Source organism: Oncorhynchus gorbuscha, linkage group LG14, assembly GCF_021184085.1.
Source record: "Oncorhynchus gorbuscha isolate QuinsamMale2020 ecotype Even-year linkage group LG14, OgorEven_v1.0, whole genome shotgun sequence".
Lineage (NCBI taxonomy): Eukaryota > Metazoa > Chordata > Actinopteri > Salmoniformes > Salmonidae > Oncorhynchus > Oncorhynchus gorbuscha.
This window is the reverse complement of record NC_060186.1, coordinates 34,936,618-35,080,796: the sequence shown is the minus strand read 5'-3', so window position 1 is coordinate 35,080,796 and position 144,179 is coordinate 34,936,618. Positions and strand designations below refer to the sequence as shown.

At 43.0% G+C, this 144,179-nt stretch overlaps 2 protein-coding genes and 1 long non-coding RNA gene across 12 annotated transcripts; 2 read left to right on the top strand and 1 right to left on the bottom strand.

The window, feature by feature from the left end:
- Positions 1-71,672: 71,672 nt before the first annotated feature.
- LOC123994846 lies at positions 71,673-78,180 on the top strand. Its single transcript, XR_006831740.1, has 3 exons — positions 71,673-74,059; positions 74,284-74,352; positions 77,222-78,180. It is a non-coding gene; the product is annotated as an uncharacterized LOC123994846 (long non-coding RNA).
- A 1,651-nt stretch (positions 78,181-79,831) lies between these two features.
- LOC123994844 (tau-tubulin kinase 2-like) lies at positions 79,832-104,362 on the bottom strand. 7 transcript variants are annotated; one of them, XM_046297894.1, is made up of 16 exons: positions 104,206-104,361; positions 103,573-103,850; positions 102,464-102,601; positions 101,940-102,087; positions 101,628-101,701; positions 101,353-101,493; positions 100,754-100,858; positions 100,373-100,438; positions 100,199-100,291; positions 100,000-100,125; positions 92,993-93,150; positions 88,603-88,819; positions 85,333-85,532; positions 84,312-84,732; positions 83,035-83,744; positions 79,832-82,654 (listed from the first exon to the last, which is right to left on the bottom strand). In XM_046297894.1, exons 3-16 carry the CDS (start codon positions 102,533-102,535, stop codon positions 82,288-82,290), a joined length of 2,898 nt encoding a protein of 965 aa, XP_046153850.1. In that variant the 5' UTR covers positions 102,536-102,601; positions 103,573-103,850; positions 104,206-104,361; the 3' UTR covers positions 79,832-82,287. The 7 variants fall into 7 exon arrangements, 3 of the variants coding, with proteins under 3 accessions (XP_046153850.1, XP_046153851.1, XP_046153849.1); XR_006831738.1 differs by adding an exon at positions 82,823-82,919 and having other exon boundaries at positions 82,512-82,654; positions 103,573-104,361; XR_006831739.1 differs by adding an exon at positions 82,823-82,919 and having other exon boundaries at positions 82,536-82,651; positions 103,573-104,361.
- On the top strand, positions 104,266-128,073 carry LOC123994843 (mitotic deacetylase-associated SANT domain protein-like). Of its 4 annotated transcripts, none has more exons than XM_046297890.1 (13): positions 104,266-104,866; positions 105,570-107,358; positions 116,056-116,277; positions 116,589-116,937; positions 117,945-118,014; positions 118,497-118,642; positions 121,350-121,453; positions 121,688-121,763; positions 122,061-122,149; positions 122,383-122,526; positions 122,641-122,733; positions 122,942-123,120; positions 125,828-128,073. In XM_046297890.1, exons 2-13 carry the CDS (start codon positions 105,853-105,855, stop codon positions 126,087-126,089), a joined length of 3,240 nt encoding a protein of 1,079 aa, XP_046153846.1. In that variant the 5' UTR covers positions 104,266-104,866; positions 105,570-105,852; the 3' UTR covers positions 126,090-128,073. The 4 variants fall into 4 exon arrangements, with proteins under 4 accessions (XP_046153846.1, XP_046153847.1, XP_046153848.1 ...); XM_046297891.1 differs by having other exon boundaries at positions 104,270-104,866; positions 105,874-107,358; positions 116,053-116,277; XM_046297892.1 differs by having other exon boundaries at positions 104,270-104,866; positions 105,871-107,358; positions 116,053-116,277.
- The last annotated feature ends 16,106 nt before the right edge of the window (positions 128,074-144,179 follow it).

Genomic DNA, 144,179 nt, shown 5'->3' with positions numbered 1-144,179 from the left:
GATTTTACAACCGTCGCTAATTAATGAATTTCCTCTACAGTCTCATTCCGAATGTCACATAATTCGGGAATCTGCACAAACCCGAGTCCCACCAATGAGTTCGTACCGCACCAATTTTAGTTGATTATTTATTTACTAGAAATGTAAAATGATAATAAAAGATACACATACACAAAAACACAGTCTAGGCTATTGATTAGAACTTAGTATAACTGGCCAACACACTATGACACGTGTTACCCAAAATGGGGATTTAAAAGCGAGAGAAAAAGAGAAAGTACACAAGAGAAATATACATTTGGGTGCATTTATCAGCTATGCTTATTTTAACCCTAGCCCTGCCGCGAACTGCCGCTCTGATGGGTCAGAATATAATTATGTAATTACGTGTTGAATGTATCCGCTGTGGGTCTCTGCATGGTCTTCTCGGATGGGGCACTTCTCTGGTGCAACTCTCTGGTTGTCCTCACAATGTCCATGTCCTTTTCGCTTAATAGTCTGATTCCTCACTCTCGTTCTGAAAGGGGTCTTCTGAGGACAGCCAGCATAGGGATGAAACAGGGTAGATACGATTCGATGGGGAGCGGAGGCCGGGTGTCCCGGCTTGAATTCACCCGCTTAGACGCAGCTACTCCTCCGTAGCATGAATAGAATCAGGTTCCTTTGTCTTCAACCTTGTGTTGTGTCTTGGGTTCGTTGACTACTCAGACCTTTGCTGCAGCTCGGGTCACTTAGTCTGATATGTTAATTCTTAACTCACATGTCTTATACCCTCGGGTCAGAAGTGGGCGTGACCGCCTTTAGGGCGATTCTCTGGGTGTACCAAGTTAAGAAGCAAGGTCTAGATTTTACTCAAATCCAATTTTAGACAACTAATTTCATCTTTACCAAAACATTTTCTTTGATTTGGACATTTTCCACACAACTTAGAATGTATAAACATCAAGCATATACTAGGAAAACTCTAAAAGTTACAATGTTTTCATAATAAAGTCGTCCTTTAACTTTTAATAACAAAACAAAAATTACATACATTTTCATATTCCATCTATCATCATTACCACCATTGTGGTTGACGAAAACCATTGTTCCAAAGTCCATTTATTGCATGTTTAATGTTCTGAGGCCGGTTCTCCATAGTGAGAGGACAAAGGAATTTTGTCTAAGATTTACAATGGGTGTGAAGGGTTATAAAACCCTCACATCTTCATACCCCTAGATCTCTCCTCTGTTGGGGGTGAGAGATAATCTGTAGGGTTGTGGTCTCCTGACCTGATCAGGACAGTCATGACACCAACTTCTGCCCCCAGCTGTGCCCTGGACACCATATGTGAATTTATTGCCCCCCATTTATCGTCAGAGCTCGTACTGTTAGTGACCTAAACTGGGACATGCTTAACACTCCGGCCATCCTACAATCTAAGCTAGATGCCCTCAATATCACACAAATGAACCTATCAGGTGCAACCCCAAATCATCCTAACAAACCCCTCCTACTACACCTCTGCTGTCTTCAACCAGGATCTCATCGATCACTGCCTCATTGCCTGCGTCCGTAATGTGTCTTCGGTCAAACGACCACCTCTCATCACTGTCAAACGTTCCCTAAAACACTTCAGCAAGCAGGCCTTTCTAATCTACCTGGCCCGCGTATCCTGGAAGGATATAATAATAATAATAATAATAATATTGACCTCATTCTGTCAGTAGAGGATGCCTGGTTATTCTTTAAAAGTGCTTTCCTCACCATCTTAAATAAGCATGTCCCATTCAAAAAAAATAGAACCAGGAACCGATATAGCCCTTGGTTCACTCCAGACCTGACTGCCCTTGACCAGCACAAAAACATCCTGTGGCGTACTGCATTAGCATTGAATAGCGCCCGCTATATAAGACTTTTCAGGAAAGTTAGGATCCAATATACACAGGCAGTTAGGAAAGCAAAGGCTAGCTTTTTCAAATAAAAATGTGCATCCTGTGGCACAAACTCCCAAAAGCTCTGGGACACTGTAAAGTCCATGGAGAATAAGATTACCCACTCCCAGTTTCCCACTGCACTGAGGCTAGGAAACACTGTCACCACCGATAAATCCACGATAATTGAGAATTTCAACAAGCATTTTTCTACGGCTGGCCATGCTTTCCACCTGGCTACTCCTACCCCGGTCAACCGCCCTGCAACCCCCACAGCAACTTGCCCAAGCCTCCCCATTTCTCCTTCACCCAAATCCAGAAAGCAGATGTTCTGAAACAGCTGCAAAATCTGGACCCATACAAATCAGCCGGGCTAGACAATCTGGACCCTCTCTTTCTAAAATTATCCACTACGATTGTTGCAACCCCTATTACTAGCCTGTTCAACCTCTCTTTCGTATCGTCTGAGATCCCCAAAGATGGGAAAGCTGCCGCGGTCATCCCCATATTCTAAGGGGAAGACACCCTAGAACCAAACTGTTACAGATCTATATCTATTCTACCCTGCCTTTCTAAGCTCCTCGAAAGCCAATTTAACAAACAGATCACCGAGCATTTCGAATCCCACTGTACCTTCTCCGCTATGCAATCTGGTTTTCGAGCTGGTCATGGGTGCACTTCAGCCATGCTCAAGGTCCTAAATGATATCATAAACGCCATCGATAAGAGACAATACTGTGCAACTGTATTCATCCACCTGCCCAAGGCTTTCGACTCTGTCAATCACCACATTCTTATTGGCGGACTTAACAACCTTGCATTCTCAAATGACTGCCTCGCCTGGTTCACCAACTACTTCTCAGACAGAGTTCAGTGTGTCAGATCGGAGGGCCTGTTGTCCGGACCTCTGGCAGTCTATGTGGGTGCCCCGGGGTTCAATTCTCGGGCTGACTCTCTTCTCTGTATACATCAATTATGTCTCTCTTGCTACTGGTGAATCTCTGATCAACCTCTACACAGACGACACCATGCTGTATACATCTGGCCCTTCTTTGGACACTGTGTTAACTAACCTCCAGACGAGCTTCAATGCTATACAACTCTCATTCCGTGGCCTCCAACTGCTCTTAAATGCAAGTAAAAATAAATGCATGCTCTTCAACCAATCGCTGCCCACCTGTCCAGCATCACTACTCTGGACGGTTCTGACTTAGAATATGTCGACAACTACAAATACCTAGGTGTCTGGTTAGATTGTAAACTGTCCTTCCAGACTCATATTAAGCATCTCCAATCCAAAATTAAATCTAGATTTGGCTTCCTATTTCGCAACAAAGCATCCTTCACTCATGCTGCCAAACATACCCTCGTAAAACTGACTATCCTACCAATCCTTGACTTCGGCGATGTCATTTTCAAAATAGCCTCCAACATTCTACTCAACAAAGCAGTCTATCACAGTGCCATCCGTTTTGTCCCCAAAGCCCCATATACTACCCACCACTGCGACCTGTATGCTCTCGTTCGCTGGCCCTTTCAAGCATGGTAGTGGCTGCATCATGGTATGGGTATGCTTGACATCGGCAAAGTTTTTCAGGATAAAAAGAAACGGGATGGAGTTAAGCACAAGCAAAATCCTAGAGGAAAACCTTCTTCAGTCTGCTTTACACCAGACATTGGGAGAGTAATTCACCTTTCAGCAGGACTGTAACTTAAAACACAAGGCCAAAATCTGCACTGGAGTTGCTTACTGTCACATCCTGATCTGTTTCACTGGTCTTGTGTTGTCTCCACCTCCCTCCAGGTGTCTTCCATTTTCCCCCATTATCCCCTGTGTATTTATACCTGTGTTTTCTGTTTGTCTGTTGCCAGTTCGTCTTGTGTTGTCAGGTCTTACCAGCATGTTTCTCCTGTTCTCAAGTTTTTGTTTTCTAGTCTTCCGGGTTCTGACATTTCTGCCTGTCCTGACCCTCAGCCTGCCTTCCGTCCTGTACCTGCCTGACTCTGACCTGGTTTACAAACTTCTGCCTGCCCTTGACCTGCCTTTTGCCTGCCCCTTTGTTATTTTAAATATTCTGAGAATCTAACTATCCGCCTCCTGTGTCTGCATCTGGGTCATATCCTGAGTCATAATACTTACTAAGAAGACAGTGAGTGTTCCTAAGTGACCAAGTCACAGTTTTCACTTAAATCAAGATTTGACCATTTCTGTCTAGCCATGATCCCCAACACCGTGACAGAGCTTGAAGAATTTTGACAAGAATAATGGGCAAATATTGCACAATCCAGGTGTGCAAAGCACTAAGAGACTTATATTTTTTTAATCAAGGTATATTCATGTTTACTTTTCATTAAAAATATATATATATTTAAAAATGCTCAAATCTTTCTTCCAATTTGGTAATAGTGTTATCTTGTGTAGATCATTAAGAAAAACAAACAATTTAATTCCACTATGTAACACAATAAAATGTGAAGAAATCCATGGGGGCTGACAATTCCCTCTGTACTGTATGTCTAGTCATTGTATTTATCATTCAAGAGGCCTTTATTTTTGGTTAGACTTCATCAGAGCCTCTGTCTCAGAGCAGGAAACAAATTGTTGATAAGCACAACAACCTAAGGAGAGGAGTCCAACCAACAGCCAGCAACATGCTGAAAATGGTACAGTAGGCTTAAAGTGGCAATCAGCTGTAGCAACAATAACAAAGCAGCCTCCTCAACCCCTGGTTCAGTAGAAATCTGAGGAATGGGTCTGGAGAAATTAAATCACTCTCAAATTCATAGACAGAGTTATGGATGCAATGATTGACCATCCATGATATGAAAATTATAGTTTTAACCATGTTTTGAGTGTCACGCCCTGACCTTAGAGAGCTGTTTTATTTCTCTATTTGGTGAGGTCAGGGTGTGATGCGGGGTGGGCATTCTATGTTTTGTATGTCTTTGGTTTTGGCAGAGTGTAGTTCCCAATCAGAGGCAGCTGTCTATCGTTGTCTCTAATTGGGAATCATACTTAGGTAGCCTGTTTTCCCACCTATGTTGTGGGATCTTGTTTTTTTTGTTAGCTCTGTGAAGCCGGCAGAACGTGACATTCGTTTTTCCTTTTGTTGTTTTTGTTTGGTGTTCTGAGTATTAAAGATCATGAACCCTTACCACACTGCACCTTGGTCTACTTCTTCAGACGATCGTCACATTGAGGCTATATGACAAGATGGTGCCAAAGAACATGATTGACGATTTACCTTTATGTAGCTTATTTTTTTACTTATTGTATACATAATGTGTCATGCTGGTGAATGAGGACCCAAAAGCGACTTGGCGAAAACAGAGTCTTTAATCCAGAAAAGTAATTCTACAAACATAAGACATAATTCCACTCGTAATGACGAGAACAGACTGGAGACTCGATCAAGAACTGCAGGTTGCCTCGGGAAGGCACTTGAACCTAGCAGACTCAGACACCTGCTCTCCACGCAGCATCTGAGGGAAACACGACACGACAGGGCGATACACAGACACAGCACGGTGAACAATAGACAAGGATCCGACAGGACAGGAACGGAAAACAAGGGAAGAAATAGGGACTCTAATCAGGGGAAAAGATAAGGAACAGGTGTGGGAAGACTAAATGATAGATTAGGGGAATAGGAACAGCTGGGAGCAGGAACGGAACGATAGAGAGAAGAGAGAGAGGAAGGGAGAGAGAAAAAGGGGAACGAACCTAAAAAGACCAGCAGGGGGAAAATTAACAGAGGAAAAGCAAAATGACAAGACAATCTAAGACAAAACATGACATAATGTTGCTGCTACCGTCTCTTATGACCAAAAATAACTTATGTTATTGGGGTGGAGGTGTGTGTCTATTTGTCAATAACAGCTGGTGCGCGATGTCTAATATTAAAAAAGTCTCGAGGTATTGCTCGCCTGAGGTAGAGTACCTTATGATAAGCTGTAGATCACACAATCTACCAAGAGAGTTCTCATCTATTATTCGTAGCCGTCTATTTACCACCACAGAACAAAGCTGGCACTATGACCACTCTCAACCATGCGGCAGAAGTCTGTGTTGTGATTCTGGATGGCCAGATAGCTAGCAACAATGTCATGAAGATGCCATGAGGGGAATCGTAGGTGGCTCATTTCAGCTCGTTTTATCTGATTCTTCATACCATGTCTTGTTTTGACTGATGTTAAAAAAAGCTAGCTAGCTAACCAACAAGTGTAATTATATAGTTGAGAGACAAGTGCTCATTGTGAAAATGTATTTATGTATTTAGCCTTCTCACAGTGCATCATTAACATACTAAAGACACCTGTATTTAGATGTATTTACTTTTAAGTAAAGTATCCTACGCATGTGAATGAACCTGTGTGTAGTTTCTGAGCTCAGGTTGTGTGGTACAGGTCCAACCAGATCAGCTGTGCCGTTGCACACTGCCTTAACTCCAACTACAAGTACTTCTACGTCTGGCACAACTGTTCTCCTTAAGTCCTTCTCTCCAGGATCATACAGAATAAGACGTTAATGATCCACCGAATCACATGTCAAGTCTTCCTCAGTCTCTAGTTACCTATCCCTATGCTGTGGAATGTTATGGCTCAGATAATGTGTTAACTGTTTAATGTATTATGCTCTGACCTATTACAGTGGAAACTAAAGCTACACCTATGCAACTATGCAATGAAGAAATGGAATGAAACGTATGTGCTTTAAGGGACAATACTCACTCTCTCCCTTTCAGGCCTTTGGCTGCTTCCCCTCCCAGTCTTTTCCAAACTGTTTTCAGGTCAGGTAGGGTAAAGAGCCCATAGTAAATTCCCCTCTGGCACGCAATTATCTTGGCAGAACAGTACCCAAAGGGACAACATGTACCTGATGACTACATCTGAGGTGTTAGATCAGGGGGAGGGAGGAACCAACTGATATATGTCTGGTTTTGGCAGGGTCCAAGATGGAAAAGTAAGCATCTGCAGACAATGGACACCCCCCCCCCGCCAAACCTGGGCCAATTGGCAGGACCGAGCAACATCCGGTGGTCACTGCCAGGAAGGTCCACATCTGTCCCTTGGAGTGGAGGACAACCTCCCCTGGCACTGCAACACAACCTTATCTCAGAAATTATGATCGCTCACCATCCACACCCTTTGGCGCATCTCATCAGTCGGTGCTCAACACAGCATGATTGGAAGCAGCTGCTTGGCTTGGGGACTTTGCATTCACTAAATAAAACAAATAAGTCTGTGCTGCGCTCAGCAGGACACGATGTTGTGGATCATTCAGATATAAATATATTATGTAGAACAAACATGTACTGTATATCTGCTACACACAATAATTGCCTACTGAACTTGGCCCTGGCTCAGAGTCAGATGAGATCTAACAAAGTGTTTGTTTTTTATTTATTTTTATTTAACCTTTAACTAGGCAAATCAGTTAAAGAACAAATTCTTATTTACAATGACGGCCTACATCACCCAAATTCGGACGACGCTGGGCCAATTGTGTTCCGCCTTATGGGACTCCCAATCACAGCCAGTTGTGATAGAGTCTGGATTCGAACCAGGTTGTCTGTAGTGACGCCTCTAGCACTGAGATGCAGTGTCTTAGATCACTGTTAACTTTTCTGCAAAGTAGGCATAAATGTGTCACTGGCACTTTTAATCGTCAATATTATCAGGTTTTGAATGTTTACTTTTTACACGCCTTTTTAAACTTCAACACCTTCTTAGTGAAAACAAGGCCAAGCATACTAAGTGACAGTAACTGAGAGAGAAGTGCCTCAGTAACAAAGGAAGCTGGGGAGAGGACGTCCTGTCCGCTGGCATTTAGCGTGATCAATATTAGCATTCCGCTATGTGTATTTCTTACTTTTGTTTTTCTTTTGAGTGGCAGCCCACGGGTACAACATGATATATACTGAATGTACAAAACATTAGGAACAGTTGCTCTTTCCATGACATACAGTAGACTTATCAGGTGAATCCAGGTGAAAGCTATAATCCCTTATTGAGGACACTTGTTAATTCTACTTCAATCAGTGTAAATGAGGGATTGGAGTTGGTTAAAGAAATATTTTCAAGCCTTTATACAATTGAGACATGTGAGAAGTGAGCCATTCAGAGAGTGAACAGGACAAGACAAAATATTTAAGAAAAACAACTTTAGATTTTTGGGTGAATGGACACGTCAAGAGATTTAAGTGCCTTTGAACGGGGTATGTTAGTAGATGAGTGTGTCAAGAACTGCAACGCTGCTGTTATTTTTTTACTCTCAATAGTTTCCTGTCTGTATCAAGAATGGTCCACCACACAAAGGACACCCAGCAAGCTTGACACAACTGTGGGAAGCATTTGAGTCAACATGGGCCAGTATGCCTGTGGAACTCCTTCGACACCTTGTAGTCTATGCCCTGATGAATTGAGGCTGTTCTAAGGGCCAAAGGGGGGCTTGCAACAAAATTAGGATGGTGTTCGATACGTTTTGTACACTCAGTGTCCGTATATTCACCTACTCAAAAAGAGCCAAAGGTTAGTTGAATTTTCAATGTGTTATCATTATGCTTTCAACCATCTAAAAGTACAACCAAACAACCAAGATTTTTGGTTTAGTTGTCACCCAAATGTCTATCACTGCGCTTTCAACCGTTTAAGCACAGCTAAGTTAATTTATACAACAGATTAATGTGTTATCACTGTGCTTCAACTAATAGCAGAATCAAATTACCTGGATTGGAGTTGAGATTACATTAAAAGTACATGGTGCAAGTGATCAATGCCGTTCGAGATTCTTCACAGATTTTAACAGCAATTGTGAAGATCTCCACAGACCTGCAACGACCTATGCATGCTATCTTTATATGATTACATGAGAAGACATTCATAGTTACAGAAACCGCAAAATGTGGCCATGGATGTGTTACTCATTTTAAGGTTAAATTAGTTTGAAAGATAGCCTTAACTTTAGGCTATTTACTACTGTATTACAAAATTAATATTGAATTGTGTTTGGTTGACAATGAAACCAAATATCAACATTTAAAGGAGATGTGTCTACTGCTTGGATAGTTCCATCCGAGTCACTGGCTTAAATTGAGATTTTGGGTTGAGTTGGGGAGGTGAAACCAACAAATAATTTAATTTGTTGACAAGTTAATAGGCAATTTATTGTATTTATCTTCTGCTTCCATCTGTGCCACTGACTTACACGCTGTCTCGCTCTGGGCACGCGCATGTTGATTTTGTCCATCCACACCAGATGCGATCAGGACACGCAATTTTGAAGTATCAAAACAAACTCCAAACCAACTATATTAATTTGGGGACAGGTCGAAACATCCATGAACATTCAGCTTGCTAGCTTTCTGTTGCTAGCTAATTAGTCCTGGTTGTTATTTTACCTGAAATGCACAAGGTCCTTTTTTTCTGGATCTTTGTAATATTTTGACACATTTTTGAGTCACACAAAATTGTGTGTTCTCTCCTCCAACAATTGATCAACAGATAAAATGGGAAACCTAGTTAATTTCTAATCTCTCCTCCTTTAGTCTTCTACTGTGGACTTTATATGGCGTTTGACAACCAACTTTACCTGGAATGTGAACCTCAGTTCATCTTTCAATCACTCCCATGGGTATATGCTCCTAAAAACCAATGAGGAGATGGGAGAGGTGGTGCTTGCAGTACGTCAAGCATCAAAAATAGAACCAAGTGCTATTTAAGCACCTGGCTACGCAGATGCTCGTTGACACGTGCGTATGTATACATTTATTTTGCAGTGCTCACACACGCAACTCGGGCGGTGTGGTCAGCATGTTAGTCTGACTTTAATTCCACTTTGTTTACAAATGTAAGTAAATAAATTATTGATAAGTTGGATTCACATCTCTATCTCATCCAGAAATCTAAATGAAAGATTAGACAAAATCAAATCCAACTTTAAATGCACTTTAAATAAAGTTTGATTTTGATTTAGTCCTATTCTTTGACTTGCTGTACATTTTTGGTTGAGATGGAGATGTGAATCCAACATATCAATTATTAAGACAGTGGCGCAGATGGAACTATCCAAGCAGAAGATACATCTCCTTCAAATGTTGATATTTGGTTGAATTGACAACAAAACCCAATTACATTTTTAAAATCAACCAGAGCTTGAAACCAGAGGCTAATTGTATTGTCTATTTTTAGTTGATTTCTGGATTGAATTGAAACAAGCTGATGACTTTGTAAATGCTATATAGTCCTCAATGGCATTGATGACATAAGTGATAAAGTATGGTCACATTTCCTTTTCTCTGTTAAACCTACCCCATGGAATGACTTCGATAGCAACAGTGAATCTATTTCGTTTTTAAGTGAGATCTCAATCACTCTCATGAAAGCACATTTGTAAGTCAGAGACAAATATCATAGCTAAGAAGAACTAGGCTTGATGAAAACCCTGTATGGGAGACCAAAGGGTAGCTTTAGAGAGAAATTATCCAGTAGGAAGTGCTGCCCAGCCTGTAGTTTTTTTTCCTGATAGTAGATATAAAGTTGAAGATCTGAAATTGTTTTAAAAGGTACAAATTCAACATATATTACCCAAGGTCTGCTTGTTGACAATCTTGTGGTTGAAATTTAACGCTCAAAACAAATTTACATTGATTACATTTTAGAAATCTAATGTATTTTCTACATAGATTCCACATTAAAATACATTGACAAATTACATTGAAACAATGTTGATTTAATCAGTTTGTGCCCAGTGGGTAGTGTCCAGGTTCAAATCAGGCTTTGTTTGAGTAAGGCCCATTTAAAACCATGTTAGAAAGATACAGCTGGCTCTATGGTTTTGCTTGATTTGTGTTTGTCTAGTCTGGATCTGTTTTTATTAATGTTTTCTTTTACAGAGCTCAATAGCATTCTGTCTGCACCCTCTTAGAAGTGTTTTCATTAAGTTCCATACTTCATTTGCCCAGCTGTCATACTAATTCAAGTGGGAATGGACCTGAAGTAAGCTATCTGGCTCCTCTGTCATTATCTTCATCATTTATACATGGTGTGCATGTGTCAAAAGCAGAAATCCAACAGCAAACAACCACAGAGGCAGGCCAAAGTACAATCAAAGGTTCTTTATGATAAATTCAGTTTTGACAATACACACGATCACTACGGCCCTATTGGAAAAATAAAAGGGCTAGGATTTAGGCTAAAGGCGAACTATGAGCACCAGGGCAAACTAACACAGCAGTTGATTCACTCATGGAGGTCAATGTTTGATTTTTCGTTCGGCTCTTTCCGAGCAGTGTTCATTCTTTTGGCTCTACCCAAGCAGGGTTCAGCTGTGATGTCTGCTTGCTGGGCTGTCTCTCGCGCTATGCTGGGCCTGCTGGGTTGTAGCATTGGGTGTAGCATCATGCAGGTGCGTTGGGCGTGTCCCCCGTGTCTGTAGACGCGGTGATCACAAAGTCATACTCACACACTGGAAATAAGCAATTACCTTTAGTAATTCTGTTGATAGTGTTGTGATTTGTGTCCTTTTCCCACAGTAGTTGAACAGCGGAGAGGAGCAGCAGAAACAAGGTGGATGTCCTTTGGTCGAGAGGTCCCCTGTCCGAAGGCCGTGCTAAGGACAACTTCCAATTCCTTCTAACTCTAGTTCTGGGGCGAGTTTAGCAATTCATTTGGGGAGGGAAGAGGTCATAGGGAATTGGCAACAGCTGTTTCAATGTCACTTTAGTCCATGCAAATCTGTGAGGGAAAAGCACATCATACGGGCAAGCAAAATGGTCCTTGCGATTCAATTCGATTTCACGCGTGAGAATGTAAGGAACTAAGTGAAAAGCAATCGTTGTAAACAATACACAGCACACATGATTAAATAATAAGACATGCTGATGTGTAATATAAAGAAATTTGGCTGACTATGCTGACTAAAACTAATCATAAATAAACTCAAGTGCTGTTGGAGACCAAAAAGTATGACCAAAATCAGCTGAATTTTCAAAACAAATGTTAATACATTAACAAACTGAAACTTTTTGGGACTCTCTCAATCAAATTGTTTCCCAGAACACCTGAGATGGGCCAGACAGTGTTTTCAGAACCCTTTTCCCATGAAGTAAAATAAGGAGAGAAATGGAGCCCATCTGAATCTTCTGAGCAGGGGAGCTACAGAGAGGGCAATAGTCAAGTGTTATTTCTTCAGCTGGGGGAAGATAAGGGGGATGAGTCTTTCCTGTGCCAGTGGGCCCAGCGATAGGAGAAGGGGAACCGGGCTTGGCCACACATGATAAGCCCAGCCATGCCATTCTGTGGGCCTTATCATGCATACCAGCATGCCTCGATAGTTAGTCCTATGCCAAAGGAGTTTTTTTATATGACATCAGTGTCAGCATGTCTGCCTGCATTTAAACTGTGTTGGTGTGTGTCAATTATGGGGGATATGTATTTAAAACATTCTATTAATTTGCTTGATGTCCAGAAGACCCCTTAATGTCAACTAAACCTAATTGATTTGAGGTAATAATTTGAACACCATTTGGTCATGTGTTCTGAGAGGTAAGTGTGGCTGCAATAGTATAGGAACAGCCACATAGTGTGCATTGAACTCACGTGGGCTTCCCTGGCACTGACATGGAATCTGGGATGAGGAAAGTGGAAAACCTGATGGGATCTGCTTTCCTAGTTTCTAGGCGTTTATCTTAAGATTCTCGGCAAGCGGGAAGAGTGGGCAAGATGAGGATATGTAGAGATGATGCCTCTCCCTTGAGCTTGCTTGTTAGACATTTTTAGAAGAGAGAGAGAGAGAGAGAGAGAGAGAGAGAGAGAGAGAGAGAGAGAGAGAGAGAGAGAGAGAGAGAGAGAGAGAGAGAGAGAGAGAGAGAGAGAAAGGAGGGGCATGTGATGTGTGTGAGATATACAGTTGAAGTCGGAAGATTACATACACTTAGTCATTAAAACTAATTTTTCAAAAACTCCACAAATTTCTTGTTAACAAACTATAGTTTTGGCAAGTCGGTTAGGACATCTACTTTGCATAACACAAGTCATTTTTCCAACAAATGTTTACAGACATATTGTTTCATTTATAATTCAGTGTATCACAATTCCAGTGGGTCAGAAGTTTACATACATTAAGTTGACTGTGCCTTTAAAACCTTGTCATGGCTTTAGAAGCTTCTGATATGCTAATTGACATCATTTGAGTCAATTGGAGGTGTACCTGTGGATGTATTTCAAGGCCTACCTTCAAACTCAGTGCCTCTTTGCATGACATCATGGGAAAATCAAAAGAAATCAGCCAAGACCTCAGAAAAATAATTGTAGACCTCTACAAGTCTGGTTCATCCTCAGGAGCAATTTTCAAATGCCTGAAGGTACCACGTTCATCTGTACAAACAATAGTACGCAAGTATAAACACCATGGGACCACGCAGCCATCGTACTGCTCAGGAAGGAGACGCGTTCTGTCTCCTAGAGATACACGTACTTTGGGGCGAAAAATGCTAATCAATTCCAGAACAACAGCAAAGGTCCTTGTGAGGATGCTGGAAGCATGTACAAAACTATCTATATCCACAGTAAAACAGGTCCTATATTGACATAACCTGAAAGGCCGCTCAGCAAGGAAGAAGCCACTGCTCCAAAACCGCCATAAAAAAGCCAGACTACGTTTGGCAACTGCACATGGGGACAAAGATCGTACTTTTTGGAGAAATGTCCTCTGGTCTGATGAAACAAAAATAGAACTGTTTGGCCATAATGACCACCGTTATGTTTGGAGGAAAAAGGGGGAGGCTTGCAAGAATGTATGCACACATGACTGTAAGTCGCTTTGGATAAAAGCGTCTGCTAAATGGCATATATTATTATTATTATATTATCCCAAACGTGAAGCACGGGGCTAGCAGCATCATGTTGCGCGGGTGCTTTGCTGCAGGAGGGACAGGTGCATTTCAGAAAATAGATGGCATCATGAGGAAAGTATGTGGATATATTGAATCAACATATCAAGACATCATTCAGGAAGTTAAAGCTTGGTTGCAAATGGGTCTTCCAAATGGACAATGACCCCAAGCATACTTCCAAAGTTGTGGCAAAATGGCTTAAGGACAACAAAGTCAAGGTAATGGAGTGTCCATCACAAAGCCCTGACCTGAATCCTATAGGGATTTGTGGGCAGAACTGAAAAAGCTTGTGTGAGCAAGGAGGCCTACAAACCTGACTCAGTTACACCAGCTCTGTCAGGAAGAATGGGCCAAAATTCACCCAACTTATTGTGGGAAGGTTGTGGAAGGCTACCCGAAACGTTTGACCGAAATTAAACAATTGAAAGGCAATGCTTCCAAATACTAATTGAGTGTATGTAAACTTCTGACCCATTGGGAATGTGATGAAAGAAGTAAAAGCTGAAATAAATCATTCGCTCTACTATTATTCTGTCATTTCACATTCTTAAAATAAAGTGGTGATCCTAACTGACCTAAAAACAGGGACTTTTTACTCGGATTAAATGTCAGGAATTGTGAAAAACTGAGTTTAAAAGTGTTTGGCTAAGGTGTATGTAAACTTAAAACTTCAACTGTAGATACATCTTAGACAGTGGTGGGAAATATCTGACTATCTGTCTGACCAGACTGTGGACAGGCCTTTCATTTAGTCTACGTTGTTATCACAACACATCATAGTCTTACTACGACAGCGAGACAGGAAGCTAAACTAAACACAGGAGCTTGTAGGGGGGAAAAGACTGTCGGCATAATCTGTTTGAAACTGTATTTCGTGTATTTTTGTGTGAAAAGTGGACTAATCCGCTGGCACTAAAGTTTGAAATGTGTCACAAATCATTAAAATGTTCTCAGTAAGATTGATCAGGTTGCTCAGATTTGCTCAGGTCATTCAGGTTCATGTCACATCTGACTCATTAGTGGTGGTCACATAACAGGAAGATCCTAGAAAACAGTTAGCATGCAATTGATCGGGCCTAACTTCAAATAAAGTGCAAAAATAAAGTTATAATTCGGTAGTTGTTTAATCTTGCACATGATCCAAATCACAATCAGAGTAGATCCCTTTCCAAACACTCATTCCATAGGTTTTCATTCCATAATGGAGCCCCAGTCAGTTTGCAACGGAAGCCAGTGCCTCTTGCTTCCTTTCATTCATTGGTCTGAGATAGCATAACAAAAACTGCTAACAGATACCCTTTCTGGGCTCACAAGCTCTCATCGCACGTCGAGGTATCCATTAGGCCTCATGCAAACTAGGCCCCTCAAATAACAGTCACTTGCCAATGTCCTACACCTTATGTCAGGGAGTGGTATATCACTCTGAACGATAGAGGAAGGAGAGGTGGAAACACGGGGAGCACTTTCTCCAATCTGGAGGGGTGGGGGGTCACAGACAGTGGTGTCCTATGTCACCACTACGTTTCCCTACAGTGTCATGTCTGGGGTACCTCAAACCCTTTGGCCTGTACAGTATATCTGGGCCCCCTGTTTCATTGTCTTTGACCTGCGCTTCCCAAGAGTGGAAGTGGGAGCCATTCTTTGGCCATTGTTCTCTGAGAGAGATTGATGGATATGAGCTCAACCTTCAGCCCCAAGATGGAAGAAATAGGAGGAGGAGGAATGTTGAGGAACGCGAGTTCTGGATTTCACCTACGATTTCAGTTAATATTGATGTTAAGGTTCTAAAAGTCACCAGGGGCTCACGTAAAAACAATGTTTCCATTTCCCTACGAGAGAGACCCTTTAAAAAGACTGCCCATGCCCAATCATGCCCCTTGACAATGTGCACATTAGACAAACACACATTTAGATAGTGTTCCAAATCCAACAACAGAGGAAATTGTATGAGAGGGAGTGAATCTAAACACAATGCTTTGCCAGGCGTTCCCCCTATCCCTGAGTGTAATCAAGTGAAGCAACAATTAGCATCTCTCGCAGAGTGAACAATCTTGGCTTCACCAGAATTTCAAGAATGCATTGGCAGTGTTGGGATGAGACAACCTGTTTAAAATGTTAACTGGTATGTATGTATGTCACTCTGATGAACAAGTCACGTGTCAACACATTGTCAAGTTCTTTATCTTTATGATCAGAATCATTTCATTGGCTTCATTACTCAAGCATACATTAAAAGCCTAGACCTTCAAGTGTTGTTGTCGGAGACCTGTTTCTCTACTTACATGTGAGGAATAGGCCTATTGATGGCTCAAGTGTAAAGGCACATTTCTCGACAACATTAGTTTCTCATGCAAACACAACATTCAGATTCTGCGAGTGAGTGCAAATTGTTATGTCCAAATGGAAAGTGCACGAAGGGGTAAATTCGCAAACATGTCAGGCCCGATATGTGGACACATGAGAGATGCCTAATGTCATTCCAGATATCGCATGAGAGCATGTAATTGTCTCTCGCTGCAGCGCTATGACCCGCCCCCCTCCCCCTGCAAAAATGAATAAGCCCCACTGAGTCTTTACATCGTCTTATCTGAGGCTCTTTGGGTAATCTGACACAGTCACTCACCAGGCCTGACAGTCATATTGAAAAAATTAGGGGGGGGGTGGGACAGCATTCCTTTTTTCATACCTATAAATCTGTTTGCCATTACACTGTTTCTTTCTGGTCCAGGAACTAAATCCATACACTTCACTCAGGAATGGCTTGGTCAAGCACAGGTCAATCACTCATGCTGTCGTATCTCGGTGGCATGGCAAGCACTGCATTCTGGGAACCGTGGTCTTTGATGTGGGAGAGCGTATGCAGGGTGGGCCCCATACGATCAGCTCAAGTATTATCACGCTCTGGACATTAGAGCAGAAATTGATAGCATGGTCCCAGATATGGTTGTGCTGTCTTGCCAACTCCTGACAATGACCATTGGAGTTGGCCGGACAACACAGACAGATCTCTATAAATTGATTCACACTGTGGTAGACAATAAACATGTATTTAAACGTTTACTCTATCATTTCCAGAATAGATTTGAAACTACATAACACTTTGAGTTTTGCATCGAGGGAAAATGATTCCACTCCTCCCTGCATCATAGTCTACTGAACTTTGTAAACATGTTTTTTTTGGGGGGGGGGTAACATTACATTGTCATAATTGATGGTTCTGTCACCAGATATACATTATGGTATGTAGAAGGTCTTCCCATTGTTTTTCACTAAAGCTACCTGACATTTTTTCATAGCAAACCTAGGCTAACTGCCATTTAATTTTCATAGCAACCTTCGCATGCAGTAAGAATAACCACTTAATTTACTGAAATATTTTGTCTGAATTTGAGGTTTGTATTGAATGGCAACAGTAATGTATTACCCCTGGCTCCTCCTTGTCCTCCAGACAGTTTTTAACAAATCCTATTCAACTGCTGATGAAAACCAATACAATGCATACAAAATACAATATTCATATCATTTCTACTGTAATTACGTTTCATTAGATGAGGGTATGTGTGTTGGTATAATAATGAGACAACAACACTTCCCAACTTTCTCTTGACTGTGAGTTGGAAATTTCCATTCATTTCCATTGTTCAGACTGATGCAAAGGTTTTCTCAGCAGCTTAGTATGCAAGGCTAGAGCCATTTTGACAGTCGTGAGATTTCGGTGAGAAGATTTGAAGCAAAGCAGAGAGCATTATTGGCCTCCATCCTTATCCAGGAGATCACAGAGGGCCCATATGTATACTGTACATCCGAGTGCTGCCTCATTTAGCAATTAGCATACCGCCTAATCACTTACATCTGGAAAAACATTTAAACAAATGATTTATGTCTGAAAATCTATAAAAAAATTGCATGTTTTCCACAATTTCTGCATTCAGCAGGGAATTAACCTACTTTATTCACAGGCCAACCCAAACTCCAAAGTGTAAGACAACATTGTTGTACTGTACATACTTTCGTTGGAGGTTTAACACGGCCCATTAATTATGACATTGACACAAACATTTTCTCCCTTAAATATGGTGATTACCATACTGCTCCACTACCGACATGCTACTCTAACAAATCTCGCTACATCCTGTGCATTAAAAGCCCACTCCCCATGTCGTTCAAGTCAGGATGTTTTTTTCCCTTGTTGTTTTTTTCTCTCCCTGGCTTTCCGATTTCTATGGGAATTCCTGGGTTGCGGCCCAATCGTTTATAGTTTTTATTAAGATGTGCCGATAAGGCAGCAAGGCCGCAGATTGATTGCTGCATGGAGCCGCATGAGGAAAGGGTGGAGTGAAGAACCCTCAATTAGGCCTCATTTAAAGAAGCCTGCATTAGTTAAAGCAAATAGAACATCGCTGCAGGGAGGCTTCTGTTTAAGAGGCGTCTCGGCATCAGGATCCACAACAGAGGAAGCTGTTGTGAAAGCCACTATGGTCTTTGATCCAAGAATAATTTCCCACTGGGAACAGAAGTTAATTCAAAGTCTATTCCACATTGGTTCAACGTCATTTCAACAACCTTTATTCAACCAGTGTGTGCCCAGTGGGATTCAATTTGTTTCTGTTTGATGGAGTGAATGTTGTATCTCACAGTCAAATATTAGAATAAAGAGCAAGCAACGTTTAATGAGGTGGATGTATAAGAGATAATTCTTAGCTGAAATAAAAAGTGATAAAGCAAGGATGAACTCAAAAACACACACTACCCACTGGCCACAAATCGACATGGTTTCCAAGTCATTTCAACCAAGTAAAGTATATGTGATGACATTAAATCAAGGTGGAAAACTGATTTGGATTGCTAAAAGTCATCAACATAGGGGAATTTAGTATTTTTTTCTCCACCCAACTTTTAACCTAAATCCAATGACATGGTAACATGAACCTGGTCATCTTGGATTTCAAATTGGATTTACGTTAGTTGACACCTCAGCCAAATTTAAATCAAAGCTATACGTTAAACTGACGTCTGTGCCGAGTAGGTAGTCTTAGAATGTGCTACGCAAAGAGCTGAAAACAAACTGTAGTTTACTACTGTTCAAGTGCACACTTCAAAGTAACAAGAAGAATGGGAGCCTATCGCTCACATGTAATTTCCTCAACAGACTAAGATTTAGATTGTGCTTTTGTTATCTTTGTAATTGAGGAAACTAGAAAGTAAGGCAAAAGATGCTTTAATTTCACGGTGTAGGAAAATAAAAGAGATCCTTCAACGCTACATAGTATATCTGAACTAAATCCCCTCCTCCACCTCAGGGAGAGAGACTGGCATCCATTGCTAGTGTACCCATGAGTTTAACAGTCAAATTGCAAGAGTAAAGAGGCTGCAAAACTCTTCTATCGATCATATGTCTATAGCCACATCGCAACAAGCTGTAGCCTATATTTGACACGCATGCTCCCCAAACAACAGCCTTCTCAACTGTAGGCAGACTGGTAACTACCAAAATAAAGGAAACACTTGAGTTAACATGGGATACAAATAGTATTATGGTGTGGGGTGCATTTTCCTACCATGATTTAGGTCCACTTATAGAATCTATGCCAGGCCAACTGTAATGTATGGTGGAGGGAGCATCATGGTTTGGGGTTGCTTTCTTGCCTCAGGGCCTTGACAGATTGTTATCATCGCTCGAAAATGATTTCCCAAGTTTATGAAGACATTTTGCAGGAGAATGTAAGGCCAGCTGTCCGCTAATTGAAGCTCAATAGAAGTTAGGTGATGCAAAAGGACAGCAACCCAAAAGACAGAAGTAAATCAACAACAGAATGGCTTGAACAGAAGAAAATACACCTTCTGGAGTGGCCCAGTCAGTCCTGACCTCATCCCGGTTTGAGATGATGTGGCATGACTTCAAGAGAGCGATTCACACCAGACAACCCAAGAATATTGCTTAACTGAAACAGTTGTTTAAGAGGAATGGTTCAAAATTCCTCCTGACCGTTGTGCAGGTCTGATCCGCAACTACGGAAAACATTTGTTTGAGGTTATTGCTGCCAATGGAGGGTCATCCTGTTATTAAATCCATACTTTTTCCAGCCTGCACTTTGAATGTTTACACAGTGTGTTGAATAAAGGCATGAAAAATGATAATTGTTTGTGTGTTATTAATTTAAGCAGACTGTGTTTGTCTATAGTTGTTATCAAGATAAAGATCAGATAAAATGTTATGACCAATTTATGCAGAACTCCAGGTAATTCTAAAGGGTTCACACACTATTTCTTCCCACTGTGTATATATAGATATAGACTACATGTATAATATATACAGTATATATTTCCTTAATAATTTTATTTGTATTTTTTACTGCCTCTTGGTCCCACCATGTGCCTGGGCCCAAGGGGCTTCAGTTCTGGTAAACCCCTGCATTCATCTGGCCCTGGATATACTGGTACTGTATTACCATGTAAGAACTGCCATTGCTGGAATATTGTCTTGGGATAATGGTTTAATATTGTACGTGACTTGGTTCAGATGTGCTCGAATTCCCTCCAGCTGCCTGGGGTATTCTTGCCGACGAAGTGCTGTGGAGTCACATTCTATTGTGCACTATAGGATGTTATATAGTAGCAAATTGCATGTATACCTCACTTAAATAGCGTGTATGTCCCCTGCTATATAAACAAGATGCTGGCTTTTGATTGTTCTTGATTACCAACATCAAACATGTTGATTGCCCCTTCTGCATAGGCCTTCCTCCTAGACCCTTATCAGGTTCTCTACTGCTCTGCTCCAGCCTGGGCCACAGGAAACAAGGGCTGGGGTCACCTTTAACGGGGGTGGGGTCTTGTGTGTGCGTGGACAGTGAGTGGACGGCAGGGGGAATCTTTACGCTCCGAGGCACGCCAGTATGTCCTCCGCATCACTCCCGCAATACACGCCACTCTCTTGTTCCATCACAGGCATTCTGAGGAAAGCGTGCTGGGCCTGGGCTATTACAATCCTCCACAGGTTATGCGGGACTCCTTGTAGTCTCTAGGAAAAAACATAGCCCCTCAAACAATGCAAGGGATTTTCTGGGGTTTAGGTGTTCACTGAAGAGACAAGATGATCATGTTCAAATGATTTAACCTATTTTCCCCTCAAAATACCACACATTTATACCTGTATGCTTTACAATCACTCTTTTGAACAAAATGTACGTACCCCTGCGTCTGGAGTACAGCCTTCACCACTATCAAACTATGGACAGCATCCCAAAATCATACATTATACAGCACGTCATTGCAAAGTGGCCTAATTTCTACAGAAGGAAACCAAGTGAAACAGAAAGGCATCGACATACCTTCAAGCCCACATATAAGCCTACCATACGCGTTCGTTTTCGGGCGTAGTCATATAGTTGTAGTCCTTGGTCATATCTCAGCTGAAAGGGTTTAGCACTGGGCCTGTTGATGGTAAGGTAACTCTGTGAAGCATCAGCATGCTGAACGTGCAAGAGAAGGCCTGGTTTGTGATGGATATACTTGGGGTTGCTCTCAGGGACTAGGTCGAAGCCCTTATAGACCTGCTTCAACTACAGTGCAGAGCAGAGCTCAAAGTTATATATATATATATATATATATATATATATATATATATATATATATATATATATATATATATATATATATATATATATATGCCATTTATATTTGTCATATGCCTATGGCCTCTCAATAGACTCACACTGCATAAATGGCCATAAGAGACATTGCAAGAGGTAACTAGTTGTTAGCAAAATAATCTTGAACCTACATGTCTCTCTCCCTCCGTCTCTAATAGGTACAAAGGGATAAGGGTGAAAAATTAACCCAGGTCATTGTAAATGTTAACTTAACATGGTTAAGTATATCGTTGATAATGTGGAACGTCAAGCATATATTCTGTTTTAAATTTCCATCCTCTGAAGTTTCTAAATCATAAAACCCTTTCTGTCCATTGTCTTCTCAGCCCTATGGCAGCAGCAATATGGGCCATCTTCATGACATGCTCCTTCTTTCACACTTCTTTCACACTGGTAGCCCCAGCCACTAGGCCTTAACTCCAACATGAAGCTACATAAGACTATTATTTAAAAATGTGCAGTGTGCTTGTTAAGGGGGCTGCACAGTTCTCCACTCCACTCTTCAGTCAAATGCTAATAACAGTTATATCCACAGTATGGTACATGTATATAGTGGTAATAGTATTGGGAGTAATTCTAAGAGTCTTTTGGTCATGTAGTAATTCTATGGCGGTAGAATCAACAATTATATGAGAAGCAGCAGAAGTAGTAGACGTTCTTAATTCAACGACAATATAAAAGTAGCACCAGTAGTCGTAATATTTTTCTGATGCACAACATAGACCCCTGCAGCTCCACTCCAATGCTCATCTAGATTAGCCTTTTTTGCAATTTCTCTACAGGACTCCAGACTAAACTTTTCCCCTGGTGGCATGGTGCCACAAACTTTTTGGTGGTACCATTTGATGGTACCAGTTGGTGGTACCAGCCCATGTTTTGGTGGCACCCAAAAATGTTATATGTGTAGCACCACACAATATAATACATTTGAGTCATCATCTTATAAAGACATTATAAAGTAATTCACAATGCTTTCTTATGAAGTGTATTATAATACTGAGGTGGTATTCAATGCATACGTTGTTACAGCTAACATGTCTAAGCAGGAATGCATGATTCAACATATTTTTATATGCAAGCTAATCCAGTGATGATTTTGGGATGACAATGTCAAAATAGGGCTCCAGATGTGTTTTTTTATACACATTAATTTGCTTTCATCTTTAATTGCAGTAATATTATATACAGTGTACAGTGCCTTGCGAAAGTATTCATCCCCCTTGGCGTTTTTCCTATTTTGTTGCATTACAACCTGTAATTTAAATAGATTTTTATTTGGACATACACAAAATAGTCCAAATTGGTGAAGTGAAATGAAAAAACAATTCGAAAAAATACAAAACGGAAAAGTGGTGCGTGCATATGTATTCACCCCCTTTGCTATGAAGCCCCTAAATAAGATCGGGTGCAACTAATTACCCTCAGAAGTCACATAATTAGTTAAATAAAGTCCACCAGTGAGCAATCTAAGTTTCACATGATCTGTTACATGATCTCAGTATATATACACCTGTTCTGAAAGGCCCCAGAGTCTGCAACAGCACTAAGCAAGCGGCACCACCAAGCAAGCGGCACCATGAAGACCAAGGAGCTCTCCAAACAGGTCAGCTACAAAGTTGTAGAGAAGTAAAGATCAGGATTGTGTTCTAAAAAAATATCCGAAACTTTCAACATCCCACGGAGCATCATGAAATCCATTATTCAAAAATGGAAATAATATGGCTCCACAACAAACCTGCCAAGAGAGGGTCGCCCACCAAAATTCACCGACCAGGCAAGGAGGGTATTAATCAGAGAGGCAACAAAGAGGCCAAAGATAACCCTGAAGGAGCTGCAAAGCTCCACAGCGGAGATTGGAGTACCTGTCCATAGGACCACTTTAAGTCGTTCACTCCACAGAGCTGGCATTTACGGAGTGGCCAGAAAAAAAGCCATTGCTTAAATAAAAAAATAAGCAAACAAGTTTGATTTTCGCCAATAGGCATGTGGGAGACTCCTTAAACATATGGAAGAAGGTACTCTGGTCAGATGAGCCTAAAATTGAGCATTTTGGCCATCAAGGAAAACGCTATGTCTGGCGCAAACCCAACACCTCTCATCACCCCGAGAACACCAACCCCACAATGAAGCATGGTAGTGGCAGCATAATGCTGTAGGGATGTTTTTCACCAACAGGGACTGGGAAACAGGTCAGAATTGAAGGAATGATGGATGGTGCTAAATACATGGAAATTCTTGAGGGAAACCTGTTTCCCTCTTCCAGAGATTTTAGACTGGGACCGAGGTTCACCTTCCAGCAGGACAATGACCCTACGCATACGGCTAAAGCAACACTCGAGTGGTTTCAGGGGAAACATTTAAATGTCTTGGAATGGCCTAGTCAAAGCCCAGACCTCAATCCAATTGAGAATCTGTAGTATGACTTAAAGATTGCTGTACACCAGCGGAACCCATCCAACTTGAAGGAGCTGGAGCAGTTTTGCTAGACGAGCCAAGCATATAGAGACATACCCCAAGAGACTTGCAGCTATAATTGTTGCAAAAAGGTGGCTCTACAAAGTATTGACTTTGCGGGGGTGAATAGTTATGCACGCTCAAGTTTTCCGTTTTTTGTCTTATTTCTTTGTTTTGTTTCACAATAAATATTTTGCATCTTTAAAGTGGTAGGCATGTTGTGTAAATCAAATGATACAACCCCCCCAAAATCTATTTTAATTCCAGGTTGTAAGGCAACTGTCACGAATATTACCGAAGGTGACTCCCCTTCTTGTTCGGGTGGCGCTCGGCGGTCGTCGTCGCCGGTCTACTAGCTATCGCCGATCCGTTGTTCTGTGTTCGTTTAGTTTTGTCTAATTGGTAGCACCTGTTTCTAGTTTGGTTGTTAGGATATGGTATATATAGTCTGTTTAGCCCGCTTCTGTTTCGTGCGGGCTTGTTCGTCTGTTTTGTTGGTTGAGTGTATTTTGTTGTATTTTGGGTTACACGCTGTCCGGTTATATTTCTGTTCATTTGTGTTTTCACTTTGTACATGTTGTGTTTCGGGACATTAAAGTGTGTTGTTTTTCCCACATCTTTGCTCTCTGCGCCTGACTCCACACCTCTTCACTCATAATTGTGACAGAAGCCCGCACCACGATATGGAGTCAGCAGGAGCAGCGACCACTCCTCTTCCCACTATGGAGGAGAGAGTCCAACATCACACATCCATCCTCCATCGCCTAGGATCAGCGATGGAACGGATGATGGAGAGGATGGATCGTTGGGAGAGGAATGGTTTCCCTACTACTCCACCGACCCTCCCACCAGCAACTCTACCATCTGCCCCATCTGGATCCGGTTCCAGCGCTCTGCTCATGACGCCTCCGAGGAAATACGATAGAACAGCGACAGGGTGCCAGGGATTCCTGCTGCAATTAGACCTCTACCTGTCCACCGTTCGACTGGCCCCCTCAGAGGAGGAGAGAGTAGGGGTCCTCATCACCTGCCTGTCTGGTAGAGCCCTGGAGTGGGCTAATGAGGTCTGGAACGGGCCCGACTCGGCAAGAGACAACTACTCAGAGTTCATCCGCCGTTTCAGGGCCGTGTTCGATCACCCTCCAGAGGGTCGTGCGGCAGGTGAGAGATTGTTCCATCTGAGACAGGGGAAGAGGAGCGCGCAGGACTTCGCACTGGAGTTCCGGACCTTGGCTGCGGGAGCAGGGTGGAACGACAGGGCCCTGATAGACCATTACAGGTGTAGCCTGAGAGAGGACGTCCGTAGGGAGCTGGCCTGTCGGGATACTACACTTGGCCTGGATGGACTGATAGACCTGTCGATCCGGTTGGACCATCTGCTAGCTGCTCGTGGACGTTCTGAAAGGGTCTTGTCAGTTCTACCTCCTGATCCTCCTGCCCCTATTCCGATGGAGTTAGGAGGTACCGCATCAAGGGAGATCGGAGGAGGAAGCTCCTCCTGTACCAGTTGTGGCCGGAGAGGGCACACGTCTGGTCGGTGCTGGAGGAATTCATCTGGGAATCATGAACGCAGGCAGAATACTCATCGGTCACCCCAGGTGAGTAAGCACCACACTCTCCCAGAGTTTCCTGTTGGTCACATGTTCCTATTAATTTGTTTCCTTAATTATTCTCCTTCTCTCCAGCATAAGGCACTGGTAGATTCAGGCGCAGCTGGAAACTTTATAGATCGCGGACTCGCTCAGAGGTTGAGGATTCCGTTAGTTAAAGTAAACCCCCCTTTCCCCGTGCACTCTTTAGATAGTCGACCATTAGGGTCAGGGCTGGTGAAGAAAGCCACAATTTCATTGGAGATGATTACGCAGGGGAATCACAAGGAGCGAATTAGTTTGTTCCTTATCGATTCACCTGCGTTTCCAGTTGTTCTGGGGATTCCCTGGTTGGCTATTCATAATCCTACGATTTCGTGGAAACAGGGAACTCACAGGGGTGGTCTGATGAGTGTTCAGGCAGGTGTGTAGGGGTTTCCATCGGTGCTACAACGGTGGAGAGTCCAGACCAGGTTTCCACCGTGCGCATTCCAGCTGAGTATGATGATTTGGCTATCGTTTTCAGTAAAAAGAAAGCGACCCAATTACCACCCCATAGGCAGGGGGATTGCGTGATAAATCTCCAGGTTAACGCTGCACTTCCCAGGAGTCATGTGTATCCTTTGTCTCAGAAGGAGAAGGTGGCTATGGAAAATTATATCACCGAGGCTCTGGGACAGGGGTACATTCGGCCCTCCATGTCACCTGTCTCTTCGAGTTTCTTTTTTGTGAAGAAAAAAGATGGTGGTTTGCCTCCGTGTATTGATTATAGAGGTCTAAATTCCATCACAGTGGGTTTTAGTTACCCACTACCTCTCATTGCTACGGTAGTGGAATCATTTCACGGAGCGCAGTTCTTCACTAAACTGGATCTCAGGAGTGCTTATAATTTGGTGCGTATTCGGAAGGGAGATGAGTGGAAAACTGCATTTAGCACTACGTCGGGCCATTATGAGTATCGCGTCATGCCATACGGTTTAAAGAATGCTCCAGCTATATTTCAATCCTTCGTGGATGAAATACTCAGAGACCTGCACGGACAGGGTGTAGTGGTTTATATTGACGATATTTTGATCTACTCCGCTACACGCACTGCGCATGTATCTCTTGTGCGTAAAGTTCTTAGACGACTGCTGGAGCATGACCTGTATGTGAAGGCGGAGAAATGTGAGTTTTTCAAACAATCAGTTTCCTTCCTGGGTTATCGTATTTCCAGCTCTGGTTTGGTAATGGAGGGTGATCATGTTAAGGCCGTGCGTAATTGGCCGACTCCGACCACGGTAAAGGAGGTGCAGCGGTTCTTGGGATTTGCCAATTACTACCGGAGGTTTATCCGGGGGTTTTGGTCAGATAGCTGCCCCTATTACCTCACTGCTGAAGGGGGGACCGGTGCGTTTACAGTGGTCAGCAGAGGCGAACGGAGCTTTTCTTAAGTTGAAGGCGATGTTTACTAAGGCGCCGGTGTTGGCACATCCGGACCCTTCTTTGGCGTTTATAGTAGAGGTGGACGCATCCGAGGCTGGGGTTGGAGCTGTGCTCTCACAGCGTTCGGGTGTGCCACCGAAGCTCCGCCCCTGTGCCTTTTTTTCTAAGAAACTCGGGCCATCGGAGCGGAATTATGATGTGGGGGATAGGGAGTTGTTGGCTATGGTTAAGGCCCTGAAGGTGTGGAGACACTGGCTTGAGGGGGCTAAGCACCCTTTCCTTATCTGGACTGACCATCGTAACCTGGAGTATATCCGATCAGCTAGGAGAATGAATCCTCGTCAGGCAAGGTGGCCCATGTTTTTCACCAGATTTCATTTCACTGTCTCATATAGACCAGGTTCCCTCAACACTAAGGCTGACGCGCTGTCAAGACTCTATGACACTGAGGACAGGTCCATAGATCCTACTCCCATCATTCCGGCAGCTAAGCTGGTGGCACCGGTAGTATGGGATGTCGTAGGTACGTGCCGCTGGCTGTTCGTGATCAATTGATTCGATGGGCTCATTGTCTACCCTCGTCGGGTCACCCAGGTGTTTATAGGACTGTGAGAGGTCTTGAGAGGAAGTACTGGTGGCCCACTTTGAGGAGGGATGTGCGATTCTATGTTTCCTCCTGTTCGGTGTGCGCCCAGAGTAAGGCTCCTAGACACCTGCCAAGAGGTAAATTACAACCTCTTCCCGTTCCACAACGGCCGTGGACCCATCTTTCGGTGGATTTTCTTACTGACCTTCCCCCCTCTCAGGGTAACACTACTATCCTGGTCGTTGTGGATCGGTTCTCTAAGTCCTGCCGTCTTATCCCATTGCCCGGTCTCCCTACGGCTCTACAGACTGCGGAAGCTCTTTTCACCCATGTCTTCCGGCACTACGGGGTGCCCGAGGATATAGTTTCTGATCGAGGCCCCCAATTTATCTCCCGTGTTTGGAGAGCATTTATGGAACGTCTGGGGGTCTCGGTCAGCCTTATCTCAGGGTATCACCCGGAGAGTAATGGTCAGGTGGAGAGAGTTAACCAGGAGGTGGGTAGGTTTCTGCGGTCGTATTGCCAGGACCGGCCAGGCGAGTGGGCGAGATATATTCCCTGGGCAGAAATAGCCCAGAATTCACTAAGCCACTCTTCTACCAACATGTCACCATTTGAGTGCGTGTTGGGGTACCAGCCGGTCTTGGCACCGTGGCATCAGAGCCAGACTGAGGCTCCTGCGGTGGAGGAGTGGGTACAGCGCTCTAAGGAGACCTGGAGGGCAGTCCAGAAGTCATTACGCCAAGCTAGTATAAGGCAGAAGAAGAGCGCTGACCGTCACCGCAGTGAGGCCCCCGTGTTTGCACCTGGGGACAGGGTCTGGCTCTCGACCCGTAACCTGCCTCTCCACTTGCCCTGCCGGAAGCTGGGTCCGCAGTGTATAGGGCCATTTAAAGTCCTGAGGAGAATAAATGAGGTTTGTTATCGATTATCACTTCCTTCGTATTATCGTATTAACCCCTCATTTCATGTGTCTCTTCTCAGGCCGGTGGTAGCTGGTCCCATGCAGGAGAATGAGGTACCGGAGGTTCCTCCACCCCCTCTGGACATCGAGGGGTCCCCGGCGTACAAGATACGAGCTATTCTGGACTCGAGACGCCGGGTGAGAGGCTTGCAGTACCTCGTCGACTGGGAGGGGTACGGTCCGGAGGAGAGGTGCTGGGTTCCGGCGAGGGATATTCTAGACCCATCCATGTTGAGTGAATTTCATCGCCTCCGCCCGGATCGCCCAGCGCCTCGGCCTCCGGGTCGTCCCCGAGGCCGACGTCGGCGCGCTGCGGGAGCTGCGCGTCAGGAGGGGGGTACTGTCACGAATATTACCGAAGGTGACTCCCCTTCTTGTTCGGGTGGCGCTCAGCGGTCGTCGTCGCCGGTCTACTAGCTATCGCCGATCCGTTGTTCTGTGTTCGTTTAGTTTTGTCTAATTGGTAGCACCTGTTTCTAGTTTGGTTGTTAGGATAGGGTATATATAGTCTGTTTAGCCCGCTTCTTGTTCGTCTGTTTTGTTGGTTGAGTGTATTTTGTTGTATTTTGGGTTACACGCTGTCCGGTTATATTTCTGTTCATTTGTGTTTTCACTTTGTACATGTTGTGTTTCGGGACATTAAAGCGTGTTGTTTTTCCCACATCTTTGCTCTCTGCGCCTGACTCCACACCTCTTCACTCATAATTGTGACAGCAACAAAATAGGAAAAATGCCAAGGGGGTGAATACTTTCACAAGCCACTGTATGCCTAGTTCAATTGGTGCTAATTCATCACCTGAGGAAGTGGAAACTCAAAACACATTAGCTAGATTGCTTACTCTAAATATAACACTTACTGCTAGTAGCCATGTATTAATCTAACGGCAAATGTAATGTCCTAAAAAAAACGTTGGTCCCGCCCTGTACACGTCCCTCGCCAATGCTTGACAGGGTGAAAAGAAGGAAGCCTGTACAGAATAAAATGGTCAATAACATAAAACACTAAAGTAAAACTGCTAAAAAATACAGCCAAGAAATGTACCTTATGTTCTGAATAAAAAGCCTTATGGAGCAATTCCAACACATCACTATGTACCACTCTTCATATTTTTAAGCATTGTGGTGGCTGCATCATGTTATGGGTATGCTTGTCATTGGAAAGGACTAGGGATTTAAACGGAATAAAGCTACGCACCGGTAACGTACTAGAGGAAAACCTGGTTCAGTCTGATTTCCAACAGACACTGGGAGACGAATTCACCTTTCAGCAGGACAATTACCGAAAACACATGGCCAAACATACATTGGAGTTGCTTCCAGTTAATGTACCTTACTGGCCTAGTTCTCTTAAATCAGTATGAAAATCTATGGCAAGACTTAAATGGCTGTCTAGCAATGATTAACAACCAACTTGACAGAGTTTGAAGAATTTGTGCAAATATTGTAAAATCCAGGTGTGCGAAACCGTTAGACTTACCCAGAAAGACTCACAGCTGTAATCGCTGCCAAAGGTTAGTCTAACATGTTGACTCAGGGGTGTGAATACTTATGTAAATTAGATATTTCAGGATGTTTTCCATGCATTTGCAAAAATGTCTAAAAATATGTTTTCACTCTGTCCTTATGCGGTATTGTGTGTAGATGGGTGAGAAAATAAATACATTTAATCAATTCTTGAATTCAGGCTGTAACGCAACAAAATATGGAATAAGTCAAGGGGTATAAATACTTTCTGAAGGCACTGTAGGTAAGTTGGTAGTAAATAGTTGGTAGTAAACAAACACATTGGAATCTGTAGATTTCTGTTTAAAGACATAGATTTTGGAACTGTAAAACTTACAAAGATCCCAGGTTAACCTCTTTCACTGAAAGCCCATCACAGCTGTAAAGGTATGTCTGTCATGATCCTGAAGAGGATAGTCCATTAGGCTAATCCTCCACCATCCTCCCTCATTTCTTTGATCAATTCGCCCAATCATCTCCCCTCAAACCACCTCACATTTTCACTTTCACTCTCCTAGGCCAAGCTATCTCTCCTAGAGAGAGATACCGTACTGAGTAAACTAGGTATATCAACTAAACGTCAGGCTTCAATGTGAAAATCGTCTGTGCATTGTAACTTGCGTAATGTCACGGCATGTGGGGCTCTAATGAAGCGCCTTTCGGGCTAATGGCTTGTTTATTTTCCACATCTGTGTTTTTACGGTGGCTTGTCAGTGAAGACATAAATGACTTAATGGCTTTCCTGGAATGTGTTCATAGAGTTCACAGAGAGGCTAGATTCAGATAAAAATGTTTGCTTGTTTTTTGTGGCCTTTTTCTCCCAAACCAAAGCAATAGACATCGGCTAAGCTATTTCCATAATAGATAGTACATACTACAGAGGTTTTTAAAAACTACCCTTATAGTGTGTACTACTATTTAGTGGAGTCAGTGTTCATGGCAATACAATACACTTAGCAGGGTTGGGTAATAGTGGATTACATGTAACAGGGAGCACGTAACCAGAAAATAAGTATTTCGTATTTTATTAGGATCCCCATTAGCTCCAAACAGAAATTAAATATGGCATCATACAAAAACATACACATTTACATTGATACATTATTACATTAGATGTTTACAATACTACATTAGATTCTAAGAATAATGAGTGTGTGGTTTTACTGTCCTTCTGGGATCCTCACAAGGATAGTAAAACAAGGAATAGTTGAACAAGTGGGGACATTTCACCAGTCCCCACAAGGAAAAAGCCTATTTTAGGCTTAGGGGTTAAGTTTAGGGTTATGTTTAGAATAAGGGTTAGGGGTTAGGTTTAGGGAAAATAGGATTTTTAATGGGAATCAATTGTTTGGTCGCCACAAGGATAGTAGAACATGCGTGTGTGTTTTTGTGCTCGTCTCTTCACAGTCCGCGTTGTGCCGTGAGGGGTTGTTTCAATCAGATTTTATTGCTAGCTTGATTGTTATCTGAGGTGGGAGAGAGTTTCATGTAGTCATGGCTCTATACATTACTGTTAGTTTCTTAGCCTCTGATCTGGACTTGGGGACTGTGAAGAGACCCCATGTCTTGTGGGGTATGGGGCGGCAGGGTAGCCTAGTGGTTAGAGTGTTGGACTAGTAACCGAAAGGTTGCAAGTTCGAATCCCCGAGCTGACAAGGTACAAATCTGTCGTTCTGCCCCTGAACAGGCAGTTAACCCACTGTTCCTAGGCCGTCATTGAAAATAAGAATTTGTTCTTAACTGACTTGCCTAGTAAAATAAAGGTAAAATAAAAAAATTAAAATGTGTAACACCTGATGACTAGGGTTACCTAAAATTGCTCAACTACGCCAGTTCCTGTTACATGAGGGGGGGATCTCTCAACCAGTACATAAGACACACAGGTTTGTGACAGGCCACCTTTGAGTTGGGTCATGAGCAATACAAATGGACCAGACAACACTTTATCAAAAAAAAAAAAAAAGATTACAAAGATATTTTCCAGTTAGAGGTTAAAACCAACTGGCAATCTTCTTTCTTCACGCTACTCAGAAAAATAAATATCTAGGACAGTGATGGGCAACTCCAGACTCCGGGGACCTGATTGGTAACACACTTTTCCCCTGGCCGCAGCTAACACAGGGCGAACTATGTCAAGGACAGATGCCACTACGAGCCAGCTCCAACCAGAGCTCCACAGCTCAGACCTTTGTAGTTTGGACCGACAACTTGCATCTTGTACACCAGCGCCAAGGACGTGCTCCTGCTCCTCGCATTGCCCTAACAGAGGTGCTCGATCCTGAACACAGGTGCACCACAGGTTATAAGGTAGGCAAGAGGGCACAAACTGCAATGAAAGAGACAGTAGTTTAGGGGATGCTCCAATACCAGAGTAGGGTGGTTAAAAAGTTCAGACAATTAAGAATGATGGAGGCCACTGTGTTCTTTGGGACCTTCAATGCTGCAGAGATGTTTTGGTACCATTTCCCAGATTTGTGCCTCGACACAATCCTGTCTAAGATCTATGGACAATTTCCTTCGACCTCATGGCTTGGTTTTTGCTCTGACATGCACTGTCAACTGTGGGACCTCATATATAGACCGGTGTGTTCGCCTTTCCAAATCATGTCAAATCAATTGAATTTACAACAGGTAGACTCCAATCAATTTGTAGAAGCATCAAGGATAATCAATGGAAACCGGATGCACCTGAGCACAATTTCAAGTGTCATAGCAAAGGGTCTGAATACTAAGTATCTAAAAACCTGTTTCGCTTCGTCATTATGGGTTATTGTGTGTAGATTGATAATTTTTAAATGTTTTTAAAATACATTTTAAAATAAGGCTGTAACGTAACAAAATCTGTAAAAAGGGAAGGGCTCAGAATACTTTCCCGAATGCACTGTAATACAATGTCTGATTTGTTATTGTTACCCATCTACCAATCACTGGTCTTCTTTATTAGGCTTTTGGAATTCTCCCATGTCTTTGTGGTTGAATCTGTGCTTGAAATCTAACATTAGACTGAGGGACCACACTGTACAGATGAGGATGGGGTATTATTTAAGCCAAATTGACTGAGTATTTTGTGTATATCAATGACAAAAAACACTATTCAATCTATTTCACTCTCACTTTGTAACGCAACAAAATGTGGGGGGGGGAATAAATAAAAAAAATCAAAGGGGGGGTGAACACATGATAACTGTAGACCTACACTCACTATCTGTCAGGCACAGCGTATGGTCAGAAAGAAGGAACAAAATTATTTAGGCTATAATTTAAAATATTTCAAGGCTATACCCTACAAAGAAATACATTGTGTGAGCCCAACACACTATCAATCAAATGTATTTATAAAGCCCTTCTTACATCAGCTGACGTCACAAAGTGCTGTACAGAAACCCAGCCTAAAACCCGAAACCGCAAGCAATGCAGGTGTAGAAGCACGGTGGCTAGGAAAAACTCCCTAGAAAGGCCAGAACTTAGGAAGAAACCTAGAGAGGAACCAGGCTATGAGTGGTGGCCAGTCCTCTTCTGGCTGTGCCAGGTGGAGATTATAACAGAATATGGCCAAGATGTTCAAATATTCATAGATGACCAGCAGGGTCAAATAATAATAATCACGGTGGTTGTCGAGGGTGCAACAGGTCAGCACCTCAGGAGTAAATGTCAGTTGGCTTCAGAGTATCTCTTCCGCTCCTGCTGTCTCTAGAGGGTTGAGAACAGCAAGTCTGGGACAGGTAACACGTCTAGTGAACAGGTCAAGGTTCCATAGCCGCAGCAGAACAGTTGAAACTGGAGCAGCAGCACGGCCAGGTGGACTGGGAACAGCAAGGAGTCATCTGGCCAGGTAGTCCAAGAGCAATGAATTTAACTTTTAAGAGAACAGATTTTTGTTTATAAATACTTTGATACAATGACACACTTACTGTAGCTAGCTACCCACCTCCTTCCTTTCTGTTAGCATGTGCACATAGTACACGTCATGCTTTCAGGATACATGTCTTTTCAGATTCCACAATGATTATTTGTGGACACTACATCACCGCACTCCCTCTCTTGCTCTAGGTCCACCTCATCTTTGTAAGGTGCCTTGATTTTTCACCTGAGTGTTTTATCAGTTTCTTTATGAAAATATTTAGCGAACTCCATGACAGTAGATACAACAAGGGGCTATAGCAGCACACAAGTAGCCTTCAAATGAATGCTGGGCCGGGCATGCCCTGAGCTTCTGAAGTGAAGTGAGGCTACTGGAACAAAGTTGAAGCAGGCGAGAAGGCCTATGCTCCAGCCTTTGAGAAACTCGCTCCATACTCCAGTCAAATTGGGCACGCTCCGCTCCTCACTCCACTCCAGCTCTGCTCACATACTCTGGTCAAGAGAGACAAGAGAGAATGTCAATACATTTCAATCAAAAATCTGTAATAGACCTGGGTGTACAAAACATTAGGAAGACCTTCCTAATATTGAGCTGCATCCCCTTATAACAGCCTCAATTCGTTCGGGCATAGATTCTACAAGGTGTCAAAAGTGTTCCACAGGGATGCTGGTCTATGTTGACTCCCACCGTTGTGCTAAATTGGCTGGATGTCCTTTGGGTGGTGGACCATTCTCCAAACATGGAAACTGTTGAGTGGGAAAAAGCCAGCAGCCTTGACACACTCAAACCAGTGTGCCTGGCACATACTAATATACCCCGTTTCGAAAGCACTTAAAGCTGCAATATGCAGAAATCGCTCTGCCATTTCCTGGTTTCTAAAATGTTAATCCTTCACCTAATTTCAGTTTGTGACAAAACAAGCATGTATAGTGTACCATCTAAACTGCTGTGAAATATATTTTCCATAACCACAAATTGTATTTTCAGCAGTTTGAAGCTGGTGTACAAAACTGAAAGTAAAAGATGCAAAAACTAAAACTTAAGAACGGGAGCATAGAAAAAATGCCCATAGAACAGGTCTTGTTTCTTAAACTTGCTTTCAATGAGAATGACAGATCTATAACATTTAAGACATTTAAGTCATTTAGCAGACGCTCTTATCCAGAGCGACTTACAAATTGGTGCATTCACCTTATGACATCCAGTGGAACAGCCACTTTACAATAGTGCATCTAAATATTTTAAGGGGGGGGTGAGAAGGATTACTTTATCCTATCCTAAGTATTCCTTAAAGAGGTGGGGTTTCAGGCGTCTCCGGAAGGTGGTGATTGACTCCGCTGTCCTGGCGTCGTGAGGGAGTTTGTTCCACCATTGGGGAGCCAGAGCAGCGAACAGTTTTGACTGGGCTGAGCGGGAACTGTACTTCCTCAGTGGTAGGGAGGCGAGCAGGCCAGAGGTGGATGAACGCAGTGCCCTTATTTGGGTGTAGGGCCTGATCAGAGCCTGGAGGTACTGAGGTGCCGTTCCTCTCACAGCTCTGTAAGCAAGCACCATGGTCTTGTAGCGGATGCGAGCTTCAACTGGAAGCCAGTGGAGAGAGCGGAGGAGCGGGGTGACGTGAGAGAACTTGGGAAGGTTGAACACTAGACGGGCTGCGGCGTTCTGGATGAGTTGTAGGGGTTTAATGGCACAGGCAGGGAGCCCAGCCAACAGCGAGTTGCAGTAATCCAGACGGGAGATGACAAGTGCCTGGATTAGGACCTGCGCCGCTTCCTGTGTGAGGCAGGGTCGTACTTTGCGGATGTTGTAGAGCATGAACCTACAGGAACGGGCCACCGCCTTGATGTTAGTTGAGAACGACAGGGTGTTGTCCAGGATCACGCCAAGGTTCTTAGCGCTCTGGGAGGAGGACACAATGGAGTTGTCAACCGTGATGGCGAGATCATGGAACGGGCAGTCCTTCCCCGGGAGGAAGAGCAGCTCCGTCTTGCCGAAGTTCAGCTTGAGGTGGTGATCCGTCATCCACACTGATATGTCTGCCAGACATGCAGAGATGCGATTCGCCACCTGGTCATCAGAAGGGGGAAAGGAGAAGATTAATTGTGTGTCGTCTGCATAGCAATGATAGGAGAGACCATGTGAGGTTATGACAGAGCCAAGTGACTTGGTGTATAGCGAGAATAGGAGAGGGCCTAGAACAGAGCCCTGGGGGACACCAGTGGTGAGAGCGCGTGGTGAGGAGACAGATTCTCGCCACGCCACCTGGTAGGAGCGACCTGTCAGGTATGACGCAATCCAAGCGTGGGCCGCGCCGGAGATGCCCAACTCGGAGAGGGTGGAGAGGAGGATCTGATGGTTCACAGTATCGAAGGCAGCCGATAGGTCTAGAAGGATGAGAGCAGAGGAGAGAGAGTTAGCTTTAGCGGTGCGGAGAGCCTCCGTGATACAGAGAAGAGCAGTCTCAGTTGAATGACTAGTCTTGAAACCTGACTGATTTGGATCAAGAAGGTCATTCTGAGAGAGATAGCGGGAGAGCTGACCAAGGACGGCACGTTCAATAGTTTTGGAGAGAAAAGAAAGAAGGGATACTGGTCTGTAGTTGTTAACATCGGAGGGATCGAGTGTAGGTTTTTTCAGAAGGGGTGCAACTCTCGCTCTCTTGAAGACGGAAGGGACGTAGCCAGCGGTCAGGGATAAGTTGATGAGCGAGGTGAGGTAAGGGAGAAGGTCTCCGGAAATGGTCTGGAGAAGAGAGGAGGGGATAGGGTCGAGCGGGCAGGTTGTTGGGCGGCCGGCCGTCACAAGACGCGAGATTTCATCTGGAGAGAGAGGGGAGAAAGAGGTCAGAGCACAGGGTAGGGCAGTGTGAGCAGAACCAGCCGTGTCGTTTGACTTAGCAAACGAGGATCGGATGTCGTCGACCTTCTTTTCAAAATGGTTAACGAAGTCATCTGCAGAGAGGGAGGAGGCGGGGGGGGGGGAGGATTCAGGAGGGAGGAGAAGGTGGCAAAGAGCTTCCTAGGGTTAGAGGCAGATGCTTGGAATTTAGAGTGGTAGAAAGTGACTTTAGCAGCAGAGACAGAGGAGGAAAATGTAGAGAGGAGGGAGTGAAAGGATGCCAGGTCCGCAGGGAGGCGAGTTTTTCTCCATTTCCGCTCGGCTGCCCGGAGCCCTGTTCTGTGAGCTCGCAATGAGTCGTCAAGCCACGGAGCGGGAGGGGAGGACCGAGCCGGCCTGGAAGATAGGGGACATAGAGAGTCAAAGGATGCAGAAAGGGAGGAGAGGAGGGTTGAGGAGGCAGAATCAGGAGATAAGTTGGAGAAGGTTTGAGCAGAGGGAAGAGATGATAGGATGGAAGAGGAGAGAGTAGCGGGGGAGAGAGAGCGAAGGTTGGGACGGCGCGATACCATCCGAGTAGGGGCAGTGTGGGGAGTGTTGGATGAGAGCGAGAGGGAAAAGGATACAAGGTAGTGGTCGGAGACTTGGAGGGGAGTTGCAATGAGGTTAGTGGAAGAACAGCATCTAGTAAAGATGAAGTCGAGCGTATTGCCTGCCTTGTGAGTAGGGGGGGGAAGGTGAGAGGGTGAGGTCAAAAGAGGAGAGGAGTGGAAAGAAGGAGGCAGAGAGGAATGAGTCAAAGGTAGACGTGGGGAGGTTAAAGTCGCCCAGAACTGTGAGAGGTGAGCCGTCCTCAGGAAAGGAGCTTATCAAGGCATCAAGCTCATTGATGAACTCTCCGAGGGGACCTGGAGGGCGATAAATGATAAGGATGTTAAGCTTGAAAGGGCTGGTAACTGTGACAGCATGAAATTGAAAGGAGGCGATAGACAGATGGGTAAAGGGAGAAAGAGAGAATGACCACTTGGGAGAGATAAGGATCCCGATGCCACCACCCCGCTGACCAGAAGCTCTCGGGGTGTGCGAGAACACGTGGGCGGACGAAGAGAGAGCAGTAGGAGTAGCAGTGTTATCTGTGGTGATCCATGTTTCTGTCAGTGCCAAGAAGTCGAGGGACTGGAGGGAGGCATAGGCTGAGATGAACTCTGCCTTGTTGGCTGCAGATCGGCAGTTCCAGAGGCTACCGGAGACCTGGAACTCCACATGGGTCGTGCGCGCTGGGACCACCAGATTAGGGTGGCAGCGGCCACGCGGTGTAGAGCGTTTGTATGGTCTGTGCAGAGAGGAGAGAACGTGGATAGACAGACACATAGTTGACAGGCTACAGAAGAGGCTACGCTAATGCAAGGAGATTGGAATGACATAACTCATATGGTGTGAATTTGGTTGGTTGTCCAAAAAGTTACATGTTGCAGCTATAAATATTTTGTCTGAACACATACACAATCCATGTCCCAAGGCAAAAAAATAAATAGTAATACTTCCTTAACCGGTCTCCTCCCCTTCATCTACACACTGACTGAACTAAATAACAGATGTCATAGGTTTCAGCTGGTCAGTCTGTCATGGAATGAGCAGGTGTTCCTAATGTTTTATACAACGGGTGGGTCTAATCCTGAATGCTGATTGGTTAAAACCACATTCCAGCTGGGGTCTATTTAAGCAATAAAGCCAGAGGGGGTGTGGTATATAGCCAATATATCACTGCTAAGGGCTGCTTTTAGGCACAACGCGTTGCTGGATACAACCCTTAGCGTGGTATATTGGCAATATACCACAAACACCCGAGGTGCCCTATTGCTAATATAAACTGGTTACCAATGTAATTAGAGCAGTAAAAATAAGTGTTTTGTCATACCCATGGTATACGGTCTGATGTACCATGGCTTTCAGCCAATCAGCATTCAGGGCTCAAACCACCCAGTCTATAATCCACAATGTATACTGGTTGACTGCGCATCCATTGTTACATCAGCTCAGCCAAGCAATTTATAAACTTGATCACCACAATAAAAAGCATCTAGACATTATCTCATTTCTTTTAGACTAGCATTTAGTTTTCAACAGCAGAGATTTGCATAAACCTTGCTGTCTGTCTCTGACATTTGCAACATTGTTTCAATATTTAAATGATCCTGCCGTCCCATAGTAATGAACGTGTCATGAGTCTGGACGAGCCAGGCAGGCAGGTTTTTTCAGCCAGTCGAAATCATGATTCAGCTGGCATAATTTTTATGGATATGTACACAAAAAAAGTAAATTGAAAAAAGTCAAATGAAACGCAGCTAAATTTGCAGTCTTTCCAGCTTCAGTTTGAATTGATTGCCTAACTCTGTATTGTTGGCTAGTTCCTCTACAACAGTGGCCTGACAAGTGAGCACATTTTCTATGCCATGCAATATTGATCCTCATTAGCTTATAGTTATGGATGTATCCAAAAAAATGGTACTTGAAAAAGGCTTAAACAAATGCAAATTCAGCTACTTTGCTGTTATTCTGGCTGCACTTTTCGACGTGACCGTAAGTTAGCTGTAGTTGGCTAGTCGTAGTTGGCTAACATTTAGAACGAAGGACTGGGTTACGGCCGTGGGATACAGAACAAAAAGACTGAAGAACTGGGTCGCGTCTCTAGCAACCCTAGATGTGTCGGGACTATATCTTGTGGAATAATTAAATGTGAATAAATTAAATCAAAACAACATTTATACAAAATATGTCAATTATTATTTTAATATGTTGGTAACCCATTTACATATTTACATTTAAGTTATTTAGCAGACACTCTTATCCAGAGCGACTTACAAATTGGTGCATTCACCTTATGACATCCAGTGGAACAGCCACTTTACAATAGTGCATCTAAATATTTTAAGGGGGGTGAGAAGGATTACTTTATCCTATCCTTGTCATGTTTGTCATTTATTATCATGTCTTGTCCCTGTGCTCCCCATGCTATTCGTTTCCCTCTGCTGGTCTTATTTGGTTCTTTCCCTCCTATCCCTCTCTCTCCCCTCCCTCTCTCACTCTCTCGCTCTCTCTTCTCTCATCCGTTCCTGCTCCCAGCTGTTCCTATTCCCTAATCATCATTTAGTCTTCCCACACCTGAGATCCTTTCCCCTGATTAGAGTCCCTATTTATTCCTTTGTGTTCCGTTCCTGTGCCGTCGGTTCCTCGTATTGTATTCACCATGCTGTGATTGCGTTTCGCCCTGTCCTGTCGTGTTTTTGCCGTGATTGTGTATCACCCTGTCCTGTCGTGTTTTGTGCCTTCATCAGACGCTGCGTGTGAGCAGGTGTCTCAGTCGACTACGGCCTGCGCCACCCGTGCGACCTGCAGTCTGTGGCCGCTTCTCCAGTTGTTTTTCTACAATCTAGAGGATTTCTGTTATTCCGTTTTGAACATTAATAAACTCTGTTTCTGTTAAGTCGCGTTTGGGTCCTCTTTCACCTGCATGACAGAAGGAACCGACCAAGGAATGGACCCAGCGACTTTCGTTTTCGAGATCCAAGGAGCCATGCTCGGCAGACACGAGCAGGAATTGTCTGCTGCTCGCCATGCCGTGGAGAAACCTCTCTGGACAGTTCCAGAGTCTACGTCTCGTGCCACCTGTTACTCCCTGGCCTGCCGAGCCTCCAGAACCCAGGGTTAATAACCCACCTTGCTACTCCGGGCAGCCCACTGAGTGCCGCTCCTTTCTCACGCAGTGTGAGATTGTGTTCTTCTCCAACCCAAACATTTAGAAAGAGCTCGGGTTGCTTACGTCATTTCACTCCTTACTGGCCGGGCTCGAGAATGGGGCACAGCTATCTGGGAGGCAAGGGCTGATTGCTCTATCAAATTCCAGAACTTTAAAGAGGAGATGATTCGGGTTTTTGACCGTTCAGTTTTTGGTGGGGAGGCTTCTAGGGCCCTGGCTTCCTTATGCCAAGGTGAACGGTCCATAACGGATTATTCCATTGAGTTTCGCACTCTTGCTGCCTCTAGTGAGTGGAACGAGCCGGCGCTGCTCGCTCGTTTTCTGGAGGGACTCCACGCAGTGGTTAAGGATGAGATTCTCTCCCGGGAGGTTCCTTCAGATGTGGACTCTTTGATTGCTCTCGCCATCCACATAGAACGACGGGTAGATCTTCGTCACCGGGCTCGTGGAAGAGAGCTCGCATCAACGGTGTTTCCCTTCCGCATCGCAACCATCTCCCTCCTCTGGCTTTGAGACTGAGCCCATGCAGCTGGGAGGGATTCGCATCTCGAATAAGGAGAGGGAACGGAGGATCACCAACGCCTGTGCCTCTATTGCGGAGTTGCTGGACATTTTGTTAATTCATGTCCAGTAAGAGGCCAGAGCCCAAGCGGAGGGCTACTGGTGAGCGCTACTACTCAGTCCTCTTCATCTAGATCTTGTACTACTATGTCGGTCCATCTACGCTGGACCGGTTGGGTGCTACATGCAGTGCCTTGATTGACTCTGGGGCTGAGGGTTGTTTCATGGATGAAGCATGGGTTCGGAAACATAACATTCCTTTCAGACCATTAGACAAGCCTACGCCCATGTTTGCCTTAGATGGTAGTCATCTTCCCAGTATCAAATTTGAGACACTACCTTTAACTCTCACAGTATCTGGTAACCACAGTGAGACTATTTCTTTTTTGATTTTCCGTTCACCGTTTACACCTGTTGTTTTGGGTCATCCCTGGCTAGTATGTCATAATCCTTCTATTAATTGGTCTAGTAATTCTATCCTATCCTGGAACGTTTCTTGTCATGTGAAGTGTTTAATGTCTGCCATCCCTCCCGTTTCTTCTCTCCCTACTTCTCAGGAGGAACCTGGCGATTTGACAGGAGTGCCGGAGGAATATCATGATCTGCGCACGGTCTTTAGTCGGTCCCGAGCCAACTCCCTTCCTCCTCACCGGTCGTATGATTGTAGTATTGATCTCCTTCCAGGGACCACTTTCCCGAACGTAAGGCTCTCGAGGATTATTTGTCTGTGTCTCTTGACGCCGGTACCATAGTGCCTTCTTCTTCTCCGGCCGGGGCGGGGTTCTTTTTGTTAAGAAGAAGGACGGTACTCTGCGCCCTGCGTGGATTATCGAGGGCTGAATGACATAACGGTTAAGAATCGTTATCCGCTTCCCCTTGTGTCATCAGCCTTCGAGATTCTGCAGGGAGCCAGGTGCTTTACTAAGTTGGACCTTCGTAACGCTTACCATCTCGTGCGCATCAGAGAGGGGGACGAGTGGAAAACGGCGTTTAACACTCCGTTAGGGCATTTTGAGTACCGGGTTCTGCCGTTCGGTCTCGCCAATGCGCCAGCTGTTTTTCAGGCATTAGTTAATGATGTTCTGAGAGACATGCTGAACATTTTTGTTTTTGTCTATCTTGACGATATCCTGATTTTTTCTCCGTCACTCGAGATTCATGTTCAGCACGTTCGACGTGTTCTACAGCGCCTTTTAGAGAATTGTCTCTACGTAAAGGCTGAGAAGTGCTCTTTTCATGTCTCCTCCGTTACTTTTCTCGGTTCCGTTATTTCCGCTGAAGGCATTCAGATGGATTCCGCTAAGGTCCAAGCTGTCAGTGATTGGCCCGTTCCAAGGTCAAGTTGCAGCGCTTTTTAGGTTTCGCTAATTTCTATCGGCGTTTCATTGTAATTTCGGTCAAGTTGCTGCCCCTCTCACAGCTCTTACTTCTGTCAAGACGTGTTTTAAGTGGTCCGGTTCCGCCCAGGGAGCTTTTGATCTTCTAAAAGAACGTTTTACGTCCGCTCCTATCCTCGTTACTCCTGACGTCACTAGACAATTTATTGTCGAGGTTGACGCTTCAGAGGTAGGCGTGGGAGCCATTCTATCCCAGCGCTTCCAGTCTGACGATAAGGTTCATCCTTGCGCTTATTTTTCTCATCGCCTGTCGCCATCTGAAACTATGATGTGGGTAACCGTGAACTGCTCGCCATCCGCTTAGCCCTAGGCGAATGGCGACAGTGGTTGGAGGGGGCGACCGTTCCTTTTGTCGTTTGGACAGACCATAAGAACCTTGAGTACATCCGTTCTGCCAAACGACTTAACAAGCTCGTTGGGCGTTGTTTTTCGCTCGTTTAGTTTGTGATTTCTTACCGTCCGGGTAGCAAGAACACCAAGCCTGATGCCTTATCCCGTCTGTTTAGTTCTTCTGTGGCTTCTACTGATCTCGAGGGGATTCTTCCTTATGGGCGTGTACAGTCTGGGGAATTGAAAGACAGGTTAAGCAAGCACTCACGCACACTGCGTCGCCGCGCGCTTGTCCTAGTAACCTCCTTTTCGTTCCTGTTTCCACTCGTCTGGCTGTTCTTCAGTGGGCTCAAGTTAGCTGGGTGTTCGAGGCACTCTTGCGTCTATTCGCCAGCGCTTTTGGTGGCCGACTCAGGAGCGTGACACGCGCCGTTTCGTGGCTGCGTGTTCAGACTGCGCGCAGAAGAAGTCTGGTAATTTTTTTCTGCTTCTGCTCCTGGTCTTGCTGGGTCTCAGTCTGTTCCCTGCCATCGCATCTCTCCTGTTCTTGTCCCTGCCCTTGCTGTGTCTCAGTCTGTCCCTAGTTCTCATTTTTTTTTTAGAGTAGTATTTTATCGTTTTTCGTTACGGTCCTGAGGAGAGGAGTTGGGTTCTTTCTCGGGACGTGCTGGACCGTTTGATCTATGATTTCCTCCGTTGCTGCCAGTGTTCCTTCGAGAGCGCCAGGAGGCGCTCGGTGAGTGGGGGTACTGTCATGTTTGTCATTTATTATCATGTCTTGTCCCTGTGCTCCCCATGCTATTCGTTTCCCTCTGCTGGTCTTATTTGGTTCTTTCCCTCCTATCCCTCTCTCTCCCCCTCCCTCTCTCACTCTCTCGCTCTCTCTTCTCTCTATCGTTCCGTTCCTGCTCCCAGCTGTTCCTATTCCCCTAATCATCATTTAGTCTTCCCACACCTGTTCCCGATCCTTTCCCTGATTAGAGTCCCTATTTATTCCTTTGTGTTCCGTTCCTGTGCCGTCGGTTCCTCGTATTGTATTCACCATGCTGTGATTGCGTTTCGCCCTGTCCTGTCGTGTTTTTGCCGTGATTGTGTATCACCCTGTCCTGTCGTGTTTTGTGCCTTCATCAGACGCTGCGTGTGAGCAGGTGTCTCAGTCGACTACGGCCTGCGCCTACCCGAAGCGACCTGCAGTCTGTGGCCGCTTCTCCAGTTGTTTTTCCCCTCTACAATCTAGAGGATTTCTGTTATTCCGTTTTGAACATTAATAAACTCTGTTTCTGTTAAGTCGCGTTTGGGTCCTCTTTCACCTGCATGACAATCCTAGGTATTCCTTAAAGAGGTGGGGTTTCAGGTGTCTCCGGAAGGTGGTGATTGACTCCGCTGTCCTGGCGTCGTGAGGGAGTTTGTTCCACCATTGGGGAGCCAGAGCAGCGAACAGTTTTGACTGGGCTGAGCGGGAACTGTACTTCCTCAGTGGTAGGGAGGTGAGCAGGCCAGAGGTGGATGAACGCAGTGCCCTTATTTGGGTGTAGGGCCTGATCAGAGCCTGGAGGTACTGAGGTGCCGTTCCCCTCACAGCTCCGTAAGCAAGCACCATGGTCTTGTAGCGGATGCGAGCTTCAACTGGAAGCCAGTGGAGAGAGTATGAAAGTGATAATGCCCTCGAAGCCGGTGTCCGGAGGATATTTTAATTTTATTTTTTATATATTTTACCTTTATTTAACTAGGCAAGTCAGTTAAGAACAAATTCTTATTTTTAATGATGGCCTAGGAACAGTGGGTTAACTGCCTCAGAACAACAGATTTTTACCTTGTCAGCTCGGGGGTGTGAACTTCCGGTTACTAGTCCAACGCTCTAACCACTAGGCTACCCTGCCGCCCCGATATATAACATACATGCCAGTATATCCTCCAAACAATGGCTTCTCAGGCATAATCACTTAATTGTACACTCAGTGCATCTTATATATTGGAAAAAGTGTTGTTTTTGTGATCTAGTAATGTAGAAAATTCCTTGTCTGATAATTTTATTCTCATCCACAGTAAACATCTTTTGTTACATTACTTGATTTAGGCTAGATGTAATGATGATATAGATGTTGATATATGATGTTTAAAATATAGGTTTTGTGTTGATGCTAAAGCACTGCCTGGCCCACAGAACAGCCCACATTATGTTGAAGAGTCCTCCACATCATCCACCCAGGTGGCACATGTAGAACAACAAGGAGACCCAAACCACACAGGCAGTTAAACATGGACATGGCAGCTTTCAGAACAGTCTTCATTGTGTTGGACATTAAACTATGTACACCCCTCAGCACCCGCTGACACGTGGATTTACCACACATGCAGATTTCAGATAAACGAAAGATTGTGCCACATCTAGGAATACACCATTCCCTCGTCATCACCACCACATGTCCTTGAAATGTTTGTGGAAAAGACTGTGATAACACATACAATATGTCTCCAGAGGGTGGTGCAGTCTGCCCAACATTTTACATTTACATTTACATTTAAGTCATTTAGCAGACGCTCTTATCCAGAGCGACTTACAAATTGGTGCATTCACCTTATGACATCCAGTGGAACAGTCACTTTACAATAGTGCATCTAAATCTTAAGGGGGGGGGGGGCAAACTACCTGCCCTCCAGGACACATTGAGGTCTACCAATGACACAAGAAGGTCAAAAAGATCATCAAGGACAACAACTACCCGAGCCACTGATCATCCAGAAGGCGAGGTCAGTACAGGTGCATGGGACCGAGAGATTGAAAAACATATTCTATCCCAAGGCCATCAGACTGTTAAATTCTGTTAAATAGCCATCACTAGCACATTAGAGTCTGCTGCCCTATATACACACACAGACTTGGAATCACTGGCCACTTTAATAATGCAACACTGGTCACTTTAAGAATGTTGACATATTTTGCATTACTCATCTCACATGTAGTGGGGCAAAAAAGTATTTAGTCAGCCACCAATTGTGGAAGTTCTCCTACTTAAAAAGATGAGAGAGGCCTGTAATTTGCATCATAGTTACACTTCAACTATGACAGACAAAATGAGAAAAAAAATACAGAAAATCACATTATAGGATTTTTAATGAATTTATTTGCAAATTATGGTGGAAAATAAGTATTGGAATGGAACTGAAGTTTTTATGCACTTCTCTCTATTCTGACCTTGAACTGAATGGCACGCAATTCACCCGCTATTCTTTTGGGGTGGATATCTAATAAATGAAGGTGTGTCTACAGATATGCCATATATTCCTTAATTACCCCATCTTTACTTGCGAAGAAACCATGAATAAGGTCTAGCGACCCTATGGTTCCAAGTGGAAAAAGCATGTACTTTATTTTTTCCTGATAGAAATGAAACCATTCTTCATGCACTGTAATTTACAACTTGATAAGAGCTAAAGGAGTAATCCATGTGGATAAGGGAATTGTAAATAAAAATCAGACTTTTAGATCTGGTTTACCTTATAAATCGTTGGAGATTAACGTGAAACCAGTCATATGGCAGCAAACTGAAGCATATCCACATTCCCCACGGTAAAGTTTATGAAATGCTGTGCTATTATGCAGAATTTATATTGTACATCATTTAAACTTGCAATCTTGTATGTCTTAATAACCAGGTAACCCTGGATTTCTGTCTCCTACTTTGTTAAATATTAGCCACTATCAGTATCGACTGTCAGAAAGCCTAATAACCACAGATATTCAACTGACAATTTAATATTAGTTCCCTTCAGTTGGTATAGGCTACATTATCATTCTATGTAATCCCATTGTTTTGTATACCTTCATTTGCTTCCTCTGTAGATGCCATCACAGATGTGTGGTTGTTGCTGAGGATCATTAGTAACGCTTGATAATATAGAAAGACTCATTTTCACAATGTATCAAACCACCGTTTTTCCTTTCGTGCGCAAAGGCTCTTCCAAACCTGTTTATGATTCAAAAATACTTTCCTAAACCAAAATAAATCTGCAAGATCAGACCAATTGGTGCTGAAACAGCAACAAATATGCATATATTTAGATAGGGATCAATGAAAGAAAGCTAATATTCTGAACCCATTTTCCTCAATATATTCTAGTCTGTAGACAAAAATTCAAACTAAAAAGTACACCATATTTAATTAAAGGGATGGATTAAGATACATGTACTGAAAACCCTATTGAATGAAAACTACGCAAGAAAATCTGTTGGCCCGCAAGTTGGAGGGTTTTCAGTGGTGAATAAAATGTATTCAGAGGTAGCTACACCTACAGAGCACGTTATGTGATAATAAGATAAGCCTGAATACCAAATACTGAGAAGTGCATAGGAAAGGTGCGTAGGAAAGCAATACATTCCCAAGTAGGATATGGCCCCCAAGAGAATCACTCAACCAAGTCACCCAACAGCTATACTTTAAGCTTATGTTCATATCATCTATGCCATTTACGAGCATAGTGATTGGCTGACAATACTAAATGTACAATGTATAGAGGAAGAACCAAACCATTTAAAACACATTAATGGCTCAATTTGGTTTTCCTTGAATTCATTGAAACTTCTTAAAAATAATTCAAACAAGTTCACCTTGTACAATATTGGCCTCTCTGGGCCAATGAACAACATTGCACCTCTGTGCCTTTTTAACATAATCAGGGATATTTACTGCTGTCCAACGGTATTTTCAATGAAAACCTATATTTTCTTTGAGAACGTAACTTTTAAAATGTGTCCTGAGCTTAGTATCACATCATACCCCAAAGGTTGTATCATGATATCATTTGAGTCTTGGTAAACAAACATTGTACCGCCTCCAAATATGTTAAAATATCAGGTTGATCTTATGTCAGTTGCAAAGGGTTACATTCCTCCATCCCCCTCCCTCAGCTTTATACCAAAGCAAGTCGTTTTATCAACACATAGCCGTGTCCTTGTAAAGTGGCTGCATGTGGCGTTGCATAATCTTGCAAACTAATAATGCCCTTGATACATGTTTTTTCCTTCTCATGAATGACGTTGTAAAAAAAGTGTACTTTTAGTTTGACGCTTGAGTCAACATGTATGTATTTGCCAAGTCAGTATGATGCACAGTGCTGTTCACCAAGAGAATCCCTCACACAAGAATCAAACTAAAATGTTTCTAGTCTAATTTGAGAACAGAACAAGATGTTTGCCAATGGTAAGTGTTATGTAGAGAGGATAAACAAGGCTTGTATACAGCCTTGCTTACAGCTATTTTTTTAAACATTTTTAAATTTCACTTTTATTTAACCAGGTGAGCTAGTTGAGAACAAGTTCTCTTTTGCAACTGCGACCAGGCCAAGATAAAGCATAGCAGTTCGACACATACACACAGAGTTACACATGGAATGAACGAAATGTACAGTCAATAATACAGTAGAAAAAAAGAAAATAAAGTCTATATACAGTGAGTGCAAATTAGGTCAAATAAGGGAGTAAAGGCAATAAATAGGCCATGGTGGCGAAGTAATTACAATATGACAATTAAACACTGGAATGGTAGATGTGTAAAAGATGGATGTGCAAGTAGAGATACTGTGGTGCAAAAGGAGCAAAATAAATAAATACAGTATGGGGATTCGGTAGATAGATGGGCTGTATACAGATGGGCTATGAACAGGTGCAGTGATCTGTGAGCTGCTCTGACAGCTGGTTCTTACAGCTAGTGAAGGAGATGGGAATCTCCAGCTTCAGTGATTTTTGCAGTTCGTTCCAGTCAGTGGCAGCAGAGAACTGGAAGGAAAGGCGACCAAAGGAGGAATTGGCTTTGGGCGTGACCAGTGAGATATACCTGCTGGAGTGTGTGCTACGAGTGTGTGCTGCTATGGTGACCAGCGAGCTGAGATAGGGCGGGGCTTTACCTAGCACAGACTTGTAGATAACCTGTAGCCAGTGGGTTTGGCGACGAGTATGAAGCGAGGGCCAGCCAACGAGAGCGTACAGGTCGCAGTGGTGGTTGTATATGGGGCTTTGGTGACAAAACGGATGGCTTTGGTATCTGTACTGATGGCGCAAAAGCCATGACAGGGAGACATAGTGGAATAGTAATGAGTGTGCAAGCAGTTGCTCCCGACGCCACTTGGGTACACTGCAGCATCCACTGTGGGATTCTGTGTTTTACATTATAGCCATTACCATATATATATGATTAAATATTATCTGATGTTGGCTGTGTGAGGTATCTGCATTTGTGCACTTGAGCATCATCATGAGATTAAACAACTGCTTGCTACAACTACTTGCCTGTTTGTGTATGTGACAAGAACTGAGTAACATGGTGTGACCTGCATGTTGCAAAACTGTAGATAACAGCCCAGCAGATGCTTTGTCCTTGTGTTTGTATGTGACAATATTGAGCACATGGTGTGACTTATCTTACAAAGTTGTGGTTAATCAGGTATAGGGAGGGGTGGTCATCACGAGGTTTAACTGAGATGGAAAAATACTGAACAACACAATAGCAGGAACTGATCAACTGTTATAACTAGAGGGTGATCCCAGAACAGTGAGAATCTATACATCGACAGAGGGTGGACTCCAAGAAGCGCCAAGAGGCGGGGACATGCCTGAGCGCCTGCGATAGGATGAGCAAGTCTAAACCATGCTCAGCCTGTTGGCCTATCACAGCTGTTTTTCTACATCCTGTCACTTCCCTGTTCTGCCCTGCGTGGTATTACAGTGAGCCCGTATATACGAAAGTTGCATTTGCCATTTATTGCTTAGCTAATACAAGTAAATAGAGTACAATCAGTGACTCAGTGTTATAACTTGTTCTGATACCAGATTTGAATTGACGCAACCCTAACAATTGGTGACCCCCGACGTGATCTGGTAGAAGGTCTCGCTGGAGATTGTCCGGCCGATTGGCCATTGCTGTCATCGGACGGTGTTTCTCACAAAAAGACCAGTCTACTAAAATGGTAAGCAGATACCTATTGTAATAACTGAAATTCTGCACATCGGCATTATCCAAATTCTTTTTGTGAGAACACCTGTTTGATGTAAATTTAAACTATTATGACGTGTGAGATTGGAAAATAGTTGAGAAAGAAATATCTCCATTGGCAACTGCAATTTTATTATTGATCAACAATACTTAATGATGCATTGTGTATGGGATGTACTAGTATGCCTGGCTAGTAGGTGGTAACAGAGGACACTTACTACATGTATGAGTGGTGGGTAATGTGTGACCACCAAAGTGTGAATGGATAGTCTGGGACTACATGTATTGTGACGGCCCTGAATTTTTCTGAACCGTCTCGGTGCAGCTCCTTCCAATAGGGCGCTTTCCCTTTAATTCCCAATTAAATAGCCAGCATCAGCTGCGCAAAAGTGGGGTTGTGATGGAGACGTGACTGAGGATGTGTTCAACCCTCAGTTCCCGAAGCTTCTCTATTCCGTTGTTATGTTGCCGTTGAACACGTGTTTTGTTGCCTAATAGAGTTTACCCAGGATCGGATCCACTCTTTGCGACACCTCTCCGTTCTTCGTGGCCTTTCTCCGTGGGAGATCTAGATTGTCTGACTGACCGACTGACTACCACCTTTTTGTATACGGTATTTCATTTGTTTTGATGTGATGTATACTGTGATTTATGTAGTTAGTTGTAGTTGAGGACTTATTAAGAGTTGATACGCTTTAAAGTTCTGTGGTAAACTTATTGTTCTATTGATGGTATGATTAATACTGGGTTTACGCTACACGGAATGAACGGACAAACATTGCATGACAGAAGTCACTTGAGTTCCCTGAACTCCTTTACCTGGCAGGACTCTTTTTAGGCCCAAGGTACAGGACATTTCTGGAGGAACCAGAACTCATTGTGTTATATTATTATATGTGTGTGTAATCATTGATGTTGTTAATATAACCCACGCAAAAGAGTATAGTTGTTTTTGAAGTTCTTTCCAATGTTTTAAGGGTTTATGAAAAGTTTATTTCCATCCTGACTTTTACATAAGTCCTTTGTATTGGTGTAGACTTGACGGACCAGATGGGACTCATTCCCACCCAAACTAAAAGGAGAAACCAATGTTTTCTCCGGTAGGCACAACCTACCTGGCACCCCTATAAATAATAACCTCAAGTCAAAACCGTTACAGTATGATTCATTCTAGTTGATTATAAAAGTGTGACTGGATAGTCTGGGACTACATGTATGAGTGGTGGGTAACGAGTGACCACCATAGTGTGAATGGAAAGCCATATGATGCGAATGTGATGTACTAGGTAGAAGCTAAGTGTGAGTGACAGATAATTAAAATTGATTTGAATACTTGGACTTGAGACCGGTTTAGCCCTAACAAAGCATAGGTGTGTGTGGAGTACATCGGGTAGTAAAGTCGGCGCACTGACTACCAAGTTTGAATGAGGCATTAAGTTGTTCTAACGTGGTAACAAGGAACACGTGAGTCATATGGAGTGATTGTATTTTTTATTTTGTACATTTGATATTGAAGTAAGGGACTACTTATTATCCTAGAGGACCCACAGTGCATAATTGACTTCTTACTTTAGACTTAATTGGGGGCCGGTTTAGCCATATGGAAAGGGTACCACTTGGGTTTGAGTAAAGGCATAGGTTGTTGACAGTATTGTAGTGTAAATAAAATGTCGCTGGAAATAGAAAAGGTGTTGAAAACGCTGAAGTACACTCTAGAATTGAATGAAGGCAGAGGGGGTAAGGAGTGGAAGAGACTGGGTGAGAAGCTGTACAGAGAATGGACAGAAGGCGGGGCCATTGCGTCTCCCACTGGTCTGCTTGCTGGGGTGAATGAAGATTTGTGTGTGTATGGTGTAAGTTGAAGCTTACTGGCGTGAATGAAGATTTGTGAGACTTAAATTGTGTGCACGAAATACGCTTGATATTCAGTGGGGGACTAATATCGGTATGAATGAGGTCGGGGACCTTCAGATGAGATGTCTGAGTTGTATTAATTTGAGACTGCCAAGCGAGTGTGATACATTAGGTATTACAGTTGGAGCTGGTACCAGTGAGAATGTTTAAAAAGCCGCGGACTTGCAAATGAGACATTTTCACAGAGTTATATCATTGCAGGAATATCGAGGGGGTGTGCATGACTATTGGGGAAAAGTGTTGAACTCTATTAACGTAAAATTCTGTGTGTAGATTCATATTATGAGGTTTGAACTACACTAATATTGTAGAATTACATAATCAACATCTGAACATACTTATGTTAAACATTAATTGAGCCACTGAGTAATAGATAAGATATACACTAGGTACGGGAGACGGGGTGACGGGTGTGGTCGACATAAGACGGGAGGGGTGTTCTAACCAAGTCAAGTGAATAAACGTATAGCAGATAACAAACCGATAACACCCCACCATGGAATGCTTATGAATGCGAATACATGGAAATAGTCAGGGACTATTGGGGGTAAATTACCATATGATAACGAATGCAATGTACTAGATAGGTCAGGGACCTGTTGGTTTGCATGTGGGTGGGTCGGTGTACCTACTAGTGTGAGGGAACGGAAATATAACAGATAAATACAGGTCAGGGACCTGGGTTATATTGGAAATAAGATAAGTTCGCCGAGTGACTGTGGTACATTGGGTATTAAGTCAGGGTACTAATACCATGTGTTAATGACCTAAGGGGTCAAAGAAGTGTCGGGGACACAGTTCATATGGAATAATTTACCTAGCGTATGATAGTACATTGAATATTCCTAGGGGACCCACATTGCAGGATTGAGTGTGCTGAGAAATAAGGTAGATTTATTTTGTTCTTTTAATTCATTTACACAAGTACTTCCCGGTTATTGATTTTGGTTTGATTGATCAGATAACACAATTGAAATTAAACAGGAGGTTAAGGTATACTAACATTAGAATCTGTTTTCATTATGGGGAACAATGAAAGGCCCGCAAAGTGGATTGCAGGCTGAGTTTATTTTATATTAAAAGGCACAGTGTACGTTTATCACAGTTGTGTGTGTCTAATGGCAGGGTATTTAAGAAGCATTTTGAAGAGACTGTTTGAAGAGAGACTGATGTTGACGGGCAATATATCAGACTATGAAATAATGTGAAATACTTTATCTGGGCTTGATTGAGCTTGCCTGGCACAATAGAACCAATATACTAGTCCCAAGAGTTCAAACACGAACCATCTAGCATTTCAGACCGACTAAAGGAAACGCTAAAGAATTTAAAAATATGTTAAATATTGGTTGAAACCACTACCATTTACCAGTAATCTATCTGAGGTATTTTTCAGTGTTTTTCAAGAGTGAAAATGTATATGGTCTATTAAATGACTGTAGCTGGTAAGTTGGGCAGCTTGTGCATAACATGGAATTTTGTGGACCAAAGGTTGTGGGGCGGATGTGCAAAAAACACCCACAAATTGAATTACGTTCAAAATAGGTGAAACACTATTTGTGAGACAGTAATGTGTTTACATTTAAGTGCTGATTTTTAAAAACGCAAACACAATGCAATGAACTGAAAACACATTACCGTCTCACAAAATGATGAACACTAATGAAGTAGACGTTACCGTTTATTGGTCTCTTTTTGTCCGATTTAGTGGTGGTGTTTTCTATCAAAACAATATTTTGTAGGCTTGATGTACTTTTCACATGAAAGTTGACTGCTTTAATTTGGTAAGTCAAAGCACAGTACTATTTATTTGGGCACAATGTCATTTGTGACTAAAGATTGTGCTGTACATTACATAAATACTAGTTCATGGGCTCCAGTTTTTACAATTCTGATGAAACGGCAAAAAAAATGTTACCACTGAACTTGCTTTTACTTAAGTTGTTCTCATGAATGAATTGAGCTTTGCAGAAAAACCTGAATGGAAGCCTATTGAGACAAACCGTTATAAGACGCATTCCATCATGATCACCAGTTTTTTTTTATTTTTTATTTGAACATAGTTTCTCCATGTACTTTAATAGGAAAGTTGAGAGCAGGGTTGGGGTCAATTCCATTTAAATTCAGGATGTACTGCTACAATTTCAATAGCACATTTTATGAGAACAATTTGGAATTTCAGTTTACTTCCTGAACTGACTGGATTTATTTGGAATTGACCCTAAGCCTGTTCGCAAGGCATACACTACAGAAATACACAGAATCTAAGTCAACAATCCAAAAGGGAGACAAGAAAGCAGAAATATTGAAGTGCTAGGTGTCATGTTTATTTCAGGAAGGGGAATTAAAAAAATTAGAAAGGTTTTGCAGGAGTGGATACAGCATTATGTCCAGCATGACATACATGGGTTGGTATCCATTTTATATAGTGTATCAGAGAACCTTACTCCTGTAAAGGAATACAGACACATTGATGGATAGACTGATTACTACAACCCACCACTTACTGGAAAAGTCTATTACCGCTTACCAGAACCACACCCCTCCCCTAACACACGCAAATCTGTCCGTTGCTGGTCTAAACCATACAGAAGCCATGGTAGTTACAGCACTTCAAAGTTTAGTTAAAAACAACAAAAAAGTACAGTACTGTAAACTAGCAGCAAGTTGGCTTTCTGGACAGATACTAGAAAAAGTGGGTGCGGTCGGTGTATTCTAAGCCTATTCGGTGGTGCCTATGATTTCAAGCAGAATATGTGCTTTCAATAGAGCAGAGGATCAATGAGACTAAGTCCCGTAAATCCAACGCTGATTTATGTTATGACAATAAGATAACATATGAGCCTTTCGCCACCTGTCGTTTTAGTTTCTGTGTGATGGGTTATGTGATAGGAATGCACTATCGTCAACTAGCGAGTGATATATAATTTTCAACTTTTGCAGCCAGGTTAGTTTAAGTGCATTTATGTCAATAATATGTGTTAAGGAATGTAGAGAGACTATAGGCTTATCAAACAAAAAGTCTTAAAGTGTAAACCAGAGGTTCTTACACACGAATGGCAACAAAACATGATTGGTCAAAATGTACCACTACTTCCCAACATTTGCTAAATAAAACATCACAGTAAGAAACAGATCACAGTCAAGTGACAAAGTTCATTGTCTTAGAATGATTGAAAGTGATAAAGCAACTAAAATTGTACATTTTTACCCACATGAAGACTAGCTCTAATGAACTAAATATTCACTAAAAAGAGCCAAACAGTTTCATGCTGAAAGTGAAATATACACTCATGATAGACTGTACTGATAAATAAAACCTATTATAGTCACAACATTCGGAGTGCAAACGTCTCTCCCTCTCACCATCTGAGCTCAAGTGGATTGGGTAAAGGTGTCATTTCTGAAACTATCCGCCGCCATTGTCGCAACCCCTATTACCAGCCTGTACAACCTCTCTTTCATATCGTCTGAGATCCCCAAGGATTGGAAAGCTGCCGCAGTCATCCATCTCTTCAAAGGGGGAGACACCCTGGACCCAAACTGTTATAGACCTATATCCATCCTGCCCTGCCTATCTAAGGTCTTCGAAAGCCAAGTCAACAAACAGGTCACTGACCATCTCGAATCCCACCGTACCTTCTCCGCTGTGCAATCTGGTTTCCGAGGCGGTCACGGATGCACCTCAGCCACACTCAAGGTACTAAACGATATCATAACCGCCATCGATAAAAGACAGTACTGTGCAGCCGTCTTCATCGACCTTGCCAAGGCTTTCGACTCTGTTAATCACCATATTCTTATTGGCAGACTCAGTAGCCTCGGTTTTTCGGATGACTGCCTTGCCTGGTTCACCAATTACTCAGAGTTCAGTGTGTCAAATCGGAGGGCATGCTGTCCGGTCCTCTGGCAGTCTCTATAGGGGTGCCACAGGGTTCAATTCTCGGGCCGACTCTTTTCTGTGTATATATCAATGATGTTGCTCTTGCTGCGGGCGATTCCCTGATCCACCTCTACGCAGACGACACCATTCTATATACTTTCGGCCCGTCATTGGACACTGTGCTATCTAACCTCCAAACGAGCTTCAATGCCATACAACACTCCTTCCGTGGCCTCCAACTGCTCTTAAACGCTAGTAAAACCAAATGCATGCTTTTCAACCGATCGCTGCCTGCACCCGCATGCCCGACTAGCATCACCACCCTGGATGGTTCCGACCTTGAATATGTGGACATCTATAAGTACCTAGGTGTCTGGCTAGACTGCAAACTCTCCTTCCAGACTCATATCAAACATCTCCAAACGAAAATCAAATCAAGAGTCAGCTTTCTATTCCGCAACAAAGCCTCCTTCACTCACGCCGCCAAGCTTACCCTAGTAAAACTGACTATCCTACCGATCCTCGACTTCGGCGACGTCATCTACAAAATGGCTTCCATTTTCAGCAAACTGGATGCAGTCTATCACAGTGCCATCCGTTTTGTCACTAAAGCACCTTATACCACCCACCACTGCGACTTGTATGCTCTAGTCGGCTGGCCCTCGCTACATATTCGTCGCCAGACCCACTGGCTCCAGGTCATCTACAAGTCCATGCTAGGTAAAGCTCCGCCTTATCTTAGTTCACTGGTCACGATGGCAACACCCATCCGTAGCACGCGCTCCAGCAGGTGTATCTCACTGATCATCCCTAAAGCCAACACCTCATTTGGCTGCCTTTCGTTCCAGTACTCTGCTGCCTGTGACTGGAACGAACTGCAAAAATCGCTGAAGTTGGAGACTTTTATCTCCCTCAGCAACTTCAAACATCAGCTAACCGATCGCTGCAGCTGTACATAGTCTATTGGTAAATAGCCCACCCATTTTCACCTACCTCATTCCCATACTGTTTTTATACTGTTTTTATTTATTTACTTTTCTGCTCTTTTGCACACCAATATCTCTACCTGTACATGACCATCTGATCATTTATCACTCCAGTGTTAATCTGCAAAATTGTAATTATTCGCCTACCTCCTCATGCCTTTTGCACACATTGTATATAGACTCTCCCTTTTTTCTACTGTGTTATTGACTTGTTAATTGTTTACTCCATGTGTAACTCTGTGTTGTCTGTTCACACTGCTATGCTTTATCTTGGCCAGGTCGCAGTTGCAAATGAGAACTTGTTCTCAACTAGCCTACTTGGTTAAATAAAGGTGAAAAAAAAACTAAAGTCACAGTTACATATTCTGATGATAGGGGGGAGAAAAACCGCTTGACACTGCATCTTTTGACGCATCCAGGAGCGATGTTTGGAGGAAGACGCCACATTTACCCTACATACAGCACCATGTACAGTATTTGGACACCGGAGTAAACGAGACTAAGATATTTTTGATGGCATACCGACTGACTTCACGTTAACTTTCAAAATAAAGCTTGTAATACTGACTTAAGTGACAACCAAGTAGTTTTTTCTTCTTTTAAAAACAGAAGCAGATGTCTACACATAGCAACATTTAACAGAAGTACAAAAAGACAAAGCCACCTAGTGGCAGCTATTTAATGTTAGATCCCTCACTTCAAAGGCAGTTATAGTCAATGAACTAATCACTGATCATAACCTTGATGTGATTGGCCTGAAACATGGCTTAAGCCTGATGAATTCACTGTGTTGAATGAGGCCTCACCTACTGGTTACACGGGGGGTGCATCCCGAAAGGCGGAGGTGTTGCTACCATTTACGATAGCAAGTTTCAATTTACAAAAAAAAACTACTCAATAAATTTTTATAGCTACTGTTTACAGGCCTCCTGGGCCATACACAGTGTTCCTCAGAGTTCCCTGAATTCCTATCGGACATATCGGACATTGTAGTTTGGTAATTTGGTGATTTTAATATTCACATGGAAAAGTCCACAGACTCACTCCAAAAGGCTTTCGGAGCCATCATTGACTCGGAGGATTTTGTCCAACATGTCTCCGGACCTACTTACTGCCACAGTCATACTCTGGACCTAGTTTTGTCCCATGGAATAAATGTTGTGGATCTTCATGTTTTTCCTCATAATTCTGGACTATCGGACCAGCATTTTATTACGTTTGCAATCGCAACAAATAATCTGCTCAGACCCCAACCAAGAAGCATCAAAGTCATGCTATAAATTCTCAGACAACCCAAAGGTTCCTTGATGCCCTTCCAGACTCTCTCTGCCTACCCAATGATGTCAGAGGACAAAAATCAGTTAATTAACCACCTAACTGAGGAACTCAATTTAATATTGCGCAATACCCTAGATGCAGTTGCAGCCCTAAAAAGTAAAAACATTTGTCATAAGAAACTAGCCCCCTGGTATACAGAAAATACCCGAGCTCTGAAGCAAGCTTCCAGAAGATTGGAACGGAAACGGCGCCACACCAAACCGGAAGTCTTCCGACTAGCTTGGAAAGACAGTACCGTGCAGTATCGAAGAGCCCTCACTGCTGCTCGATCATCCTATTTTTCCAATGTAATTGAGGAAAATAAGAACAACCCAAAATGTATATTTGATACTGTCGCAAAGCTAACTTTTTAATAAGCAGCATTCCCCAAGAGAGGATGGTTTTTGCTTCAGCAGTAATAAATTAATGAACTTCTTTGAGGAAAAGATCATGATCATTAGAAAGCAAATTACGGACTCCTCTTTAAATCTGCGTATTTCTCCAAAGCTCAGTTGTCCTGAGTCTGCACAACTCTGCCAGGACCTAGGATCAAGAGTCAAGTGTTTTAGTACTATATCTCTTGACACCAATAAAAACAATCATGGCCTCTAAACCTTCAAGCTGCATACTGGACCCTAATTCCATCTAAACTACTGAAGGAGCTGCTTCCTCTGCTTGGCCCTCCTATGTTGAACATAATAAATGGCTCTCTATCCATCGGATGTGTACCAAACTCACTAAAAGTGGTAGTAATAAAGCCTCTCTTGAAAAAGCCAAACCTTGACCCAGATAATATAAAAAAAACTATCGGCCTATATCGAATTTTCCATGCCTCTTAGAAATATTTGAGAAAGCTATTGTGCAGAAACTCACTGCCTTCCTGAAGACAAACAATGTATACGAAATGCTTCAGTCTGGTTTTAGACCCCATCATAGTACTGAGACTGCACTTGTGAAGGTGGTAAATGACATTTTAATGGCGTCAGACTGAGGCTCTGCATCTGTCCTCGTGCTCCTAGACCTTAGTGCTGCTTTTGATACCATCGATCACATTCTTTTGGAGAGATTGGAAACCCAAATTGGTCTACACGGACAAGTTGGCCTGGTTTAGAGCTTATCTGTCGGAAAGATATCCGTTTGTCTCTGTGAAAGGCTTGTCCTCTGACAAATCAACTGTAAATTTTGGTGTTCCTCAAGGTTTCCGTTTTAGGACCGCTATTGTTTTCACTATATATTTTACCTCTTGGCGATGTAATTCGAAAACATTGTTAACTTTCACTGCTATGCGAATGACACACAGTTGTATATTTCAATGAAACATTGTGAAGCCCCAAAATTGCCCTCCCTAGAAGCCTGTGTTTCAGACATAAGGAAGTGGATGGCTGCAAACGTTCTACTTTTACACTCGGACAAAACAGAGATGCTTGTTCTAGGTCCCAAGAAACAAAGAGATATTCTGTTGAATCTGACAATTAATCTTGATGGTTGTACAGTCGTCTCAAATAAAACTGTGAAGGACCTCGGCGTTACTCTGGACCCTGATCTCTCTTTTGGCGAACATATCAAGACTGTTTCAAGGACAGCTTTCTTCCATCTACGTAACATTGTCCCTAGAATTTCTAAGCAAACAGCTGGAGGCAGGATTTTCTCCTATAGAGCTCCATTTTTATGGAATGGTCTGCCTACCCATGTCAGAGACGCAGACTCTATCTCAACCTTTAATTCTTACTGAAGACTCATCTCTTCAGTAGGTCATATGATTGAGTGTAGTCTGGCCCAGGAGTGTGAAGGTGAACGGAAAGGCTCTGGATCAACGAACCGCCCTTGCTGTCTCTGCCTGGTCGGTTCTCCTCACTCCACTGGGATTCTCTGCCTCTAACCCTATTATAGGGGCTGAGTCACTGGCTTTCTGGTGCTCTACCATGCCGTCCCTAGAAGGGGTGCGTGGGTTGAGTCACTGACGTGTTCTTCCCTTGGGTTGTGCCGTGGCGGAGATCTTTGTGGGTCTGTCCCAGACCTGCTGTTTTCAACATTCTAGAGACCGCAGGAGCGGTAGAGATACTCTTAATGATCGGCTATGAAAAGCCAATTGACATTTACTCCTGAGGTGCTGACTTGCTGCACCCTCGACAACTACTGTGATTATTATTATTTGACTATGCTGGTCATTTATAAACATATTGGCCATGTTCTGTTATGGGGTTTTAGGCTGGGTTTCTGTACAGCACTTTGAGATATCAGCTGATGTAAGAAGGGCTATATAAATACATTTCATATGAAGAGAGGCTGTGGGGAGATTTGGGGGGGGGGCAGGCAAAGGCTTCCCCTATCTGTCCCTGCAAAGCTTTCCCACAAAACTTTGGGGTGAGCGACAGTGAAGTCTTGTTGGAGAGGATGAGGGCGGGTGAGGGAGGGGAGGGTTAATGAGGCTCCTCTGTTATGAAGAGACAGTGACCGGATTCAGGAAGCCATAGAACTTGTTGAAGGCCTCCTCCAGAACCGAAGCTAGTCATGGCTGGTCACCTTGGACGAGAAAAAAAGAATTCAGGAGCCCATTTGAAAGGCAAGCAATTAGCAAATCGTCAGAATGTCTCATGTACTGCTATCCACTACATAGAACATCCCAACTAGTCATTGTGCATGTGAACTGGTCAAACTTATAGTAGCTTTGCCCTCTTCAGCCTGCTGGAGTGTTTTGAGCCTGGGGCTGAAGGTGTGCTATGAGGTCACAGGGGTCGTGACCCCTCGTCTTACCTCGCTGATGAATCCCAGCTGAACAAGCTCCACGGCCAGCTCCTGCACATTCTCATCTGTACACAAAACACACAGGTCAGTCAAAAATAATACAGAAAGTAGAACATCCCTGTGACTTGGCTGGTCTAGTGGTAATGAAGCAGCCTCCGGCACACATCTAGTGTCTGCATAAGTTTGAATCCAGCTTACTTTCTCTTTCTACAGAACCTCAGAAAATACAACACCCCTTTCTACATTTATATAAACACAGCATGCATAATATATAGCCCTGTATACCACTAAAATCAACTTTAGTGTGTGGATACTTACTTGCTAACAAATCACAACATAACCAGAAGGAGATTAGGGTTCCAATTTGGGAACACCCCCCCACACGTTCAGCTGGAAGGTGGCGCATGGAACGCAAAAATATTCCTAAAAATATTTAACCTCCACACATTAACAAGTCCAATGGCTCAAATGAAAGATAAACACCTTGTTTATCTACCCAGCAAGTCAGATTTCTAAAATGTTTTACGGCGAAAACATAGCACATATTTATGTCAAACCACCACTGAAGACACAGCTAATTTGCATAGCCAAGTTGAAAAAAATATGCAATCAACAAACGCAGGATTAAAAGAAAAATAATTTCACTAACCTTTTGAAATCTTCATCAGATGACAGTAATATAACATGTTACACAGTACATTTATGTTTTTTTCAATAATATGCTATATATATCCATAAATCTCTGTTTACAATGATGCATCGTTCAAAAAATGCTACTCAAATGTCCTGAGAAATGACGATAGCTCCGGCAGATAACGTCAGCTAACAAGGAATATACATCATAAACTTTGACTAAATATGCATGTTCTACATATATATAGGAATATATACTTCTTCTGAATGCAATCGCTGTGTTACATTTATTTTTAATGTTACAGGTTTCTTTCACTAGGCTATACTATGAGTCGGCGCTCAAAAAGTAGCATTATGGCTCCTCTATCTTGGAGTCCACAGAAACCCAAATTTACCACATAAATATTCCCTTACCTTTGCTGTTCTTCCATCAGAAGACCTGGAAGGAATTATACTTACCAAAGACAGCGTTTAGTTTTGCAGTCTGTGTCTTTCGGTTCTCAAACACGACACATTTCGGTTGAAATGCAGCCAAAAGTCAAGTGGATGCGCACCAAAACGTTGAAATTACATATTATATGTCGACTAAACTTGTCAAACTAAGTTCATAATCAAGCTTTAACATGTTATAAAGGTGTACAGCAATTGTGAGGACGAACAGAAACACAGGCACCATTTCATCGATCTTGGAAAAAAGACAGGACCGGAGCAGAGCGCGCATGAGAGTAACCTGTTTTTTCGCGTGACCGAAAGGTTTCGGCCCGCCAAAACTCTCGTGAGCGCGCGATTCTCACAATGAGAAGCCCCATTGGAAGCAGACATCGCGCTGAAGACAAAGAGACTGTTCCCAGACCTGTAGGTGCTTGGGAAGGGTGGGGACGATGACGTCAAAGTTGGGCCAACTTTTCTGATGACAAGAGAGAGTTTGGGAGAATGACTGCCCTGAGAGTTTTGCTTTACATACAGACATAATTTAAACGGTTTTAGAAGCTTTAGAGTGTTTTCTATTCAATAATATTTTTTTATTTGCATATATTAGCAACTTTTGACAAAATTCTGTTTACTATGGGCACGCAATTACTCCAGAGGGGGCAGTAAACAGCCCTATCCCCAACAGGTGCCTATTCAACTTGTCCTCAAGTTTCAGCAATAGTGTAAGCTGGAAAAAGTAAGAATACATTTTTAAAAAAAAAACAGGTTTGGGATGTTTGTCAGAAATCAGTGCTCTTAACCACACACAGACAAGCCTCATGTCTTACCCCTGGCTGTATTCACAAAGAATCTCAAGAGGGCTGATCTAGGATCAGTTTAGCCTAATAATGAATTAGATTACCCTCTTACTCTGAGACTCTTTGTGAATAAGGGCCATTGAGAGCAGAGCCACGTTTTCCAAACAATCAGTGTAAAACAATCCGATTTTATGGTGGGCTATAATATAAAGGTCCTTGCCCAGACTGCAAAACAATTGACATGAGACTTACATGATGTTTGGCCCCCTCGTCAACAGGCTCAATGTTGCACTGCATCTGTAGGACCTGATCAGAAATGAGAGATTTGTTGTCCAAAGCTAGCAAACTAAAAACAGTAAGTAAACAACATACATGGAGTACACAAAACATTTCCATGCTCTCCGTGGCATAGACTGACCAGGTGTATCCAGTTGAAAGCTGTCCCTTTAAGGTATCCCTTTAAGCCTTGAGACAACTAAGACATGGATTGTGTATGTGTGCCATTCAGAGGTTGAATGGGCAAGGAAATATTTAAGTGCCTTTTTACACAGTATAGTAGCTAGGACCATGCCCCAGGACTAACTGACATGATGACTCCTTGCTGTCCCCAGTCCACATGGCCATGCTGCTGCTCCAGTTTCAACTGTTCTGCCTTACTATTATTTGACCATGCTGGTCATTTATGAACATTTGAACATCTTGGCCATGTTCTGTTATAATCTCCACCCGGCACAGCCAGAAGAGGACTGGCCACCCCACATAGCCTGATTCCTCTCTAGGTTTCTTCCTAGGTTTTGGCCTTTCTAGGGAGTTTTTCCTAGCCACCGTGCTTCTACACCTGCATTGCTTGCTGTTTGGGGTTTTAGGCTGGGTTTCTGTACAGCACTTTGAGATATCAGCTGATGTACGAAGGGCTATATAAATAAATTTGATTTGAGTAGCAGCAGTTTGTGTCAAGGACTGCAACGCCAATAGTTTTCTCACACTCAACAGTTTCCTGTGTGTATCAAAAATGGTCCACCACCCAAAGGACATCCAATCCAGCATTAGAGTCAACATGTGCCAGCATCCCTGAGGAACGCTTGACACCTTGTAGGGACCATGCCCCGTTGACAAACTGAGGCTGTTTTGAGAACCATGTTCCTAATGTTTGGTATACTCAGTATTTGGACACAAATATTTATTTAGCCTCACCCAATTGATCCATTTCTTTAAAATGTACCAAGTTGTATTTACTGTACCTCGACAATAGACCATTTTTTATTGTAAATCTCTCGCATTAAATACCCATGCAATGACTATGGCGTTCAGCCTGTATTGACTGCTATGTGGATATCAATAATACTTTAAACTCATCCAGGGCTCGACATTAATCCTTGTCCGCTTGTCCAGCGCATGTAAAAATAAATAAAAAGTACACTTTTTAGGATAAGTAGAATATATATTTAAAAAAACAATTTCAAACAATTACTCCGACCAAAGTTGGATCAAAGCACCAGTGTCTCCTACATGCGATGTGTTGTGCACAATCGCTGCACAGCGCATCGGAGTACAATTGTGTATTGTATTGACAGGCACTGCTTTGGTCAGTGAAAATAATATTGGGTTATTCTGTAGTCTATATAATTGTTTAAAAAAAACAGATGCATTGCCAAAGCTGTTAATGAGCTATGTATGCTACTTTATTCATAACACACACATTGCCTACTTTGCGCATAATATCAACTGTCGGGTGGCAAGAGGTTGCAACTCCTCATACAGCTGATTTGTGTGGAAAGAACAGTGACTTCGTAAAGTATTCAGACTCCTTGACACGTTACAGTCTTATTCTCAAATGTATTACATCGTTTTTTCCCTTCAATCTACACACATTACCCCATAATGATGAAGCAAAAACAGGTTTAGAAATGTTTGCAAATTTATAAAAACTGAAATATCACATTTACATACAGTACCAGTCAAATGTTGACACACCTACTCATTCCAGGGTTCTTTATTTTTTACTATTTTCTACATTGTAGAATAATAGTGAAAACATAAAACCATTAAATAACATATGGAACCATGTAGTAACCAAAAGTGTGAAAACAAATCAAAATATATTTTATGTTTGAGATTCTTCATAGCTGCTACCCTTTGTCTTGATGACAGCTTTGCACACTCCTGGCATTCTCTCAACCAGCGTCATGAGGTAGTCACCTGGAATGCATTTCAATTAACAGGTGTGCCTTGTTAAAAGCTAATTTGTGGAACTTCTTTCCTTCTTAATGCATTTGAGCCAATCAGTTGTGTTGTGACATGGTTGGGGTGGTATACTGAAGATAACCCTATTTGGTAAATTACCAAGTCCATATTATGGCAAGAACAGCTCAAATAAGCAAAGAGAAACAATAGTCCATCATTACTTTCAGACATGAAGGCCAGGCAATATGGAAAATGTCAAGAACTTTGAAAGTTTCTTCAAGTGCAGTCGCAAAAACAATCAAGTGCTATGATGAAACTGGCTCTCGTGATGACTGCCACAGGAAAGGAAGACCCAGAGTTACCTCTGCTGCAGAAGATACATTCATTAGAGTTAACTGCACCTAGATTGTAGCCTAAATAAATGCTTCACAGAGTTCAAGTAACAGACACATCAACTGTTCAGAGGAGACTGTGAAAATCTGGCATTCATGGTCGATTTGCTGCAAAGAAACCACTACTAAAGGACACCAATAATAATAAGAGACTTGCTTGGGCCAAGAAACACGAGCAATGGATATTATACTGGTGGAAATCTGTCCTTTGGTCTGATGAGTCCAAATTTGCAATTTTTGGTTCAAACTGCTGTGACTTTGTGAGACTTGTCATTCATTCCAGTGCATAAACAATAGACCAATATTCACTGTAAAAATTACAAAATTAAACTATTTATAAATACACACAACCACATTATTTTATTAGTGCCAGTGGGAGTTTTTAGAACGTTAAACAAGCTCATATTTAGAGTCTGATACAGATGCGCAGCCCCATGCTTCAGCCATGTAGCCACTATGCTGCATCAGGCGATAATACTGATTGCTAAAATGACAAGTTCCACCACTGGCTACAGGGACAGCAGTATGGGCGGATAATAATCCCTTGACAGACATTCTGACCAAAGCAAAGCTTGATGCTTGTGAACAGAGATGGGTCGCCAAGCTGGCACTGTACGAGTTTGACATTAAGTACATCCCTGGAAAAATGAATGTTGTTGCAGATGCTTTGAGCAGAGAGCCCTTCGTACGACCCAGTGCATTCCATCGCCTGACAAGGGTCCCGTACGAGACCTTACTAGCTGAAGCCGACGCTGTGCGCACAGACAGAGCGCAAGATGTGTTTCGCTGGTCCAGCCACCCCTTTGACAAAGCCTCTGACTCCAACGAAGTGGTCATTAGCTGTCAGGCTACTGTTGACCCCCCATCTGGTGCTTTATCAAGACATGAAGTTGCAGCTGTTCTTCCTTCACACAGGTGCTGGGTGGGTGAAGTGGGCTCACATGCACTGCTGTTGCCACAGCTCCCACAGGCTGTTATGCCATCAGAGCAGACCGATGTCGATGTTCTGCCACACGACCTACTGATGAGTAAGCAGCGTGATGACAACGTGATCAGCAAAGTCATCTCCTTTGTTGAGAGGGGGAGAAGACCATCCTGGAGAGAGCGTGCCCATGAGAGTGTTGAAGTTTTGGGTCTTCTCAGAAGTTGGGACAAGTTGACCATGAAGATGGGTGTACTGAATTGTGTTTCGAAGAATGTGGTTACAAAGAGGAAAATGTATCTGTATGTGGTTCCAGCCTCCATGAAAGCAATGGTGTTGAAGGGTGTCCATGATGAAGCTGGCCACCAGGGCCAACAGAGAACAGTCTACCTGACAAGACAGAGGTTCTTCTGGCATGGCCTGGAGAGGGAGGTAAAAGCCTATGTGAAGTGCTGCAGGAGATGCGTGGTGAGCAAGACTCCTGATCCGGAAGCAAGAGCTCCTCTTGAGAGCATAATAACAACTGATCCTCTTGAACTAGTGTGCATAGACTTCTGGTCTGCAGAAGATTCTTCAAACAAATCCTTGGATGTGCTCGTTGTTACTGACCAGCCACGTCAGCAGACTGAGGGGGGGAGAGATGGAGGGTCAAACCAGGAAGTGGAGATATATCACAAACACTGGTTATCTAAAAGACAGAAATCTATACACCGTGTCGAAGAACAAACAGACATACAAAACAATCATGCGGCATGGAATGAAAATTCATCTTTATGCATAACTGCCAATCTTCCATTTCAGCGAAAAAGAGGTGGAAGTGAAAAAAAAAATAAAGCAGGTGACTCACTTGGAGGACTATTCTGCTCTTTCACAGTAACAGGGGGTAACTTGCTTTTGCTAGGAAAACAAGCCACATATATTTCACACACAGTAGCATTTGGTAGCAATGCTGTTGGTGTAGGGGAGGTAGGTGCAGGTAGGCTTACTTTGATGAAAGGGGGATGGATAGAGGTGTGGGAAGGAGGACAGGGACAGTGGATGGAGGGTTCACAAGAGGGTAGGGAATGACAGGACTGCGGGAGGGGGCAGGGCAAGATTGGCTGTTGAGAGAGGCTCTTCTTTGATTGGCAGGTTCACTGAGGGGGTGGGGTTTAGGATGGACATGACTGAGGAAGTGGAGAGGTAAGCCAGGGTCAGTTAGGAAAGGGGAGAGGCAGGCAGACGTGGGTAGGAATGAGGGAGGTGTCCAGGGCCTGTAGGGAGCCGCTCAGCTCCTCCTCCATCAGAGAAATGGCTAGTTCAGCGGATTATAGCAGGGAAGTAAGAATCTGGGCAGTCTTCAGGAAGAAGGGCACCACTAGATGAGGCAACTTGTTTGACTTGACCTTTGACTTTTTCCTACTCTGATCCATACTAAGTAGAGGTCGACCGATTAATCGGAATGGTCGATTAATTAGGGCCGATTTCAAGTTTTCATAACAATCGGAAATCTGTATTTTTGGGAGCCGATTTCTTTTTAATTTTTATATATATATTTTTTCATATACCTTTATTTAACTAGGCAAGTCAGTTAAGAACACATTCTTATCTTCAATGACGGCCTAGGAACAGTGGGTTAACTGCCTTGTTCAGGGGCAGAACGACAGATTTTCACCTTGTCAGCTCGGGGGAACCAATCTTGCAGTTAACTAGTCCAACGCTATAACCACCTGCCTCTCGTTCCACAAGGTAAGTTGCTAGCTAGCATTAAACTTATCTTATAAAAAACAATCAATCAATCATAATCACTAGTTATAACTACACATGGTTGATGATATTACTAGTTTATCTAGCGTGTCCTGCGTTGCATATAATCAATGCAACGCTGGGGGATGATTTAACAAAAGCTCATTTACAAAAAAAGCACAATTGTTGGACGACTGTACCTAACCTTAAACACCAATGCCTTTCTTATAATCAATACACAGAAGCATATATTTTTAAACCTGCATATTTAGCTAAAATAAATCCAGGTTAGCAGGCAATATTAACCAGGTGAAATTGTGTCACTTCTCTTGCATTCATTGCACGCAGAGTCAGGGTATATGCAACAGTCTGGGCAGCCTGAACTAATTTGCCAGAATTTTATGTAAGTATGACATAAGATTGAAGGTTGTGCAATGTAACAAGAATATTTAGACTTAGGGATGCCATCCATTAGATAAAATACCGAACGGTTCCGTATTTCACTGAAATAATAAACGTTTTGTTTTCAAAATGATAGTTTCCAGATTCTACCATATTAATGACCAAAGGCTCGTATTTCTGTGTGTTATGTTATAATTAAGTCTATGATTTGATAGAGCAGTCTGACTGAGCGATGGTATGCAGCAGCAGGCTCGTAAGCATCCATTCAAACAGCACTTTAGTGCGTTTTGCCAGCAGCTCTTCGGAAGCACATCGCTATTTGTGACTTCAAGCCTATCAACTCTCGAAATTAGGCTCGTGTAACCGATGTGAAATGTATAGCTAGTTAGCGGGGTGCGTGCTAATAGCGTTTCAAACGTCACTCACTCTGATACTTGGAGTAGTTATTCCCCTTGCTCAGCAAGGGCTGTGGCTTTTGTGGAGCAATGGGTAACGCTACAACCTAAAACCTCTTACCTCGGAATATTGAAGTCTCACGTTAAAAGGAACCACCAACTTTCATATGTACTCATGCTCTGAGCAAGGAACTCAAACGTTAGCTTTTTTACATGGCACATATTGCACTTTTACTTACTTCTCCAAAACTTTGTTTTTGCATTATTTAAACCAAATTGACATGTTTCATTATTTATTTGAGGCTAAATAGATTTTTATTGATGTATTATAGTAAGTTAAAATAAGTGTTCATTCAGTATTGTTGTAATTGTCATTATTACAAATAAAAAATGTAATAAAAAAAAATCTGCATCAGTATTTTTGGTCCTCCAATAATCGGTATCGGTATCAGCGGTGAAAAATCATAATCGGCCGACCTCTAATACTAAATGCATCAAGCAATTCACTATCCTGACAGAGGAAAATCAAAAGAGAAAAAGAGTGCAGTGACATTAACACTAGCCGGCACAGTTAATAATAAAGAGACTTTAGGGCAGTGGTCACCAAACTACGGCCCGCGGGCCGGATACGGCCCGTCAGCACATTTGGCCCGGCCCTCTGAACAATACCAGAGACGCTATCGAATTTTTTTCTTATTTGGCCTCCAGAAAAAAAATCCTAGGCCCGGCCCTGTCAAAGAGAGAACGGAATAATGGCGAAAAGGTTAGGTAAGAGAAAAATTGATTCAGAATGCAGGGTATTTAACCTGCAGTGGACAAACAATTATTTTTTTGTTCAATGCAAAGAAAAGGCTGTTTGTCTCATCTGTCAAGAGACGGTGGCGGTATTCAAAGAATACAATCTTCACCGACACTATGAATCCTGTCACAAAGACAAGTACAATAGCTTGCAAGGCCAAATACGAGCAGACAAACTCTCAAAGCTAAAAAGTGGACCACTATCTCAGCAGAATACATTTGTACGCCAAGCTCAGCTGAACCAGGCATCCGTTCGGGCCAGCTTTCGGGTTGCTAAACTGATAGCAAGAAGCGGTAAGCCTTTCACTGACTGAGAGTTTGTTAAGAAATGTATGGATGCTGTCGCGGAGGAGGTGTGTCCCGATAAGAAAGATGCATTTAATGCCGTAAGTCTGTCGGCGAGTACAATCACCAGACGCGTTGAAGAAATCGTGAGTAATGTATATGCCCAGCTGCAGCAGAAGACGAAAGAATTTGACTTTTTTTGATTAGCACTGGATGAGAGCACGGACGTGCAAGACACAGCGCAACTGCTCATTTTTATACGTGGAGTTAGCGCAAACTTTGAGATATGCGAGGAGCTGGCAGCCCTCCAAAGTCTCAAAGGGACTACAACGGGAGAGGATATTTTTGACAAAGTGTGCCAAACCATGGAGAAGTTGGACCTGGACTGGTCAAAGCTAGCTAGCATCACGACTGACGGGGCTCCTAGCATGGTGGGCGAAACTCGCGGTCTAATAGGACGCATGAACCGGGAGTTGGAAAAAAGGGGTCTCACCGCCCCGCTACGAGTCCACTGCCTAATTCACCAGCAAGCACTGTGCTGCAAAGTGTTGACGTGGGATTCTGTAATGAAGGTTGTGGTGTTGTGCATAAACTTCATCAGAGCAAAGGGACTTAAACACAGGCAGTTCCAAGAATTCCTGTCTGAACTGGAGTCTACGCACGGAGATGTGCTGTACTACACAGAGGTCCGATGGCTGAGCCGGGGCAGAGTTTTGAGGCGTTTTTACGAGCTGCTACCCGAAATTAACGCATTTCTTCATTTAAAAGACAAAACGGTCCCAGAGCTGATCGACCCAGAATGGAAATGGCACCTCCATTTTTAACAGATGTGACAGAAATACTTAACAGCCTTAACTTGCAGCTACAAGGCGAGGGGAAACTCATTTGCGACATTATTATTATTATTATTATATTATGTATTCACACATAAAAGCATTTGAGGTGAAATTAGCGCTGCTTTTGGAACAAGTGAAAAAGCGCAACTTCGTCCATCTTCCTGCTACCCAAAACCTGTCGACAGAGAACCCAGCGGTCCCGTTCCCAGCTGAAAAGTGCGTGGAAGCACTGGAAATGCTGAAGGCGGAGTTCGGTGTGCGATTCAGTGAACTACATGTTCATGCAAAAGAAATCAGTCTTTTTCAGAACCCCTTTGTTGCCGACATTGATGAAGCCCAGCCTTCATATCAGTTTGAGTTGGCTGAGTTACAGAACTGTGATGTTCTGAAAGACGCATTCAAGCCCAACAGTCTCATTGACTTCTATGCCGCCCTCCCAAACGACACATATCCAAACATCAAAAAACACGCAATGAAAATGTCCACAGTTTTTGGCAGCACGTATATCTGCGAGAAAACCTTTTCTCGCATGAAACTGCTGAAAACCCCGATGAGATCAAGATTGACAGATGAACATTTGCATCAGTGCTTGAGACTGGCTGTAACTAGAATGGAACCTGATATTCAACTTCTCACCAGCCAGATGCAGGCCCACAGTTCACACTGATGAACATACATAGGTAAGATCACTTTTCTGACTTGAATGAGTCATTCTGAGCATAAACAAATATAATCATAATAAAATCTACTGGGATAAAATCCATCTTTACAACCATACTGGTAGTGAAATGTATTGTGCTGTGTAGGTGCTGTATCACTTAGTTCAGTTTCTCAACCTGCTTCTTTTGTGGTTTTCACAGGGAAGTTGATGAGAGAGAGCTGCAAACAGCGGTGTCTACAAGCCTACTGGAACCTACAAAAGTATTATAAGGAAGGAACACAAGAACTTTAAGAGACTGCTCATATGTGTCAGAGAGATTCTGCTCTGACAACTGAGCTGAACTTTTATCTGTTAAGATTGTGCATGGCACGACAGAAAGTTAATGTTCCATGGCTTTTTTTCTATGAAGAACCCAGAGAGAGTTATTTAGTTATTATTTATTTCCTGTTTTTTCTGTGAAGAACTCAGAGAGGGTTATTTAGTTATTATTTATTTCATTAATAGTGTTATTATTTGTTTCCTGACTTTTTTTCTGTAAAGAACCTGGAAAGGGTTATTTGGTTATGTGTGGCTTTCTGGAAAACAATAAATTTTTTAAGCTCCCCTACGATCGTCACACTTTTTCTGTTACAAACTGACACCGGCCCCCCATCAGAGAAGGGAAAAGTTATGTGGCCCTCACAGGAAAAAGTTTGGGGACCCCTGCTTTAGGGTGTTCGTCTTCAGCTCCTACTTTAATATAAAGTCAGAGGAGCAGGAGCCTGATTGTCCAATAACTCTACTACTACTATACCCCTACTGCTTTTAGCTTATTCTATTTCCTCTATGTGTTCTACTCGCTCTGTTCACTGTTCACTCCTGCACTTCCGTACTGCTCGTGCTCTGATTCAGTCTTCACATATTACAGACACAGGGGCCTGGGAGGACCTGCTATCCCACGATACAATGCTAGGCTTCTCCGAGCCATGTGTCCGAGCATCTGGCGGTCGCTATCTGACGACATCAAGTGTGGATATGGCTGCAGGACTCTGGGAAGGTAGACTCCATAGGAAGCCCTCTGTTAGGGGGAGGTCCTCATCTTCGTGCAGGACCAGGCCCTCGGGGTTGGATAGGGAGTTTCCAGCTCAATGCCAAACCTGCAACATGAAAAACAATAACAGAACTTCAACCATCACCTTCCAATAACAGCATAGCGGGAAAACCGGATGCATTCTTTCAGATGTTATCTTTATTGTTAAACTGTATAGTTACAGAATGGTCCAGAATAATCATCCGATTATTGCATGTGAAGGACTATATGGGCTGGTTTCCTGAACCTAGATTAACCCTAGTCATGGACTAAAAATTATTCTCAATAAAGAATTTCCATTGAAAGTGTGTTTTAGTCAGGGTCTAGGCTTAATCTGGTGTAACCAGCCTGATCACGTACGTAAAATAAAACAGAATGGTGAATGCAGTGATCATGCTCGCTCCACCAGGCCAGGCAAGAAATTCCACCACTTTTAAACCTTCTTTTCATCATCTCTAGCACAATACCAGTGTCTACATATCAGAAAACGGCACAGTTCTACAAAAATATAAAGTTCAAAAGTTCTACCCAATGACATCATCAAAAGTCTAAACATAAAACATAAAGTGACTTTCAAACACTATGAGATTTGTGGTGATGTGGGAAGAAAGAAAATACCCTCCCTCTGGCTAGAAACACGTTGCCGGTTTTGAAAATCAGTTTATTTTTAATTTTTTACTTTTAATCCTACCCTGTGATGTCACATTTTTTAGGACCTTTCTTCTTATCTTTTTAACCACAGATCTTAAAAATGCACTGTTTTCACATGCAGACACTGGTTTGTTGCTGATAGAAGAATTCTAAATTCCTTTTGTTTTATTGCCAAAACCAATTCAATTCGCACTCATTTCTAATTCATGATAAGTTGTAAGTTTATCATTTGCATGAATTAGCAAGAGACCAGTCTTAAAAACAAGTTCAGCATTTATTCTTGATGAGTACTGACCCAAAATACAAAGAACATTACATTTTAAAGAAAGGGAACATAAAATGACGTCATCAGTTTCACACCCTCTCCCATCCTTACAATAGGTAGTATTCAGTCCTAGAGAAGTTTTACTCCCCTCATAAACTACATTCCAACCTGTCTAAAAGATATACTTCTCTCCACTAATGGAATCCAACCAAAACATTCTTATCTGTTTGAAAAACTATCTTATCCCTCCTCCTTAAATTTCCCAGGAGGCATCAGACAATTAATTCATTCTGCTTACATTTTCAGTAACAGCTCAACCAAAAACTCATACTTTTCAAATCATAACATAACAGTATTAGAATAAATGGTTCTAATCAATAATGTATACATAATTAATCATCTAAACTATAATTTCCTCTAACAGTTGCAAACACGGAATTGCCCTTCAACATAAGTATAGGAAACAGGTCCTAAGGTTCTCTCAGCGACAGTGAAACTCCCTCACCTGGGCATGCCTTTGACCTTCTCCTGCTTCTTCCAGTTGGCCTCCTGGTACATAACCCTCCAGTTCACCTTCCTCTGTGATCCTGCCAAGCTCAGTTACCAGGCAGAGGTCACGTTTTAAGCTTCAGATCTGGTAGTGATAACCTGTGGGGAATGCAGGGAGGGGAGGCTGGTGAACTGGCTGGAGTGTGGAAGTGTGTCCACCTCTCCGCGCTCGGTCCTCTGTTAGGCCCTCCTTGGCCTCTGCCTCTACCCCAGGTCGGAAAGCTTACCTCAATACAGGGAAAACTAAAAATAATTTAATTCTTTGATGTATCAGTGTGGATAAAGGTGCAGTTTGTAGGACAGTGACATATCCCATCCCTGCATTGAGGTACATTTTATGTATTCACATAATGAATACATCTGTTTGACAGGGCAACAACTGTTTTTGGAGAATGGTTCCTATCTAATGAACTACCTGGGCTGTGCCAACTGTCACCAGAAGGACATTGTGTTGATCGGCAGCAAGGTCACAGAGGATGAGGAGGAGATAGTCACCTATGATCGTGAGTCAATGTTTCGCCATTGATGATTTAAATCGTGTTCAATAGGGCACACTACCAAAATGTTACCCAACTGCAAACAAAAACAAGCATATCTTATTAGACAATTTCAGAGAGTATTTCCCCACATTCTTCTGTTTTGTGTCAAATGAACATGGCCCTGAAAAAGGTGTGTCTGTGATGGAGTCCGTTTTTCATCTTACTAATGGTCTTTCTTTACTACCTAGAAGATGTGTGTAAAAACCGTGACCATGTCATAGCCAGGCATGACCTTCTCTGTGGTGGACAATTATAAGGTGAGGACCTTGTCTTTTGTTGGTAAATCCTCACTAGATAACAGTAAAATAATATCCTCTTTACACCACTGAGCAAAGCTGAGCCAAGCTGAGCCAAGCTGAGCTGTAGGTCTACTGCGCTGACCTGGTTACTCACCCACCATAGTTGCTAGTACTACCGGTGCTGGAAAGAACAGTGTAAGAATAGAGAACATATCCTTGCCAGCACAGTAAGGTTCGGGTCAGCACAATGGTGGGAAAAGTGTATAAGACTTCCATACCATTCGTTCCACAATATTTTAACTAGAAATTGTGCACCAATATTGAATTTTAAAAGCCAGTTATATATTAAATTAAGTACCCTTTTATATAGACCACATGGAGAATTCAATAAATCAGATTTTTAATATGAATAAAGGCTTGCTAAAGTGCCAACATTCAACATTTTGACATGTCCTTCCCTGACACTTCTAGGATTTTAGCCCACTTAATCCAAACATTTCTCCAAGTTTCACCATCATTGTAAAGCCCTCGTTATTTTGTTGCTTTGGCAGAGTCATTGCTGAAGATGATTTTTTTTATTTAATGTGATTAGTGATTAATTTACTCCCTCATTTTAAGGTCAACCCTGTTGTGTGAACTGAACTCTTGTAATATGGTGAAACTATTTATTTTTGTAAAAAAAAAATAGAAAAAAAAGCCAAAGAAACATTGAACATGGTGAAATAGCAGGTGAGCTGGTTCTACTATTTTCGGGACATTTTATAGTGTTTTGTGGTGGAAAACCAAGAGCAGGTTGAGCGTTAAACATCAACCCTCTTACCCATAGAACACCCTCTGGGGTCAGCAATGGAAAGAGAGCCTGTGACGCAACTTCCGCTTTTGGACTTTAACAAGGCGACACTCCATCTTAACTCCTCCTCCACATTTACTGGATTGGTTCAACAGTGCAGAAGAGAACCCAAAAGTAAAAATGTTCTCGTCAGGACCGGAAAGAAACACCGCTCAGGCTTTGTGAATCTTGTATTCAATTGCCACTCCAAGGTTGAACAAAACAAGCTTCCATTCCCCCTGTCACGAGGGGATTTATGGTTGATTTAAAACTAAATCGTCAACCCTGTTACGATCAAACCTGTTACTTCTACTTTATTTGGCACTTAGGGTAAGTCGCTCTGGATAAGAGCGTCTGCTAAATGACTTAAATGTAAATGTAAATATAGGGTAAATCCATATGAATTCTATCACTTTTTGACAGCATCCCTTTTGATTTAAACAACACTTTCCATACATGTTTTCACATGGAAAAAGTGGTCAGAAACATACAGGAAATAAAGCTGCTCAGAGGTGATCCATTTTGCAAACCCCACCATACCATGAGACATCCATGCCTTTATCACTGGGAAGGATAAACTGTTGAGTTCGATATAATTTAAAATGCTAACAAAACAGGGTTGTCAAACTATGATATAATTTATTGAAAAAAATTATTTAGTACAACTGACAAACGCTTAGACCTTACTTTACATCATCTGAGGTTTTTGTGTTGTGCCAACCATTGTGTCACAACATGCTCGTGAATGCAGAAATATCTCATTTATACAATGGCCCTATCCCTTCAGACCACTTCAATTTATCCGATACACCATTGACATTTTTACTTCTAGTTACTACCGTAAAAATGTCTGCTGTCAAATGTCAACTTAAATATCTATCTATTCTATGTTTATTTATATGATTTCAATAGGTTTCCTATGGAGGATTGACAGTATAATTTAAAACAGATATTCACATTCAAAACATTTTCTGATGTGTAGACCATGGAGATAGACTCATCTTTGTATCTGTGCCATCATAGCATCTGTGACCGCATTGGCAGCGCCATCTCCATTTAAGTAGTCAATTTTCTTCCTCGTGATTGGCTGAGCCCTCCTGATGACCTGGTTGGACATGACTCCAACAGTGTCACCAGGAGGGATCAGCCAATGAAGTTGTAAATCCCACCCAGTTGACTACATAAGGTGAATGCACCAATTTGTAAGTCGCTCTGGATAAGAGCGTCTGCCAAATGACTTAAATGTAAATGTAAATGGTGGAAGCCCTCTATGGAGCTGTCCATGCTAATACAGCCTTTTGGCCACTAGGGGCCTTTGTCATTCTCTATGGCGTGGACCTCCAACAGTCTTTGCAGTAACATTTAAAAGTTGACATTTCTATTTTATTTGAATTTGACTACATCTTTCAGCCAAAACATGACACCCACTCTGTATTCAAGAGCATGTTGTGTCTCAACCGATGGCAGGCACAACACAAAACCTCAGATGACGTAAAATAGGGTCTAAGCTACAACATATGCAAATATGAATTTTTTTTTTTAGAATGATGTTTGAGGTAAAAATAAAATAAAAGTCAATTTAATGAAAAATAAAAAACATGTGGTGGGATATGCAAAACGGGTCAACTTTGAGCACCTTTATCTCTTGAATGTGTTGGCGATCAGGTCCAAAAAGTCACTTTCTGAGCACTTCTACAAAGGGAAAATATGTATCGACGGTTTCGTTCAAATGAAAAGGGGTGCTTTCAAAAAGTGATTGAATTCAAGTGGAAGTAAGTTTTGTAGTAAGTTTTTAAAATATTACATTGAGATGGGATAACGTGTTTTTTATGCAGTTGAACATGTGGTCTTTATGAAAGAATGTTAAAATTAAGTGAATGTCCCTTTTTTTGTAAACCAAGTTAAACTTCTCAAAGGCACAAAATTGGTGGAATGACCCAACTATAAATAATAACATTGGTCCATGGTGGGGGTTACTATAGTAAATACCTCATAGCTGCATTGGCTATTCCCTGTGACTTCTCTGACGGTAACGTCATGGTCCTCTGTCCACTCCAGGAGTACACGATGGCTGTGTAGGAAGGCAGAGGACTCCATCAGTGTGCTGCCAGGTGATCCCAGGAAAACAGCCCCCTCTTCTAGAACTCAGACGACAATCATAGACAGACGACCAGGCATAAACAATCAAGAACTGTGCGCTCAACTTGAACCATAAGTCCCATGGCAGAGAGATGCACTATTATTTTAGAACACACACTGTATCAAACCCAAAACCAAGCATATCTATTTATTGACTCTGCACAGACGTAACATTTCACTTATAGAGCACAGAGCTCATTCTTTACCATAGACTTATCATCAGCAGCATGTGTCAGCAAAGTCTACATAACATAGAATATGTTACTCCTTATTGACCACAGACATAATATTCTACTAGAATTGGACTGTACAGCTCAGTTCACTTTGTAACAACCCCATAAGAGATTCATCTTGGCCAATCAGAAGGCAAGGAGGAGCTTCTACCATATTGCATTTACCTACGGATATACATCAACTTTGAGGCTTTGGGGGCTAGGGGTCGTTTGGTTAAATACACGTTTTAGGGCTTAGAACCCTTATTGGTTCAGAACAGACTGCTGCTCAGGAGAAACAACTGTTACAGATCACATCTGTTTAATTAAATAGCTTTGACAGCATAGTTTTTTTATATGAATATTAAGTGAAGCAAATGTTTGTTTTGGGGGGGGGGGGTGGAACTTGACACCTTGTACACATTTGTTGGTTGAATCGTAACATAATAAAGACAAAAGGGTAGGTAGCCTACTACATTGAACATTCATTTCATATAGTTCACTATAAGCCAAATGTATACTTTATTTGATTTTCTGCAATCATTATATCAGTTTTTCAGGAGGGCAGATGCAAATAGACTCCAATTTTGCTGGTCTGCATGATAAATGTATTTAAAATCGGGACCAGTTTATTAAAAAAATACAGATTTGTTTTAGCGGACCCTACAGATGTTTTATTTTTTTAACACACATATATTTGCAATGATATCCATGCACTTGTTACATTAATTCAGTATGAGTGCTTTTAAATTTTTTTATTTTTTACATTCCAACATTGTGACACCTCTACATCATCTAAAAATCACAGAATTACATTGTGAATACGCCAGAGTGAGTGAGATCTTTTAAATAGCTTGAAATACATGTTTCATCTAGTAGTTTTAGGGAGAGGAGAAATGGAGTTTAGATGGGACTACATGCACTGGTTATTACAAATGAATGCTGATAAATTGGTGCAATAAGATTAACATTTAGTTTGAATGAACAGCACTGAAGTGCTCTCTATACAATTATTATATTTTTTTAAACGGTACATACAGTTGAAGTCGGAAGTTTACATACACCTTAGTCAAACACATTTAAACAGTTTTTCACAATGACTGACATTTAATCCTAGTAAAAAATCCCTGTTTTAGGTCAGTTAGAATCACCACTTTATTTTAAAAATGTGAAATGTCAGAATAATAGTAGAGAGAATGATTTATTTCAGCTTTTATTTCTTTCATCACATTCCCAGTGGGTCAGAAGTTTACATACACTCAATTAGTAATAATAATAAATAATATATGCCATTTAGTATGTGGTAGCATTGCAATTCAATTGTTTAACTTGGGTCAAACGTTTTGGGTAGCCTTCCACAAGCTTCCCGCAATAAGTTTGGTGAATTTTGGCCCATTCCTCCTAACAGAGCTGGTGTAACTGAGTCAGGTGTGTAGGCCTCCTTGCTCGCACACGGTTTTTCAGCTCTGCCCACAAATGTTCTATAGGAGTGAGATCAGGGCTTTGTGATGGCCACTCCAATACCTTGACTTTGTTGTCCTTAAGCCATTTTGACACAACTTTGGAAGTATGCTTGGGGTCATTGTCCATTTGAAAGACCCAGGTCAGGAAAGTATGATCTTTGTCCCCATGTGCAGTTGCAAACCAGTCTGGCTTTTAATGGCGGTTTTGGAGCAGTGGCTTCTTATTTGCTTAGCGGCCTTTCAGGTTATGTTATAGGACTCGTTTTACTGTGGAGATAGATACTTTTGGACCCGTTTCCTCCAGCATCTTCACAAGGTCCTTTGCTGTTGTTCTGGGATTGATTTGCACTTTTCGCACAAAGGTATGTTCATCTCTAGGAGACACAATGCTTCTACATCCTGAGCGGTATGATGGCTGTGTGGTCCCATGGTGTTTATACTTGCGCACTATTGTTTGTACAGATGAACGTGATACCTTCAGGCATTTGGAAATGACTCCCAAGGATGAACCAGACTTGTGGAGGTCTACAATTTTTTTTTCCTGAGGTTGATGGCTGTTGGCTTATTTCTTCTGATTTTCCCATGATGTCAAGCAAAAAGGCTTTGAGTTTGAAGGTAGGCCTTGAAATACATCCACAGGTACACCTCCAATTGACTCAAATGATGTCAATTAGCCTTTCAGAAGCTTCTAAAGCCATGACATAATTTTCTGGTATTTTCCAAGCTGTTTAAAGGCAGTCAACTAAGTGTATGTAAACTTCTGACCCACTGGAATTGTGATACAGTGAATTATAAGTGAAATAATATGTCTGTAAACAATTGTTGGAAAAATGACTTGTGTCATTCACAAAGTAGATGTCCTAACTGACTTGCCAAAACTGTAGTTTGTTAACAAGACATTTGTGGAGTGGTTGAAAAACAAGTTTTAATGACTCCAACCTAAGTGTATGTAAACTTCTGACTTCAACTGTATATACAAGGCAACCTCCTTCAGATCCCTCATATGATACAGTACAGATCTTTTGGTCTCATGGCACGCGCACACACACACACACACACACACACACACACACACACACACACACACACACACACACACACACACACACACACACACACACACACACACTTAAGAACCCAGGACTGGGGTCAGGGAGAAAGAGTAGACCATTTCAATGTTTTTCGGAAATCTGATGTTCCGATGCTGGAATCAAGCTACATTTTTCGAGACACATCAAATAAATAGATACATTCTATAATACATACATTTTACATACAGTACATTCCCTGGAGTACAGTAGTAGATCATATATATGTACACATGCTGTCAAAGTTGAAGATTGGATCCGATGCAGTACGTTCTCTGTACATACATTATTACAGTCTGAGTAACCATAGCCGCCTGGGTCGTGTGCAGTGGGGACGAAACATAGATGTACCTGCTGAAAGCAGGGCTGGTCCTGACTGTTCTGTCACCCTAGGCGAGGCAAATGAAAGACGGTCTGAACCAAACATAGATGTCTATGATTTGGTCTGGACTGGACTAAAAACCAACATCCGTGGAAGGGAAATCAAGGCCGATCCAGACAGGACCCCAAAAAAAAGGCATCCAAAAGGCGACGGCATTGATCTGTGCTTACCGAGGTGTAGCCTACAGTGTCGCCTAATTAGAATTTTATGAATGCCCATCTATGTAGTAGGCCTACAGTTTGTAAAATACCAATAAAAGACAGCCGGTCCGGACAGGACCAAAAAAAGACATCCAGAAGACGTCGGCCCATGCTTACTAGGGTGAAGCCTACTGTGTTGGTCTGCAAAGGAATTTTATGAATGCCCAACCATGTGGAAGACCGTTTGTAAAACAGGCGTTGCATTGGCTTTATTAGTCCTGATTCCTGTGACTAGTGAATTTAGCTATTTCAGCTCTGAATATCAGCTACACAACTTCATCAGTAGTTATCCTGAGCCTATTTGCAATGTGTTTGCACAGCGGGAAATAAAGAAGTACTTTCTTTTTCGCGATGATCAGCTTGTAATTTTTTTTTTACAGATACAAACTTTAAAACACTGATCATGAACATTTTGCCCCCGGGGTAAAACTTCTGGACAGCAGTTGTGAATAGCCTGATTATCCATTTCATATTGTCCATTTTACTTTGACCTGTCCTGTTTTTAGGAAATGTTGTAACATGTCAACGCGGGTATTTGATCGGAGAAACCTGTATGATGTAAAAAAGTGTCAGTCTCATTACACTGTCATACATTTTATCTCCAGCCTGTAGGCTACAGAAAAGGCCACATACTCTTTCTACCATATGCTATATTCAGGGGTGAAAGTATAATTAAATTCTTCCCTGTATGGGACCAACCGCGTGCACCAGCATTTTTCAAAGGGCCTAATCATAGAATGATATATAGAGTCCCTATTAATTCAATAGGATCTCAGTGGGCCTAGTCGTAAAGACCTGTTATTTCACTTTTAAAATGCATTATCTTATACCGTGGCATAAAAAAACCCGTCAAAATGTTTTCATCTAATTGTTAAACAATCACTTCAAAGGGCGCCGTCATAGGCTAGCAGTGCCTGTTCATCCACTCGCACCATATTAACAGACTCCAAACCGTGGTGAATGGAAAGAGACATCTGTTGAACGTGAACACCAAAAAGTGAAATGACAAATTTGGCTATTGTCATGTCGCCACGTCTCTGCCTTGGCAAAATGTCAATGTTCTCGTCGAACCACATCACATTTGACTGAAGGCTATATGACCCGTTTTCAAGTCCATTCGCTAATTTGTCATGCCTCTGACATGCGGTAATTAGAAAGTGGTGTAATAAGCATACAGTTTTCTTGACATTTTGCTGTAAGTATTGTGAATGGCTCATGTTTTTACGCTGGCTATATCTGCTACATGATTTATGTTAGTTTTCTTAACAGAACGTTGGTGGAGTGCACGGTGCGCCTCTGGGAATGGACAAGCAACATGTTTGTGCCCTTGCCTCTGACAAAGTGGGAACTGCTTATCACAGGGCGGCATCAGCGCTCACCTAAAAAGCCCATATGCCACTGGTTGAGAGAAATTGTCATTGTTTTGGGGCAGAGGTTGTGTTGTTGGGTGTGCATCTTGTTCAGTTTAGCCCAGAAAATTCCACCCGTGTCAATCTGCCGCCATAGGTGGCCGCCTAATGAACTGACAAGGCCCTGGCTGAACGTGTCCAATTAGAAATGATCGATTCGGGTTTATTGTTTCGAAATGTCTTACAACAGTGTGCCCTTCTGAACAACACGCTGATACCCATTCTGTCCACTTATCGGCTCACTTTGCCGCTGCCTTTGCCCTCGTGGCTAGGGCCCCTCCCTCTGGCACCGGGCCCTGCGCCCCACGGGATCCCCTGCCGCCCACTAAGCCTGTCCTGGGGGTACCACGGAGGGGGAGGGGACCCCGAGAAGCTGGACGGAGAGCGGCTACACCCCAGGAAGACCCTTCCCCCCTCGCAGAGCTCGTGACGTGAGGGGGAGGAGCTGAGTGAGCGCTGTAGAGAGGAGGAAGAGCTGCGGGGGTGTGGCGCCGGACTGAAAAGTGCACCGCCGCGGTCCTTCATCAGTTGGGTCAGATTGGCAAGGAAGTCGGCGTCGCTGGTACTGCTGGCACGCACCCGGAAACGCCGGCGCCTACTGGGGCAGAGAACAGAAGGGGTTGGATTTTAAAAACAAACAATTCTGCAACTATAATGTATTATTCAGACACTCATGCCTATACATTCTGATTTGCACCGATATGTTCCTAAACCAATCCACACAGAAAAAATGTGTCTCATCAGTGATGTGGGATGCAATCCTTACTATCACAGCCTCCTAGTTTTGCGTTTGGCAGGGCACAACGTTGTGGAATGTTCAGATACATATATAATGTAGAGTAAACATGCCTCAGATTGAATAGCTGTCGAATAAGAAAGTACATCAGTTTCATTCATTACATTTCTATCTGCGACACTCCATAAAGTTTTCTATTAAATGTGGCCCAGTGCTGTGCCATAATACCATGTTCTTCATACCTGTTGTCTACAGCTGGGCGGGTAGGCGGTTTCCCGGGAGGCGGACGAGGCAGGAACCTGCCGGAGGAGGAGAGCTGCTGCTGCTCGAGCCCTGGAAGAGGGGGAATGATGGGCCGAGGGATTTTACTCCTGCTGCCCGAGGAGGAGAGCGAGAGGGAGTCACGGTCTTCCCCCAGCCAGTCGGAGCGTGAGCCGTGGTCTGAGCAGGAAAGGAACCTCTCCCGGATGCCACAGGGCAGCAGGTTGTCGCAGGAGAGCGATGGAGAGGGCGAGTGGGAGGGCGAGCCAGGCACGGGGCTGCTCCAGCGGTGGCGGCGGTCCATGGTGGGGGAATCCGGGACGGTGGTTGGATCTCGTATGGGGATGCGGCTCAATCTGGGCGAGGAGGGGGATTCTCTTTGCAGCAGGACCAAGGTGGGTGGGGGAGGGGAGGAGGAGAAGGTGCTCTCCGCGGCACTTCCGGCTTTCTCCATCTGAGGGTGTTGGTTGGGTTCGGAGGAACGGTCGGGGAGGCCTGAGTCGCTCTCTGGGTCTTTGTCATTTGCGAGGTGGGCTGGGATGAGGCTTGGCACAGGGCTGGGGGCTGATTCGACAATCTCCAGCTCATCGACCTTGACCTCTTGGGGGTCATTGGGTTTGGTTGACAGAGCCTCTAGTAGTATGACTTCACTCTTCTCCATCACAGGGGACTGTGGTACAGGGTTGGCAGACTGTGGAGAGGCAGACCAGAGATTAATGGTAGATGGACATTAGAGGTGGTGAGGAGGCGCAAGTAGAGCTCGGACAGCAGAGTCCCTGCCCATCTTCTGAAAACGCCTGAAACCCTACCTCTTCAAAACAGTATATTAAATAAGACATCTCAGTCTTATTCTATCCTCCCAATAAAAAACAAAAATTTCACTTGTCTTTTCCTACTAGCAGTGACGTTGCTGATAACTTCTGTATTGAGGAAAGATGGACCTACTATGACCGTGATATGTGGTTGTCTCACCTAGCGATCTTAAGATGAGCGCACTTTAAGTAAGTCGCTTTGGATAAAAGCGAGAGGTACAGATCTCTGTTCATGTCAGTGAATATCGGGCGTGTGTACAGTTCTTCAAAAGTTAACCTGTACTGCAGTGGAGTAAGAAACATTTCCTTCATAATGGATATAATTGCACAGTCAGGGCCATACTTCAGCAGGACATTTTGAAAAAGTGACATTTTAATGCCCAGAATAGAACTGTATGTATATGTGTGAGCAATTCTTATTCTGCCAAAGCCTTGCTCGCACTCACCTGCTCCATCTGGGCTCGGCCCATGTGGCCTAGCATCCCAGGCAGCCTCCTGCCGCCCAGTAACCAGGTACAGGGCAGGGCCATGTGGGACAGGACGGGGCTGCTCGGGGCTGAGGGAGGCTGGTGGTCCTGGACCTCAGCCTCTGAATGCACCTCTAGTTTATTCCCATCCAGAGCATAGTCTCCTGGAGGCTTGGCTGCCCCCGAGGCCCCGCTGCCTCCCCCCTGCTCCAGCATCAACCAATCCTGGGAGTTTCCCTCCTGGGGAACAGAACTGAGGTTCAGGGCCCCAGCCCCCTCGTCCTGGTCGGGAGTCTCTGTCGCCTGGTCCTCGTCACAGGGGGTGCCAACCTGCTCACCCCGTCCCCCGCCGCTTTCGGGGATTGTGATCTCTCGCTCCTGTGGATGCTGATTCCCCAGACTGGAAATATAAAAGAAAATTGGGATTTGACATGAGTAATTGCTTAATAAATATTTAAAATTCAACTAATGGAAATTATTTAAAAAAAAATGTATTGGTAAAATCTGCATAACTAGCTAATGAACATTCCAACAAGTGAGATTAATTAAGCAAGTTGCCTTGCATGAGCCTTGGCTTGTGCAAGCTAGAAGCAGCTTATCCTCAGTTCCTGTAGCATGAGACAGCATGACGTACAAGTACACCCCCTGGACTAGCCAAAGAACAGTCCAACAAATTCAAGGTTGGTTGAAACAAAACCCTGCATACAGTAGTTTAAGGACTAAATGAATACAAGTCCCTCTGCCTTGTGCCTAGTGCAGTGGTTCTCAAACATCTCCTCCGGGACCTCCAGCAGTATTTGTTCTATTCCAGAGCTAGCACAATGATTCAACTAATCATCAAGCCCTTGAGTACTGAATCAGCTCTTGTAGTTCAAGTCTAAAACAAAATTGTGAAATGTCTGCCCCCCCCGGAGGGGTTTGAGAACCACTGTCCTATTGTACACTGTAGAACAATATAAACTATTAAAACTACTGTAAATTAATGGTAAAAGGTACTGACTAGGCATCAAGGAAGCGTTCGATGGTGGGCTTGGGTTCGGGAGCCAGTCTCTTCTCGAAGGCCAGGCTCTGGCTATGTCTCATCCTCCGGAGCAGGGGGGCCGCCCGGTCCAGGAACATGGTCTCTGAGCACACCCTTCTGGGGGAGCTCTGGCTCTGGTTGCCACCATGGTTCTGGCTGTGCTCGTCCTCATTCACCACCTGGAGAAGGGGTAAGGAATGTAGTTGTCACAAAAAAAGTGTTGGAAGTACAGCGCAAATGTTACCAAAGCCAGGTGACTTCCAACACACAAAGAGAGGACAAGGTAAGAGGCTAATCTCCTTCAGCCTCTTGCTTCTCTCTTAGTAAGATCTTTGATTGCTTTTGCGGCCTATGGTCAGGTCATATTGCTGGGTCTTAAAAGAGTGACTGAACACACTGATTCCGCATTTCTATCTCTGTTGTTCATTACGAGAAAAAAAAAGCAGTCTCGGGTGTGGTTCAATGTGGCAGTTACTGATGTTTTTCCCCCATGAGACACCATAGGACAGGGGTTCTCAAAGTGGTGTCCATGGATGTGGTACTGCAGCGGTCTGCAGCCAGATCCATCTCTCTGTCTTGTGCTCAGTGGAATATGTTTAGAGGGTGTAATTCAATACAGTGTAATATTAATCATCTACAATTTCTTAACCATGGGCAACATGGGCCTGGGAGGCTTACATGGATACTGGTATCCACAGCACTCCAATTATCCATTATTCAACTGAATACATTCCTGTATTTTTTTAACGTTTAGAGAATAAACACTGTAATTTAAGCTTTAAAAACAGCTAAATATTTTGGAAGGGCTCGTAAGCAAGCATTTTACGGTAAAGTCTACACCCGCTCTACTTGGCGCATTCGGCAAATAAAATGACTAATTTGATATTAGATATTACATATTACTTCCTGATGAATTTGCAATCCCAAAAGGGGTCCCCGGGCCCCAAAACGTTTGAGAACCCCTGCCATGGGAACAAAGCCAGTATCACTTCCTCAAAATAGTCCGAATGAATCTAAGATAGGGGAAAGTGGGGTAAGTACCTTACCTTATAGAAAATCAGTATAGAATTCTTGCCTTTGTGCTGTTGTCTGTGCCCAATAATGTTTGTACCATGTTTTGTGCTGCTACCATGTTGTGTTGCAAACCATGTTGTTTTCATGTTTTTTGTTTTCATGTTACTACCATGCTGTGTTATCATGTGTTGCTGCCTTGCTATGTTGTTGTCTTAAGTCTCTCTTTATGTAGTGTTGTCTCTCTTGTCGTGATGTGTGTTTTGTCCTAATATATATATATATATATACAGTGCCTTGCGAAAGTATTCGGCCCCCTTGAACTTTGCGACCTTTTGCCACATTTCAGGCTTCAAACATAAAGATATAAAACTGTATTTTTGTGAAGAATAAACAACAAGTGAGACACAATCAAGAAGTGGAACGACATTTATTGGATATTTCAAACTTTTTTTAACAAATCAAAAATTGAAAAATTGGGCGTGCAAAATTATTCAGCCCCTTTACTTTCAGTGCAGCAAACTCTCTCCAGAAGTTCAGTGAGGATCTCTGAATGATCCAATGTTGACCTAAATGACTAATGATGATAAATACAATCCACCTGTGTGTAATCAAGTCTCCGTATAAATGCACCTGCACTGTGATAGTCCCAGAGGTCCGTTAAAAGCGCAGAGAGCATCATGAAGAACAAGGAACACACCAGGCAGGTCCGAGATACTGTTGTGAAGAAGTTTAAAGCCGGATTTGGATACAAAAAGATTTCCCAAGCTTTAAACATCCCAAGGAGCACTGTGCAAGCGATAATATTGAAATGGAAGGAGTATCAGACCACTGCAAATCTACCAAGACCTGGTCGTCCCTCTAAACATTCAGCTCATACAAGGAGAAGACTGATCAGAGATGCAGCCAAGAGGCCCATGATCACTCTGGATGAACTGCAGAGATCTACAGCTGAGGTGGGAGACTCTGTCCATAGGACAACAATCAGTCGTATATTGCACAAATCTGGCCTTTATGGAAGAGTGGCAAGAAGAAAGCCATTTCTTAAAGATATCCATAAAAAGTGTTGTTTAAAGTTTGCCACAAGCCACCTGGGAGACACACCAAACATGTGGAAGAAGGTGCTCTGGTCAGATGAAACCAAAATTGAACTTTTTGGCAACAATGCAAAACGTTATGTTTGGCGTAAAAACAACACAGCTCATCACCCTGAACACACCCTATCCCCACTGTCAAACATGGTGGTGGCAGCATCATGGTTTGGGCCTGCTTGTCTTCAGCAGGGACAGGGAAGATGGTTAAAATTGATGTGAAGATGGATGGAGCCAAATACAGGACCATTCTGGAAGAAAACCTGATGGAGTCTGCAAAAGACCTGAGACTGGGACGGAGATTTGTCTTCCAACAAGAGAATGATCCAAAACATAAAGCAAAATCTACAATGGAATGGTTCAAAAATAAACATATCCAGGTGTTAGAATGGCCAAGTCAAAGTCCAGACCTGAATCCAATCGAGAATCTGTGGAAAGAACTGAAAACTGCTGTTCACAAATGCTCTCCATCCAACCTCACTGAGCTCGAGCTGTTTTGCAAGGATGTGCAAAACTGATAGAGACATACCCCAAGCGACTTACAGCTGTAATCGCAGCAAAGGGTGACGCTACAATGTATTAACTTAAGGGGGCTGAATAATTTTGCACGCCCAATTTTTCAGTTTTTGATTTGTTAAAAAAGTTTGAAATATCCAATAAATGTCGTTCCACTTCATGATTGTGTCCCACTTGTTGTTGATTCTTCACAAAAAAATACAGTTTTATATCTTTATGTTTGAAGCCTGAAATGTGGCAAAGGGTCGCAAAGTTCAAGGGGGCCGAATACTTTCTCAAGGCACTGTATATATTATTTTTTTATCCCAGCCCCCATCCCCGCAGGAGGCCTTTTGGTAGGCAGTCATTGTAAATAACAATTTGTTCTTAACTGACTTGCCTAGTTAAATAAAGGTAAATTCAAAATTTAAAAAATTAAATAGTATAGTACTGAACATACAGTCTTCAATATAGAAAATGTACCTGTTGAAGTAGACAAGGTTGGCTGAACTGCAGCAGTATAAAGGGAAACTAATGGGGGTGTTTATTTGATAGCATGCAATAATTGTGTTCCTGTCTAAAACCCAGTATTTATTTATATGGTCAATAACATTTGATTATTTCACAAATATGCATGTGTTCCAATCCTGACCTTCCTGATGAGCGGTTGTTGTTGTTGCTGGGCTGCGACGTGGTTAAAGTTGCGGTTGCGGTCCATCTCCAACCACACGTCAACGCCCTGGGCAGCACGTTGGTGCTGGGCCGGGATGGGGGGGCAGTTGTCGGCGTCGCTGAGGCGCTCGCCCTGCAGTACGTCCTCAGTGTTCTCCCTCTGCAGCTCGGCGGGGAGCACCGAGGCATTGGCCATGCTGGCGGGATATAGAGAAGGAGGAAGGGAGGGTGTTCGAGAGGGAGAAGGAGAAAGAGAAAAGAGCGAGTGAGAGAGAGGGAGTCGGGAAAGGGACAGAAAAAGGGACAGAGAGGAGGAGAGAGAAAATCATTCAGCTGCTACTTTCCAGAGGACAAATTAGGCCAGTGGTTTCCAAGGGATCGCTGCCCGAATATACAGATTTCCTTTCCACCCAAAAAAGCTTGGCAGATTTTACAGAATCAACCCATGGATTGAATTGCGTGAGTGGGACAAAAGTTATACCATGTCGATTTGAAGGAAGGTATTACAGTCAAATCAGCAAATGCTGACCAATTAGGCATCAATTACACCCATTCACACAATTATTCTGCATCACACCAACCAACACGAAGCCAAACAGAGTTATGGATTAACATAACATTTCTCCATCTGACCTGTCAGATCAGCTCTGAAAAAGATCTGATGTGAAAAGATCTGGGGCATCTTTTATTCATCATGCATAGGCAAAAATCTGAATGTTTGCTTGAGTGTGCATAAATTCACACACAGCCATGACCATGCGTGTGCACAGTGGTGGAATAAGGGGACAGCTTATCAAGCGCTGAGTGTGGAAAACGTTGTATTGTAGATATGTAGTGATGTAATAATGTACTGTTTTATCTTTTGTTTGAAATGTAATTTAAGTGCCTTAATGTGTTTGGACCCCAGGAAGAACAGCTGCTGCTAATGGGGATCCCTAATAAATACAAAATATATATCCATTAGCCTGTCAAGATATATATTTCACAAAAGCACATTTGTTACAATAATCCATATCAAGTACTGTTATTTGTTAAAATGGAAATTTCGAAAATGTTCTACTTCATATTCATCTCCTAATGGAGATGGGGGATCCTTCCAGATGGACAACCATCTCTGCAGCACCACCAATCAGGCCTTTACGGTAAAACAGAAATACCTTATTGACATAAGTATTCAGCCCCTTTGCTATGAGACTCGAAATCGAGCTCAGGTGCATCCTGTTTCCATTGATCATCCTTGAGATGTTTCTACAACTTGATTGGAGTCCACTATTGGTAAATTCAATTGATTGGACATGATTTGGAAAGGCACACCTGTCTATATATGAGGTCCCACAGTTGACAGTGCAAAAACCAAGCCATGAGGTTGAAGGAATTGTCAGTAGAGCACTGAGACAGGATTAAGTTGAGGCACAGATCTGTGGAAGGGTACCGACACATTTCTGCAGCATTGAAGGTCCAAGAACACAGTGGCCTCTATCATTCTTAAATGGAAGATGTTTGGAACCACCAAGACTCTTCCTAGAGCTGGTTGTCTGGCCAAACTGAGCAATCGGGAAAGAAGTGCCTTGGTCAAGGAGGTAACTAAGAACCCAATGGTCACTCTGACAGAGCTCCAGATTTCCTCTGTGGAAATGGGAGAACCTTCCAGAAGGAAAAAAACTACTGAATCAATTAGAATAGAATAAGGCTGTAACATAACAAAATCTGGGAAAAGTCATGGGGTCTGAAGCTTTACGAAAGGCACTGTATGTGAAAATTGGGCATTTCTAGGTTTTGTAGTAAAAAAGAAACACTCATCTTCCTGTCTTTTTTACTACAAAATCTTGAAACGCGCAATTTTCACATATGTTGTGGTGGATTAATGAAGTTGAACATTTTTTATTTTTTTTACATTTCTCTTTAAATTAGAGACACGTCATGAGCAAAAGGAACAGAAACACGTACAATTCCCATACACCATGGCACAACAGGTTGAAGTCAAGAGGGGTGTCTTTGCCATGATGCCAACGGGTTTTCCAAATACGAACGTAGCAATAGACGGCACCAACATGGCCATAAAAGCATCCTCCCAAAACAAGTTCAACTGTGTGAACAGAAAAGGCTTCCACTCTTAAATGCGCAGGTGATGGGTTATATGATGCGTAAATTACACTGCTGAATGTGGTGGAAAGCTGGCAAGCACGACTCGTTCATTCTGCAAAACAGCAATGTTGGCCTGTATGCCTACAGGTGGAAGCTATTGAGGATGGATGGCTTCTTGGCAAGTATTGCCTACTCATTTCAAGTATATTTGCCATTGCTAAAGCAACATGAATTGTCCCAACGGTCCTCTCTTTGTAGCTATGGTTTTATTTTTACTGTTCAAGCCACAGCGGAGCAAACCAAATAAAAACCTTTTGTTTTAACTCAATCTCTAACACTAGCACCTATATTCAGTCTCTGAAAATAGTTACTGTTATAATTTTTTTGGGTTGCGCCATTGTATTTCATGGTAAGGCGTTGACTTTAAAAGGGATGATTGACCATACAGTATATGAGGTGACACACAGGCCAAGTTCCCATAGTCATCCATCACTATGGGAAAGACCTGAGAATACAGTAATGACATGAGACAAAAGGTTGAGCTGCACAAAATCAGGAAATGGCTATAAGAAAAAAGATCAACGGTTGACAATAGCCATTTCCACTATCAGGGCAATAATTAAGAAGTTTAAAGCAACTGGAGATGTTAACAATCGGCCTGGAAGAGGACGTGTGTCTATAAGTGCACGCACAGTGAGGAGGATGGTTTGAGTGGGTAAACAATCTCCAAGGATAATACCTGGAGAATTGCAGACGTTTCTTGGGTCTTGAGGTCAGAAAGTCTCCAGAACTACGATCAGACGCCACCTACATAACCATAACCAAGTTGTTTGGGAGGGTTGCCATAAAAAAAAAAAGCCTTTGCTGTCATCAAACCACAAACTCAAGCACCTGCAGTTTGCCAAACGTTACTGGAACTTTCAATGGGACCAGGTTCTATAGTCAGATGAGACCAAAATATATCTTTTTGGAAACAAACACCAGAGGGGGGTTTGGCCATGCAGAAAAGTACCTCACCCCCACTGTGAAGTATGGTGGTTGATCTTTGATTTTGCGGGGCAGTTTGTCTTCCAAAGGCCCTGGACAGCTTGTCAGGATACATGGTATCATGGAATATCAAGTACCAGCAGATATTAAATCAAAACCTCTGCTAGGAAGCTTAAACTGGGCCGTGGTTTGATCTTCCACTAGGACAATGATCCAAAGCACACCTCAAAATCAACACAAGAATGGTTCACTGACCACAAAATCAAGTTTTTGCCATGGCCATCCTAGTCCCCTGCCCTAAACCCCATAGAAAACTTGTGGGATAAACTGAAGAGGAGAATCCACAAGTGTGGACCTCCTGAATCTGAAGGATCTGGACAGATTCTGTATGGAGGAATGGTCTCAGATCCCTTGCCATGTGTTCTCCAACATCATAATATAATAATAATAATATATGCCATTTAGCAGACGCTTTTATCCAAAGCGACTTACAATCATGTGTGCATACATTCTACGTATGGGTGGTCCCGGGAATCGAACCCACTACCCTGGCGTTACAAGCGCCATGCTCTACCAACTGAGCTACAGAGGACCATCACGCATTATAGGAATAATTTTCAGAGCTCTTATCTTTGCAAAGGGAGGTCGCACATATAGTATTGAATGAAGGGGTGCCAACAATTGTGGCACACATATATTTGAGAAAAATATTGGTTTTATGATAAGAATATATTTTTTCTTTAAATTATTTTACTTTAATTAAAGGTCAGATTTTTGTGAATATTTTGAATGAAAGACCAAGAGGATAAACATTTACCAAGTGTGCCATTATTAGTGGAGGGCACTCTATATGCACTAAGGCTGAGAACAATTGGTATTTATCAATGGTCATCTCCTACCGGTGTACATATGACACTCGTAGGATTGTTTGATAAAACACACTTTTTCTATACAAACAAACATTCTAAATTCTGTTCGTAAGTAGTATTTTAGAATAGTTTCAAAGCAATATTGATAAATATTAGTGGAACAAATATCAGAATTGGGCTGCCTGTCTAAACATAGTCTTTGAGTGGAACGGTTAACATTTTGGATTTACAGTTGCAACATTTTGGGTACATTCCCAAAATTCCCAGGTTTTTCAGATATCCAGTTTGGAAGATTCCTGGAATAAGTAGGAAATTCAGGAATTCTCCTGCCTGGATTCCTAAAAAAAACTTCAACCCTACTTCTGATACCACACAGTTCTACCTCTCCGCTACTATTTTAAAACAATATGCCATCATTGTAGTTCTTACCCAATGTAAGCTGGTGTGAGGCGGGTCAGTTGCTGAGCGGTGGTGGCTGAACCGGTGATGGTCAGCATATCCTCTGAGTCACACCTCTCCCAGTCATACGGGTCGTTTTCCAACACGTTGTGGCTCTTCATGGCATTTTCAAACACTGAAATTAGTAGCTGGAACAGAAGAACCAAAATCATTGACATTTAGCATTATGAAACAATGGGAAGAGCTATTGTTGGCTTGTTGTTGGCAGACAAATACACACAAAGGAGTGGGTGTCAATTCCCTGCTGCAGCGACCACCACAGAACATCAAAGTGTTTGTTGATGAAGGTGCAACATAATTATTGCCATTTCTGTTACCGAAATCCTTAATTTCTTTAGGAAAAACATTCCCCATTCCCTCAACCCTTGCTCTCTTTACATGACATGTATGCATCGCATGCACATGACCAAATACCTACAGTGGGGCAAAAAGGTATTGTCAGCTACCAATTGTGCAAGTTCTCCCACTTAGAAATATGAGAGAGACCTGTAATTTTCATCATAGGTACACTTCAACTATGACAGACAAAATTAGAAAAAAAAATCCAAATTATGGTGGAGAATAAGTATTTGGTCACCTACAAACAAGCAAGATTTCTGTCTCTCACAGACCTGTAACTTCTTCTTTAAGAGGCTCCTCTGTCCTCCACTCGTTATCTGTATTAATGGCACCTGTTTAAACTTGTTATCAGTATAAAAGACCACAACCTCAAACAGTCACACTACAAACTCCACTATGGCCAAGACCAAAGAGCTGTCAAAGGACACCAGAAACAAAATTGTAGACCTGCACCAGGCTGGGAAGACTGAATCTGCAAAAGGTAAGCAGCTTGGTTTGAAGAAATCAACTGTGAGAGCAATTATTAGGAAATGGAAGACATACAAGACCACTCTTCCTCCCGGGGAAGGACTGCCCGTTCCATGATCTCGCCATCACGGTTGACAACTCCATTGTGTCCTCCTCCCAGAGCGCTAAGAACCTTGGCGTGATCCTGGACAACAAACTGTCGTTCTCAACTAACATCAAGGCGGTGGCCCGTTCCTGTAGGTTCATGCTCTACAACATCCGCAGAGTACGACCCTGCCTCACACAGGAAGCGGCGCAGGTCCTAATCCAGGCACTTGTCATCTCCCGTCTGGATTACTGCAACTCGCTGTTGGCTGGGCTCCCTGCCTGTGCCATTAAACCCCTACAACTCATCCAGAACGCCGCAGCCCGTCTAGTGTTCAACCTTCCCAAGTTCTCTCACGTCACCCCGCTCCTCCGCTCTCTCCACTGGCTTCCAGTTGAAGCTCGCATCCGCTACAAGACCATGGTGCTTGCCTACGGAGCTGTGAGGGGAACGGCACCTCAGTACCTCCAGGCTCTGATCAGGCCCTACACCCAAATAAGGGCACTGCGTTCATCCACCTCTGGCCTGCTCGCCTCCCTACCACTGAGGAAGTACAGTTCCCGCTCAGCTCAGTCAAAACTGTTCGCTGCTCTGGCTCCCCAATGGTGGAACAAACTCCCTCACGACGCCAGGACAGCGGAGTCAATCACCACCTTCCGGAGACACCTGAAACCCCACCTCTTTAAGGAATACCTAGGATAGGATAAAGTAATCCTTCTCACCCCCCCCCCCTTAAAATATTTAGATGCACTATTGTAAAGTGGTTGTTCCACTGGATGTCATAAGGTGAATGCACCAATTTGTAAGTCGCTCTGGATAAGAGCGTCTGCTAAATGACTTAAATGTAAATGTAAATGTAACTTATAATCTCCCTCGATCTGGGGCTCCATGCAAGATCTCACCCCGTGGGGTCAAAATGATCACAAGAACGGTGAGCAAAAATCCCAGAACCACACGGGGGGACCTAGTGAATGACCCTGCAGAGAGCTGGGACCAAAGTAACAAAGCCTACCATCAGTAACACACTACGCCACCAGGGACTCAAATCCTGCAGTACCAGACGCGTCCCCTTGCTTAAGCCAGTACATGTCCAGGTCCTTCTGAAGTTTGCTAGAGAGCATTTGGATGATCCAGAAGAAGATTGGGAGAATGTCATATGGTCAGATGAAACCAAAATATAACTTTTTGGTAAAAACTCAACTTGTCGTGTTTGGAGGACAAAGAATGCTGAGTTGCATCCAAAGAACACCATACCTACTGTGAAGCATGGGGGTGGAAAAATCATGCTTTGGGGCTGTTTTTCTGCAAAGGGACCAGGACGACTGATCCATGTAAAGGAAAGAATGAATGCGTGAGATTTTGAGTGAAAACCTCCTTCCATCAGCAAGGGCATTGAAGATGAAACGTGGATGGGTCTTTCAGCATGACAATGATCCCAAACACAAAGAAAGAAGGAGTGGCTTCGTAAGAAGCATTTCAAGGTCCTGGAGTGGCCTAGCCAGTCTCCAGATCTCAACCCCATAGAAAATCTTTGGAGGCAATTTGAAAGTCCGTGTTGCCCAGCAACAGCCCCAAAACATAAACTTTTGTTATTGACCAAATACTTATTTTCCACCATCATTTGCAAATAAATTCATAAAAAATCCTACAATGTGATTTTCTGGATTTTTTTCTCTCATTTTGTCTGTCATAGTTGAAGTGTACCTATGATGGAAATTACAGGCCTCTCTCATCTTTTTAAGTGGGAGAACTTGCACAATTGGTGGCTGACTAAATACTTTTTTGTCCCACTGTATTTGTAAGGGACTAGTATTACTAGAGAACTTTGGTTATGTAATTATTACTCCAGAATGTCTGTTATTCCAGAGGACAATTCAGATGATATTCATTTCTAAAAATCCAATAAATTGACAGTTATGATGGAAGCCTGGAGGTTTGAATTCTAGGCATGAAGATACAGTATTTCAACATGTCCAGGTGATAGGGCCACACGGATAACTCAAGCTTGGTTCCTAAGTTTCTAAACCATACCAAACCATCTTTGCTATAGCATCACCATAATATTTGAACTGAGTAAGAGTGATGATAATCTTTAAGATATTTTAGCGATCTGCAGTAGGTTACGTCCTAAATGCCTTCGGATGTGAGCTAAACAGTGCACCAGCCAGGGCCGGTCATTGCCTTTCTGCCGCCATAGGTGAGACCAAAAAATGCCATCCAAGTTCAATATAGGTTCTGAATTAAATATTAAATGCTATTTTCCATATGTTTAAAATATTTATTTTCCAGGATGCTGAAAAAGCATCTTTACAGGACTTTGAGAAATATGTATTTTCATGACGTTGAAGTCAGGTTCATTTTCAGGTTCTTAATGAAAGTTGAAAATACTTATTTTCCTGATGTTGAAAATACATATTTTACAGATGTTGAAAAAACAATATTTTACGGATGTTGAAATCAGACAATTTTTTGGTCCTGAATGAAAGTTGAAAATTAGTCATTTATAGACGACCAAATCAAGACTGGTCCAAACTGGACAAAATCTGAACCAAATCATCCATGATTGGTTCATATTTGGTACGGACCAGACAAAATACCAATGTACATGGACATCAAGGCCCTACGTCGGTCCGTGCTTATTGAGGTGTCACCTACAGTGTTGCCTGAAATGTAATTTTATGAATGCCCATCTACAGTATGTGGTAAGCCTACCCTTTTTAACACACAAAAAAAACATCCAGACAGGACCAAAAAAAAGACATTGGCTCGTGCTTACTAGGGTGAAGCCTACTATGTCGCCCGCAATGGAATTTTATGAATGCCCATCCATGTGGTAGCCCCACCATTTGTAAAACAGGCCGCTGCATTGGTTTTATTAGTCCTGATTCCTGTGACTAGTCAATTTGGCTATTTCAGCTCTGAATATCAGCTACACAACTTTATCAGGAGTTATCCTGAGTCTATTTGCAATGTGTTTACACAGCGGGAAATACAGAAGTACTTTCTTTTTCGCTATGATCAGCTTGTAAAAAAATGCCTGGATACAAACTTCAAACCACTGATCATGACAATGGGGTGAAACTCCTGGACAACAGTTGTGATTGTCCATTCCATATTGTCCATTTTATTTTGACTGTTTTTAGGATATATTGATTTGTGACAGCTCTTTTTTTCAATTTATTTGATGAGCGCCATTTAGGTTTTTTGATCTGAGAAACCTGCATGATGTAAGAAGTGTCTGTCTCGTTACAGTGTCATACATTTTATCTCTAGCCTCTAAGCTACAGAAAAGGTTGTGTGCACCAAACAGGTGCTGTATAGATTAAAATTAGAGGTCGACCGATTATGATTTTTCAACACCAATACCAATACCCGATTATTGGAGGACCAAAAAAGCCGATACCGATCAATCGGATGATTTTTACATTTATTTTACATTTATTACATTTATTTGTAATAATGACAATTACAACAATACTGAATGAACACTTATTTTAACTTAATATAACACATCAATAAAATCAATTTAGCCTCAAGTAAATAATGAAACATGTTCAATTTGATTGAAATAATGCAAAAACAAAGTGTTGGAGAAGAAAGTAAAAGTGCAATATGTGCTATGTAAGAAAGCTAACGTTTCAGTTCCTTGCTCAGAACATGAGAACATATGAAAGCTGGTGGTTCCTTTTAACATGAGTCTTCAATATTCCCAGGTAAATAGTTTTAGGTTGTAGTTATTATAGGAATTATAGGACTATTTCCCTCTATACCATTTGTATTTCATTAACCTTTGACTATTAGATGTTCTTATAGGCACTTTAGTATTGCCAGTGTAACAGTATAGCTTCCCTCCCTCTCCTCGCTCCTCCCTGGGCTCGAACCAGCAACACAACGACAATTAGCGCGAGCTAACTAGCTGGAGAGTTGATAAGCTTGAAGTCATAAACAGCGCAATGCTTGACTCACAACGAAGTGGTGCTGGCAAAACGCACGAAAGTGCTGTTTGAATGAATGTTTACGCGCCTGCTTCTGCCTACCACCGTTCAGTCAGATACTTAGATACTTGTATGCTTAGTCAGATTATATGCAACGCAGGACACGCTAGATAATATCTAGTAATATCATCAACCATGTGTAGTTAACTAGTGATTATGATTGATTGTTTTTTATAAAGATAAGTTTAATGCTAGCTAGCAACTTACCTTGGCTTACTGCATTCACGTAACAAGCAGTCTCCTTATGGAGTGCAACGAGAGGCAGGTGGTTAGAGCGTTGGACTAGTTAACTGTAAGGTTGCAAGATTGACTCCCCAAGCTGACAATGTAAAAATCTGTCGTTCTGCCCCTGAGCAAGGCAGTTAACCCACCGTTCCTAGGCCGTCATTGAAAATAAGAATGTGTTCTTAACTGACTTGCCTAGTTAAATAAAGGTATAAAAAATACAATTAAAATCGGCGCCCAAAAATACAGATTTCCGATTGTTATGAAAACTTGAAATCGGCCCTAATTAATCGGCCATTCCAATTAATCGGTCGACCTCTAATGACAAAACCATTTTCTGACTGTTCGGAACAATGTAAACAACACAAAATAAAGTGTAAGCATACCAGAGAATCTGTTGTAACAAAAACATTTTTTTTGTTAAGCCTTTATTACTGCAAAGACTAAAAACAGTTCCACTCATTCATGAATGCAATTTCCAAAATGGAACAGTTATTTATTGTTTAAAGTAATTATTCAAGGCTCGCTTTATTTTATTTTAAAACTAAAATTCTTGATTGCATTTCAAATCATGAATGACTCATACGCTGTGTGATGACATTAACGAATGAATGATTGATTGATTGATTGATTGGTACAGTAGCCTGTATAAGTATTGAAATATAGGCCAAATAAGTTACGCTATTAAGACCAAAAAGGATGCACTTTTACGCCTGCAAAACAATGGTGGTTATACCAGACTGCGATACTAAGCCTAATGAGAAGGATAAGAATAAGAAAAACAATAACAATAAGAAGGAGATCAAGAAAAAGGAGCGTTATTGCTATTATAAATATAATTAATTCAGACAATTTGGAACAGTGTAAACAATAAACACATTTTAAATCATTCCAGAGAGGCAGTTCTAACGAGAGAGAAAAAAAGTCTAAATCTTTACTATAGCAAAGCAAAGATTAAAAACAGCCGAATTTGTGAAATTGTTTACTTAACATGTCATTGCACTCAGAGGCAACAGAAGCAGGATTTGTCTTATTTCTGTAGATAAATTCATGGGCTCCCGAGTGGCGCAGCGGTCTAAGGCACTGCATCTCAGTGCTAGAGGCGTCACTACAGACACTGGTTCGATTCCAGGCTGTATCACAACCAGCCGTGATTGGGAATCCCATAGGCTTGCGCACAATTGGCCCAGCGTCGTCCGGGTTAGGGTTTGGCCGGGGTAGGCCGTCATTGTAAATAAGAATTTGTTCTTAACGGACTTGCCTAGTTAAATAAATAAATACAAATGTAAAGTTTAAAGCAGTTAGGCTATTGATTACAGAACTAATTGAGTTTGCGTTTCGTCATTCTGCTGCTGCCTACGCAGCATTGTTCTCAACACAAAAATGCTGGTTAACTTTGCTATTATGCACATAGCAACATGGTCTACGAAAAGGTGCCAAAATTCAACAGCACACTGATATGTTTCAGAACAGTGGACTGAAGAGGGAGAAAGTGCATTTGTTATAAAATAATATTAGTGTTGCACCATTATGTATGTATGTATGTATGTATGTATGTATGTATGTATGTATGTATGTATGTATGTATGTATGTATGTATGTATGTATGTATGTATGTATGTATGTATGTATGTATGTATGTATGTATGTATGTATGTATGTATGTATCATGTAATATTATGTAATATATTACGTAATATATTATTATATATTATTATGTAATATAACCATGCACAATTTAAGTAGAACATGTATTAGACTGATGGACAGTGCCATCCACAGCCTCCACAATGGATCAGTCCACTCAGTATTTTCTGGATATTTGAGTTAATGCACACATATGGAAACATATAGACCAATCTTACCTGATAGTCAGGCTTAGTGAAGTAGTCCAGGGTCAGGATATGATCCAGGAAGGCGCTGAACTCTGAGGGGAGGTGTTTGAGCATGAGGCGATTGTCGTAGGTCTCTTTTAGGTTCCCCACCTGTTCCTGTGAGCAGAGGGAAAAGAGCATGAACACATGCTCATACATGTACAGTACACACACATGCACATGCACTTACTTTGTCTTTGACCTTCCTCCAGGGTAGCTGGCCCACCGTGAACTCCACCAGCATGTAGAAGAGAGACCAGAGGTCATCATGGCGACCCATCTCCTGAATACCACAGACACACACAACATGGGTGAGCAAGGTGAGAACATGTACTCATATAGCCTAGTATGAGGTTGACCTCACCTTATTCTTGTGTGCGTTGACTGAGGCATAGCGCACCGTTCCTCTGAACCCTGCAACGGGACGAGGCTGACAGAGAGAGAGAGATGGATAAGAAATTAACCTGAATCTTCAATATTCACACTAGCATACTACTTAGAATACATGCCCAATGCATTGCTTCATTTTAAGTGGCGATTGAAATGTAGCCATCACATTGACATTTTAGTCATTTAGCAGACACTCTTATCCAGAGTGATTTACAGTAGTGAGTGCATACATGTTCATACTTTTTTCGTACTGGTCCCCTATGGGAATCAAATCCACAACCCTGGCATTACAAGCATCATGCTTTAGCAACTGAGCCACATGCGCATACACACATGCACAGGCAGGAATACTTACAGGACGCACTTCCTGACAAGAGTTGGTGAACTGTCGGGCCAGACCAAAGTCGAGCATGTAGCAGCATCGACACGTGCTGGCCAGGCGCCCCATGGCAAAGTTTGACTGGGGTGGTACAAACACAGTAAATCAGTCAGTGATACTTAGTCTTGTCCTTGCCATTGATCTGATGAAGCAGGCAATAATCTAAGTAAATCCTGTTACTCTTTCCAGCAATGCCTGGTACAATGCTTTGAAACTTGAAGCGGTCTTATAATAAGGCATTTCTCACCATGCATCATTTTTTTCCTGATAATAACAAAATGGCTGGGAAGTAGTCAGGATCACTATGAGACATTATAATGTTGTCATACATGCTTATGACAAGTTGTGCAATGCATTATAACCACTTAAAGCGCTATACCTGCATTCATACACTGGACGCAGAGACATAAAAAGTGTATACATTAGTTCATCTGACGCTTAATTGCCAAAATGTCAGACTATCCCTTTAAGGCTTGAGTGTTACCAGTGCATTATTTATGCTCTTATCATGTTCCCTTTCCCCTGATTCATGACCCCTTATTATTCCCTCATCTTCTGACCCCATGACCCCTTACCGGTTTGATGTCGCGGTGCAGGAAGCCAACAGAGTGGATGCTCTCGATGGCCTCCAGCATCTGTCGGCCCAGCCTCAGAGTGGTGGAGACGGTGAAGGTGCCGCGAGACATAGTTCTGCGCAGGTCTGCCAGATTCCTCCCCTATAGGACACAGACAGTAAAGCAACACACACACACACTTTATTTGAATCCACAAATCACATTACAATTAAAGGGATTCAAATATTTCAAAGGTCGCACACAAGTGTGCACGCACACGCAGCCAAAAACCTGACCTGAAGTTCCATCACCACATAGTTGAAGCGGTCATTGCGGCCACAGCCTACAAAGCGACACACATGATCTTTACCTGAAACAGAGAAACATAAATGTTGCTTAGAAGGTCTCTCTTCTAAAACACATTAGATATTTACAGTATCTGGCCAAATTATTAGAAACACGTAAACATCCAATCAATATTTTCCACAAAGGTTTCATACGGTTGTGAATTTCAAAGTTATGGACATTTCAGTGTATTTCCGAACGACCTCCATTCTAGACTTATATCTGAGGTCGTACTGTATTCCAACAGGGCCCCTGTCTCTCACCCTGGAGCTTCTTCAGCACGGCCACCTCCATCTTCAGCACCTGTTTGGGCTGCTGGGCAGACTCCACCTTCAGGGCCACGTTGACCTGGCTCAGCTGATCCAGCACCTCGTAGATCTCCCCAAAGCCACCCCCGCCAATTTTCTTCACCTGAAAATAGAATGGAGAAGGTGGAATGCAGGTAGTAAAGAAAGAAGAGAGAGCGGGTGGGTGGGGGATGGAGGTGAGAGAGAGAGAGAGAGAGAGAGAGAGAGAGAGAGAGAGAGAGAGAGAGAGAGAGAGAGAGAGAGAGAGAGAGAGAGAGAGAGAACGAAAGGGAAGTTGTGAGTGTTCTGTAAGAAAAGTGCCATACCGTACCTACAGAAGGTACACACACACCACATCTCATTTAGATGTGAGACACATTACATAACACATTACAGAATGCTGCTTTGACCTCGCTAGGAGAATGGGAGCAGCAACAAGACAGATTTGACCGAAGCTGGCTGTGCCCTTTCTGTAGCTGGTAGTATTTATAGTAACTCACCACTCTCCATCTCTCCCGGACCAAGTCTGTGACTGACAGGATGTCTGCCGCCTGCTCTACTGCACCACTCATCCCAAGTGCTGCTCGGAGTGCTCCCAACGACGGCCTGCACCTGGCATCAGTGTCGCTGGCTTTTTACTGCAGAAAGAAATGGAGAAAGGAGAGAAACATTTCAATTTGGACAACTGACAAATCGTGCCAAAGTCGAGTCCTTGATGACCTCCATCTTCATGTGTCCCCAGAGAGATGTCAAAATGTGTGTGTTGTCACTGTCATTTTACTTTCTTCACCTATATACTAATGTAAAGGACGTATTGGAACATTTACATCCATTTGTTTTTACTCACAGCAAATAATATTTCTTTGGATAATCGCATCACTGGACATTTTAAAAATCGCATCACTGGACATCAGCAGAATCTTCAACCTCTATTGCAGGCTACTTTTAAAGCCCATTTAGCCAAGTCATTTTTCTTACTGTTGTAATAGCTAATATAGCTAAGAATAATGCATGAACACGGTGATTGACATAAGAGCTGCTTGTTCTGAACTTACCCTGTGCGTTGCTTACGGAGCCAACAGACATAGCAATGTACCAACCCAACACAGCCATCCTATTCCAACATCATCAGCTGTCATTCTGAAAACTGTTAATCGAGGCATTTCATTTGATAAAATATCTGGCAAGTTGGTAGGCTAGCTGGCTAACGTTAGTTATGGTCTAGTAACGTTAAGGTCTTACAAAAGAGAGGGAGAAAGGATCGCTTTGTTAAAATTAGATAGCTTAACGTTACCTTGCTTGACAACAAAGCATCCTTTGCATCCATCACGCACTGGACCAGTTAGCTAACCACAAACCAATGCTAGCAGCTAGCTATTTTTTTGACAGCTATCTATCTAACGTTATCTATCTATATGGTATTTAGTAGCTGGGATAACACTAAATATGGGTAACGCTAGCTAGCTAACTGGTACAAGCAAACGATTTCTTGTCTCTGTAACATGTCGATTATTTAGCAAGCAAAATAGCTATCATGCGATGTAGCAAGCCTAGCTAGCTAATGTTGGCTAGTAAGGCAGATTTTACATGCGGCTTTCATCTAACCTACCTTATTTGATTGCACCATTTCCAAGAATATACTATTTTCAATCCAGGCAGTTAAGTGACATTTCTCCATATCCAGTGCTGTGCTTTCAACTCTTAAAACGTTTCATTGTGTACATAATGGAATGGGGAGAAGGCTTCTCCTCCGCTCATTCACACAACCAGAAGCGGTTACGTCACGGGCAAGCGCTCCTTCTATTGATTGATTGATCGATCTGCATCCCTCTGCATCTTTGCAGAGTTCTCTCTTCGATAAGAGGATGCTCCATCTCCGCTGCCGGGCTAGGGATACGAAATATAGATGTCCCTGTCATTGCATTATTAGAATCAACAGCGTTTCCTGGCACATACTAAAACTGTGATGAGATTGTGAGGTTACAGTATTATGCGCAAAAGTGTGGCACCCCAGAACAGCAATGCAGACAGTGCATTGACAGCAGAGACTGATCGACAGTGACAGATCCACTGACATTTTAAAGCTAAATTGTGCTATCAAATGCTACATAGAATACTTTAGAAATGCAAATTGTGCTAATGATATTATCCACATAGTGTTACATTGCCACACCCCTGTGCTGTCCAAAATCAATCACTTTGGTTTTAGCCATGCAGGCACCCTTCAACATGCGATCCTTACGGGAGGCTGGGCGCCCCCTTGCAGACGGAGTTTCCCGGCAGAAACACTGCGATTTCCTGGATTACGCCAAACGCAAGCAGTGGGACAACCATTGGGACAACCGTATACAGTGGATAAGAGGCGTGGTCAGACAGTGGAATTGGATAACAGGACGTCAGTTGAAGGGTGAAGTGGGGCATTCACGAGCGTCAGAATGTCAACGATTTTGCGCAGGTTCACAGATTTATAAACACTGTTCAGGCTGATTGTCTCTAGGAATAAAATAGGAACCAATGTATATGACAGACAGATTTGTGAAAAAACGCAACGAAATACAGTGTACTTCACATTTTTGAGCATACCCAACGTTATCAGTTTATGTACGTTTACACACTCGATGCGGGGAGTATGTTTTTGGACATGTTTTCATGAAAGTGTATTAATAATTCACTGTTACGGTGCGTAACATCCTAGACACTATAGCCTGATTTCGGATTAAACATTGCGATACCAAGTCCAGTGTTTGCATGGTTTCGATGCAAGTTGTTTACTCGTTGGTCTGAAGAGAAGTAGTCGAAGTATGTCATCTGCTGCGCACGATCCCGCCATGCAGTCGACTTTGGACCAGAGCAAATTGGCTCCAGAGAACTTGCTGTCAAATACATAAAACGATATTGAAACGGTAAGTGTCTATTGAATTCGTGGCATATCACGTTTCTGTTGTGGATCAATATGAGCGCAAAACATGGAGCACTTTAAATTGTAAACAGAACGCCATGGCAGTGTGCAATGTGTGTTTTGTAGGTTTCGTTTTTTTTTTTTTTACTCAAGGAGCCACGATGTGATTTAGAGAGCCTGTCAACATGTATTGTACACCCCCCGCACAGATTGTTACGGTATCTAATCTGCGACGGTAACATTGTTGCAACATAATACTTAAATGTAAGACAAAAGGTTGCCTGAAATTTCGATGCAATTGGCTGAGGACTGGGGACTCCACGAGGAGGATCGAAAGCGGCTCTGCTTGTTTCCTGTATTTCGCGCTGTGTTAAATGGCAATTATGTGTACAGTCCACGCCTCGCTCTGTTGCTGCTATCTGCTTTTATCACTGTCGAAATGAACGTATAAATTATGTAAACAATGGGCCGACACGGATACCTTTGTCCGACATGTCATTACATGTGATTTGGATGTACTGAAGTGATAATGATTTGCTTGCACGATACTTGTAGTGCATGCTATCAGAAACTTATTTTGCTTTCATTATGAATAGCCTGTAGCCTAGTTAATTCCTCTGAGCCAAGCAAACAGGCCTGGCCTGCACAAAAGCTTGTTGAAAACATACTTTATTAACAGTAATTTTTCCCCATCCTCTGTCTTTCAGGGTCCTGCACATGAATGAGGGCCACAAGGGCCACCGTGACCGCAAACTTCTTGAGATCTGATTTGGGGGAGGAGGGTTGTGTGGTCTCTACCCTTTCCTGTAGGACTTATGTTTCCTCCCGAATCCTTCTGTTCTCTCTATCAAACAAAGCAGGCCACAATAGTCCCAGACGGAGGCAGTGTAGACAGGCACACTTGGCCTTGTCCCTGTTTTAGACTTAATTGACTGGGGATATACAAAGAACTCAGACCTTTTTTCCCCTGTTGTTTACTAGATTATTAGTATGAGTCTTCCTCCCCAGCAGAAAGTGGCCCCTGATAAGAGTGGGGGCAAACATCGGGCTGGAGCTGCCATGAAGGAGCCCTCAGGGCAGCACGCCGAGGCTTCTGATGTCTTCTATGGTGGTATGGGCCCCCCGGCTCTGGAGTCTGCTCATGGGGTCGTTGAGCCTGGAGGCCACGGCTCTGGGGTTTTCAACCCAGAGAAGGGGCCCCAAAGTCGGGCTCACTACCAGCAGACTGCCACTGTCAAATGGATGCACCAGGACCCCATCCAGGCCCCTGGCTGGTCTCAGGAAGCTCCCGGGCCCATGCCAACCAATCAATGGGGGCAGAACTTTGGCCAGTATATGGACGGCTTGAACAACTTTAGGGGCCAGGTGGCTTTCCCCAAGGGGAACCACGATGGAGGAGCTGCTTTGCAGATGGGGCCAGCAGAGAAGCCGGCTCCAGGATCCATAGCCCAGGATAGGGGCTTAGAGTGGGAGCAGCATGGTGCGGCGGCTGCCACACGCCAAGCCCAGCTCCAGGCCCTCCAGCAGGGCCATAAGGGTGTAGCCCTCCAGGCTCAGAACCCCCATGCTCCCCCCTCTCACCCCTCCATGCCACAAGGGTCCTTGTTGCAGCCCTTCCAGCTGGCGTTTGGACCCACCAAGCAACACCTTCCATCTGGGTATTACCAGGTGTTCCAAGGGGGAACCAAAGCCATGCCCAACCTGAACTACAACGAGCAGTCCAAAGCCCAGCAACAACACCAACTGATGCAGCTTCAGATGCAACAGCAGCACCAAATGCATCAACAACAGCACCAGTTGCAGCAACAGCACCAGCACCAAATGCAACAGCATCAGCTCCAACTGCAGCAGCAAATGCAACAGCAGTTTCACAAGCAGCAACTACAACAGGAGCAACGGCAACAAATTCACCAGTTGCAGCAACAGCAGCAACCACACAGTTTACCGCCGCAAGAAATACTGCAGCCACAGTCTCAGCAAAAGCAGCAGCCAAACCAACACTTCCTTAGCTACCACCAGCCCCCTGACAACTGTCCGTCTAGCGCTAGCCCCCCACCCTCTCAGAAGTACAAGCCTCCGTCTGTGGAAACTCATGGACAGGGACAGACACCGGAAGTAGAGACCCCATCCACTGATCTGTCAAGCCCACCATGCAACCCCTGCCCTCCAATGGTCTCACCTAACCCCATGTCACCCTCCTCCGACACACCTTCGGCTGCCCCCCACCGTTCGCGCCGCCTCTCCAGAGACGGGCTGTCCCCCCTGGGTGGCCCTCCCTCACTAACCTCCTGGAACCAGACCTCCAGGGAGGTACCCCAGAACGGCGTGGTGGCCGGAGGAGAGGAAGGGAGGGTGGGGGAAGGCCAGGGTCCCTCTGGGGGGGTCATACAGAGTACCCGTCGGAGGGTGTCGAAAGAGATCAATCTGGAGACTCTGGCCCAGAAGGCTTCCGAGATGGAGTCGATGCCCGCTGCCAAGGTTGCCAAGATATCCAAGGTTTGTTTGCACTGTTGTATTTAGTTCAACCATGCCTAAAACCTGTTCCAAGTTAAATTCATTCACATAGTGAGATGGGGTTGTCCAGCGGTCTAAGCCACTGCTTATGGATCGCAAGTACTGTGTAGCGCTGCGAGCATGGATTTGAATCTGACCCAATGTTGTAGCACACTCCTATCTACTTCTCTCGCTCTCCTATCCAATAAACCCCAAAATACAATGACATTGTCAAAAATTCTTGCTGTGTACATAAAGGCCTGCACAATGGGTCAGGGAAATCGATATTGATTTAGTTACTATTTTCCTGATGTGTTTCCTGAAGGGGACGTGACGATTTGAAGTTAGATTAATTCCCGGGTGACGGGAGAACTGATTGTGTTATTCCTGTACTTGGCTGCCACTGTGACCACGACAATGCACTGTTCCTCTTTCAATAGGAAGAGTATGGTAGGAGGTATGTCATCGTGACTTTGATAGTTGGCAAGCTGTTTGGTTTGCACACACACACACACTCTCTCTCTCTCCATCTACTGTACATCCTCCTCATACACAGGATACTTGTCCAGCCTGAAAAGTGTATTTTCCTGAGAATTTCTGGTGAATCCTCTGCTTTCGTAGGAAATCCTACATCCCACACAGGAGTCTTCTGAGGGGAGGATGGCACATAATAATGGCTGGAACGGAGCAAACGGAACGGTATTTGATATGATTCTGCTCCAGCCGTTACCACGAGCCCATCCTCCTCAATTAAGGTGCCACCAACCTCCTGTGACATCTCTGTACTATCCACATTATACTCAGTGGGGAACCGAGGGCCTTGAAAGGCCTAAGGATTTGGTTTCTATTTAATCTTTTCAATAATTTTAACGATCTTCTGATTTAATCTCTTCAGTTTGTGTTGGAAAGAAAAGGGTTAAAACTGAAGAGAAAAAAATATCCAATCAAGAGTTTCTTTGGTGGTCTCTGGGTAGATACATTCTAGCTCAGCCAGCCAATTGGCTAAGCCTTCAGAAGCTGAAGGCCTCTGCCATTCCATAGACTGTAAAAAATATGAACAAAGCCGTCGATGACATAGACCCCTTGTTTCCTCTGAGAATGCACAAGGTGCAAATTTGAAATTGGTTAGTTGCATCATCAGTTTTTCTCTTGTCATGTCAGTCATTGCATACCTTAAAGAGCTGTTTTTGAAAAACTAGCCCATGTTAGCGAATGTTTTTTTTTCTAGTTAGTTTTTTTCTTCCCATATACAGTATTTTGTACTTAAGTTCGAGTCACTCAAACATCACATGAATAATAGACATGGCAAAATGTATAGAATTGCAAGAACATTTTCTGCAGCATTTTCTTTGCACCCCATGGCAAAATGTGTAGAATTTCAGGAAATAAGCTTTAAACCTGCAACATTTTCTCTCCACCAACAAAAGAAATGTGAACAGTTTGTGTCAATAACAGTGTTTGTGCCCATAGAAATAGGGGGGTGCAGTATGTTCCCGAATGCTGGATGGGGGGGCCGGAGTGAAAAAGTTTGGGAATCCCTGCTCTAGGAAGTGGCATTGTAGTCTAGCAGAGTGCTTCTCCCTCATTGGGTGTCTCAATCGGATGGCCGACCGAGGTACTGCAATTAGCAACTAAATTCTCATTTTAACTACGTCTGTGATTTTTAAAGCAGTGTATGGTCTGGGGGCAGGAACATAATTACAAACAATTTGTAGACTGCAAATTGACCGCAAGAAGCCCGAACTGATATGCTTGACTAAATCATTTCAAACCTTGCTTATGTAACTGGTGTGAAACGGCTAGCTAGTTGGCGGTGGTGCACGCTAATAATGTTTCGATCGGTGACGTCACTCGCTCTGAGACCTTGAAGTAGTGGTTCCCCTTGCTGTGCGAGGGCCTTCGTGGGTGTCAGTTGTCTGTGTGTCCAGAGGGTCCCTGGTTCAAGCCCGGGTATGGGCGAGGGGACGGACTAAAGTGATACTGTTACTTACATTTGTATATGTAACAGTATAACTTTAGTCCGTCCCCTCGCCCATACCCGGGCTCAAACCAGGGACCCTCTGCACACATCAACAACTGACACCCACGAAGCATCGTTACCCGTCGCTCCACAAAAGCCATGGCCCTTGCAGAGCAAAGGGAACCACTACTTCAAGGTCTCAGTGCAAGTGAAGTCACCGATTGAAACGCTATTAGCGCGCACCACCGCTAACTAGCTAGCCATTTCACATCCGTTACATATACAATCACATTGGGTCTCTCTGTGTGGGATTTCTTTCTAAATTAAAATAACTTGGAGCTGATTTACTGGTGGGGTTTTTTGTCATTAAAAAATATGATAATTGTATTACTTTTATTTAGCTAGGCAAGTCAGTTATGAACAAATTCTTATTTACAATGACAGCCTAGGAACAGTGGGTTTAACTGCCTTGTTCAGGGGTAGAACGACAGGTTTTTACATTGTCAGCTCGGGGATTTGATCCAGCAAACATTTGGTTACTGGCCCAATGCTCTAACCACTAGGCTACGCTGCTGCCCTTATGACCCACAATAAAAATTGCACCCCAAAAATTGTGTGTATATATATATATATTATACTCACAATACCGATTAAAAGTGTTAGAACACCTAGTCATTCAAGGGTTTTTCTTTATACACTGCTCAAAAAAATAAAGGGAACACTTAAACAACACAATGTAACTCTAAGTCAATCACACTTCTGTGAAATCAAACTGTCCACTTGGGAAGCAACACTGATTGACAATACATTTCACATGCTGTTGTGCAAATGGAATAGACAACAGGTGGAAATTATAGGCAATTCGCAAGACACTCCCAATAAAGGAGTGGTTCTGCAGGTGGGGACCACAGACCACTTCTCAGTTCCTATGTTTCCTGGCTGATGTTTTGGTCACTTTTGATTGCTGGCGGTGCTTTCACTCTAGTGGTAGCATGAGACGGAGTCTACAACCCACACAAGTGGCTCAGGTAGTGCAGCTCATCCAGGATGGCACATCAATGTGGCAAGAAGGTTTGCTGTGTCTGTCAGCGTAGTGTCCAGAGCATGGAGACGGTACCAGAAGACAGGCCAGTACATCAGGAGACGTGGAGGAGGCCGTAGGAGGGCAACAACCCAGCAGCAGGACCGCTACCTCAGCCTTTGTGCAAGGAGGAGCACTGCCAGAACCCCCAAAATGACCTCCAGCAGGCCACAAATGTGCATGTGTCTCCTCAAATGGTCATAAACAGACTACATGAGGGTGGTATGAGGGTCCGACATCCACAGGTGGGGGTTGTGCTTACAGCCCAACACCGTGCAGGACGTTTGGCATTTGCCAGAAAACACCAAGATTGGCAAATTCGCCTTTGGCGCCCTGTGCTCTTCACAGATTAAAGCAGGTTCACACTGAGCACATGACAGACGTGACAGAGTCTGGAGATGCCGTGGAGAACATTCTGCTGCCTGCAACATCCTCCAGCATGACTGGTTTGGCGGTGGGTCAGTCATGGTGTGGGGTGGCATTTCTTTGGGGGGCATTTCCATGTGCTCGCCAGAGGTAGCCTGACTGCCATTAGGTACTGAGATGAGATCCTCAGACCCCTTGTGAGACCATATGCTGGTGCGGTTGGCCCTGGGTTCCTCCTAATGCAAGACAATGCTAGACCTCATGTGCCTGGAGTGTGTCAGCAGTTCCTGCAAGAGGAAGGCATTGATGCTATGGACTGACCCGCCCGTTCCCCAGACCTGAATCCAATTTAGCACATCTGGGACATCATGTCTCGCTCCATCCACCAACGCCACGTTGCACCACAGACTGTCCAGGAGTTGGCGGATGCTTTAGTCCAGGTCTGGGAGGAGATCCCTCAGGAGACCATCCGCCACATCACCAGGAGTATGCCTAGGCGTTGTAGGGAGGTCATACAGGCACGTGGAGGCCACACACACTACTGAGCCTCATTTAGACTTGTTTTAAGGACATTACTTCAAAGTTGGATCATCCTGTAGTGTGGTTTTCCACTTTAATTTTGAGTGTGACTCCAAATCCAGACCTCCATGGGTTGATAAATTTGATTTCCATTGATAATTTTTGTGTGATTTTGTTGTCAGCACATTCAACTATGTAAAGAAAAAAAGTATTTAATAAGAATATTTCATTAATTCAGATGTGTTATTTTAGTGTTCCCTTTATTTTTTTGAGCAGTGTATTTACTATTTTCTACATTGTAGAATAATAGGGAAGACATCTACACTATGAAATAACACATACGGAATCATGAAGTAACCAGAAAAGTGTAAAACAAATCAAAATATAATTGAGATTCAAACAGCCACCCTTTGCCTTGACAGCTTTGCACACTCTTGGCATTCGCTCAACCAGCTTCATGCGGTAGTAACCTGGAATGCATTCCAATTAACAGGTGTGCCTTGTTAATTTGGGGGATTTCTTTCCTTCTTAATGCTTTTGAGCCAATCTGTTATGGGTGGTATACAGAAGATAGCCCTATTTGGTAAAATACCAAGTCCATATGGCAAGAACAGCTCAAATAAGCAAATAAAAAATTACAGTCCATTATTACTTTAAGACATGAATGTCAGTTAATCTGCATAATTTCAAGAACTTTGAAAGTTTCTTCAAGTGCAGTCGCAAAAACCATCAAGCGCTATGATGAAACTGTGTCTCATGAGGACCGCCACAGGAAAGGAAGACCCAGAGTTACCTCTGCTGCAGAGGATAAGTTCATTAGAGTTATCTGCACCTTAGATTGCAGCCCAAATAAATGCTTCACAGAGTTCAAGTAACAGACGCATCTCAACCTCAACTGGAGTCTGCGTGAATCAGGCCTTCATGTTCGAATTGCTGCAAGAAACGACTACACCAATAAGAAGAAGAGACTTGCTTGGGCCAAGAAACACGAGCAATGGACATTAGACTGGTGGAAATCTGTCCTTTGGTCTGATGAGTCCAAATTTGAGATGTTTGGTTCCAACTGCCGTGTCTTTGTGAGACGCAAGAGTAGGTGAACGGATGATCTCCGCATGTGGTTCCCACCATGAAGCATGGAGGAGGAGGTGTGATGGCGTGGGGGTGCTTTGCTGGTGACACTGTCGGTGACTTATTTAGAATTCAAGGCACACTTAACCAGCATTGCTACCACAGCATTCTGCATCCATATGCCATCCCATCTGGTTTGCGCTTAGTGGGACTATCATTTGTTTTTCAACAGGACAATGGCCCAAAACACACCTCCAGGCTGCATAAGGGTTTTTGACCGAGGAGAGTGATGGATTGCTGCATCAGATGACCTGGCCTCCACAATCACCGGACCTCAACCCAATTGAGATGGTTTGGGATGAGTTGGAAGAAAAAGCAGCCAACAAGTGCTCCGCATATGTGGGAACTCCTTCAAGACTGTTGGAAAAGCATTCCTCATGAAGCTGGTTAAACTTTATTTTGATGAATTTATTCATACTATTTCATCTTTCCACAAGATATATAGTTCCAACACAAATCTTGGGTTGCTAACCAAGCCGGCCGGTTGTTCGTTCTACCGGTTCGGTTGCCAGAAATGCGACACAATCGTTCAGACTTTTTGTTCTGTAACTATGGACGCGACACAGCCGTTCCTTCTAAATGTCCCATTTCCGTACTGGCTGGCAACGTTCTTATCCCTTGCTTGCTAGCTATGAAACTAACTTACAGTCATGTCAAACAGTGCAGCCAGAATAACAGTAAAGTAGCTGCACATCTGTTTAAGCTGTTTTCTAGTGACAGTTATTTGGATACATCCATAACAATGAGCAAATTTTGCGCGATTTCGCCTGGCATAGAAAATGTGCTCTCTCGTCAGGACACTGTTGTTCAGAGGAGCTAGCCAACAACACCGCTAACACAATCACTTCAAACTGAAGCTGGAAAGATGGCAAACTAGCTGCACTTCATTTCGTTTTACCTGTTTACGATTGATCATTTTTATGGATATATACAAAGAACTATGTTGATTCATGATTTCAGCTGAGAAAAGCTGCCTGTCTGTCTGTCTCATCCCGACACGTTCATTACTATGGGACAGCTGGCGATCGAATGTTTTAAATTTTCAAAATGTTGCAAATGTTAGAGACACAGACAGCAAGGTTTATACAAATCTCCTCTGTTGAAAACTAAATGTTATTCTAAAAGAAATAATGTTTATAAATTCTGGTGAAATAGAAGCAATTATTGGTACCATGATTGTGTTTGTTTTGTTTTTAATACTGAACAAAAATGAACACAACATGTAAAGTGTTGGTCCCATGTTTCATGAGCTGAAATAAAAGATCCCAGAAATGTACGCACAAACAGCTTATTTCTCACAAATTTGGTGTATACATTTGTTTTATATCCCATGTTAGTGAGCATTTCTCCTTTGCCAAGATCATCCATCCCATCTGACAGGTCTGGCATATCAAGAAGCTGATTAAACAGCATGATCATTACACAGGTGCTAGGGACAATACATTTTTTACATTTTATTTAAATAGGCAAGTGCGTTAAGAACAATTTCTTATTTACAATGACAGCCTACCCCGGCCAAACCCTAACCCGGACGACGCTGGGCAAATTGTGCGCCGCCTTCTGTGACTCCCAATCCCGCCAGCCAGTAGTGATACAGCCTGGAATTGACCAGGGTCTGTTGTGACGACTCTAGCATTGAGATGCAGTGCCTCGCTGTGCCACTCAGGAGCACTCGGGAAATGTGCAGTTTTGTCACACAACACTATGCCACACATTGGGTGTGTAATTGGCATGTTGACTGCAGGAATGGGTGGTCCTGGCTCCAAGTGCGTGGGTTTATGCCCTCTTTTTTTGTTGCAGCTCGCTTGCTGTTAACTATCTCTTTGAAAATAATGGCTGTGAAACATTGTTGCATTTAAACTATCACCGGTTATTGTGATGAGCGTGATAAAATATATTTACAATGGGAAGTAATAGCTGGTTTGTTAATTCAATTTTGAAAATTAAACCATTCTTTTATATTCTTGTGATTTCATGGGGCCTACTGGAGTGAATGGTCTGCTTTTTCTTTAACGTTATTTGATGCTGTGTGTGCCCAAAACAGTCTCTCCTTCAGTGCCATGGAGAGCACAAGTCTTACAGCGCTGTCCTTTCAGCACCATGAGTCTGTCACCTTTGATGTGACACTGTTGTTGTCACTATTGGTGATAGTGGTGTTAGGCTGCCATAGGTTGTGTAAACAGTGTGTTTTATGTTTCACGGATTGCATTATTTTATGCTGTGTGTCCATGCCGGTTCTGACTCTGTGTGTGTGTGTGTGTGTGTGTGTGTGTGTGTGTGTGTGTGTGTGTGTGTGTGTGTGTGTGTGTGTGTGTGTGTGTGTGTGTGTGTGTGTGTGTGTGTGTGTGTGTGTGTGTGTGTGTGTGTGTGTGTGTGTGTGTGTGTGTGTGTGTGTATGCGGCAGCCCGAAGCGCAGCCAGGCCTGTTTCATTCATTCATAATGTCATCAAAAAGCATTGCTCTTCCTTCACAGAAGATATGTCGGGCGCATTAAGTGATGCTATGTTTTCTGTCATATTGGAAGATTTTTGGTCCCTCAAAAGGCCTAGTCACAATTCGACACTGATTATACTGCTGTGAGAAAAGAGAGTGATCCCTAGCCTTGCTGTCCGGAATTTGATGTTTATGTTTCCCTAGGGCACACCCACTGAAGCAGCTGCATTTTTTTTCAACTCTTGTTTTTTAAAGGCAAAACATGCTGATACATCCACTCACCAAGTGATAAAACACATTGCTTTGGTTGTTGTCATTCTGTTTTAAACCTACCTGCACTTCAGCCCACAGGGAGCTGTGTGTGTGTGTGTGTGTGTGTGTGTGTGTGTGTGTGTGTGTGTGTGTGTGTGTGTGTGTGTGTGTGTGTGTGTGTGTGTGTGTGTGTGTGTGTGTGTGTGTGTGTGTGTGTGTGTGTGTGTGTGTGTGTGTGTGTGTGTGTGTACAGCCTGCAGAGATGGCGAAAGAGAGGCAGTGTACTGGGTGCAGACTGCTGAAGCAGCTGCATGTCTACACACCTCCACATTCCTCAGGGCTCTTCCTCCCTAGCCATTCAGCTGAGCCAGGGAGGGGCCGCGGATGCAGCCTGGCGCCACAGCCAGACCTGCAAACTCGCACTCCTCCACACTCTCTGCCCGACCAGTTGCCTTAATAAAACAGTCCTACTACTAATATTCACAATCCTTTTTTTCTATTTCTAAATCACAAGCCCAGCCAGAAGACTGCTGAGTTGACCATATATTGGCTGGAGTGGAGTTGAATGGAGAAAAGTGCAGAATTGAGGTTGACACATTTACTGGAGGCATTTGAATTTGACTTCACATTTTATTTTCTGTCCTGGCCTGAATGGGTTTTCTAATGAATTTTCAGTAAGTTTGTAAGCTGACAGTAACCATGTGCTACCTATAAGTAACTGTTTGTTCATACCACATGTGCAGTGTATTCTCAAGTCTGTGGTACCGGATCTTGCAACACTGAAGACTTGCCTCTAAGCAATGTTCATAAATGTTGTGTGTGTGTGAGACATGCATACTTACGGTCTGACATAAACAATTGCTCCATGTAGAATGTTAAGTTTACTAATGCACTCCCATTTTTTTCTCTCTCACCTCATGTTATTCCCTTCTGTTTCTCCCCCTCTCTCTTTCCCCAGCAGCTGCAGGAGGGTCCTACAGGCAGACAGGCTGGCATGGTGCCCTTGGTTATGCCTGTGTCAGTGCCAGTGCGTCAGGGTCAGCCAGCCCCTCCGGGCAACTGGCTTTATGGGCGCCCCCCGAGCCAGCACCCCCTGCTCCTGCCCCAGCCCAAGCACAAGCCCTCTGTCATCGTGGCCCGGCGCCGTTCCCTGAGGAACTCCTTGTCGGAAAGCTTCAGCCAGGTAGGTCCTGTTTGCCGACCTGGGTTGTGTTCATTAGGGCACATCGTAGTAAAAACCTTTGCACCGTTTGAGTGTTTATGGTAGGACAAGTTCTCATTGTTTCAGTCCATATTCTTCCTTTTGGTGCCTAATGAACACGATCACATAGTATTTGTTTGATTTTACCTGCCTGAAGTACAAGATGGCTGGGGTTTGCACTTTTGGGGCTATTCCCTTGTCTAGATTCCACCAGCCAGACATGCTCAATGAATTGTAGCTAAATTATTTGGAAGAAAAGAAATGCCATCCTCATAATCGTCTCACCAAAACAGGACGAGGAGAGCAACGCGGGGCAGGACAATGATGGGAAATTGGCCAAGCACAAACGGCGTCCTCGTCCCGATCCGCTCTTCATCCCTCCGCCCAAACCGACCACGTTCATCGTTCCCTCGGTCTACTCCGCCATCACTCCCTACCAGAGCCACCTACGCTCACCCATCCGCTTGCCTGACCACCCCTTCACAATGCCGCCCTACACCCCGCCTCCCATCCTGTCACCGGTGCGCGGGGGCTCAGGGCTCTACTTCTCCACCTTCCTGTCCTCCATCACCACCAGCAACCAAACCCTGCAACCACCGCCCATTACACCCAAGTCAAACTCGCGCAGCCTGCTGCATTCCAGTAAGTGTTATCATGGAGCCTCGAGGAGTGTCTCTGTATCCCTGTCTCTCTCTCTCTCTGCTTTTCACTCAATCACTTGTCTGCCTAGTCTTGCAGTCCTGTCTCTCTGTGATGTAAAGTACTTAAGTAGAAATACTTTAAAGTTCTACTTAAGTAGTTTATTGTGGTATTTGTACTTTGACTTCATTACATTTCTAAAGAAAATATTGCACTTTTTACTCCATACATTTTCCCTGACACCCAAAAATACTCGTTCCATTTTGAATGCTTAGCAGGACAGAAAAATGGTCCAATTCATGCACTTATCAAGAGAACATCCCTGGTTATCCCAGTGTGCCCCTGGCTATGCAGGCTGGTTTACTTAATATAAGGAATTTGACAAATGTTTTACTTTTGACACTTAAGTATTTATTAAAACCAAATACTTTTAGCCTTTTGCTCAAGTAGTATTTTACTGAGTGACTTTCACTTTTACTTTAGTCATTTTCTTTTACTCAAGTATGGCAGTTTGGTACTTTTTCCACCACTGCTCTCTCTTCCTTTTTACTCTCCACATTAAAGTCTGTCTAGACTTTGCAGCCAGCCCTGTCATTTTTGTTAGTGTTTCTTCACTAGATGACCCCTACTTCTGTCGTTCTTGCATTTTTGTATTTGTCGCTTTCTTTTCCTGTGCACTGCATGCGTCCTTGACACAATGTATTTTTTTGTCAATAGTCCACTACTCTTAGGGCTGGTTTCTTGGACACAGAGTAGTTAACCCAAGTCCTAGACTAACAAAGCACTTTCAATAGAGAAATCTCCCTTAATAAAGTTTAGGCTGTCACAAATAATACCCTATTCCCAGTATAGTGCACTACTTATGACCAGTCCTATGGACCCTGGCCAAAAGTGACATTTGGGATGCAGACCCACAGTCTTCCAGGGGTGAAATAGACCCATGTCTGCCTCTCTGTTTTGGTCCAGATAGTGGTGCCCTAAAGGCCCTGTCTTCCTTGTGTGTTCTACAGCCAGCTCTACAGACATCACACCCCCGGTCCTCCCTTTAATCACCGACGCCACACCTGTCAGCTTTGACCCGTGAGTACAAACCTCTGTGACACTTTACTCAAAGCCTGCAGGTATTATGCATTATGATGCACTTATAATGCATTGAAAGACTTGTCCCAAGCATGTATAATGTTTTATGGCCCATCCATGGCTCGAGACTATAAAATGTTAACTTTTTCAGTTGGTGGCACCAGCCCTTGATTTGTGCCTTCAGGGGACACTTTTATCTGCAAATCTACCTGTGTATCTACAATACCTATTCACACAGCATGGTCCCCATGGAGAGAGCCTATAGCAGAATTTCAGACTGGTATGGCCACAATGGCTGCTGATTTCCTAACATTTCTCTCTCGCTCCCCCCTCCACTCTCTCCCTCCCCTCTCTCCCTCTCTCTCTCTTTCCGTCCCCCCTCCCTCCACCCTCTCCCAACCTCTCCCTTTTTCTCCCTCTCCCCCCTCCCTCCACCCTCTCCCAACCTCTCCCTTTTTCCTCCCTCTCCCCCCTCCCTCCAGGCGTATTAACATTGGTCTGCAGTACCAGGCAGAGGTGCCAGAGCTGCAGCGGGACTGCTCGCTGACCCATTGGGACCAGCACAAGGCTGACCTGGTCTGGCTCCCCATGAAGGAATCCCAGCTACGCCACGTAGTGCAGGAGACTGGTAACTATACTAGGCTAGGGAGGTATCCTGATTGACATACCTTCATACCGACCTTGTGCCATCACAGGACATTTGGTAATACCAACACAAGGGGCGCTTTTTTCAAACCCTAATGAGTCTCTGTAATCCGAAGGTTAGCAATGCTAACAAGTACATGTAAATACCCATAGTGAATGCTAAATGCTAACGAGTGCATTGCAAACATTTTATACAGTCTCTGACAAACTATTTGTCGGGCAGACATCCTAGGTCATAAAGTTATACAAGTAACTTAAAAATGCTACTCACAGTTTGCTGCGCACACAAAATACATATTAGACAGCAAGGCTCTTGATCCAGGAGGGGATTCTCTGCTGTTACCAAAATAAGCTTGATTTTGCAAGAAGCTAACCACTTAGATAAGTAGCTACTAAATTAGCATACCACATGTACAACTGCAGAGCATTTAACACATTTTAGACAGTTAACTTAATAGTTAAAAGATATCTGGCAAACATTTAATTGTAAATTCCATACTGTAACTCGATCACCTGGCACGTGCTGCACAACAGTGAGCGACTTACAAGGCATGGGTCTCTCAATGTTTTGTCATTGTAAACAAACACCATGTTACTGGGGACTACCAGTAAGCTTCATAATGAAAAATAATGTGACAGGTGAAATGAAGAACGTGATCTACTTTATCTCCTAATGTAGTTGACTGCAGCTATTTACTTAAAGTTTCTACAAACATACAGATAGTGTATTCAGATCCCTTGACTTTTTCCACATTTTGTTACGTTACAGCCTTATTCTAAAATGGATCAAATTGTTTTTTCCCTCATCAATCCACACACAATAGCCCATAATGACATAGCAAAAAACAGGTTTTTAGATTTTTCTGCAAATGTATAAAATAAATTAAACTGAAATATTACATTTATGTAATTATTCAGACCCTTTGCTCAGTACTTTGTTGAAGCACCTTTGGCAGCGATTAAAGCCTTGAGTCTTGGGTATGACACTACAAGCTTGGTACACCTGTATTTGGGGAGTGTTCCCCATTCTTCTCTGCAGATCCTATCAAGCTCTGTCAAGTTGGATGGGGAGCGTTGCTGCACAGCTATTTTCAGGTCTCTCCAGAGATGTTCGATCGGGTTCAAGTCTGGGCTCTGGCTGGACCACTCAAGGACATTCAGAGACTTGTGCCGAAGCCACTCCTGCTTTGTCTTGGCTGTATGCTTAGGGTCGTTGTCCTGTTGGAAGGTGAACCTTCACACCAGTCTGAGGTACTGAGCACTCTGGAGCAGGTTTTCATCAAACATGTCTCTGTACATTGCTCCGTTCACCTTTGCTTCGATCCTGACTAGGCTCCCAGTCCCTGCCACTGAAAAACATCACAGCATAATGCTGCTACCGGCATGCTTCACTATAGGGATGGTGCCAGTTTTCCTCCAGATGTGACGCTTGGCATTCAGGCCAAAGTTTTCAATATTGTTTTCATCGGACCACAGAATCTTGTTTCTCATGGTCTGAGTCCTTCAGGTGCCTTTTGGCTAACTCCAATTGGAGTGTCATGTGCCTTTTACTGAGGAGATGTTTCCATCTAGCCACTCTACCATAATGGCCTGATTGGTGGAGTGCTGCAGAGATGGTTGTCCTTCTGGAAGGTTTTCCCATTTCCACGGAGGAACTCTTGAGCTCTGTCAGAGTGACCATCGGGTTCTTGGTCACCTCCCATCGGGTTCTTCTCCCCCGATTGCTCAGTTTGGCCAGGCGGCCAGCTCTAGGAAGATTCTTGGTGGTTAAAAACTGTTTCCATTTAAGAATGATGGAGGCCACTGTGTTCTTGGGTCAATGCTGCAGACATTTTTTGCAGATCTGTGCGTTGACACAATCCTGTTTCTGAGCTCTACGGACTATTCCTTTGACCTCATGGCTTGGTTGGCACCTCTGGCACCTTCTGTCAACTGTGGGATCTTATATAGATAGGTGTGTGCCTTTCCAAATCATGTCCAATCAATTTAAATTTACCACAAGTGGACTTCAAGTTGTAGAAACATTTCAAGGATGATCAATAGAAACTGGATGCACCTGAGCTCAATTTCGAGTCTCATAGCAAGTGTCTGAATACTTATGTAAATATTTTTTTTAACTGTTTTTCGCTTTGCTTTATGGGGTATTGTGTGTAGATCGATGAGGTTTTTTTGTTTCATACATTGTAGAATAAGGCTATAATGTAACAATGTGGAAAAATTCAAGGGGAATACTTTCCGAATAAATAGTTTCAACGGTATTGAAAAACCATGCCGACGCTATTTCCAAATACTCCGGAATACGGTATACTGCCCAAGCCTAAATTTTGCTGTCCCTTCTTCAAAGGTTATAGTCATCTAAATGTGTTTTCACACTATAGGGGCAACCCGAACTGTACAGTGCTAGCACTACAGCTTTTTAATTTCCATTTTTTCAGCATGGTTCTAGAAACTATGTTGAATGCATAATCAGGCCAGCTCAGCACTGCTTAGGGCTCTGTAGTGTGAGCGGTAATAGAGCTTGCTTTTTGTATGAAACTTAAAGTATGCACATTTGAACAACAACAACTTTTTGCTTTCTGTCAAATTTTTTTTGGCTCTGTCTATCTTCTCCACCCCTCCTCACTTTCTCTCTCCCTGCACCTCTTCCTCCCTGCCTTCCTCTCTCAAAACTGCCTCACTCTCACCCCTAGTGGATGACCTGATGAGCCTGGCCTGCTCATGCGCTCTGTATGGCGGAGGCACCAATCAAGAGTTGGCCCTTCACTGTCTGCATGAGTGCGGGGGCAATGTCCTTGTGAGTACAGTGACTCATCCATTGATATAACCGAGTAGTTTACAACGACGCTGCCTCCCCTACGCTTTCAGAATGGTCCATTGTGGCAAGTTTATCCCAGGCTGTGTCCCAAATGGCACCCTATTCACTTGATAGTACATTTCTGTGGCCCCTGGTCAAATGTAGTGTGCTATATAGGGAATAGGGTGCCATTTGGGGAAACACCCTGGTGATGAATTGTGTTGTGCTCCCCAGGAGGCCCTGGCAGTCCTGCTGCTCAAGGAGCCCATTTTCTCTAAAGGCCATCACCTGGCAGACTATCACTACTCAGGTGGGGAAGTTGTCTTGTTTCCTCATGTGCTTCTTTCCAAAGCGTGTGCTTCTTAAAGGGGAGAAGGGGCAGGGGAGTGATGGAATTCATTCACTCACAACCCCCCATCACACACAACCACCCACACCACACACACACACACACACACACACACACACACACACACACACACACACACACACACACACACACACACACACACACACACACACACACACACACACACACACACACACACACATACACACACACACTGTGTGACCTCATTGACAGTATGGTGAATAATTTCCCTCCCAGGATCAGACAGTTGGACTCCCTCAGAGAAGCGCTACTTCAACAAAGGCATCTCTGCCTACAGGAAGGACTTCTTCATGGTGCAGAAATTGGTACGCCCAATTCAAATCAGGCCATTTCGGCCATAACAATTTCACCACATGGCATGTTATCACTACCTGGGCAAACAGTGGGAGTACCATTAGAAGTTAATAACTTTTTTTAATAACTGTGTTTGTGTCTGTATTTCCATGTGTGTACGGGAATGAGGGGAGAGGAAGAGTATAATGAATACCTTTGTCTGTGTGTGTGTCTGCGTGCGTGTGTGTTGTCGCTCCGTATACAGGTGCGGACTAAGACAGTGGCACAGTGTGTGGAGTTCTACTACACGTATAAGAAACGGGTGAAGATCGGTCGCAATGGAACCCTTACCTACGGACCTCCAGAGTCACCAGCGGCAAAACACACAGAGGCAGTATTGGATGTCAAAGTAGGGCTTAGTTAATGAAAACAAATATAATAAAACAAGTAGTTAATTATTACGTTTTTTTTTTTACATTACTTTCATTAAGATGAACATTTATTGTGTTATATGCCACCTCAGGGAGAAGACAACAGGAAGTGGGAAGGGTCTTGGGAATGGGGTAAAGATGGCAGCCAGTTGAGGGTTAACCAGACACTACAGGCTCACCACAATGTAAGTGCTCATTTTCACTTGAAATTACATTTAAAAGTGTATGTTAAACTATTCAACCACTTTGTATCATGTTTATATCCATCCCATACCGGTATATCCTATGTCTATACTTGCTATCATATGTTCTTTGACCAATGATCCACCAACAGTGCAATACAACACTGGTATGACAGACTAACACAATGAAATGTAATGTTTTGCCCACAAGACAGGAGCAGTGCTAGGACACAAGGACCAGAATACTGTACAAAAGGTGGGACTTCACCATCCAACCCCTTCCTCTGCACTCCGAAATCCTCGTCCCGAGTCTGCAGGGAAGAAGAGCAGAGCGCCCCCAAAACCCCCGGGCGACCCAGAGGGCGTGTTCCCCTGCAAGAAGTGTAGCAGGTCAGTGTTTTTGTGTGTTTCTGTCTATGTAAGAGTATTTTTATGTGTATTGTATCTGCAAACCGATAGACACATACTCCACCATGCAATCCTACCACCATTAACAGTTTCCACCTAAAAGTTTTTACAGTGAAAGAAAACAGGGTGAAAGAAAGGGATTGACCAAGAGTATTATAAACCAGGCATCTCTCTTAGAGACCAGTGTTCATTGGAAACATCCCAGACTGGTGGGGTGACAATGGAGACAAAATCCATTGGTGGTCTTTGTTGCAGTTGCGCTGCACGGATAATCAGATTTTACAACAAAGGGATATGCACGGTTATTGGAATATTTGACTATCCAAAGAGACGTTAGTATTTGATTACTTGGGAGAGGATACATTTTTGATACCAGAAAATATAGGCACATTTTAACAATGAAAAGGATTTGTCTAAAATTAAATACAATGATCTATGTGACATTGCTACATAGCCTACAAGGACAGACCATCACATTCAAAATTGTTATAAAACAATTGTTTTATGACAGTTTTTATGAGTGCACCCCATAAAAGACAATCTGGGAGCCTGCACACGTTTCACATGTGTAGCTTGTTGTCGTCGGTCAATCAAAGCGGCGCGCTACAGTCCATGTGAAGTGGGTGATTTCAAATCGATGCAAAATGTCATTCAAATTACAGAAATAAGTTGGTTAAATGAGAAGGAGTAGGCTACAATGATCAACCAACAGGTAGGCTGTTGTTTCATATGAATGGAGTTGTTGTAGACAAGTAAGGGGAGTGGCAGATATTTTTTTGATAGCACTTCAAACAGCTATGTCGGTCCGCTAATACAGGTGTACAGGGCACTGTCTCTAATACAAATGCTGTATTAGTGGACCAATATAGCCATTTGAAGCGCTATCAAAAAAATATCTGCCACTCCCCTTACTTGTCTACAACAACTCCATTCATATGAAACAACAGTCTACCTGTTGGTGCACATTTATTTTTTTGCCTTAGAACTACACAGCTGATTCAAATAACCAACTCATCATCAAGCTTTGATTATTTGAATCAGCTGTGTCGTGCTAGGGCAAAAACAAAAACGTGCACCCAGGGGAGGGACCCAGGACCGAGTTTAGGAACCACTGCGCTAATACAGGACTAGTAAAGGCACAGTGCACTACTTTTGTCAATAGCCGCTAATACAGGACTAATACATTTTTTTCAATTATTTATGTTTTATATTCCGAATTATTAATGTTATTTTTAATTTTTAAGGGGGTGCTGCAGCACTCTCGGCACCGCTCACTGTCTTTCTGTTGAGTCGTGTTAGCAAGTCTCCATTGAAGTAAAACATTTTATATTAAACGTGTATTTCGACTTTCTGGATATCCAAAATGTCATGATATTATTCGAATAGTGAAATAATTTCAAATGCCCATCCCTATTACAACACCTGGAGAATAATTTTAAGTCTTCTGAGATGCACAGCACGATGACCTGGTACACCACCTGTGTGACGGTAGGTTCTAACCTGCTCGTCGAACAACTCATTCCAAAATCATGGGTATTAATACGAAGTTGGTCCCCCCTTTGCTGCTGTAACAGCATCCACTCATCTGGGAAGGCTTTCCACTAGATGTTGGAACATTGCTGCGGGGACGTGTTTCCATTCAGCCACGAGCATTAGTGAGGTCGTGCACTGATGTTTGGCAATTAGGCTTGGCTCGCAGTCGGCGTTCCAATTAAACCCAAAGATGTTCAATGGGGTTGAGGTCAGGGCTCTGTTCAGGCCTTTCAAGTTCTTCCACACCGATCTTAACAAAACATTTCTGTATGGACCTCACTCTGTGCCCCGGGGGATTGTCATGCTGAAACAGGAAAGGGCCTTCCCAAACTTTTGCCACAAAGTTGGAAGCACAGAATCGTCTAGAATGTCATTGTTTGCTGTAGCATTAACATTTCCCTTCACTGGAACTAAAGGGCCTAGCCCAAACCATGAAAAACAGCCCCAGACTATTATTCCTCCTCCACCAAACTTTACAATTGGCACTATGCATTGGGGCTAGTAGTAGTCTCCTGGCATCTGCCAAACCCAGATTTGTCCATTGGACTGCCAGATGGTGAAGTGTGATTCATCACTCCAGAAAACACATTTCCACTGCTCCAGAATCCAATGGCGGCAGGCTTTTCACCACTCCAGCCGACGCTTGGCATTGCGATCTTAGGCTTGTGTGCGGCTGCTCGGCCATGGAAACCCATTTAATGAAGCTCCCAACGAACAGTTCTTGTGCTAACCTTGCTTCCAGAGACAGTTTGGAACTCGATAGATTTTTACGCACTTAAGCACTCGGGGGTCCTGTTCTGTGAGTTTGTATGGCCTACCACTTTGCGGCTAAGCCTTTGTTGCTCCTAGATATTTCCACTTCACATTTACAGCATTTACAGTTGACCGGGGCAGCTCTAGCAGTGCAGAAATTTGACAACCAGACTTGTTGGAACGGTGTCACGTTGAAAGTCACTGAGCTCTTCAGTAAGGCCATTCTACTGACAATGTTTGTCTATGGCTGTGTGCTCGATTTTATACACCTGTCAGCAACGGGTGTGGCTGAAATAGCCGAATCCACTCATTTGAAGGTGTCCACATACTTCTGTGTATATAGTGTATAAAGCGATCTGGGTTATATGTTATATTGTTCATGTATCTGACCTTTGACCTCCAGGGTGTTCTACAAGGTTAAGAGCCGCAGCGCCCACATGAAGAGCCACGCTGAGCGGGAGAAGAAGGACGCCGCACTCAAACTCAAAGAGGAGGTGGAGCGGGCGACCCTGGCGGCGGCAGCAGCCGAGGCACGGGCCAAGGAGGCAGCAGAGGCTATGCAGAATGGGAATGGTTGTGGGAATGAAGCGGGAGAACAGGATGAGGTCAGTGATGAGGATGTGCCTTCAGAGGCAGAAGATGAAGAGGACGAGGATTGGCACTGAAAGAGGGCGAAAATAGTGGGGGGGAGACTTGGGCGTGAGGCAGAGAAAGAGGGAAGGAAAGAGATCCCACTCCTATAAAAACACAGTTTAAAGAATCTTTACCTAAGACCATGAGATTGAGTATGGTGGCGTTCCAGGTCGTTCATGTATCTGTACATTATCAGATATTGTAACACCCGGGGAACTGTTAAACGTCTAGGAAGCACATAATCATATGATATAACAATATTCTGACATGCTCAACGTGACTGCAAAAAAAGAATACCTGGAACATCCACTTTGTCTCACATCCCAGTGCCACAACTTCAGTCTTCCTTTGAATCGCTTTCCGCACTCCTCATCTTAACTTTTCACAAGGGAATATATTTTTGTAAATGCACTTATACATTGTATTCTATTGCTTTTGCCAATGTTTCTTCTTTTATATCCCTTATGTAATTGAATATCTGTATTGGAATATCAATATGGCTATTTTCATTGTGTGTACTATTTAGACTTTTGGTTGTTCTTAGTCGTTTATACTGCAGTGGATGTTTATAGCAAACTAGCTATACTCAGTGGATACCTGTTTTGCCTTACTAAATCATGATCAAAGAGACTTTTCACTTTTATAACTATCGGTCTGTTTTCTAAAATTGGGGATAATGTAGATATGACCTTTTATGAATTATGCTTTGCTTTTAATTAAGGTAAATATTGTGGAGAAATGTTTAAGAATTGTCATCAAACTCCTAAGGTTGAATTGCACATTTATACTACAAAGTAAGAGACCTTTCAAATGTAATGTACGAAAGTCCAGAGGACATTTTAATGAAAAGATCACTCATTATCACTCATTATGTCCATCACAACTTATGTATCTATCTCATGATCACAACGTAACAAGTTGATTTGTTCGAGATCACAAGATCATTTTCCCATGATCATGACATAACGAAAGTTGTTCGGTTGAGATGAACTCCATAAAGAGGAGTGGCTTGACAGTATGGCTGAGGCTGCAGAGCCCGCAGTGGATTCAGTACGTTTTTATTAATTGCTATGGTAAGGGATGGCACATTTCATGCTAACATCATGCTTTCATTTGTGTTTGGAGCTTATTATCAGTTTTATAAGTTAGAACATTATCAAGTTTAAATGTCCCTTACATTGAGCTAAGAGCTCTCGGGGCATCTAAGCCCTCATGTGGCATTTAAGCCCAGAACAATGCCTGACAGGCTGTGTGCCACCCCCAAGACCACAACCAATGCATGCAAGCAACAACGCAGTAAACTTGGCTAGTCGTGTGAGTGTGCTAGCTAGCTAGGTAGTCGTGTTCGATAACAAGCTAGCTAGCAAGCTATGTTTTCTTTCATAACTGATATTAGTATAATTGTAAGGGACACTTAATGTTTTTTGGATGATATTTAAATTTACAGAGTGGGTAAGCTCCATTCCAGACAGACTGATCAGATTCCATTTCAGTCCCAGACAACCGAGCTAACTAGCTCACAAGACTAGCCAAGTTAGCTGCGTTGTTCCTTGCATGTGATTGGTTGTGGTCTTGGGGCGGCACGTAGCCTGGGAGACATTGCTGCCTGTCAGGTATCGTTCAGGGCTTAATTGCCCAGTATTGCGATCAACGCAGCCAAAGGGCTCCTTGATGAAGTGGTTATCATGCATCTGAACAAATCAATGTATGACCCATGGTACTTTTGAATATCTCTTGATCTCGACAAAACAACTTTTGTTAAGTGATCATGAGATAAATCAGTTGTAATCTCGACATAATGAGGGGAAAAGAACATTAATTCATAATGCGGTCTATGGACTATTGTAGTAATGTGTCTTGTGTAAAAAAAAAGTTTTATAAAAAGTTATATATTGAAAATTACTGCATTGCAAATAATGTTGCCAACTTTTAACTAATCAATAATGTCAACTGCCGTTGAATTGAAAAAGTTGATTAAAAATCTATTCAGAAACTATGTTTCTGTCATTCCCTGAAGAGGTCTTATCTAAGCTTTATATAATTTTCTCACATACAACTTAGTATTAGTACACTGTAAAATGTAAAATGTTTTGCAACAGAAAATGTTTGCAATGAACTAGTTTCTTATTGGAAAATTCAGGTAGGTAACTCCCTGTTTCAGCCTGTGTACTTCCATTTGGTTCCTGGTTAATACACTCCTGTATGCTGTTAATGCCAGAACAAGTAGAGGGAAGCAGTGATTCAATATCAACAATGGGCAATAATCCCTACAATTTACAATTCAAGACCTTGGGTTTCAATACATATATTATATTATGAATACCACAATATACTAAACAAAATTATACAAATAATAAGACAAATCAATAAATAGCATAATCGTAAATGTCAAGTGACTTGACCTGACACATAACAGAAATGTTTATACAACAAAGTTCCATATCTTTTTTGATTTACAGAAATGTGGTTTAGCCTGTTACTTCAACCGTACCCAGAAACTATTTATTGGTATACATACAAGTCCAATACACACATCTGTCAATGACTGTAAGAAGGGAGAAAAACATTGATTAACCTATTACAGACACATTTTAGAAATGTTATTTGCATAGCAAATTAACAAAATAGTAAAACATGATTTTTAACCTGATTTTCAAAACCTTTAAATTGAATTCAGAGAAATATATTATATTGTGCTCTGTAAAATGTTGATTGTATGAATCTGAAACTTGTTGATTGATTGAATCACTTATACATCTCATTAATTATGTTGTTAGATGTAAAAATATATATATATAACTTTACCTGTCTTTATTTTGGCAAAATAACATGTTTTTCTGTGTCAGTGTCAATCATAGAGAGAAATGAGAACTCTAGATGGATATACAGTTGAAGTTGAAAGTTTACATACACCTTAGCCAAATACATTTAAACTCAGTTTTCCACAATTCCTGACATTTAGTCAGAGTAAAAATTCCCTGTCTTAGGTCATTTAGGATCACCACTTTATTTTAAGAATGTGAAATGTCAGAATAATAGTAGAGAGAATGATTTATTTCAGCTTTCATTTCTTTCATTACATTCCCAGTGGGTCAGAAGTTTACATGCACTCAATTAGTATTCGGTAGTATTTGTTTAACTTGGGTCAAACATTTTGGGTAGCCTTCCACAATCTTCCCACAATAAGTTTGTGGTGAATTTTGGCCCATTTGTGGATATAGATACTTTTGTACATGTTTCCTCCAGCATCTTCACCAGGTCCTTTGCTGTTGTTCTGGGATTGATTTGCACTTTTCGCACCAAAGTATGTTCATCTCTATGAGACAGAACGCGTCTCCTTCCTGAGCAGTATGACGGATGTGTGGTCATATGGTGTTTATACTTGCGTACTATTGTTTGTACAGATTAACGTGGTACCTTCAGGTGTTTGGACATTTCTCCCAAGGATGAACCAGACTTGTGGAGGTCTACAATTTATTTTCTGAAGTCTTGGCTGATTTTATTTTGATATTCCCATGATGTCAAGCAAAGAGGCACTGCATTTTAAGATAGGCCTTGTAATACATCCACAGCTACACCTACACCTTAGCCTATCAGAAGCTTCTAAAGCCATGACATAATTTTCTGGAATTTTCCAAGCTGTTTAAAGGCACAGTCAACTTGGTGTATGTAAACTTCTGACCCACTGGATATGTGATACAATGAATTATAAGTGAAATAATCTGTCTGTAAACAATTGTTGGAAAATTTACTTGTGTAATGCACAAAGTGGATGTCCTAACCGACTTGCCAAAACTAGTTTGTGTATCTTCCTCAAAAAATTTGGAGTGGTTGAAAAACAGGTTTTAATTACTCTAAGTGTATGTAAACTTCCAACTTGAACTGTAACTTGTTTTAGTATAGACATTGCCATTGAGGGCTTCCATCATTTGAAAGTACTCAACTAGATGGGGATTCCTATGCGCTGGGAGTGATCAGCAAATGATCAGAGAGCATTGTATTCTTCAGATTGGGTTGACTATGGTTTGTTATCCAAAGACTAAGGTATTATCCAGAAGCCAAGACCAAGATTTATATCAGGACATTGGTCCCAAGATCCAGACAAGTTAAAGGGGATCTGCATCCTAGAACCAACTTCTCTGATTATAAACAGCAAATGTGGCATCGATATGAGTCAGAATTGTCCAAATGTACTACAAAGTTTAAATATGATAATTTGGGTCATAAAGTTAGTCTTGTCCAAAATGAGATTTGGAAGTGGGTGGGTCAAGACTGGTATGGTTGGGTTGGGTATGGATTACTTACATGCCTATTTTTGCCAATGATGTCCAATTTCCCAGAGACAAAAAGGTGTGATCAGCTATGTTGTGGTCATGTTAAGTCTGCAATGCATGCACACAATCACACAAGTACTGGTATTTAACCCTTTCTCCGATGCGGAGTATCCTCCTTACACATCTGAACAGCCGGTACACCTCTGTTGCGTGACAGGACTTTAGTGATATCTGTTCTTCCTCACTTCATCTGACCTGAACTCGGCCCAAATTCCTCACTCCTCCCCAACTCACGGCTGTCCTGTTGTCTTTTACCAGACTGTGGCCCTTCTCCTTCCAATAGGATCCCTGATGTCTAACAATAACATATTCTGACAGATTGTAAACGTTCTACGTTCCCCTCTCTCCCTCAGTGACATGAGTAAGGAAATTTCAAATGTTCAAGTTTAGAAGTCAGAACCCATCAATCAGTCCCCACTTTTGAACATTATATAGACTTGGAAATTACTTATAAATGAACAAAAAATAAAACACTATTAACATGGGGTTGGAAGTAACATGAACATTTCCCAGGACATAGACATTTCTGATATGGACAGAACTTACATTCTTGTTAATGTAACTGCACTGTCCAATTTACAGTAGATATAACAGTGAAATAATACCATGCTATTGTTTGAGGAGAGTGCACAATTATTGTCACGCCCTGGCCGTAGTATTTTGTGTTTTCTTTATTATTTTGGTCAGGCCAGGGTGTGACATGGGTGATTTATGTGGTTTGTTTTGTCTAGGGGTTTTGTAGTTAATGGGATTGTGTTTAGTATAGTATTCTAGGTAAGTCTATGGTTGCCTAAAGTGGTTCTCAATCAGAGGCAGGTGTTTATCGTTGTCTGTGATTGGGAACCATATTTAGGCAGCCATATTCTTTGAGTATTTTGTGGGTGATTGTTCCTGTCTCTGTGTTTGTTGCACCAGATAGGGCTGTTCCTTGTTTTTGTATATTGTTCGTATTTTCATCTTTCATTAAAGATGTATAAAGATAACCACGCTGCATTTTGGTCCTCCTCTCTTTCACCAGAAGAAAACCATAACAGAATCACCCACCACAACAGGACCAAGCGGCGTGGTGACAGGCAGCGGCAGCAGGAGCAGTGCAAGGAGGAATGGACATGGGAGGACATTTTGAACGGCAAGGGTTGCTACACATGGGAGGAGATCCTGGCGGGAAAGGATCGCCTCCCATGGGAACAGGTGGAGGCAGCTAGGAGAGCAGAGGAAGCCGGTGATACGAGGGAACACGGTTGGCAAGGAAGCCCGAGAGTCAGCCCCAAAAATGTTTTGGCGGGGTCACACAGGGAGAATGGCGAAGCCAGGTAGGAGACCTGTGCCAACTTCCTGTGCTTACCGGGGGGGGCTAGAGAGACCGGGCAGGCACCGTGTTATGCTGTGGAGCGCACGGTGCCCCCAGTGCAGGTGCATAGCCCGGTGCGGTACATACCAACTCCTCGTATCGGCCGGGCTAGAGTGGGCATCGAGCCAGGTGCCATGAAGCCGGCTCTACACATCTGGTCTCCAGTGAGTCTCCTTGGGCCGGCGTACATGGCACCAGCCTTACGCATGGTGTCCCCGATTACATTTACATTTAAGTCGTTTAGCAAACGCTCTTATCCAGAGCGACTTACAAATTGGTGCATTCACCTTATGACATCCAGTAGAACAGTCACTTTACAATAGTGCATCTAAATCTTAAAGGGGGGGGTGAGAAGGATTACTTATCCTATCCTAGGTATTCCTTAAAGAGGTGGGGTTTCAGGTGTCTCCGGAAGGTGGTGATTGACTCCGCTGTCCTGGCGTCGTGAGGGCGTTTGTTCCACCATTGGGGGGCCAGAGCAGCGAACAGTTTTGACTGGGCTGAGCGGGAACTGTACTTCCTCAGTGGTAGGGAGGCGAGCAGGCCAGAGGTGGATGAACGCAGTGCCCTTGTTTGGGTGTAGGGCCTGATCAGAGCCTGGAGGTACTGAGGTGCCGTTCCCCTCACAGCTCCGTAGGCAAGCACCATGGTCTTGTAGCGGATGCGAGCTTCAACTGGAAGCCAGTGGAGAGAGCGGAGTGGGGTGACGTGAGAGAACTTGGGAAGGTTGAACACCAGACGGGCTGCGGCGTCCTGGATGAGTTGTAGGGGTTTAATGGCACAGGCAGGGAGCCCAGCCAACAGCGAGTTGCAGTAATCCAGACGGGAGATGACAAGTGCCTGGATTAGGACCTGCGCCGCTTCCTGTGTGAGGCAGGGTCGTACTCTGCGGATGTTGTAGAGCATGAACCTACAGGAACGGGCCACCGCCTTGATGTTGGTTGAGAACGACAGGGTGTTGTCCAGGATCACACCAAGGTTCTTAGCGCTCTGGGAGGAGGACACAATGGAGTTGTCAACCGTGATGGCGAGATCATGGAACGGGCAGTCCTTCCCCGGGAGGAAGAGCAGCTCCGTCTTGCCGAGGTTCAGCTTGAGGTGGTGATCCGTCATCCACACTGATATGTCTGCCAGACATGCAGAGATCCGATTCGCCACCTGGTCATCAGAAGGGGAAAAGGAGAAGATTAGTTGTGTGTCGTCTGCATAGCAATGATAGGAGAGACCATGTGAGGTTATGACAGAGCCAAGTGACTTGGTGTATAGCGAGAATAGGAGAGGGCCTAGAACAGAGCCCTGGGGGACACCAGTGGTGAGAGCGCGTGGTGAGGAGACAGATTCTCGCCACGCCACCTGGTAGGAGCGACCTGTCAGGTAGGACGCAATCCAAGCGTGGGCCGCGCCGGAGATGCCCAACTCAGAGAGGGTGGAGAGGAGGATCTGATGGTTCACAGTATCGAAGGCAGCCGATAGATCTAGAAGGATGAGAGCAGAGGAGAGAGAGTTAGCTTTAGCAGTGCGGAGCGCCTCCGTGATACAGAGGAGAGCAGTCTCAGTTGAATGACTAGTCTTGAAACCTGACTGATTTGGATCAAGAAGGTCATTCAGAGAGAGATAGCGGGAGAGCTGGCCAAGGACGGCACGTTCAAGAGTTTTGGAGAGAAAAGAAAGAAGGGATACTGGTCTGTAATTGTTGACAGCGGAGGGATCGAGTGTAGGTTTTTTCAGAAGGGGTGCAACTCTCGCTCTCATGAAGACGGAAGGGACGTAGCCAGCGGTCAGGGATGAGTTGATGAGCGAGGTGAGGTAAGGGAGAAGGTCTCCGGAAATGGTCTGGAGAAGAGGGGAGGGGATAGGGTCAAGCGGGCAGGTTGTTGGGCGGCCGGCCGTCACAAGACGCGAGATTTCATCTGGAGAGAGAGGGGAGAAAGAGGTCAGAGCACAGGGTAGGGCAGTGTGAGCAGAACCAGCGGTGTCGTTTGACTTAGCAAACGAGGATCGGATGTCGTCGACCTTCTTTTCAAAATGGTTGACGAAGTCGTCTGCAGAGAGGGAGGAGGGGGAGGGGGAGGAGGATTCAGGAGGGAGGAGAAGGTGGCAAAGAGCTTCCTAGGGTTAGAGGCAGATGCTTGGAATTTAGCGTGGTAGAAAGTGGCTTTAGCAGCAGAGACAGAGGAGGAAAATGTAGAGAGGAGGGAGTGAAAGGATGCCAGGTCCGCAGGGAGGCGAGTTTTCCTCCATTTCCGCTCGGCTGCCCGGAGCCCTGTTCTGTGAGCTCGCAATGAGTCATCGAGCCACGGAGCGGGAGGGGAGGACCGAGCCGGCCTGGAGGATAGGGGACATAGAGAGTCAAAGGATGCAGAGAGGGAGGAGAGGAGGGTTGAGGAGGCAGAATCAGGAGATAGGTTGGAGAAGGTTTGAGCGGAGGGAAGAGATGATAGGATGGAAGAGGAGAGAGTAGCGGGGGAGAGAGAGCGAAGGTTGGGACGGCGCGATACCATCCGAGTAGGGGCAGTGTGGGAGGTGTTTGATGAGAGCGAGAGGGAAAAGGATACAAGGTAGTGGTCGGAGACTTGGAGGGGAGTTGCAATGAGGTTAGTGGAAGAACAGCATCTAGTAAAGATGAGGTCGAGCGTATTGCCTGCCTTGTGAGTAGGGGGGAAGGTGAGAGGGTGAGTTCAAAGAGGAGAGGAGTGGAAAGAAGGAGGCAGAGAGGAATGAGTCAAAGGTAGACGTGGGGAGGTTAAAGTCGCCCAGAACTGTGAGAGGTGAGCCGTCCTCAGGAAAGGAGCTTATCAAGGCATCAAGCTCATTGATGAACTCTCCGAGGGAACCTGGAGGGCGATAAATGATAAGGATGTTAAGCTTGAAAGGGCTGGTAACTGTGACAGCATGGAATTCAAAGGAGGCGATAGACAGATGGGTAAGGGGAGAAAGAGAGAATGACCACTTGGGAGAGATGAGGATCCCGGTGCCACCACCCCGCTGACCAGAAGCTCTCGGGGTGTGCGAGAACACGTGGGCTGACGAAGAGAGAGCAGTGGGAGTAGCAGTGTTATCTGTGGTGATCCATGTTTCCGTCAGTGCCAAGAAGTCGAGGGACTGGAGGGAGGCATAGGCTGAGATGAACTCTGCCTTGTTGGCCGCAGATCGGCAGAACCATGGACACTTACCACGCCGCGTATTGGTCCTCTGATCCGTCTCGCTTCTCCTCTTCGGAAGATGAGGAAGCTCATTACACAGAATGCTTAGATCAACCCTACTCCTCAAACCGAACTGACAATCTGACAACCCTCTGAATTTATGAGCATCACGTTGTACAGCTCCATATTTTCTGTTCCATCCTAATGGAAACCCAGATGGTTTTTAATTTTTTATGGAATAGAAACCCGATAATATTAATCAAATTAAACAAGTACCAGTCGAATGTTTGGACACCTATTCATTCCAGGATTTTTCTAGATTTTACTATTTTCTACATTATAGAATAATAGTGAAGACATCACAACTGTAGCAGGTGTAGCCCATCATGCAAATGTTTACTATTAGCAGGACAATATACTTTTTATAACCCGGCTACTGTTGTGAATCCCTCAACTTGAAATGTATTTGATGCTTAAGTACAAAAAGTGTTACATTTCTAACTCAAAACAAAGGTACAGTATTTGTCATCTTTATGCTTTTGTTAATAAAATAGAGAAAAAATACATTCAAATGCGGATGTTTATATAAATTACATTTTAGTCGCACTTCCACCCAGCTCCACGACCACAGGTAAAACCATGCTGAGATGATCAATACATTTGTTGCATTGTTGTATCGTCAATTTCTATAGCCAAAACATCTTGATGGCCTTGACCAGTTCATCTTTTCTTGTAGGATTGGCAGAGTAAAGGATGAATGTTTTCAGTTGATGCCAAACAAGTTTGATCGGATTTAAATCACGAGACCTAAATGTAGAGATTTATCAAATATTTGTCGAAATACTGTAGGCCTACCAAAGGTGTTGTAGGTCTTTCATTTATTTTTATTTAGCTTTATTTTACTACATAAAGTTCTACTTACTCTGCTGGCGTCTTGACCCAGTTTATGCCCTCATTTGCAATGCAATCCCGGGCGGCAGTGTGTTTTGGGTCATTGTCTGCAATTGGAGAAGAAAAAAATACATTTAACCTAACAGCCAAAATTAGGTACAATAATAGAAATATACATGTAAATGGGCCTAAACGTTAAAAAATATTGCTATAATTCTACCTTGAAAGAAAAGATGTGTACCCAGAAACACCTCTCTGACATAGGGTCCAGCATATATCTTGATGATTTCTTCCTCAAAGAAATCTTGAGCCATGATACCTGATAAAGGAGGCAAGACTGAATTATTGTGGAACACATAACAGTCCATGAGGTGTTGGCTACAATATTTTACGTACCTTTTGCTTTGTAAATAACTAAACTTACCATCAAAAATCAAATATGGGCCTGGTCTCTTGCGAGAAATTGCCTCCCCCCACAAATGGAGTTTGAGGGGATGCTTGGGACTCGGCTTGCTTGATCTTCCTTTTTTTCTGTAGCAATTTTGAGCAAATTGCTCAAGGGCCACGGTTGATTTATCTGTGAAGATGACATTATTGAATGTCTCGCCAGCTTTGATCCATGCTTGGGCCTGCAGGACTCAGTTCTTTGTTTGTCAGATGAATCATTGCGTCAACTAGAGAACAGTATAAAACAAGCGAACACACATGGTTAATGTTCTGATAATTAAACAAATATATATATAAAAATTTCTTACCGAGCATTTACATAATTCCAAGCAAGTTTCTACAACTGCCAGAAGATTATAGATTGCCTTTGCCGATCGCTCATCATCTTCATGAATAGAAGCAAGTGATGTCTGCTAAATAATCAAGTTTGTATTCTCCAGAAATATATATTTATAAATAACAAACTGCCTTCATTTACAAAGTAGTGACAGTTAAAAAAAATTAACCTTTATGTAACTAGGCAAGTTCTTATTTTCTTACAAATTCTTATTTTCAATGATGGCCTAGGAACAGTGGGTTAACTGCCTGTTCAGGGACAGAACGACAGGTATTTACCTTGTCAGCTCAGGGGTTTGAACTTGCAACCTTAACCTTAGTCCAACGCTCTAACCACTAGGCTACCCTGCCACCCTGATGTCTCACCCCATGTTCAAGAATTGTCTTTTTCTTGCTCACTCAAGTTTAAAGGAAAACGAAATCTCCAAAATATCGTTACTTTTAAACAAAGTGATGATTATTATTATTATTATTATTAATTCATTTAGAATGATATAATAGCCCCTTAGAATCTGTGAGAACATCTGAGAATATCTAACGGAAAATGCCCCTTAGAGGATTAGATGATTCTAAATTAATGTCTAACTGTAATTACTGGCGGAGAGTCACATCATTGAAAACAATATTTTTACATATACTGTAGGCGTACCATAGGCAAAATGAGTGTTGAGTAATGTGCTGTTAAAAATGGTGTAGGTCCTATTTATTTAAAAAGCATATTGAAGTTAGAAGCAAAAGCCTACAACCATTTTAGCACCGTTTCACGCAAATTCTTATTGAGGGTTTCGTGTTTAATTTTTCTCTGAATAGAAACACCATAATATTAATCAAAATAACTAAGCCAAATTTCTTAAAATCAATCCCATATACCATGTTATTACAAAAATAGTTTTAAATTCTCTGTTAATGCCAATGACGCCATTCTGTATACTTCCGGCCCTTCTTTGGACACTGTGTTAACAACCCTCCAGGCAAGCTTCAATGCCATACAACTCTCCTTCCGTGGCCTCCAATTGCTCTTAAATACAAGTAAAACTAAATGCATGCTCTTCAACCGATCGCTACCTGCACCTACCCGCCTGTCCAACATCACTACTCTGGACGGCTCTGACTTAGAATACGTGGACAACTACAAATACTTAGGTGTCTGGTTAGACTGTAAACTCTCCTTCCAGACCCATATCAAACATCTCCAATCCAAAGTTAAATCTAGAATTGGTTTCCTATTTCGCAACAAAGCATCCTTCACTCATGCTGCCAAACATACCCTTGTAAAACTGACCATCCTACCAATCCTCGACTTTGGCGATGTCATTTACAAAATAGCCTCCAATACCCTACTCAACAAATTGGATGCAGTCTTTCACAGTGCAATCCGTTTTGTCACCAAAGCCCCATATACTACCCACCATTGCGACCTGTATGCTCTCGTTGGCTGGCCCTCGCTTCATACTCGTCGCCAAACCCACTGGCTCCATGTCATCTACAAGACCCTGCTAGGTAAAGTCCCCCCTTATCTCAGCTCGCTGGTCACCATAGCATCTCCCACCTGTAGCACACGCTCCAGCAGGTATATCTCTCTAGTCACCCCCAAAACCAATTCTTTCTTTGGCCGCCTCTCCTTCCAGTTCTCTGCTGCCAATGACTGGAACTAACTACAAAAATCTCTGAAACTGGAAACACTTATCTCCCTCACTAGCTTTAAGCACCAACTGTCAGAGCAGCTCACAGATTACTGCACCTGTACATAGCCCACCTATAATTTAGCCCAAACAACTACCTCTTTCCCAACTGTATTTAATTTATTTATTTATTTTGCTCCTTTGCACCCCATTATTTTTATTTCTACTTTGCACATTCTTCCATTGCAAAACTACAATTCCAGTGTTTTACTTGCTATATTGTATTTACTTTGCCACCGTGGCCTTTTTTGCCTTTACCTCCCTCCTCACCTCATTTGCTCACATTGTATATAGACTTGTTTATACTGTATCATTGACTGTATGTTTGTTTTACTCCATGTGTAACTCTGTGTCGTTGTATCTGTAGAACTGCTTTGCTTTATCTTGGCCAGGTCGCAATTGTAAATGAGAACTTGTTCTCAACTTGCCTACCTGGTTAAATAAAGGTCAAATAAATAAATAAATAAAAATACGGAGGACTATCAAATGTTTCTCAAAGATGTCCTCTGGTGGTCAAACTAGCACTAACTTGCAGCACACCGCAAGGTGTGCTGCAGCATGACGCAACTTAAAGGAGGAACCACTGAATAGGGCTCTGGTCAAAAGTAGTATGTAGAGAATAGGGTGGCATTTGTGAGGCAACCTAAGAACCCTAAGCCTAGAATGTTTGTAAGTGTCAAGTATACTCCCTCTCCGGCCTCTAGGTCATCAGGCTGATGATTTTCCCGCACACCTGTCACCGTCATCTCGCGCACCTGCGCCTCTTGACACCCACCTTGATTATCTTCCATAAATCTGTCACTTCCCTTGGTTCTTTCTTCAGGTGTTATTGTTGGTGCGTTGTTTGTGTTTCGTGTTTATTGTTTTGTTGTTTCATTAAAACACTCCCTGTACTTGCTTCCCGACTAAGTCTATTTTTATGCATTGGTTTATCTTCAGCTCCTCTTCTATACGTACTCTTTTCCGCAATAACTTGTTGTAGACATACACAGAATTATGTCTGGCAGTCTCTTGTTGAAGAAAGGCACTGAGACAAGCATAGCCACCAGGTCAAATACAATGGTTGCAGGAACAAAAAACTGTTCTTCTGTTTCTAAGTAGTCCATATCCTCTGTCCCCATGCTCATTCAGATCATTAATTACTAATTACATTTCTTTTCTGGCTGCAAGATTTATTTTGGGAAGTAAACGTGTTCAACAGTGTCTGCGATTGGTCTTATGGTTCGTGCCAATGGCGCCGTCCCCAGAACACATGATATACCAGTGTTGATGTGTGGTGGGGCACTTCTGACACACTCCTCTCCAACCTTTCCTGTCTCTCTCCAACTGTCTATGTATCCCATAAAATACATCAAATGGTCAAACAGAATAAGTAATTGCCGTATGTTTTTAGCCAAGTTATTCCAAGTTACACACCTTGATTAGGATGATAGAACTCCTAATAATAATTTTAAAAATCCAAAACGTAATTATTTCAATATAGCCTACACTTTCTCCGGCTGAACTTCTAACACAAGTGGGGCGGTGGCTTCATGATAATTATCACAATGTTCAACAATTTGACAGATCCAACACAGTTCCACCTCAGACATCAAGAAAGGTCTATCTGCAGACTGTGTTTACTACATGCCACACCCACTACTTGCTGCATCCACTTCTCATCACTTACTACAGCTAGCTAGCTGGGACACTGGCACACAGTGTCCTTCACCACCACCAGCCAACACTGCTTTCCTGTAGTTATTTTAACATTACAGCAAGGGTAATCACTACCCAGTAGTGCACTAGTGCCACACAAGTGTTTGTTTTTTTACAACTTTATTTAACTAGGCAAGTCTGTTAAGAACAAATTCTTATTTTCAACGACAGCCTAGGAACAGTGGGTTAACTGCCTTGTTCAGGGCCAGAACAACAGATATTTACCTTGTCAGCTCGGGGATTCAATCTTGCAACCTTTCAGTTACAAGTCCAACGCTCTAACCACTAGGCTACCTGCCGCCCGTTGGCTACGCTAGCTAGCTACTTCCCTCACTGTAACGTGAAAGGGGGGGCTGATCCATTAAACAAAGTTGAAGTCTTTTTCCCTACATGGCTCTGGTACTTTCAACCCATGCAAGTGTTTGTGTGCAGGTGGTTGACATGATTCAGTGTTTGAATTTCCGGTCCCTACCAAATGTATCTTTTATCCTTCATCTGAAAAGAGGCGAGAGCTGTTTTTCCACCACAATGCAGTTGTCATTTTGGCCCCCCTCTTACAAATCACTGTGGCACTGGAAAAGATACTCCAATAGGTTCCAACTCTGAGTAAAATCAATGCATGACTTATCAAATCAAACGGGGGATTGAGGGGGTAATCACCTGGCAAACGCTGCTGAAATTGTAATAATCCTGAGCGCACACACACCGCACAGATTGAGGAGACCAAACTAGGTGTAATAAGGTGTTTGTTTGGATTCAAGACCAGATTGATCTCAGTTTGCCAGTGGGGGGGGGGGGGGGGTCGAAAAAAACAAAACCTCTGGGCCTATGTTTTCTTAATCCGGCCCTGCGCTAGAGACATGATGTTGTCGTCATCATCTCACAAGTGTCAGATGCAGTGGCCTTGTGGTTAGAGTGTCTGCCCAGATATTGGAAGGTTGAGGTCTCTATCCCCAGTCAAGTTTGCCTGGCTACCCAGTCCCCTTGCTCTGGCCAAAGTCTACGCCACGCCTACGGATGTTAGTTTCTTCTCCGCAATGAGTCTGGATCTGAGTACCACCCAGACCTCCTTCACTAAATGCGAACACATTCAGGGCTGTCTGATTGGTCCAGAAACTGATGGATCTAATATTAAATCTAACGTCACATCTAACCAAACCAACTGTGCTGAAAGATGTGAGCATTAGATCCAATACTACCCTCAACCGGTGGACCGGGACACTTACAATACAATTGTCGATCACTCTTTTAAGACTATTGCTGCCTCTGCTGCTTAAATTGTGATATAAATTGATTTTACAAAAATGGCCTCATCTTTACTTAAATAAACAACATGATGAAATGATAACTACACAATATTGACTATGTACTTATTTGTTTCTCTGGGAATTATTCCAACAGGCATCACTTGGCACCATTGGAACCACGAAGTTACCAATTGTGTAAGGTCTTTGAAGTACAGTGCCTCCAGAAAGTATTCACTCTTGACTTGTTGCACATTTTGTCATGTTTTCAGCCTGAATTTAACATGGATTAAATTGAGATTTTGTGTCACTAACCTACTAATGTTTTTAGACATTTTTACAAATGAATAAATCATGAAAAAATTAAATGTCTTGAGTAAATAAGTATTCAACCCCTTTGTTAAGGTATGCCTAAATAAGTTCAGGGGTATAACATTTTTCTTTACAAGTCACATAATATGTTGCATGGACTCATTCTGTGTGCAATAATAGTGTTTAACATGGTTTTTGAATGACTACTGATTTCTGTACCCCACACATAAAAATATCTGTAAGGTCCCTCAGTCGAGCGGGGAATTTCAAACACAGATTCAACCACAAAGACCAGGGAGGTTTTCCCAGTGCCTCACAAAGAAGGGCACCTATTGATAGGTCCTAGATGGCTGGAAGCTTGGCCCCAGTGATGTACTGAGCCGTACGCACTACCTTCTGTTGCGCCTTATGGTCAGATGCCGAGCAGTTGCCATACCAGGCAGTGATGCAACCGGTCAGGATGCTCTCGAAGGTGCAGCTGCAGAACGTTTTGAGGATCTGGGGACCCATGCCAAATCTTTTCAGTCTTCCGAGGGGGAAAAGTTGTTGTCGTGCCCTCTTCACGACCGTCTTAACTTATTGCCATCTATGTAAAAAATAGCCAACATAAAGCCAACACACAAAACATTGCATCATGCATGTAGAGAATATCTTGGTAAAAAATAAATATCCTATAAATCACATTGTGTCACGCCCTGACCTTAGAGAGCCTTTTTATGTCTCTATTTTGGTTTGGTCAGGATGTGACTTGGGTGGGATTCTATGTTCTGATTTCTATGTTTTGTGTTCTATGTTTAGTTGCCTGTCTGCACTATTCGTATAGCTTCACGTTTCGTTTGTGCTTGTTTGTTTTGTTTTGCTGAGGTCCGTTTTCATTAAAAACATGTGGAACTCTACTCACGCTGCGCCTTGGTCTCATCTTTATAACGAACGTGACACATTGACTACGCACGGCATGTCTGCAACAAACTTTAAATATTGTATCAACTATCAACTGGGACGCCTTTCGTTATAGCAAACTTTAAACATTGTATAATATATTCTGGGCCCTCAGAACTTCCTGTAGGTTATTTGTGCAAGGGATAAGAAGTAATCAGATATTTTGCAGTGAATCAGAGCATTACATTTTTCTCTTTCATGCCGAGTGGTTATCTCCCTTTCGATAGCCACTCGGCATGAAAGGGAAACATGTAAATATTGTTGGAAAGCTGGAAATATTGTTCAAATACTGAGGATATGTTGTCATTCTCAATTGATTCTAAAAACAGACTTTGTTTACTTGCTGTTTGAGTTAAATAAAAAATACTTTTGCGAAGCTCCACAGCTCATTAGTGGTGTTAATTATCAGACATCCTCAAATGGTTGGGCACATTCGCAGGCCATGTAGACTAGTCCTACTTCTATATGCATAATCAGGTGCTGGGTCCTTACACAATACTAACAGGAACGTTTCAAACAAGATAAATTGACAAAACTCATAAATGGAATAAAATAAACAAAAATGTGTTTCTCACAAGTGTAGCATAGGTTGTGAGTTCAGCAAAACACATGTCCACTCTGACAATGAGAACTGTAAATGACTGTAATAATAATACAGGTCCTAAAATTAACACCTGCCAAATGCTGGTAGATTTTGGCATTGGCGGGTAAAGATGTCCATTTCACCAGCTACGTTGGCTGTTGGCCAGGGGTCCACAGTGCGAGTATTTCACTTGTATTTATGAATACAAATAGTAAAGTATGACCACATAGCAAAGTAAAAGCTGCAGTAGCTGTTTTCAAAGTATCTGTGCCGTTTTGTTTCATAACTGTTAAATTAATCGCACAAAGTCGAATAACTACAAATCTTTTTCCTATCCCACCTCGAGCTGCAGCTCTGCCTGGCTTGTGGATGTGCGCGTTCAGGTGAAATATTCATTATTAGAAGCGCTGTGCACAATTTACTTGAAACGAAAGTCTACTGAAGAGAGACTTTGTCCTTGTGTTTCTTGCCTATTTACATTGTTTTGTTCACAAACTAGGTTCTTTTTTTATATTTGAGTTTCAACTGCTAGGGAAGATTAGACAACTCAGCTTTTAGTCAGACTCAATCTTACAGGCACATGACTCTTGAGTTGCGTTACCACGGTAACCCCCGCCCTTAAAGGGGCAGGTGAACATTACTATATGCCAGTGAAACTGAATATTTCTGAGATTATATATATATATATTTTATTATTTCATTTTATTTAACCTTTATTTAACTATGGGCAAGTCAGTGAAGAAAAAGTTGTTATTTACAATGACAGCCTACCCCGGCCAAACCCGAACGACACTGGGCCAATTGCGCGCCGCCCTATGGGACTCCCAATCACGGCAGGATGTGATGCAGCCTGGAATTGCACCAGGGACAGTAGTGATTGCGCTGAGATGTGGTGCCTTAGATGGCTGTGCCACTCGGGAGCCCCCCTTGGGAACATAACTGGGCATTCAAACATATCTGTATCCATTCATCATCATCGATAGTGTCTCCCAGTCTTCCTCACATTTTTGTTTGCATGTTTTGTGTCATCAGGAAAAGCCTCTATCAACCTTTGATACAGTTTGGAAATCAACTTGATGTTTGTCAGACTGCCTTAAGAACAAATTATTATTTACAATGACAGCCTAGGAACAGTGGGTTAACTGCCTTGTTTAGGGTCAGA

What these genes read in the sequence shown, in the direction of transcription:
- LOC123994844 (XM_046297893.1), bottom strand. Translation starts at nt 102,535, where the DNA reads ATGAGTGGTGCAGTAGAGCAGGCGGCAGACATCCTGTCAGTCACAGAC. An exon ending in TCACTAAGCCTGACTATCAG is followed by an intron (nt 93,151 to 99,999) that starts GTAAGATTGGTC and finishes CTTCTGTTCCAG; the next exon opens with CTACTAATTTCAGTGTTTGA. An exon ending in GAACGCTTCCTTGATGCCTA is followed by an intron (nt 84,733 to 85,332) that starts GTCAGTACCTTT and finishes TTATATTTCCAG; the next exon opens with TCTGGGGAATCAGCATCCAC.
- LOC123994843 (XM_046297888.1), top strand. Translation starts at nt 105,853, where the DNA reads ATGAGTCTTCCTCCCCAGCAGAAAGTGGCCCCTGATAAGAGTGGGGGC. An exon ending in AGGTTGCCAAGATATCCAAG is followed by an intron (nt 107,359 to 116,052) that starts GTTTGTTTGCAC and finishes CTCTTTCCCCAG; the next exon opens with CAGCTGCAGGAGGGTCCTAC. An exon ending in CCCTGCAAGAAGTGTAGCAG is followed by an intron (nt 123,121 to 125,827) that starts GTCAGTGTTTTT and finishes TTTGACCTCCAG; the next exon opens with GGTGTTCTACAAGGTTAAGA.